This window comes from Thunnus maccoyii, chromosome 22, assembly GCF_910596095.1.
Source record: "Thunnus maccoyii chromosome 22, fThuMac1.1, whole genome shotgun sequence".
Taxonomy (NCBI): domain Eukaryota; kingdom Metazoa; phylum Chordata; class Actinopteri; order Scombriformes; family Scombridae; genus Thunnus; species Thunnus maccoyii.
In genome coordinates this window covers 24,182,995-24,315,192 of record NC_056554.1, presented here as the reverse complement: position 1 = coordinate 24,315,192, position 132,198 = coordinate 24,182,995, and the positions used below count along the sequence as shown (strand labels likewise).

General features: G+C 39.3%; 5 protein-coding genes and 4 non-coding genes across 15 annotated transcripts; 3 read left to right on the top strand and 6 right to left on the bottom strand.

Annotated features, from left to right (window-relative positions):
* The first annotated feature begins 7,041 nt into the window (after positions 1 to 7,041).
* LOC121889708 (low affinity immunoglobulin gamma Fc region receptor III-like) lies at positions 7,042 to 11,130 on the top strand. The gene is made up of 7 exons (XM_042401879.1): positions 7,042 to 7,125; positions 8,948 to 8,983; positions 9,191 to 9,454; positions 9,533 to 9,772; positions 10,106 to 10,159; positions 10,241 to 10,390; positions 10,572 to 11,130. Exons 1-7 carry the CDS (start codon positions 7,092 to 7,094, stop codon positions 10,673 to 10,675), a joined length of 882 nt encoding a protein of 293 aa, XP_042257813.1. The 5' UTR covers positions 7,042 to 7,091; the 3' UTR covers positions 10,676 to 11,130.
* A 17,894-nt stretch (positions 11,131 to 29,024) lies between these two features.
* On the top strand, positions 29,025 to 42,582 carry LOC121889701 (low affinity immunoglobulin gamma Fc region receptor III-like). Of its 7 annotated transcripts, XR_006093604.1 has the most exons (8): positions 34,340 to 34,553; positions 36,388 to 36,423; positions 36,637 to 36,900; positions 36,979 to 37,221; positions 37,304 to 37,444; positions 37,669 to 37,819; positions 38,018 to 38,183; positions 42,109 to 42,582. XR_006093604.1 is itself a non-coding variant. In XM_042401868.1 (7 exons), exons 1-7 carry the CDS (start codon positions 29,182 to 29,184, stop codon positions 32,959 to 32,961), a joined length of 894 nt encoding a protein of 297 aa, XP_042257802.1. In that variant the 5' UTR covers positions 29,042 to 29,181; the 3' UTR covers positions 32,962 to 33,171. The 7 variants fall into 7 exon arrangements, 6 of the variants coding, with proteins under 6 accessions (XP_042257804.1, XP_042257802.1, XP_042257805.1 ...); XM_042401868.1 differs by lacking the exons at positions 34,340 to 34,553; positions 36,388 to 36,423; positions 36,637 to 36,900; ... (3 more) ...; positions 38,018 to 38,183; positions 42,109 to 42,582 and adding exons at positions 29,042 to 29,215; positions 31,252 to 31,287; positions 31,475 to 31,738; ... (2 more) ...; positions 32,517 to 32,666; positions 32,855 to 33,171; XM_042401870.1 differs by lacking the exons at positions 34,340 to 34,553; positions 38,018 to 38,183; positions 42,109 to 42,582 and adding an exon at positions 29,025 to 29,215 and having other exon boundaries at positions 37,669 to 37,980.
* Positions 42,402 to 62,223, bottom strand: LOC121889795 (coiled-coil domain-containing protein 171-like). Its single transcript, XM_042402039.1, has 25 exons — positions 62,136 to 62,223; positions 59,954 to 60,129; positions 58,804 to 59,089; positions 58,568 to 58,718; positions 57,348 to 57,517; positions 56,723 to 56,869; positions 56,522 to 56,614; positions 54,737 to 54,897; positions 53,331 to 53,469; positions 53,121 to 53,208; positions 52,920 to 53,035; positions 52,745 to 52,834; positions 51,470 to 51,645; positions 50,805 to 50,979; positions 50,065 to 50,232; positions 48,261 to 48,783; positions 46,858 to 46,980; positions 46,580 to 46,767; positions 45,954 to 46,082; positions 44,919 to 45,098; positions 44,179 to 44,324; positions 43,659 to 43,713; positions 43,435 to 43,566; positions 43,162 to 43,314; positions 42,402 to 43,068 (listed from the first exon to the last, which is right to left on the bottom strand). The coding sequence occupies exons 2-25, from the start codon at positions 60,097 to 60,099 to the stop codon at positions 42,859 to 42,861; spliced, it is 3,945 nt and encodes a 1,314-aa protein (XP_042257973.1). The 5' UTR covers positions 60,100 to 60,129; positions 62,136 to 62,223; the 3' UTR covers positions 42,402 to 42,858.
* An 11,325-nt stretch (positions 62,224 to 73,548) lies between these two features.
* Positions 73,549 to 82,520, bottom strand: rnf175 (ring finger protein 175). Its single transcript, XM_042401852.1, has 9 exons — positions 82,355 to 82,520; positions 81,985 to 82,022; positions 81,678 to 81,819; positions 79,242 to 79,396; positions 78,017 to 78,124; positions 76,302 to 76,422; positions 75,768 to 75,901; positions 74,924 to 75,025; positions 73,549 to 74,768 (listed from the first exon to the last, which is right to left on the bottom strand). Exons 1-9 carry the CDS (start codon positions 82,373 to 82,375, stop codon positions 74,648 to 74,650), a joined length of 942 nt encoding a protein of 313 aa, XP_042257786.1. The 5' UTR covers positions 82,376 to 82,520; the 3' UTR covers positions 73,549 to 74,647.
* A 670-nt stretch (positions 82,521 to 83,190) lies between these two features.
* Positions 83,191 to 83,282, bottom strand: LOC121890162. The gene has a single exon (XR_006093712.1). It is a non-coding gene; the product is annotated as a small nucleolar RNA SNORD14 (small nucleolar RNA).
* Positions 83,283 to 83,491: 209 nt separating this feature from the next.
* Positions 83,492 to 83,583, bottom strand: LOC121890184. Its single transcript, XR_006093733.1, has one exon. It is a non-coding gene; the product is annotated as a small nucleolar RNA SNORD14 (small nucleolar RNA).
* A 379-nt stretch (positions 83,584 to 83,962) lies between these two features.
* Positions 83,963 to 84,055, bottom strand: LOC121890159. The gene has a single exon (XR_006093710.1). It is a non-coding gene; the product is annotated as a small nucleolar RNA SNORD14 (small nucleolar RNA).
* A 230-nt stretch (positions 84,056 to 84,285) lies between these two features.
* On the bottom strand, positions 84,286 to 84,377 carry LOC121890160. Its single transcript, XR_006093711.1, has one exon. It is a non-coding gene; the product is annotated as a small nucleolar RNA SNORD14 (small nucleolar RNA).
* A 10,663-nt stretch (positions 84,378 to 95,040) lies between these two features.
* Positions 95,041 to 109,876, top strand: LOC121889605 (tripartite motif-containing protein 2-like). Its single transcript, XM_042401692.1, has 14 exons — positions 95,041 to 95,420; positions 96,829 to 96,977; positions 97,409 to 97,589; positions 97,923 to 98,182; positions 98,302 to 98,440; positions 98,518 to 98,703; positions 98,796 to 98,991; positions 99,992 to 100,095; positions 102,803 to 102,970; positions 103,118 to 103,286; positions 103,948 to 104,018; positions 104,095 to 104,235; positions 104,857 to 108,546; positions 109,583 to 109,876. The coding sequence occupies exons 1-13, from the start codon at positions 95,322 to 95,324 to the stop codon at positions 105,007 to 105,009; spliced, it is 2,016 nt and encodes a 671-aa protein (XP_042257626.1). The 5' UTR covers positions 95,041 to 95,321; the 3' UTR covers positions 105,010 to 108,546; positions 109,583 to 109,876.
* The last annotated feature ends 22,322 nt before the right edge of the window (positions 109,877 to 132,198 follow it).

Here is a 132,198-nt window from a genome sequence, read left to right as displayed (position 1 = left end):
AGTTTTTGGTGTTAAGTGAGTTTGTTGAATCTGACTTGTAGCATTCATACGAACAAACCTCACAGAGAAAAGTCAGAGCTGTTGACCAGTGAAGGGAGGGACAAGTGGGGGGGGGGGGGGGGGGGGGGGGGGGGATGCACCTGTCCTTGATGTGTCCCTCAGCTTCTGTGTCCCCTGGGAAACAGCTTCCCTCTGGGCGGACGGTTCCCCCCTGAGGGTCAGATTGAATCAGGGTGACAGTAGGGCACCTGGCCTGCCGCCACACACACAGATAAAAACACAAGGTTAAATGAATGATAATGTCCATTATGTCTTTGTGCCTTCATCAAGTTCCCATGTCACACATTTACAATTTTAAAGTTAAAACAGTGTTCATGTTGATCTGTAGGACAATGCAGAAAAAGTAGTGTTCTCTTGTGAATATAAAAACTAAACATACTACAAAAAAAAGTATAAATCCTGCACACAGCAGCATCATTCTGCTGGGTGATGAACAAACGTCAGCAGCACAATATGAAATGACCCAAAATGAATGTTGTACCCTCGTTCAGCATCTGCAAGACTTTCACTGTTGTGGCTTTCACAAGGGGTCACAAGAAAAATCTAACGTTTTAGTAAGAAGCTAACTTCATTATGCTAAAACTTTGGTTCTAAATATTATTCTTGGCCTGGGATACTGGAGCCAAGCCAGAATATTTCCTTTAAAGTTGGCATTTTATTATCCAGAATCTCAGTGGTAAATCATCCAGCAAAGCTACAGAGCTCCTAGGTTTTAGGGGGAAAAATGTTTGATAATTTTTTGTTTGACAAATTCTTTCATATTAACAGTATTATCAGCTAAAGGAATAAAGATCTTGTCAGAAAGAAAGAGGCAAATGACGACTTCACAGGTTTTTCTCCCCGGAGCTGAAATGACCTGAAAAGTTTCTTATACTGTTGATCTGAGGTGTACACACACACACACACACACACACACACACACACACAAGAAGTGAAGGTAGGGCTGTTGGACAGGCTGTGTGTCTGCTGGGAGCTTGTGGACCTCTTTCTTGTTTTGATGTCGTACTAATTAGAATATCAGACGATAACACTCTGTGTGTGTGTGATCACCGCTGTTCATTGACACACTTCCCTACCAGAACCTCTCAGAGGGGTCGTGTTTGAAATGCAGCAGCAGTACCACCTCCTTGCCGTCCTGTGTGTGTGTGTGTGTGTCTGCATATGTGTGTGTGTCCTGGTCCTGTATTCTTGGCTTGGTCTTCTCTAAACTCGCTGAACCAGGTCGCACTGTCTGTTCGACACCAAAAAACAACAATCAGCAGCAGGACGAAACTTCAACACCTTCGCTGTTTGAAGCTTTGAACATCATCGCTGTAGCTTCCATCTGTGACCAGGGAGATCAAACCAGTTGTCAACAGATAGTTGAGAGAACGACCAGCAGTGACTGAGGTCAGGGGGCAAATAAATTATTAGAATCATTAAACATCACACCAATTGGCCCAGATTGGAATGGACTTGGTCCACCTTTCTCTTGTGATGATGTTAAAATCAAAAATGCAAAGCATATCCCGATTCAGGTCACTGTGGTAGCAGGCTCAGTAATGTAGACCAGAATTCCTTCTTCGTGGACATTCCCACGATGGGATATGCCCCAGGTCACCTCCCAGTTCATGTTCAGAATACCTCCACAGGTGTGCGCACATGAAGCATCCTGATCAAATGTCTGAACTTCACCAGGCTCCTTACAGTGTGAAGGAGCAGTGGTTCTACTCGAGAGTTCATGAACCTTAATGCTGCCCAGACGTACTGTGAATTTTGTTTCCAAAATCTCATTCTTTCAGTCGGACTACCCAGAACCATGGTCGCAGGTTGGATCATATGTTAAATTAACTGCTTATTCAAAAACTTGGCAAAACTACACCACTGGCAAAAAGTAGTTCAATAAAACAGACAATCTCCAGTCCTCAGCTGTACCATCAGAGCCTCTCTATGAAAATCACACACAAAAATGGTGAAAGACCCTGAGAGAGAAAACACCCACCAACAACTAGCTTGACTTGAATTGACTTATTTCCAAGAACATAGAAACTCACTCTGTTTATACAACGACCGGATGGCTCATAGCAACAGCCTTGGTATTTCATATTCTGGCAGCCGCGCCCACAAGTACCCCCAGGGACACAGTCATAAGTGTCCAAAACCACAAAACACATACAGACTGGATGGGTTAACTCCTATAACCCCAGCAGCTGGCCACCACCCTGTAAAAGTACCAAACTTGTCCCACACCCAAGTTTTAGCTTCTGACCACCAAAGCCACAGTTCTTCTGGCCTTGTGATAGTTGTTTGCCGATTCGGCAGTTCCTTTAGTATACCCCGCCTAAGAGGCCTCCTTTCTGTGCTTGACAACTTCCTGTACCCCCAGGCGTCTGCCAGCAGGTTCCTGGTTTGAGGCTTCAAGAGGCACAGATGACCTTCAGGCCACAACTCCAACCAGCCATATCAGTAATGGTGTTTTTTAATGGTGTTTAGCCCCCATGTCCCTGGGCTGATGAGATGCAAGAATTTGCTCTGTAGGTGGGAACTGACGACCTTGCAGACAAGACCTCAGCAAGATGTTCCCAGTTCACCTTCACTACATGTTTGGGTTTACTTCATCTGTCAAGTATTCATGGTTTTCATGTAATAATGTAGCACGGGATACAGGCCCCTGAGAAGGGGCAGGCCTAGCAGAGGGAGCAGCTGATAATTAGGTCAGAGAGCACAGGGGTGACGGTGCTGCAATTTGACTGCCTGTGTGACTGTCCCTTCTCATGCTGCTGCCCATGTTTGCTGAAGAAAGAGCAGAAAGGTAGTCCTTTTATATACCTGGCTCAGAGCAGCACTGGCTACTGTTTATTTTAGGTGTAAGTTTAATTTTTAATCATTGTTCCTAGTATTTATTTACTGTTTTTAGAGCAGGTTTTCTAACTCTTTTCTTTCTCTTTCTAGTACTGCAGTTGGTGAAGGCCTCCAGTCACAGTAGCAGTTGAGAGTTTACTCACCTTTGATAGTTTGTGGTATGTGTTGACACATTATTTAGTTGTCTGATTGATGGGCACCAGGCCGCAGTGCAACTGTCTATCAGGTCTCTTCTCTAGCCTTGTTTTTATGGATTTTTATACTTTTAATTGATTTTAATGGCATGGCATGACCCACACTGACTGTCTTGGTTTCATCATCGAAGCCCCTGCATTTTAAACTGTCACAATAAGCTAAAACATGAAAAACCACGAGCATGCTCCTTTAAAAACAAGCTTTCCCATCCTGCTCAGCTGCAGGATAGCTTTCTCCCCGTCTGTCACTTTTCTGTCATTTGTCGCCACATTAACGTCGGCTTCAGGGGCTCTGAGGGTGAATTTTACATGACACAAAAGATTCTCTGTGTGTGGTGAATATTATGTATTTAAAGGGACATTTTAAGGCTCTTTAGAGTGTCCCCTCACATATGTTTTGACTGTCGGAGTGTGTGTGTGTCCTCTCTTTCTACTCCCCCACTCCCATTTTCCATCCTTCCCTCTTCCCAGTCCCTTATCCCACCCCTCTGAATGTTGGTGTGGTCCCGCCCCCCTTTATATCTGTGTCATTACTCCACCCGAGTGTGTGTGTGTGTGTGTGTGAGGATTTCTCTTTGTAGCGAGTCCAACTTGGCACTGATGCAGTCTCTGTTGGGAAAAGTGTGTGTTTAAATGTGTGTGTTGTCACAGGTACAACTAGGACAGCAGGCAGGGAGGAACAAGGACTTGGTGAGATGAAAAATAAAGTTTTGGAAATAAAACCGCAGTGAATATTCATAAGGGAGATCCAGAACAAAAACAGGACACTGACATTTTTTAATGAAGTCTTTTTGTACTTTTGTTTTCTTTTGACATTCTAGCTTTTATAATGAATAGGAGTCTTCAATTCAGAAAACAAGTTTTTCTACCATCGTCCCTGTAATGATGATAGAAAAACACAAGTTTCAGCCTGTGTGTCCACCGCTTTGCACGGTGCTTACATTCAATGCAAGGACAACCATTTAAATGTTTTAATCCTGTTACAATTTTAGGAGCGAGCGGAGGATTAAAGTCCCTCACTTTCACAGTTCAGCTTCAACAAAGTGACGACGGATTCTGCTCAATGAGACAAGCTGATGGTGTGTTTGAAAGGATAACATGGGATTAAGTTGTTTTCTGACATTTTTTTGGTGCCAAAGTCAAACATTTTGCTCCAGAATAAGATGAGATGTGACTTTCTACTTTTCCCGCAATTTCAGAGGAAATTAATGTACATTTTACAGAAGGCTGAAACATTCTAGATGCAGATAAACGTGGCTGTTGCTCAATAAAAATCTGAGAATCAGTCTTGTTTCAGCTCAACACAATGACTTGTAGACATCATCTATTATAAAGACCTTTCCCCTTTCCCTTCTTCTTCCCTCCTTTACTTCTTTCTTCGACTGATCACAGTAGCAACTACAGCAGTCAGATGCAAAAATGGGTGACAAAATAAAGAATAAACCTGAATAAATTAATGGTTTAATGAAAATTATGCAAATTATGTATTGTGGCCTTCACAGTCACCAGATCTCAACCCAACTGAACACCTATGTGAGATTTTTACAGCGCTCTCCCCCACCATCATCAAAACACCAAATCTTTTAAAAAAATATTTTCAACCCTTTCGGCAGTTATTATTATTATTATTATTATTATTATTATTATTATTATTATAAATGATTCTGTACCTCTTGATTTATGTTTGGAGCCAATGCAGGATGTATTGTGTCTGAGTCTATGTCTTCCCACTGACTTGCAATTAACACTATGTGATGTCATTGCTTTTTAGACACTAACAAATTCTGAAAATTCAATGTCTTCTCAGCCTTTTAAAGTTTAAACAGGATCTGTAGCTGAGCGCATGTCTGAGCAATCTATATAAAATCGCTGGAATATGCTACAAAAAACCCCAAAACAAGGACACCAAAAAACATACAGAAGAAAACTAAAGAACAATAGGGTGAGAGTTCATCACACTGGTCTTTATTGACTGTTGTCGTGCAGCTACACACAGCGTTTGTGTCTCTTTCTCAACCACACATTTTGTGGTTAAAGCAGAGAGAAGCTGTCACACATGTAAGTACAACATCACCTCCTGTTCACTTCCTTTCAGCTAAACGGTGTTTTTCTACCAACACGTTATTTCATTCATAAAATCAATGTTTTAACATAATCAATTAATCATTTCATTATAAATACTTCATAGTATTGTACTACTATTGTATACAGTGTGTCTATTACATACACTGCACATTTATATAACATTATATACTTTACTATGGTAGGAGTTTTTCTGTGGCCATTGATCCTTACGTCTCCCAAGTCTCCCCTTTTCTCCCTGTACATGCTCCCCCTTGGTTTCCTAATTAGTCGATTTAGTGTATCTCTTATCACAGCTATGTGGATGATACACAGCTATACTTTTCTTTCAATTCAAATGAGCATAGCAAAGTCTCCACCTTGCAAGACTGCCTAACAGCTATCAAGGACTGTCAAATAACTTCCTCAGACTTAACCCCAACAAAACAGAAGTTCCTATTATAGGCCCTGAGAGCATTTCTGAGAAAACACAGCAGTGTATTGGTCCTTTAGCAGCAAATGTTATGCGAGCCTCAAGAATCCTAGGAGTCTTCTTTGACCAACACATGAACATTGAGTGTTACATTAAGAAAGTGGTCCAATCCTTTTTCTTCCAACTAAGAAACATTGCAAAAATCAAAGCTATACTATCCTCTCAAGATCTGGACAAACTCATTCATGTTTTTGTCTCCTCCCGTTTTGATTGTTGTAACTCACTGTTCGCAACCCTGAGTCGCTCTTCTGTGTCTCAGCTCCAGATGGTCCAAAATGCGGCCGCCAGACTGTTAATTAATACACGATGTCAGTCACACATCACACCAGTGTTGGCCAGTCTACAATGTTTACCCATAGACTGTAGAATTGATTTTACGCGTGTTATTGTTTCAATATTGATATTTCCTGTTTTTAACTTTCTATTTTATTTTATTTTTCCCTCAGTTGTTTGCAATGTACAGCACCTTGTAACTCTGGTTTTGAAAGGCGCTTTATAAGTAACGTTTAGTTACTTACTTACTACAATTACTATCATGTATTGTACTTAACATATAATTATATTACATATTGTGGTAGCGCGGGTCGGGTCGTCCACTAATCGGAAGATCAGTGGTTTGATCCCTGGCTCCTCCAAATGTTGAAGTGTCTTTGGGCATGATACCGAACCCCATATTAGCATTAGAGACATTATACAACGCTTAGGATAAAAAAAGCACTGGATCACTTCCTGATGAGCGGGTGGGCAACTTGCATGACAGCCTCTGCCATCAGTGTATGAATGTGTGTGTGAAAGAATGAAGGCTGGTATGAATTGTAAAGGCGCTTTGTGTGGTCAGTAGACTAGAAAAGTGCTATATAGATGCAGTCCATTTACCATTCCACACTGTGGCTGTCAGAGTTGCACGAATATAGCCAAAAGTATTGTAACATATATATATTGTATATAGTTGTTATCACATCTCTCTTAACTTCTTTAATTTCTTATTTTTTATTATTTAATTCATTATTTGTTTTCTTTCATCTCAGGTGAATTTCCCTCAGTGATCAGTGAAGTCTGATCTTATCATAAATCTCTGAGTCATTTCAATTGAGAGTTGAGGATGTTTCTTATCAAAAGAGCAGCTTCAAGTTTGGCCTTGGTTTATAAATGCATAGAAACACAGTCTTCTAGGTTAGTTTAACTGTCAGTGAACGCACCACGCAGGTATTGATGTGCCACTTGTTGCTTTTCATCTTGACTTTTAGGTTTTGTTTTTGTAGATCTTTTCTTCATTGTTACGGTTTTGTCTGCTTTATTGCAACTAAACAAAGAAAGTTTCCTCTTAGTAGTCTGTGAAGAGGAAACCACGACACTGAACCACAGACAGGAAGGAGGAGGGTTTATCTAGATGTTACTAAACTGATCAAAGAGTTTTTTTAGGTTTAATATCAGCAAGTGTTATGATGGAGGAAACATCTCTACTGCTGCTGCTCTGTAAGTACGATTTGTGTGTTTCTGATTTAATGATAACAGCTAGACTCCTGTTGTTCATTTAAACGTGTTTCCAGTTTGGTTTTTATATCAGTCTCATGTCTGTGGTTTTTGGGTCTCAAAATGATCTTCACATTTGTTTACTTTGAGACAATCAGATCGTGTTTTTACAGAAGGTTCCCATAATGTTTTTATTTATTTTCTTAACGATTTTCTTGCTCCACCAGTTTCACTCATCAAATTCACTTCACTGGTTACGGTTAGTCCTCTTCAGCCTACGTAGTTTCTACAAGGGTCAGTGTGTAGCAAGCAACAGTCCTCAGTCATACTTCCTTAAGATAACAACTAGTGTGAAAACAAACTTCAGTTTCAACTTCAAGGGCCGACTGCTACTCAGTCCAGTTCAACAAACAGGGAAAAAGTCTGTGGGCATCTGGCGGACTGGTGGAGGGACAGAGTCAGACTGGGACAGAAACATGACAATAATACTTATGTACTTTTACTGTAGTAGGACTTTTCAAGCAGGACTTTTACTCATAACAGAGGATTTTTACTTTGCTTTTTTGGTACATTTACTTAAGTAAAGGATGAGTACTTCTTCAACCACTGAAGTCAGGATATCTTCAGCTCTGCTGCACAGATATGGACCATTTTTTAATTTCCTGTGAGGCCCCAAACTTTAACGAAGTAACAAAATATATCACTCGAGTTTCCCAACGATTTTTAAAAGGAGTAACATGACGTTCTAATGTTTTAATACAACTACATTAGGAATGTTATATTATGTATCTGTGCTTTACATGCTGTTTTTCAAAACTTTAACATAACACTGCTGTCAGAATGTTCAACATTAACATACTGCAGGAATTTTCCCACTGACCTCTGTGCTGTAAATCATTGGCACCAACACACATTTAAGGGGCCATGAGACAAGTAACAGGAAAGGAAAGCAGCCACACAAAATTAGATTGATCTTTTCAGATATTCATCAAAATTTTTGTTTTTTTTTCTTGTAAATTACTGATCATGTAACATCAATGTCTACTTGTCTGTCAATCAGACGTTGCTGTATTTTAAGGGGTCAAAACCATAAAGGTGGTGAACCACTCGTCTGGACGACGTCTTAAAAACTTTCTCAAACTGTTAAAGTGAAATTGTTTTACAGAGTTTTACATCACTGTAAAAACTAAAAAAAAAAAGATTGTTGTAAGAGTGTTCTTTGACATGATTAATGCCACACCCACCATCAGGGTCACAATTAGGTTCAACCATGGGACAGATTTTTTCAGCACTGTTTATTTGTGGGCCGACGTTATACAGGTGCAGTGAAAACATATGTGTTTTTGATGTTTTTATTTGTATAAAACAGTTTTAGGGTTGTATCTGAGGACAGATGCCATCATTTCCATTAATAGTCTAATCTACACACAATAAACATCGGCCTGCTTCATTTATGGTTGAAGCAAAATACTGTTATTGACAAAAATCTGTTCTGATCGAATAGGACAAATTATGTCATGTACCTGTATAAGTGCATAAGATGTTACAAGCCCATATTTATTGGAATTTCCATGAGCCTTGTGTTTACATTGTTATCAGTCATTCAGTCAGACAGTGCTGTGGCTCTCTGATCTCACGTAGTGTTGAAGAGTAAAGTTAAACATCCGGTTTAGTGTAGAACATGAAAGAGATCTCTTCTCCTTTCTGTGCTCATTCTGTATCAGTAAAACTGGACCAAGATCAGTCTGTCTGGTGTTTGTCACTTTCCTCTGATGTCTTGTTGATTGTAAAACCTCAAACCAACCTGAGTGTCATTTCACTTTAGTTGTGAGTTCACTGCTGTGCTGCACAACAAACCAAGGTTAGTAAACTTCTTCTATCACAATCACAAACCTCACTGACTCGGAAACTCTGTTATTTTCTGTCAACAGGCTTCATAATTCAAAGCAGTGTGGATGTTAAAAAGCAATAATGATAATAATGTAAAGCATGTCAAACTATCAGGAATTCAATTAGTTCAGTTTCAGAGATCTTTAAAAGATTATTTATCATCCTCTCCTCCCTCCAGCTCACCTGACTGTGAGTCCCAGCAGCTCTCAGATGTTTACAGGAAAGTTTGTCTCTCTGAGCTGTGAGGAGGACGACAGCTCTGCGGGATGGACGCTGAGGAGGAACACAACCAGAGAAACAAGAGCTGAGTGTGGCGTTAAATGGGGAAGGTCAGCTGGTTCCTCCTGTAACATCAGTCTAACAGCCCCCTGGGACAGTGGAGTTTACTGGTGTGAGTCCAGAGAGGGAGCAACCAGTAACAGCATCAACATCACTGTCACTGGTAAGATCAGACTGTGGAGTTAGTATTGATGAAGCTGAGTGTAAATGATGAAATGCTGTAGTTTGTCTCTGTCTTGAGGTGGATCAGTGATCCTGCAGAGTCCTGTCCTCCCTGTGATGGAGGGAGATGATGTCACTCTGCACTGTAAGACAAAGACCTCCAACCTCCCAGCTGATTTCTATAAAGATGGCTCCCTCATCAGGACTGAGCCTGCAGGTCACATGACCATCCACCATGTTTCCAAGTCTGATGAAGGCCTCTACAAGTGTAACATCAGCAGTCATGGAGAGTCTCCACCCAGCTGGATCACTGTCACAGGTGAGGAAGTTAAAGACAAATCTTTCAACTTTTAATATGTTATATTATGTTGTCACAAACGGAGCTGGACAGAATTCACCTCTGTTGCATTTGAATCATTTTATGTGTTTATGTACTTAATATTAAAATATTAGTCTTTATTTTCACATATTATTTGAAATGAGCTTCCAAATCTGGCAAACAAACAATAAACAATATAGATGATGTTTAAATGTCTAATAAACTGCACCATTCTCAGTAATCTGATCACTTTCTGAACAGTAAAATTAGTGAATATGGAATCCATTTTATAAATTCATGTGCTTTTAATCATATATTTTTTGGCCATTTTAGATAAACTCACCACTACATCTCAACCTATACCACCCAGCTGGATCACTGTCACAGGTGAGGAAGTTCACTTTGATTTTACCACTTATTTCATCCACATGTTCACCTGACCAGACGTTTATCCTTGTGAACCTACAGCCACAGCCCCAGCCCCTGTATGTGTAACCCTGCCCATTGGATATGTAGCCCCGCCCCTTGTGTTCAGACTGGCCTATCACCTAGTGGTGTTCTCTCCGTACTTCATCTCCACTCTCCTCATGATGTCTTTATATCGACACAGGACCACAGGTAACTCCCCTTAGAGACACTTAGTAATGATCAATCAATCAATCAATTAATCATGTGTTGCACAATATCTCTATTAGTGAACATTATTACAGTTATTTAGTGTTGATTATATTATTTACATATAGATCCTTGTCTCTGTCAGTCAGTTCAAACTCTTAATCTCTAACTCTTCACACAACAGGATATGACATCTCCATGGCAACACCCCTACCCAACCAGGCTGCAGAGGGATTGGCTGAGGAATATGATGACATCATGGAGGTCACCACCGAGCATCACTTCTGAGCTGAACACGTCAGAGACAGTTTACAGTGACAGTAGTGAACATGAGAACATGAGAATAAGAACAGAAGCTGAACATTTACAATATGAAGTCACTGCTTTACGTTTGTTCTGTTACTTTACTGCCAGCAACATCCATCTTTGTAACTCTGTAACTGAATATTTTGAATAAAGTTTTTTTTCATTCCTCTGCCTGATGTCTGAGCTGTGCTGCAGTGACTGCAGAGTAAATGAAGATCTGATCACATGTGCTGAGTGTGTGTGTTTTCTACAGATTAGTCAGATGGAAAATACTTGTATTTGTTGTGGTTTAGTAAACATGGTGAGACTGTCTGTCTGTGATTTGTTTGATCAGTGTTTCTACAGAAAATCATTAATAGTTGTGTATTATTAGCATGAAGGAAAAAGGGAATTTAGGGGGAAATGTCAGACATGCTCCTTTTTATCTCACCCAGCTGGACAAGCATGTCTGTGTTTGATTGACAGCTGCTGGCAGCCTACCGGTGTTACACTGTACCAGACAGAGACAAAGTAAACAAACTGCTGGCAGCCAATACAGTGAGGCTAAAATAGGAGTGATGTTAGATCTACGGCCAGTCCTAGTTAATAGCCTAGCTGCTGCATTTTGTACGAGCTGAAGACGTGCCAGGGCAGCTTGACCAAGGCAGGTGAGTGTATACAATCCAAATATGACAGCTCTGCAATAAATGCTACATTAACTAAGCTGATACATTTTCAGTTTTTGTAGACATTGTCAGACATGTGATAATTTCCTTTAAATTTATTATTAGGTCATAGTGGGTGGTGGTGGTGTACTGGAGTGTATTATATTTAAAAGTGTTCCTAATATTTTGCCTCCTTCATGTATGTTAATGGTGTGAGCTTTGCTGAAACATGGTGCAAAACACAGTGTTAGAGATCTTTTATGTAATTATGAGAAGTATAAGCAAGGAAAAAGACATCACCTACAATAGTGTCACACTGTGAGCACCAGGATGTTGACTGCACCCCATTTAACAGCCACAGATGTCACGCTTGATCTCATTCCTTTCTACATTTTTTACATTGGTAGAATATCACAAAATCAATAACCAGCACACCAACAAATAACAGACTTCTGACTGATGCAAAATGTCTGTTTGTGTCTCCAGCCATGGCGTTTCGCAGTGGAAAATTGAAGAGCAGAAAACAGATTTGTCAGCTAATGACGGTCTGATGGAAATTTGAAGGAAATCCATTTGTGCTGTGCCATTTTCTTAGTACATTTAGCTTTTTCCAGTTGTGCTCTCACTGGATACCGCAGTTAGATATTAGATTTGATCCCCGACATGCACACCAGAAACCATACCCAGAGAATAAGTAGGTACATTAGCCAGAATGTGTCATCATCAGATCATCAGCAGATCTATCAGGGCTGACACCTCTGAGGCACCTGTTTCTACCCCTCATTGTATTGTATGCAGCCAACACAAAAGGCTGTGTGATGTCACTGCACTGTTTTTTTAACACTGATAAATTCTGAAAATTCAGTCTTTTCAACATTTGAGTCTTTTCAACAAAGTTTAAACAGGATCTGTAGCAGAACGTATGTCCAAGTATTTGAGTTTCAAAGTTGCAAGCTACAAAAAAAAAACCCAAAATGATTACACACATTTGCTCAATAAGCTGCAGTTTCATATGATGGAACAAAGTGTTTGGGACTAGGAAGACACCAAAAAATATACATAAGAAAACTAAAGTACAATAGGGTGAGAGCTCACCACACTGGTCTTTACCGACTGCTGTTGTGCAGCTACACACAGTGTTCGAATCTTTCTCACCACATTTTAGTGGTTAAAGCAGAGAGAAGCTGTCACACATGTAGGTACGACATCACCTACTGTTCGCTTCCTTTCAGCTAAATCGCTGCTTCCCACAGGAACATACTTTGTTTTTCTACCTACGAGTTATTTTACAACTACTTTAATTTATTTTAATATATCTGTAGTAGTATTACTTTATTTAATTACTTCGTTACTGTGGGCACCACCTTCTCTTTGGTTAGGAGTTAGATTAGGTTTGTTAGTGCCAGGAGGGAGCACTAACCCTTTTTTCAATTTAATCAATGAATCGGTCTCATAATCCTAAATTATTCTCCCAAACAGTGACCTCTGTTTACTGCAGCTCAAAGAAACAACCAAACACTTTTAGGACAAATAAAAACATTTATTAACATATTGCAACAGGAATGCTAAGGGAACGCTTGTTCGACTTCTCTAAACAAATGATCACATCAACTCTTGATCACAAAGCCATGTTGTCCTTGCTACTGAGGTATTTCATTGTGGTTAAGGCATCACCTTGGCAGGTCCAGCACTGTGTGGTGTAGCGTCACAGTGTTTGGCAGTGAAAGAGACTGCATCAGCTGCATCAGGATTTGGTTGGCTCTTAGTAACTTGAGTTGAGTGCTGAACAGTTACTAACATTGACTACATTCAAATCTTCACATATACTTAAAAAAACAACAACAAACAAACAAACAAACAAAAAAAACACACAACATACTGTAGATGGAAATACGAGACTTAATGTTACAAATAAAACAAAAACAAATTAAACTTTTTTCAATAAAAAGATTGAATGTGCATATACTTGGTTGACAAACAAAAGTCTAGAGTTCTGGAGGACAGGTCAACCAAGTTCAGTTAAGCTTTCCTTTTTATAATTTGAATTAAAAAGGCATAGTTTGGGTGTGTTTGTTTTCTTTGTTTTCAGGAGACTTGAGGCGCGGCTGGTGGTCTTCTGAAATAAAAGGAATTTTTGGGGAGGTCTCAGGTTTTTTTTTGGTCCCTCATACATCAGGTCACTGTGGCCTAGAATATCACATTGAAGTTGTAAACACATTCTTTTCATAATATTCAAGTATTTCATGATATTTTCCCAGTCATAACCATACTGCTGGAATAGAGTGCATAGTAAAGTTAAAGCAGCAATTCTGTTGTTAAACAACATTCACTTCAAGTATTCAAAGTACCTTCCTATCTAATGTGCTTATCCATATTTGATTTAAGTTAACAGATATGTGATTAGATTAAACCTACGGAAACCTATCTCTTGCTTTTCTCACTTTTAGCTGCATTTCTTGTATGAAAGGTGATATAAAAATAAAGTTATTATTTTTATTATTGTTAACTTTGGCTCAGATTTGCAGGGGTTTATAGCTTTGGTCTGGTGAGATAAGAGTGTCCCATTTAAGGTGGGGGGTTTGTTTGGTCATTCTCCAGTCCAAGTAGCTAGCTTATGCTTTTAGTTCAGGCCATAATTCAAGTTATTGATCAGAAATGGTTTCTCGGGAGGTCTGTTCAATCTCCATTTTGCTCCATTTTGTCAGTGTTTAAGTTTTGGGTAATGCCCTGCTAACAGACCCCACCCCCACCCCCTCTTAGCTTATTTCCTTGTCTGTGTTTTGGAACTTCTGATTGTTGTCAATGCTACTTTTTCATATTGCCTTTAATAGTGTATTTTTCATTAATGTAAGGCGTTAAGGTGTTTCTATTGTCTTTTCAGTGGTGGACATCATTTTCAATCAGGACAGCTTCTGGCCTGTAGATTAATAAGGAACTGCTTGACCTCAATTCTTCTTAAAACCTAACCCAGCACAACAACAGCAACAACAAGAACTGCAGCAATTGATCCAAATCGTCCCTTGTCCTTCAAGATGTTTCCAGCCGAGGCAACTGAAGAGCAGAAAACAGATTTGTCAGTTAATGACAGTGTGAAGGAAATCCATTTGTGCTGTGACATTTTCTTAGTACATTTAGCTTTTTCTAGAACGTGCCCTCACTGATACCTCAGCTCTGATCCCCGACGTGCACACCAGATACCATACCCAGAGAAGAAGTGGGTAGGTAGATGTGTCAGTCAGGGAGCAAATTTGATAATTATTAACATCTTCATTAACGCTAGAGAACAGCACATGATGTGATGACATGCACCTTGATGTATCTTGACTAAACATCTGTCAGAACTACAATCTGATATTTACCCATACCTCTTTTCCTCTATGGGAACTTAACGCTCCGTAACCTGAGGCTTCACCTAACCTGAATGTGTAAGAACATGTTTGAATCTAGGTTTTTGAGCATGTTGCTTACTGACAGATGCCTCAGTAATGATCTAATCATGTGATATATAATAATAATATATCAGTCAGAGGGACCAAACCTACATCAAGCTCATAATACTTATGTACTTTAACTGTAGTAGAGTTTTTGTATTCAGGACTTTTGCTTTTAATAGAGTATTTTTACATTTCTCTTTTGGTACTTTTACTGCTGTAAAGGATGTGAATATTTCTTCCACCTCTGCACCTGTATTGAACATCAGCATATATATATCAGGGCTGGATCATTCTGAGGCACCTGTACCCTGGACCAAAACAACAGGTCGTTTGATGTCACTGTACTGTTTTCAAAAAATATACACATTATGTTAATGTGTTCATACATTTTTACAGGCCACTATTACCATCTGATACAAAAGAACCGATCAAACTAACCTGAGGCAGCCTGAGCAGTCATCAAGTTGAAGGTGTAAATGTGTTTTGTTTGAATTGTCCCCTCCCTGTATTTTATTTCAATCTTGTAGGTTCCCTCGTCGGTGGAGCTCACATTTAGCATGCTAAAAAATAGGTTGCCTTGCTTTATGAGCAGTTCCACTCGGTTCTCAAAAGATGGTTGCTGGTTGTCTGGATCCATGTGCCCATCTCGGAGATAGGCGACGTATTTGTCTCCCAGGTCATCTCTGGTCACGTTTACAGCTTTGATGTCGAGGTTTCCAGGAAGCGAACAGTTCACAGTGACATTCTGTCCAACAGGAGGTCTGATGTTTACTTTCTGGACTGAAACACAGAAATATAAGTGTTAGGGTTTGCATGTAATGTCATCATATGTGCCGTCACCATAGTGGTGCCAAGTGACGACTACATCGACTATGAACATCTTAACTTTAACACTTTCTTTCAGCAGTGGGACAAAATATATTAATGAACGATATAAAAAGATCATAATCAGTCTACTGTGATAATCAACAAGCACAAAAGAGCCTCATGCTTTCTTATTTTGTTTAATTTCCATGTGATTGGATATAAACACACTCCTTTCTTCCGAGTCCAGCAGAAGAACGCTCTTCTTTGTCATTATTAAAATGGAGACAGGAAAATATTGGCCAAAATACTTGCACGCCATTTAGAGGATGTGTTACCAAACATTGACCCCAAAACCAAGGTGCATACCAAACCATGAATTTTGTGTACCATTACACTCCTAGTTTGGATATTAATAATAATAATAATAATAATGACAACAACAACAATAATAATAATATTCACACAAAATCCAACATGTTATAAACTTCAACTTCTTCTTGTCTGTAGATTACTGTTGGTCCTAATTGTGAATTGTGTGATACAGTTGGCACCGATTATCGCTCCAAACAGTATTAGGAGAAGTGTGCATCCAGCGTGGCTTAAATGTAGTGTGTATTGGTATATTTCAGACGTGGGGCACAATAGTCTACTATCTGACAGTGCATGAATGTGCACTTAAAAAGGATGGGTTCACAACTTTTCTTAAATCTGTCTTAAACCAGCAGTCAGGTGTCCATATGAGCAGTGAAAGAGGTTTTCCTCGCTGTAATCATTCCTCCTGTTCATACTGGATACTAAAAGATCCTTCAAATGTGTTTTCAATGGAAGTGATGGAGGCCAACATCCACAGAGTGTCCACACAGTCATTTAAAAGTTGATGTGAAGCTTCTATGAGGCTTCATCAGTCTGAGTTAGTCATATCAAGTGGATATCTGACACATTTACAGTCTTTTTAGCATCAAATTCCCTCTTTGTGTTTCCTCGGACAGTGTTTCCCTGTTGAGCTGCAGGTGGAAGTATAGTAACAAAAAGAAGGACTTTGGCACTAAAAAGACTGTAACGTTGAAAGATATCTACTTGATTTGACTCATTTGGACGCTGAAGCTTCATATTAGCTTCAGATAAACTTTTAAATACATTTTTGCACAGAAGGACTGTGGATTTTGTCCTCCATCACTTCCATTGTAAGGTCATTATGAAGGGATCTTCTATTGGTCAGTATGAACAGGAGGAATGATTACAGCAAGAAAAACATGTTTCACAGTTCATTTGGGCTCCTGACTGTTGTTTTCTGACACTTATGACACTGGTTACCTGTGCTTTTCCTGCTTTGACATGTCAAAATGTGTGTTGGACTTCCTAAATTTAGAGTCTGCATTAATGTAATCAGGCTGAGACCACTTGCTCTCACCTTCATGTTGCACTGTGGTCGGCATCTGTTGCATCCTGTCTTTTGGCATGTGTCCCTCTGACAAAGGAACAGCTGAAAGAGTGAACAGAGACACACGAAATTTAAAAAAAAAAAAAAAAAATGACAGCAACACCGTACGGCTGCCCCCTCAGTCAAGCATTTTTATACCTTTTATCTAAACATCTTATCTTTTTTTTAAATGAACACCACCGCTGCAATAGTACAACAAAATAAGAGAATTAAAATGTGGACTTTTAAACTTTAGATCTCTGTCATCTAAAGCTGCATTGGTAAACGATCTAATCTCAGATCATCATATTGATTTATTTCATCTTACTGAAACCTGGCTGTGTCATGAAGAGTATGAGATAGAGTAATTATAGTTGGTGATTTTAATATTCATGTGGACATCGATAATGATAGTCTTAGCACTGCGTTTATCTCATTATTAGTGTAAATAATCCCACTCACTGTCTTAATCACACCCTCGACCTTGTTCTGATTTATGGCCTCAAAATTGAACATTTAATAGTTTTTCCACAAAATCCTATTTTATCAGATCATTACTTAATAACTTTTGAATTCCTATTACTGGATTACACACCATTAGATGAAAATTCCATGTTTCGATACTACAGAGGACTCGTATGTTAACTTTAGTCCCTCTCAAATTTATAACCTTGTTGACAGTGCCACAGGCTCATTATGAATAATACTCGACTCCCTTTCAGATTGACCTGTGGTATCACACTGTCTGTGTACCCCATCCCCCCAGAGGGAAACTATTTTTGCAGGGCATGCAAATAAAATCCTAATGACAAATCATTAGGGCCTGAGCCCCAAAGGGGCGAAGACCCTCTTGTATCTGTTCCATTTCTTTCTTTCTTTGTTTCTTTATTAATCCGCTACTTCAGACCTAAATTTGACCCCCTAAACATGTTCAAAAACTCACCAAATTTGGAACGCTCATCAGGCCTGGTGAAAATTTTGATAAAATGTAAAAATTATCCCCCAAAGTGCTAAAATGTGCTATATAGTGCCACCTATGTGTCTAAAATGGCAGCCACGGCCCGTAGGAATGTCGTAGAAAGATCGAACCAAAACTCAATTATTCGTCTCATCAAGACCTACAAATCATATGCTGACCTAAATCCAACAGGAAGTCCACAATACACCCATGAAAGTACGACTTTGTGCCAATTTTGGACCTTGAATAAACGCTATCTCCTCCGAGGGCGTTAATGATATCGGCTTCAAATTTTAATACATGACTTATCACACTGTGTTGAGCAAAAGTTATTAAAAACTTTGTAATAACTCGAACGGTTTAGATTTTGTAAGCCCCGAAAGTTGGAGTGCCACATCGCACCTTACAATGTAAACCAATGGGGAGGCAATCTCTAGGCATGGACTTTGTGCCAAACTGAGGCGTCTGACGTCTTAACTATAAGTTAGACCGCTTTCAAACCTGTATCAATGGATTCGCGACAAAAATTCCTATTAAAATATGATTTTTAATGTTATATTTGGCCATAGTCATGGGATTTATGAAGATATTTCACAAGAAGAGTACTCTGAAATCCTTCTCTCCAGCTGAGAGGGAGAAGGAGGGAAGAAAGTGGGGGGATGGGTGTCACGGTTAAATGCAGCTCATTTTTGAAAGATACAGCAGAAAGGTCTATCTACATACAGTACATTATATACAAACTTTGTATGAAGTTTGGTGTTATCATTTATTTTACAATAATTATGAGTCTTATATGTATAATTCAGTAGTGGGGATGACCTATGAGGGGAAGGGAAAAATATGGAGTGAGGGTGACAGTTTAGTGATAAAGTGCTTCAGTAAAATAAAATCAAAATTAAAATTTGTAGCTCTGTACTGCAGTTTTTCCTTTATTAGGGCCCGAGCACCTAGCGGTTCACTCACACTCTCCATTCAAATATGAGTATTTTTCTGTGTCCAGCTGCAGTTACTTATTGTCTCTACACACCTGACAGTACACATGTCAATCAAACTTTGACCAGGTCATGTGGGTTTAAAGTCTTTCCTTTTCTAAAAATAGACTTGATGAAAATCAGGAAATTAATTTGTTTTACACACAAACTCATCAAAAGTTTTCAAATTATTAATTGAAATTACAGTGAATGGGCCCAAAACTTGCATGAAAATTCTCATCCTCACACTGTTGAGATTTGATGTTTCGCCATGACAGAGGAAATTGCTATAACTTTATTGTACATGCTCCAGTCTGCACCAAACTTCACATGTTTGTAAAGTCAGACCTGTCAGCCCAGGCCTGGAGACATCTACATGCCCGTGACAGAAGCCCTTGGACTGCACCGCACCCAACCACACCCGGGTGCGAAGGCCCGTTCATCGCTGCTTGCAGGATTAATTATTGTTGTCCTTCCTTCAGTCACAGTAATGGGTCACTCTAGCTACTATGTGAGAAGACACGAAACTTGCATTGCATATTGACCTTTACTTTGTCCACAGTGTTAACATACACATAAATAACATGATAACAGCAGGGCTGGCGTGTTGCCTTTGCTGTTTGGTGGGTCTGACTGATGCCAGTATTGCTAGAATACATTGTGAAGCTATACCTTATACTGTATAGCATTTCATTGTAGCTAAAATAATACCACCATTCGCTCACATTTTGGTTGCATTCAGGTTTTACTATTGTGATGCGTTTACCTGACTGTCTCCATGGAAGCTGTTCGACTCCAACAGGAGTTGTTTTATGTGACCACACAGTGTAGTGGAGAGATCTACTATTTTCATGTTTGTTTGTTTTTTTTGTTGTTGTTGTTTTTTGAGGTAGAGGAATAGCTAAACACAGGACACATCGAGTAAGAGAGAGGAGAATGAAGGGTTATCTTTAACTGCTAAGCTAAGTTAGCTACTAAGTTGACTGCTAAGATAAAATAACGAGGCCTACCGAGAAAAGTCGCTGAAAGAAGGCGAGCTGAGAGAACTAGCGGAAGTTTGTAACTGTCCACGATAATTAAGAATACAGCTAAATTAACCGAGTTGAGAGCAGCAAAAACGGTAAAGGGGCTGACAGAAAAACACGACAAGCAGAAATCTGCAACCTCAGTTTTGTGCGACTAGCTGCTAGTAGCTAGCAGCTGAGTGAAAATACGACTGATTAATATACATCACATAAGCAACTCACCGTCAGTCGATTCCGTCGACAAAATCGCCAGCCACACGAGAGTGACGATCTCCATACCGCCGCAGGTGTTGGTACGAACCATTTTCCTGTTCGTATGAAAGCCATGGCTTGAGTTGGAAGCATGTCCGGCATAGTGACTCACCCTTGACCCTACGTCATAGAAAAGGCGAGCCCTGCCGAACGTGAGTAAAGGCACGTTCGGCCACTGCGCAGTCGAAGGGCTTCTGTGACAGGCATGTAGACGGCTTCAAATCCCTTTCATAAAATACACAATTATTCATATCTAAGTTAAACCTCATTCTTAGGAAATCATTCGTTGGGTAAATCTCATTTAAAATCTTGAAATTAACCTCTTTTACCTTTGGAGGGAGTGGAAATGAGATGTATCTATTTCTTATTTTCTTAACCTATTCAGCTCCAAATTCCTTGAAAATATATTTCCTTCTAACTGGGTTGGGATAACATTCTTTCAATAGTAAATATCTAATAGTGCTATTAGTGCATTTATTGTCACAAAAGTCTATTCCTTCATTGCAAAGCTGCCTCAGCCCTGGAGAGATCTTTGTGTACAGAATGTCTTCTTTAACCATTGACCTCAGAGAGACTGGTACAGCTTTCATCATTCTATTATAGATCTTCACAGTACAATAGAGTTGGAATTTCTCACAGAAGTCATAATGTTGTAACAGATTTCCATTATCATCCATAAAATGAGCCAGCCCAAATCCCTTCAGACTTCCATTCATCTAAGTATACAAGTTTTCTACTGAGCATTATGTATCTATTATTCCACACTGGTGTTTTGTGTGGTGTAAAGTTATGCTCATAAAGTAATTTCCAATAGAGGAGGGTTTGCTGATGGAAATCAGAAAGTTTAACCGGTAATGAGCTACAAACAAAGTCACAACGTAGTAAAAAGTCTGTTTCACCCATTTAATAAACATCAAAAGAAGTGTTTATTCTTAGTAAAAGATTTTAGCCAATTCAATTTCAAGACACCATTCATGATATCAAAGTTGATCATATTCAAACCCCCATCTTCATAGTTTTTAACCATATCATTTTTTCTTATGTACTGACACTTATTTCTCCATCTGAATTGGGAATTGACACTATTTATCGTTTTGTCATTCTTGCTGATATGGGTAGGGAAAAGGCCTGGTAGATGAGTCTGGATAAACTGTCCATTTCAGATAATAAAACTCTCCCAAAGATTGTAATATCTCTCTGCAACCATCTGTTTAGGATTGTGTTACATGTGTCCATAATATTCCAAATATTCATCTTGTCAGAGGTAGTTTTATCCTTAGAAATGACAATCCCCTAATTTAACCTCCCTCTTAACCTGTATGTTGTATAATGGTTGCAGAGGATGTTCATGTAAGGTTAACATTTCACATTTGTCTACATTTAATTTTAGGCTGAAGCTTTTGAAAATTGTTTAATAGACTGTAAAGCTAATGGGATTTGGTTTTCATTTTTTAGAAATAAAGTTGGGTCATCAGCCAATTGACTTATTATTGTTTGTCTTCCCATCACTCTTAATCCTTCAGTACTATCATTCTTAATCAGAATAGATAGCATTTCTGCAACCATTATAAACAGTAATGGTGAGCTGCCACATCCTTGACGAATTCCCCACTAAATATCAAATCTTGAGCAGGTGTCGTGTCTTAGAGCTACTGAGCTATTGATACCATTGTATAGCATCTTAATCAAATGTATAAATTTCTCTCCAAATCCAAAATTATACAGAATATCCAGTATGAAAGGATGTTCAACAGAATCAAATGCTTTATAGAAATCTAAGAATAAAACAAACCCTTTTATCTGAAGTGTATTATTATAATCAAGTAAATCTAATACAAGTCTTATGAATTGACCTTCCTTTCAAAAATCCTGATTCTGTCTCACTAATTATGGTGGAAATTACATTTTTCAGCCTAGCAGCAATATCCCCAGAGAGTATTTTATAATCAGTATTAAGCAACATGATGAGTCTCAAATTATCTAATATTGTCATTGTGATGTTTTGTTTTGGTGTTTGGGGTTGTTCTGTGTTTTCTTTTTCTTCCCTCCTCTTTCTCTTTTTTCTCCCTGGCAGTGTGTGGGAGGCTGAGGGTGTGGCTGGCTGAGCAGGGCCTTCTCTACGAGGCACGACGGGTGCTCATCAGTAATCACCCCTGCCATAAAGCCGGGTCAAGACACCACTCCTGTGCCAGATAATCCTGTTGCAGTCGGTAACTATGAGTCCCTGATGATTTCTGTATTCTCCAGAGCTTCTTGTGACCTACCTGAGTTTTTTAGTGCATGGACTGACCTGAGTTTTTTTCCCTTGTGCATAGTTCTCCAGTGCCTCGTCTGCAGTCTCCAGTGCCACTGTTTTTCTGTTGCTCAGCCTCGGTGGATCTCCTGATCTTTTTCCACCTCATCTGCAATGCCAGCTAGCCCTCAGCCACCACCTCCAGCCACTTGCCTTTTTTCCCTTTGAGACATTATTCTTTCAATAAACACCCCAAGAACTGTCCTCACCTATGTCTCTGCATTTTTGGGATCCAAACACCAAAAACCTAAAACATAACAAATATTCTTTTATCTTTGCCAGATTTAGAGGTGATTAAACCTTGTTTCATGCTTGACGTCAGTTCTTTCTTCTCCATACATTCCTTTAAAGCTTTAAATAACACATTTCTTACTTCTTTCCAAAAAAACCGTCAGAAGTTGGCCGTGATTTGTTTGAAATCATTTTCAAGATAATTGAATCTAATTCCTCAATTTTAAGATCTGACTCACATAATTCCCTGAAAGAGTCCTCAATACAAGGGATAACATTCTTAATTTTATCAAAGAAAGTATTAGCCTCTACTGAAGAACAATCTGAGGAATACAAACTTCTTTTTCTATACACCTAGAATCTTTGCACTCTTCCTCATTTATCATTAGACTCATAATTAAATTCCTTTGTTGTCTACTTTTACTAGTTACAGAAATAGGAGGAGTTCTTTTCCCCTGTCTCAATCCATTTCACTCATGATCCTATAAAGGCACCCTAACCCCTTTCAAGATAAAGATCATCTAACTTGACTTGCAGCTCCGTCAATCTGTTTTTTCCCTGACTGTTAAATTCAGATTGACTATAGCACTGATTTATTTCTCAGAGCTAATTACTTTCTCTTTTTTTCCTGTTTAATTCTTTGCAAATATTCACAGTATATTCTATAATTTTAAATTGAGTAAGTTCCCATTTACCAATATTACCTTCAAGTGATTCATTATCTTCCATGTCCTTATTATTTCCCTAATTTTATTGCAATATTCTTCGTTTTGTAATAATCTAGCGTTAAATTTCAATACCCTTTGTTTCTGGTTTCTCTCACTATGGGTTCCAAAACTAGTTCTATAAAACAAATGATCAGATAGAGGTGCATTGGAGATTTTAGTTTGTGAAGCATGTCTCAGGATGTTATCACTCACTAACCAATAGTCAATTCTAGATTTGCTCCCACTGCTTAAACCATGAATAGCTTTTTACCCCCAGATTTGAACCTCTCCATATATCAGTTGAGTTGTTATCTGTCTTAAACCCTTCAACAATATTGTTACGTTGTAGTTTAGCTAATCTAGGAGGCCATCTGTCTTCCCATTCGTCTAGTGTCATATTCCAGTCTCCTCCTACTAAAATAAGATCAGTAGGGTGTAGCATTTTAAGATCTGAAATCATTATAGTTTTATTTTCCATTAGTATTTTGTTTAACCCATCATTGTTATAACCATATACTTTGGTTATTATAAGAAAATTACTTTCAATTTTCAATACCACCAACAGCCAGTGACCATCTCCATCAGCTCTGTGAGTCATTATTTCTCCAGGGCATTTGTTAAAGCAGATCGTCACACCTCCTGACCAGTACGAGCCGTGACTGTCTCCTCATTGATTAGTCCAAAAAGTTGCATCCACATCAGAAGAATGAGTCTCTTGTAAAAGCAAACAATGAAAGTTTTACCCTTTACAAAATAAAAACAGTGCTTTTCTCCTTACAATATATTTCAAGCCCCTAACATTTAATGAACCAAACGAAATTTTAACATTGACCATTAAAACTAGAACAAAAGTGAGCAAAAATGAACTTCAAGAGTAGCAATTGTTTACTCAGCCCACTCGGTAATTGGACCGTAACTTTTACAAGGGTTGATCGTCCCATTAATAATTTTTCCACTCTATCACAGTCATCAGTGAATGAGTTCACCCGCCAACTCCAATTTGTCGTCCTTCAGTGTATCCATGAGGGCCATGAAAAAAGGCCAGTTTTCCAGCCCTCCTGGCTTCTTCAATTTGGGGCCATAGCTTTCTCCTCTCCACCCAATCCTCCCATGGTAGCACTTCAGCAAAACCTTCACCCGTCTTTGTGCAAACAATGACATGTCTGTTGTTATTGTCCATCTTTCTCCCGACTCTGTGTGCGATATCAACTGCTTCTTCTATCTTTGGCTGCATTTCTGGGACAATCTTACCAAGGATTTGGATGACTTGCGCTCTGATATCTTCCTCTTTTTTCTCTTCCAATCCATTGATCCGGAGGCACTACCTCATCCTGTATCTTTCTTGTTCTCTGACTCTCTCCTTGAGTTCATTGTTCTCTTTACACATTACATCACATTAGGCAGCTTTTCCTGTTGTTTGAGGTCCATTTTCAGTTTGACAGTTTCAATCAGCTTTTGTGTGTTCATCTTGACTTTGAGTGGAGGGTCACCAACTTTAGACTAAACTTTGGCACAAGATTTGACGAGCTCCAAAAAGTGTGACTGCTCAACCCACCATCTTGCAACCAACCGCAACCCTCTAGACGTTGCCACTTGAAAAACCCCCAACTCCCATCCAAACTTCTTCTTCTTCTTCTCTGCATTTATTGGCGGATTGCAAGGCAAGGCAAGTTTATTTGTATAGCACATTTCAACAAGGCAATTCAAAGTGCTTTACATGGAGCATAAAAGGCATCAAGACAGAATATAAAAGCAACACAAGGCAATGTAAAAAGACATTTAAATACAATTAAAAAGTGTTGAATTTGGAAATAAAAAGAAGCTAAAAAGGAATAAGAGATAAAACAACAGAATAAAATTACAGTGCAGTGTAAGATATTAATCCTCAAATTTGGTTTAATAAAGGGCGGCAAACAGAAAAGTCTTCAGCTGTGATTTAAAAGACCTGAGAGTTGCACCAGACCTGCAGTTTTCTAGGAGTTTTTTCAGATATGTGTAGCATAAAAACTGAACACTGCTTCTCCATGTTTTGTTTTTACTCTGGGGACAGAAAGCAGACTTGTCCCAGATGACCTGAGAGATGGTTCATAACGTAGCAGCAGACCAGAAATGTATTTTGGCCCTAAACCATTCAGTGCTTTATAAACCAACAGTAGTATTTTAAAATCAATTCTTTGACAGACAGGAAGCCAGTGTAAAGATCTGAGAACCAGAGAGATATGATCCACTTCCTTGGTCTTAGTGAGGACTTGAGCAGCAGCGTTCTGAATCAGCTGCAACTGTCTGATTGGTTGTTTAGGGAGACTTGTAAAGTCAGCATTTAAGTAGACGAGTCTACTGAAGATAAATGCATGGACCAGTTTTTTCAAAATCCTGCTGAGACATAAGTCCTTTAATTCTTGATATATTCTTCAGGTGATAGTAGGCTGACTTTGTAATTGTCTTAATGTGGCTGTTGAAATTCAGGTCTGAGTCCATGACTACACCAAGATTTCTGGCTTGGTTTGTGGTTTTTAACATTATTGATTGAAGCTGAGTGCTGACTTTTAATCGTTCTTCCTTGGCTCCAAAAACAATTACTTCAGTTTTGTCTTTGTTTAATTGAAGAAAATTCTGGCACATCCAATCATTGATTTGTTCAATGCACTTAGACAGTGCTTGTATTGGACCATAGTCCCCTGGTGATATGATCATGTAAATTTGTGTGTCACCTGCATAACTGTGGTAAAATATTTTGTTGTTTTCCATAATCTGAGCCAGTCGAAGCATGTAGATGTTGAACAGAAGAGGCCCCAGGATAGAGCCTTGGAGAACTCTGCATGTCATTTTTGTCTGCTCAGATGTGTAATTACCTATAGACACAAAGTAGTCCCTGTCCTTTAAGTTACCTTAGTGGGTGCAATGATATCAATAACATTTGTAATTTTAGAACTGAAATTATCTACAAACTCATTGACTGAGACCAAAGAGAAGGCGGGTTTGGAAGAGAAAGCCTGAAAAAATATTTCACTGGTGTTTTCAATGATATACCGTTTTGTGATTACTCCTGTTTTAACATTTGTGTGCACAGAGATAGCACTTTCAAAGAAAACACAGGAATGATCAGAAAGAGCAACATCTGTCACCACAACCTTAGAAATGTTCAGACCCTTAGAGATGATTAAGCCCAGAGTGTGGCCCTTGTTGTGTGTGGGCTCAGTCACATGCTGGGTCAATCAGAGAAATAAACATGTTTACAACCTGGTACAAAAAATGGTTTTGGTCTCTATAGCAACTTTCCCCATTCATGCAACTGTACAGGGGGTGAATTTTTATATAATTCACCTGTGTAAATTTTTATCATAATTACGGGGGCAGCCTCTTTGAGTGACAGATGGGTGCCATCACAGGCAAGTTGCTACCATGGCAATAACATTGGTTAGGTAACGTAACCATGGTGTAATCCCAGATACTGAAAGTATAGGTGTAGCTGTCAGGCTCGGGGAAGCAGGAGTGGACCCAAACGCAGAGGCCGGAATGCAGATATGATGAAAAACTCTTAATTGTAGATGGTCACGGACAGGTAAACAGGGCTGAACAGAACTAGCAGAAGGAACAACACAAAACGATCCAACACGGACTGAACAGAAAACCAGAACTTAAAGAAACTGAACTAACAAGGAGATGAGGTGCAGGTGGGGAGATGGGTGGAGAACTCGAGAGGGGAATAAACATACAGGGAGCTGATTGGCTGAGGACACACAGGGAGCGGGGCAGGGCTGACGAGGCTAACACAGGGCAGGTGTGGGGAAGACAGCAGGGCAGGGCTAACGAGTCCAAATGCAGGGCAGGTGTGGAGGAGCACATGAACACACAAGGGAAACAGAACAAAAACCCAGAAAATAAACTTAATGCCATCTACACTAACCCATCCAAAACCAACCACAAACACAAACCCAAGCACACAACCCAACAAACTAATGATTCAATCCTCTAAAACCCACCACCCAAATCATACAAGAAAACCCTATGAACTGAGGGACTAAACAGACGTGCAAAACCAGGAGACCCCACAGAACACAACATAAGACCAAAAAAACACCCAAAGTCCAGGCAAGATGTGACAGTAGCCATAGGCATTGTTATTTCAGAGTGTTTTCAGTTCATGAAAAGTAACTTGTATCGACTAAAAAAGTCTTGTTCAGCATTTGGTTGTACTAAAAAACCCTCTAAGGAGTATAATGTCCAGTTTTTCAGGTTAGTACATTTTGTTTTAATGGTTTTAAGCCTGTTTTTTTACTACCAAAAATTAGCATTAGCATTATCATAGTTAACCATAGACTATAAATGCACCATGCAAACAACGCAGCCAGCATTACGGTCAGCTCCACCCTCTTGTCCAAATATGGTCACTTCTCATCACTTCTGACTCCAAAAATCCAAGATGGCAACAGTCAAAATGGAAACTCAAGGCTTCAAAACAGAAGTCCACAAACCAATGGGTAACGTAATGGCTACGGTTGCGTCCATTATTTTTTACAGTCTATAATCACAACATAGATGAATTCTGAAAACTCAATGTCTCATCAAGATTTTAAAGTTTAAACAGGATCTGTAGCTGAATATACTGTGTGTCTGAGCAGTTGAGTTTCAAAGTTATAAAGATCCAAATGAGTTGGATCATTCCTCCCATAGACAGACATTATAAATCTATATAAAATCGTTGGAATATGCCACAAGAAACACCAAAATGGTTGTACACATCTGCTCAATAATGCGCACAGTTTGATGTTCATATAATGTTTGTGGAGCAAAGTGTGTGGGACAAGTAACACACCAAAAAAGTGAAGAGGAAAAGTGTGAGAGCTCATCACACTGGTCTTTACTGAGTGTGTGCAGCTACACAAAGTTGAAAGCTGTCACACGTGTAGGTGCAACACCTCCAGTTCACTTCCTTTCTGCTAAACCGCTGCTACCTTACAGGAACATACGGTGTTTTTCTGCGAACGACTTATTTAATTTATAAAATCAGTGATTTAACATAATCAATCAATCATTTCATTATATATACATCATAGTATTGTATTAATAGTGTGTTTATATTACATATTCTGCACATTTATATAACATTATATACTTTACTATGGTATTAGTATCATGCATTGTACATAATATATATTTATACTACATATAGTTGACACATTGTGGCTGTCAGAGTTCCACAAATAAATAAGGTATTGTAATGTATCTATCATATATATTTTTATGCGTCTCTCTTAATTTCTTTAATTTCTTATTTTATTTTTATTATTTAATTCATTATTTGTTTTCTTTGATCTCAGGTGAATTTCCCCTCAGTGATCAATGAAGTCTGATCTTATCATAAAACTCATTTAATTTCAATTTAAAGTTGAGAATGTTTCTGATCAAAAGTGCAGCTTCAAGTTTGGCCTCAGTTTATAAATGCATAGAAACACAATCACCTTCTTCTAGGTTAGTTTAACTCAGTCAGTGAACGCACCACACAGGTATTGATGTGCCACTTGTTGCTTTTCATCTCAACTTTTAAGTTTTGTTTTTGTAGATCTTTACTTCAGATTATGTTTTTTTCTACTTTACTGCATCTAAACATAGAACATTTCCTCTCAATACTCTGTGAAGACGAAACCAAGACACTGAGCCTCAGACCCAGAGGAAGGAGGAGGGTCTTTCTTGATGTGACTTAACTGTTCAAGGAGTTTTTCTAAGTTTAATATCAGCAAGTGTTATGATGGAGGAAACATCTCTACTGCTGCTGCTCTGTAAGTACAGTCTGTGTTTCTGATGTAATGATAATATCTAACTTCTGTTGTTTATTTAAACATGTCTCCAGTTTGGTTTTTACATCAGTCTCATGTCTTTGGTTTTTGGTGCTTAGAAAAAACTTCACATTAGTTTACTTTGAGACAATCAGATCCTGTTTTTACAGAAGGTTCCCACAATGTTTTTTTTATTTTCTCAGCTATTTTCTTCTTGTTGTTCCACCAATTTTACTCATCAAATTCACTTTACTGGTCATGTTTAGTCCTCCTCGGCCTGTGAAAATGCCATGACGTCATAGTGATGTCATCAGACTACACGTTTCTAACATAAAGTCTTGCATTACTAACTGGAGGTGTCTAGTTTGAAAGATATGTCTGTTTACCACACAGGGAGGCCTGGGGTCCGTTTCACAAAGCAGGTTCAACAAACTCTGAGTCTAATCCTGAACTCTGAGTTGATCTACTCTGAGATAAGAAACTCTGAGTTTCCGGTTCCAGAACATCTGATTTGAGTCAGTTTAATCAACTCGGAGTAGTTTCACCTGGAGTTAAGCGCGTGCACCACAATTATAAAAAGCCAGCATCAATTGAGCCCCGATTCAATGAGTCACCATGGCAACGGGGAAGAGGAGGGCTGCGTTTTTCGCCCCACTAGGGCTAGAAATCTTAATGCGATAATACGGCGAGTTTGAGCATGTTTTCAGAAAGAAGTGCAACACAAAAAGTAAAACCTCGACATAATCTCATGGGGGAACCTCATTTTGATCATGTTTTACATTGTAAAGTAAATATTAAGTGGCTGTTTGACTGAGCAGCTGTTTTATCCCCAACATAATGCTGGTTTCACACACATAAATGTCTTATCATCTACATCATGTTCTGTTAAATAATTAATCCTATTTAAACTAACACAGACTTCCACTCAGCCAACAGAAAGAAGGCAGATGCCTGTAAAACGGGTGGTGGTCCAGCACCGCCACCTCTAACGGAGGCAGAGGAGCTGGCCCTAAGCCAGAATTTAGGAAGGCCAGTGGCTGGCTCCGACACTGTACAAAAAACTTCCGTTTGCAAAGAAACGCAGCGCAACACACAATATCTGCTGGGATGTGAGAGCATGACTACGATTGGTAATGTTGCAAATGTAAGGACGGATTAGGTTGTGTATGTAGATGATGGACTGTGACGTGAAACGGTATCTCTCAAAAAGATAATTGTCTGGAAATGCTAGAACATCTATGCGCGGTCTGATAACCATCTCTCGACGAATATTTAATTCTCTGCGCAGTAATGCTGCACCTTCATCCACGGGATCGTTATCAAATGGACATGCCATGTTAGTGAAGAAAGTCGCCACTTACTGTGCCTAATGGACTTCTAATATACTGACTCTGATTGTTTTAATGATTTTTTTAAATGACAGACGGCAGAACTAGGCTACGCCAAAACTCGCCTGCTGACTGAATGAATGAGGAAATCAAATGGAGTGTGTGGCTCTGAAAGAGGGTGGAGACTGAGAGAAACTCGAGGTTCATTGAGAAAAACCTGGTCCCGACCAGGTTAGGCTCATAGAGTCTGTTACTACGGTAACTGACCGAGAGCTTAAGTTACCCCTCTCTCTGAAACAGGCTAGAGTCATCCCTCTTTCTCTGGTTTGAGTTACCTCCCTTTTTGAAACGGAAAACTCAGAGTTTCCCTCATTTCAGGGTTAACAGACCCTGAGTTTTCACTAAACCTGCTTTGTGAAACGGACCCCTGAACAAAAGACACTCTCCAGTTGCATCATGGAAAATGTAGTTCATATATCCATACTAGTGACTAAAAGTCAGGATTTCTGTTGAAGAGTAAAGATGTTTATTGTTTCTCCATAATAAACATCCAATTTAGTGTAGAACATGAAAGAGATCTCTCCTCCTTTCTGTGCTCATTCTGTATCAGTAAAACCAAACCAAGATCAGTCTGTCTGGTGTTTGTCACTTTCCTCTGATGTCTTGTTGATTGTAAAACCTCAAACCAACCTGAGTGTCATTTCTCTTCAGTGGTGAGTTCACTGCTGTGCTGCACAACAAACCAAGGTTAGTAAACTTCTTCTATCACAATCACCAACCTCACTGACTTGGAAACTCTGTTATTTTCCGTCACCAGGCTTCATAATTCAAAGCAGTGTGGATGTTACAATGCAATAATGGATCAGGATCAGCCTGGGTAATTAGTTCAGTTTCAGAGATCTTTAAAGGATTATTTATCATCTCCTCCCTCCAGCTCGCCTGACTGTGAGTCCCAGCAGCTCTCAGTTTTTTGAAGATGAATCATTCTCTCTGAGCTGTGAGGAAGATGACAGCTCTGGAGGATGGCTGCTGAGGAGGAACACAACAAAACGACAGATGTCTCAGTGTGGAGTTAAATGGGGAAGATCAGCTGGTTCCTCCTGTGACATCAGTGTAACAGCCCCTTGGGACAGTGGAGTTTACTGGTGTGAGTCCAGAGAGGGAGCAACCAGTAACAGCATCAACATCACAGTCACTGGTAAGATCAGACTGTGGAGTTAGTATTGATGAAGCTGAGTGTAAATGATGAAATACTGTAGTTTGTCTCTGTGTTGAGGTGGACCAGTGATCCTGCAGAGTCCTGTCCTCCCTGTGATGGAGGGAGATGATGTAACTCTGCACTGTAAAAACAAGACCTCCAACCTCCCAGCTGATTTCTATAAAGATGGCTCCCTCATCAGGACTGAGCCTGCAGGTCACATGACCATCCACCATGTTTCCAAGTCTGATGAAGGCCTCTACAAGTGTCACAGCAGCAGTCATGGAGAGTCTCCACCCAGCTGGATCACTGTCACAGGTGAGGAAGTTAAAGACAAATCTTTCAACTTTTAATATGTTATATTATGTTGTCACTTTACACAAACAAACAATTCACCTCTGCTGCATTTAAACCATATTATATGTTTATGTACTCAATATTAAAATACTATTTATTATTTCACATATTATTTGAAATCAGCTTCCAAATCTGGAAAATAAACAATGAACAATATGGATGATATTTAATACCCAATAATTTGCACCATTCTCAGTAATCTGATCACTTTCTGAACAGTAAAATTAGTGAACATGGAATCTTTTCTTTAAATGAATATGCTTTTATTTATTTAGTCATTTTAGAGAAACCCAGCATTACACTTCAATCTACACCACTCAGCTGGATCACTATAACAGGTGAGGAAGTTCACTTTGATTTTACCACTTATTTCATCCACATGTTCACCTGACCAGGTGTGTTTCTCCTTGTGAACCTACAGCCACAGCCCTGTCCCCTCTCTCAGTAGCCCCGCCCCCTACCTCGGGAGCCCCACCCCTTGTGTTCAGACTGGCCTATCGCCTAGTGGTGTTCTCTCCGTACTTCATCTCCACTCTCCTCATGATGTCTTTATATCGACACAGGACCACAGGTAACACTCTGAATCTTTCACTCACCTTGCAGACACTCAATAGCTATCAATCAATCAATCAATCAATCAATCAATCATGTGTTGCACAATATCTCTATCAGTGAACATTATTACAGTTATTTAGTGATTATACTATTTACATTATTATTTACAACAGATAAATTCTTTATCTCCAACTTCTCACACAGCAGGAAATGACATCTCCATGGCAACACCCCTGCCCAACCAGGCAGCAGAGGGATTGGCTGAGGAATATGATGACATCATGGAGGTCACCACCGAGCATCACTTCTGAGCTGAACACGTCAGAGACAGTTTACAGTGACAGTAGTGAACATGAGAATTAGAACAGAAGCTGAACATTTACAATATGAAGTCACTGCTTTACGTTTGTTCTGTTACTTTACTGCCAGCAACATCCATCTTTGTAACTCTGTAACTGAATATTTTGAATAAAGTTTTCTTTCATTCCTCTGCCTGATGTCTGAGCTGTGCTGCAGTGACTGCAGAGTAAATGAAGATCTGATCACATGTGCTGTCTGTGTGTTTTCTACAGATTAGTCAGACGTAAAATACTTGTTGTGGTTTGGTAAACATGGTGAGACTGTCTGTGGCTTTGGTTTCCACCCCTCATTGTACTGTATGCAGCCAACACAACAGGCTGTGTTAAAGTCGATGTCTTTTCAACATTTTAAAGTTTAAACAGGATCTGTGGCTGAGCGTATGTCTGAGCAGTTGAGTTTCAAAGTTACAAAGGATCCAACTGACTTGGATCATTCCTCCCGTAGACTGACGTTATAAATCTATAGAAAATCGCTGGAATAAGCTACAAAAAAACCCCAAAATGATTGCACACATCTGTTCAATAAGCCACACAGTTTGATGTTCATATGATGTTTGTGGAGCAAAGTGCGTGGGACTTGTAAGACACCAAAAAACATACAGAAGAAAACTAAAGAAGGGTATAGGGTGAGAGCTCACCACACTGGTCTTTACTGACTGCTGTTGTGCAGCTACACACAGTGTTCATATCTCTTTCTCACCATATTTTTGTGGTTAAAGCAGAGAGAAGCTGTCACACATGTAGGTACAACATCACTTCCTGTTCGCTTCCTTTCAGCTAAATTGTTGCCACCCACAGGAACATAGTGTTTTTCTACAAACAAGTTATTTCATTTATAAAATCAATGTTTTAACATATCAATAATCAATTAATCATTTCATTATAAATACTTCATAGTATTGTATTACTATTGTATAGGGTGTGTCTATTACATACACTGCACATTTATATAACATTATATACTTTACTATGGTAGGAGTTTTTCTGTGGCCATTGATCGTTACATCTCCCAAGTCTCCCCTTTTCCCCCTAGTACATGCTCCCCCTTGGTTTCCTAATTAGTCGATTTAGTGTATCTCTTATCACAGCTATGTGGATGATACACAGATATACTTTTCTTTCAATTCAAATGAGCATAGCAAACTCTCCACCCTGCAAGGCTGCCTAACAGCTATCAAGGACTGTCAAATAACTTCCTCAGACTTAACCCCAACAAAACAGAAGTTCCTATTATATGGTTAGTTTAACTGTCAGTGAACACACCACGCAAGTATTGATGTCCCACTTGTTGCTTTTCATCTTGACTTTTAGGTCTTGTTTTTGTAGATCTTTTCTTCATTGTTATGGTTTTGTCTGCTTTATTGCAACTAAACAAAGAAAGTTTCCTCTCAGTAGTAAGTGAAGAGGAAACCACAACACTGAGCCACGGACACAGAGGAAGGAGGAGGGTTTTTCTAGATGTGACTAAACTGATCAAAGAGTTTTTTTAGGTTTAATATCAGCAAGTCTTATGATGGAGGAAACATCTCTACTGCTGCTGCTCTGTAAGTACAATTTGTGTGTTTCTGAATTAATGATAACAACTAGACTCCTGTTGTTCATTTAAATGTGTTTCCAGTTTGGTTCTTACATCAGTCTCATGTCTGTGGTTTTTGGGTCTCAAAATGATCTTAACATTAGTTTAATTTGAGACGATCAGATCATGTTTTTTCAGAAAGTTCCCACAATGTTTTTATTTATTTTCTCAATTATTTTCTTCTTCTTGTTCCACCAGCTTTACTCATCAAATTCACTTTACTGGTCATGGTTAGTCCTCCTCAGCCTACATAGTTTCTACGAGGATCAGTGTGTAGCAATCAACAGTCCTCAGTCATACTTCCCTAAGATAACAACTAGTGTGAAAACAAACTTCAATCTCAACTTCAAGGGCCTGGGTTGAGTGGCCTGCATGTAACAACAAAAATAGGACTGAAAGACAAGTGTTGCTCTGAGTTTCAGTTCACTTTTGCACATAGTTGCTACGAGGGTCAGTGTGTAGCAAGCAACAGTCCTTCAGTTTCAACTTCAAGGGCCTACTGCCACTCAGTCCAGTTCAGCAAACAAGGAAAAAGTCTGAGGGCATCTGGTGGACTGGTGGAGGGACATAGAGCCAGACTGAGACAGAAGCATGACAATAATACTTAGATCTTTTACTTAAGTAAATGTACCAATACAGCAATGTAAAAATACTACATTATAAGTACATTTCCTGCATGAAAAATCCAACTACAGTAAAAGTAGATGAGTACTTCTTCAACCACTGAAGTCAGGATATCTTCAGTTCTGCTGCACAGATATGGACCATTTTTTAATTTCCTGTGAGGCCCAAACTTTAACAAAGTGACAGAATAGTCATCACTGTGAGTGCTTCAACGATTAACATGAGTAACATGATGTTCTAATGTTTTAATACAACTACATTAGTGATGTTCTATAGAGAATATTATTTTTTACTACAGGGATTTTCCCACTGACCTCTGTGTTGTAAATCAGGGGTTCCAGGATACATCTAAGGGGCCATGAGACAAGTAACAGGAAAGGAAAGCAGCCACACAAATTAAATTGATCTTTTCAGATATTCATCAAAATTTTTGTTTTTTTTTCTTGTGAATTACTGATAATGTAACATCAATGTCTACTTGTCTTTCAAGCAGATGTTGCTGCATTTTAAGGGGTCAAAACCATAAAGGTGGTGAACTACTCTTCTGGATGATGTCTTAAAAACTTTCTCAAACTAAGTGAAATTGTTTTACAGAGTTTTACATCACTGTAAAAAAAAAAAAAAAAAAGATTGTTGTAAGAGTGTTCTTTGACATGATTAATGCCACACCCACCATCAGGGTCACAATTAGGTTCAACCATGGGACAGATTTTTTCAGCACTGTTTATTTGTGGGCCGACGTTATACAGGTGCAGTGAAAACATATGTGTTTTTGATGTTTTTATTTGTATAAAACAGTTTTAGGGTTGTATCTGAGGGCAGATGTCATCATTTCCATTAATAGGCAGATTTATTGACAACCTAATTGACAAAAATCTGTTCTTGACAAGAAGATGTTACAAACCCATATTTATTGGAATTTCCATGAGCCTTGTGTTTACATTGTTATCAGTCATTCAGTCAGACAGTGCTGTGGCTCTCTGATCTCACGTAGTGTTGGAGAGTAAAGTTAAACATCCGGTTTAGTGTAGAACATGAAAGAGATCTCTCCTCCTTTCTGTGCTCATTCTGTATCAGTAAAACCAAACCAAGATCAGTCTGTCTGGTGTTTGTCACTTTCCTCTGATGTCTTGTTGATTGTAAAACCTCAAACCAACCTGAGTGTCATTTCTCTTTAGTTGTGAGTTCACTGCTGTGCTGCACAACAAATCAAGGTTAGTAAACTTCTTCTATCACAATCATGGAAGCTCTCTTATTTTCCGTCACCAGGCTCCATAATTCATCCATTGGATGTTACAAAGCAATAATGATAATAATGTAAAGCATGTCAAACTATCAGGAGGTCAATGAGTTCAAGATCAGCCTGGGTAATTAATTCAGTTTCAGAGAGCTTTAAAAGATTATTTATCATCATTTCCTCCTTCCAGCTAACCTGACTGTGAGTTCCAGCAGCTCTCAGATGTTTAAAGGAGGGTTTGTCTATCTGAGCTGTGAGGAGGACGACAGCTCTGCGGGATGGACGCTGAGGAGGAACACAACCACAGAAACCAGAGCTGAGTGTGGCGTTAAATGGGGAAAATCAACTGGTTCTTCTTGTATCATCAGCTACATCCAAAGAGCGGACAGTGGAGTTTACTGGTGTGAGTCCAGAGAGGGAGCAACCAGTAACAGCATCAACATCACTGTCGCTGGTAAGATCAGACTGTGGAGTTAGTATTGATGAAGCTGAGTGTAAATGATGAAATGCTGTAGTTTGTCTCTGTGTTGAGGTGGATCAGTGATCCTGCAGAGTCCTGTCCTCCCTGTGATGGAAGGAGATGATGTCACTCTGCACTGTAAAACAGAGACCTCCAACCTCCTCCTAGCTGACTTCTATAAAGATGGCTCCCTCATCAGGACTGAGCCTGCAGGTCACATGACCATCCATCATGTTTCTAAGTCTGATGAAGGCCTCTACACGTGTCATGTCAGCAGTCATGGAGAGTCTCCACCCAGCTGGATGACTGTCGCAAGTAAGCACGTTCCCTTTGATTTCACCACTTATTTCATCCACATATTCACCAGACCAGGTGGGATTCTTCTTCTCTTCTGTAGGTAAACCTACAACCACAGCCCCACCCCCTGCCTCAGCTCCCCTCCAGCTTGTCTTCATACTGGCCTACCACCTAATGGTGTTCTGTCCGTACTTCATCTCCACTCTCATCATGGTGTCATCATATCGACATAGGCCCACAGGTAACTCTGAATCATTCACTCACCTTACAGACACTCAGCAACTATCAATCAATCAATCAATCAATCAATCATTTAATCAATCAAACAATCAATCATGTGTTGCACAGTATTTCTATCAGTGAACAGTATTACAGTTATTACGTGTTGATTATATGTTATTTTCAACAGATCTTTGCCTCTGTCAGTCAGTTCAAACTTTTTATCTCTAACCCCTCACACAACAGGGAATGACCTACCTGTCCCCATGGCAATACCCCTGCCCAACCAGACTGCAGAGGGATTGGCTGAGGAATATGATGGCATCATGGCAGTCACCACTGAACATCACTTCTGAGCTGAACACATCAGAGACAGTTTACAGTGACAGTAGTGAACGTGAGAGAAGCTGAACATTTACAATATGAAGTCACTGCTTTAAGTTTGTTGTGTTACTTTACTGCCAGCAACATCCATCTTGGTAACTCTGTAACTGAATATTTTGAGTAAAGTTTTTTTTCATACATTTGCTGTGCTTGAGTGACTGTAGAGTAAATGAAGACCTGATCACATGCGCTGTCTGTGTGTTTTCAACAGTTTTCTGTGTGTTTGATTGACAACAGCTGGCAGCCTACCAGTGGTACACCACACAGAACAAAGACAAAGTAAACTAATTGCTGTAGCTAGATCATCGACAGACTGTGTTGTTAGCAGTGGTGTTGAAGAGAACCAGCATCTAACGAGTCTGAAGTGACATTTGCAGGTATGTTTACATGCTGTTTAATGTGCTGTAGCTGAGCAGCTAATTAGCTACCTAGCCTGCTAACTGATGTAGCCTGATGTTAGCTGTGCGCTTTTCCCTGTGAATGTTTGTTTGGTGGCTTGTTCAACAAGCTAAGGTGCAGGACAAGACGTGTTCATGTTTGTAAGTTAGATAAGGGGGAAAGCAGGAGAGCTAATGTGGTTGTTGTTCAGAGTCTGTGGCTCTGTGTAGCAGGATGCTATCAGGCTCAGTGTGACTGTCTGCTCTACCGATGATAGAATGACACATTATCGCTTTATGAAGATAAGACATCAAAACAAATCTTGCATTTGCTGTATGTAAAGAAGGATTCCAGCTACATAAGGAGGTGATGGAATGGTATTTAATGGCAATAATGTAAAACTAGGGGGCGTCATCCTGAAATCAAAGAATTTAACATTTAATTTTCTTCCTTTTGTTTTCTGATTTTTTTCCCAAAGGGGAACACATGACAAGTGATTTACAGAGCAGATTATGTTGTTGTAGGAGACAAAAAAGCAGTTTAATTCCAGTTGAACTTTAAAATGTTGGCTTTGGACGTAAAAAACATTGTCATTGAATATAGTCTGGGATTTTGGAGAATTGTCCAATATCAATGTTTTTTTTTTGTGCAGCCACAGGTTCACATTGTATTTGTAGTATATATTATTAGACTGTATAGCCTTGGATGAGTATAATGTACTTGTCAGGTGCCATAAATACTATATGTATGTAGTTTTGGGGAATAAGTGGCCATAGTTTGGTGACCATCTGCCTCTACATTTGATTTGTTTCTCACTTCATGAAGACTTGATGTTGTTACTGGTCACTTTGAAACGCAGAGCCAGAGGCAGTAACAGTCTGTGATGCTGTTATGTCGCTGAGTGCTCAAGCTCTTCTTTGTTCTGGGATTAAGTGTTTTATCCTCAGAGGGAATTCATCACTTCTCGGCCTGCTTCAGATTTGTCACTTCCACCAGGATGTGGGATCTGGTTTTCTATAAGAGAAGCTGCCGGTTCATCAGGAATTAAACTTAATCTGTCGTGTGAGAGCGGGACAAACCCTGACTGCAACACTGGACGTCTCCTGTTGAATAAACTCTGTGAGTGTCAGGGGACTAAAAGGAAACACCAGAGTCAGCGCTCTTGTCTGCGATGCTAAGCTAAGCTAGCCACTCCATTGAAAGCGAATGACAGGAGAGTCAATAGATGAAGAAAGGAACTTTAATTGCTCCCACAAGTCACACCAGTTACTGTCAGGATGCCGTGAAACGAAGACGACACCACAAAGTTCTCCATCCACATGCATGGTTTTCATCACTCTGTCGTCCACAAAACAAACAAAATTTGGGGAGTCTCGATTGTGCAAGTGGCTGCAGAAAAAAAAAAGAGCCTGAGGAAACGCAAATGTGGCTTTCATCGCCTGAAAATAATGTCAGCGATTTTGAAAAGCTCCGTATCTCCATCCAGTGTACAACACAACACCAGCGTTCTGTATTTAAAGTGAAGCAGAAAACTGAGAGAAAAAGATGCATTATCAAAGTTACAGGTCAAAATGTGAGGTAAAAAACCCCAAAAAAGTAGGAAGGGAAGTGTGGAACCGGTGTTTATGGAAGCCAAGAACGGCCATACTTGCAATTGTTTTTTAATGCCTTTATCTCGAGTCATCACCAGTTAATTTATCTTGTGATCTCTAGAAAACAAAAGGCCGATTTCTCAAGATAATGAGATAATTTATCACGAGATTCAACACGAGTGGAGCTCATTCTCATTTGTTCATTCCTATCTTCTCTCCATGTCTCCCTCACATGTATAGCTCAGCCATTAAGATCAAGCACAAGAAGCCTTCAGGTGGGTTCAAATCATAGTCATATGTTGGTTTTTATTCCCTCTCTGCACCCCACCTTCCTTTCTTAAATTAAGTCTAACAAAATGAAAATGCTTGAAAGGTATTGTTTGGTACCTTTTCTAAATGAAACATCCCATTATATTATGACCAGGAATTAATTAACCTGCCATTTGACCATGACATTAATAAAGGTGATGCTAATAATAATGTATACTCTTTCATCTGACATTTTCAGCTTAGATCAGTTGCTACAGTTGTCAAGACGCCGTCTATGTATGCTGGCACGGCACACCTGATCTCTGATAAGCATTATGAGTAATAAGAGGAAACAACCTTTTGTTTTCTCGTGATAACAGGTTGATTATCTCGTTATCTTGAGATAACGAGCTTTGTTATCTCGAGATAATAAAAGATAATTAACTCATGATCTCGAGATAATGGCATTAAAAAATGCTTCCGTAGGTGTGTCTCAGAGGGAGACAGAAAATAAAAAAATGACAAACATCTCCAGAGGAAAAAGGAGATTCCTGTTCGGCTGAATCAGCACAACTGTGTGTGAATGTGACAGCAGCTGGAGTCGCTTCATAAAAAGACGTTTATGAAGCCTGAGGGCGTGTTAGTGTTCACACATTAATAGAAATCCACAGAGACACAGACGGACACACACATGCTGCCGGAGGGTTTCACACAGCTGATTCAGCAGTAGAAACATTTCTGTTTTTCTTCAACTGACTGAAAACTTTTCTCACTTTTGTCGTACCACATTTCTACATTTCTTGCACCATCGTCCCTGATAACACTCCTCAATTCAGGCGCCTCAGTTCAACACACTTTCATTTACACTCAGTTGTCATTTTATTGGGTACACCTTGCTAAAACTATTATTTATCTCACTAGCTAAACTATTTTATCTAAAGCCTTTAAAAGTTATTCAAATAACGCAAAATAAGTTCTCTTTAGTTTAACTGGCAGACAATGAAACATATGAAGAGGGTCCCAGGTAGACTCACAGCCTGAAAAGGCTGGAAATCACTGTTTTAATATACAGGAAATATTCAAATTCAGAATATCTGATGTGTGTTTTGCTTCCTTGTCATTTATTTCTTTGTAAACTTGGAGAGTTTGTTACTAGTTAAACTACATTTCCCAGTAACTTTCAGCTAGCGTTGGTATTTTCAGAATCATGTAACCGCACTGAGAGCTGCAGTCATTTATTCATTTAAGTCATTGTGTGTATAGAAAATCAATATTAGTGCTTCAAACCTTTCAGCTGTACTACATTCATCTGCCAAATACAGGGTTTCTACAGGTTTAACACCACATGAAATGCAGTTTGATGTAAAGTATGAATGTATGATGGAAAAGCAGCAGAGACAATATGATCTACAATTATTTATTTATTATGCATGTATTAACCAATTAAAATGATTAATTCATCCAATATTAATATTAATTAAAAAACAATAAATTAACTCAAACGTATAAATAAATTTAAAAAAAAAAAAGTTTTCTGACAGTAGTGATCGTGTTGCTGCTGACTGAAACGCCACAAAAAAGGATGAAACAGCTTCTTGCAGTAAAATCCACTGTCACACTGTTTCACAGTAGTTTATAGATGAACGTCTCCTGACGGCCGCAAACACATAAAAAAAATAAAAAAAAAACTTATTGGGGCGGCTGTGGCTCAGGAGGTAGAGCAGGTCGTCAACTAATCAGAAGGTCGGTGGTTCGATCCCCGGCTCCTCCAGTCTGCATGTAGTCCGAGTGTCCTTGGACAAGATACTGAACCCCAAATTTGTTGGTTTGGTTTATAAGTTGAAAACACATACAAAGCAGGATATTTATGTGATTTAAACAGCTGCCTGCTCAGATTACGCTTCATTAAACAGGAAAAAAACAGAACAGACTCAGACTCACAGTGTTAAAAAACACAGGAGGTCTCCGTGAGACTGTCTGGGATTCAGTGTGGATTGATACATTTAATAAAATGGAAGCGTATCCGTTCCCTGAGAAAACACTTTCTATATGATTTAGCCACGGCCTCTCTCTCTCTCTCCAGTCCACCAGCACTCCCACCATTCAACGGCTGCTGGAGACGGGAGACTGTCATGTCCTCACACAGACAGCTGCTCCGATGACTTCCTCCTGTCCTGTACATGAGCACCACCGACGCCCCCTGCTGACTGCTGACTGTCATCTACAGAGCCAGCGCTGTGTATGAACCCTGGATTTTTTTTATAACTAGCTGACCGTGAGGAGATATTTTGCTGAATTTGACAAAAAGTGTGCTGGATTAAATTCTCTGACTTTACCTTTAAATATTTTGAAACAAACTCAGGCAAAGTTTAAAGGTAAAAGAGCAGAAATGTTTTACTGAAGGTAAACTCAACTCATACAGTAACCAGCTGCTGATCTGTCACACACACACACACAGTCCCTGTCATAACAGACGACCATATGGCCTTCAGACGTCTGTCACCAACCAGCTGTGTGTGTGTGTGTGTGTGTGTGTGTGTGTGTGTGTGTGTGTGTGTGTGTGTGTGTGAAACATAAAAAGGAAAAGAAAAAAACATGTTGAAAAAACCTACATTATATAAAACTCTGATTCTTCTCTACAGCTGATAACTCGTATAAATAAAAGTTTTGATTGTCTGGATGTTTGCTGATGGAGGACTTCTCTTGTGTTTCATGTCAAGTTGAAGAGTTTTCACAACTTTCCAAAACAAAAACATCTTGAAACTGATCCTTCTCTGCAGTTTGTAGTTTTTACAATCATCAGTAAAAAGTCCCGACAGCACAAACTGTCCGTCTACTTCCTCCCTCCGCTCTTCACGTGTCCTCTGTTCGTCTTCACGGCTTTCTTCTCCTTCATTTTGGTCCTGGTGGGTTTGTGGAGTGGAGAGGAAGGGGCGGGGTTTATCTTTAAACTGACAGGCGGCTCCTTCAACAAATCAGAGAGGGGAACGGGTCGAGGAGCGTCTACATCAGCGGGCGGGGGCGTTTCAGGAAACTCATCCACCTGAAACACAGACAAAAGATTTTTTTTATTTTAAATAGAAAAATAAATAAATACATTTAAATGATATTGAGGAAAAAACACGGCGCATCTCACAGGGACGTAGGCGAGGTTGTCACGGAGACAGGCGTCCTGCAGCTCGCTGCGCAGCGCGGTCACATGACTGCGGTGGGCGGAGACTTCCTGCTCCAACCGGACGATCCGGGAGCTGCAGGTCTGATAGAGCTGAGCGAAGGTGGAGAGAAGAGTCTGCAGAGAGGAAGAGAGAGATGAACGAATGAACTGAGTGAACGGATGAAAGAAAGAAAAAAGAAAGATAGAGATTTGAGGAGGTTGATTTAAAAAAAAGAGCAACAGAATCACGGTCACCTGACACGCCGCCACCTCAGGAGCTCCCATGATGCTCTCTGCTCCATTTGTCTCCAGGTGTTCCTGGGGCAACGGCAGGGGGCGGGGCTGAGCTGACAGCGAGTGACGTGATTGGATGAGACTTTCTCTGACCTGAAGATCACATAAAGTGGTGTTACAGATGTCTTTACATGTGTGTGTGTGTGTGTAAATATATAAACATATATATGTGTGTGTGTGTTCACCTCCTTGTAGCTCCTCTCTGCAGCGTTCATGTAGCCGATCAGACAATCTTTACGTCTAGGAAGGAAATAAAGAAATAAATATTAATATGTATTTAGTGGCAGGACTCTGTAAATCATGTTTTTATTGCTTTGTTTCCAAGATTAAAGTAATTAATGCAACAAAACAAGAAAAAACAGTGAAATTACAGCAGACGTCTGCGTTGATTTCATGCTGGAATCATCGTCATTACGAGATAAAAAGTTGTAAACAGTCAACCAATCAGAGCGTACTTTACAAAGACAGAGATATGCTGACAGTTAGTCTCTAGTGTGGGTCAACCTCCAGAAACACTGCATCCTACATTTCCCATAATGCAACTTGCAAAGCGTCTCTTTCATCACACTCACATCTTCAGATTGTAACGCAGTCTTTCTGTTATAAACCTGAGCTGATGACATCACTGTGACGTCATCAGGGTTTTTGCCCCTTTAGTGTCTGCGGCGTCGGGTGTGTAGATGTGTGTGTGTGTGTGTGTGTTACCTGGCGGCGTCCCTCAGCTCGTCCTCGGCTTGCTGCAGTCTCTCCTCCAGCTGCTTCCTCTCCCTCTGAACCCCCGACAGGTGCTTACCCAGAGTCCTCAGCGAGCGCTCTTTCCGACTCACCTCCTGTCGAGCCTCCGACAGACACTGAAGAGAGAGAGAGAGTTGTTACTTTGTACGTTTGGAACTACAGCTCCCATGATGCTTTGGGTGCCATGGATTCAGTGAGTCATTTATAGGCTGCAGCTTGAAGCCTTTATTTGTTTATATTTAGTCAAATAGTCTCTATGATGATTCTCAGGAAAGTTCTGCTGTAATAAGGAGCATTTTTTTTCTTCTTCTGTGATTTCTGTGCAGATTTTCTGGACGTTTATTGGAGATATTGAAATCTTCAGGAAGTGTAAAGCACACCGAACCTATGCCTTTGAGAACGAGAGTGATTCTTTTGACGTCACTTGGTGGCAAAAGGTTCAAGGTAGCAAAAAGGAGTCAAATCAGACGTACCGGCTAAACTGAAGCTCTGATGTATTTGATATTTACAAGATGGATTGGGTTAATATACTAAGTTTCATATGTGTGAACGCAGAAATACTCTCAACCTGCCTCCTCTATAACAACTGGGGATTTTCTACATTTCAAATAAAGCCTTTGAACAAGAAGAAACAACCAAGACTGTATTTAACCTCTAAATACTTGTGGCTGGCTGAGTGTGTGTGTGTGTGTGTGTGTGTGTGTGTGTACCTGTGCGGTCTGGCTGAGTGTGTGTTGTGTGTCCGTCTGCTCGGTGGAGTGTGTGTTGACTCGGAGCTGCAGTGTTTGCAGCTGAGCCGACTGTTCCTGAATGAGCGTCTGTGCTTCCTGCTCTCTGCTCAGAGCCTGACGGAGCTCCGAACAAACGCTGTGGAAACGCTCGGCTGGAACCTGCACACACACACACACACACACACACACACACACACACACACACACACACACACACACACACACACACAGAGTCAGGTTTGTATTTATTAGACAGCATAAAGCCCCATTCAGACTGTGTGTGTTTGTAGGGGAGGTGGGTGAATCAGTAATAATTACAGCTGCAATCAGCGACTGTTTCTCATTTAAATCCCATCCAGAGTGACGTCCTTGTATTTTAAAGTGGATCTCTGAGTTTCTTCCTTCTACTACAAACATTTTTTTGCTAATCTGACAGATGGAAACATGCTAACACCAACATATCGGCCTGTTTTTGAACCAATATGACGACAGAAAAGCTCATTAAACGAGCTGTTGTGATGTCAGCTACAGGCAGGTGCCGCTGTTCTCTTTCAGACCCATTTTTTTCAACATATTTATTTAGATTTTGTCAAATAGTCTCCATTAAAAGTCACATGAATCATCTGTTAGCAGCTCCTGTTTGCAGTGTAACATGATGTGCAGACAACTATCACAGCATCACTGTGATACTGAAGAAAACTTAGAAATGTGATGATTCTCCAGAAAGTTCTGAACGTCTCTTTTCTCTGGTTTCTGAGTGGATTTATGGAGGTTTATTGGTGATGAACATCAGAGATAATGATCCTCAGGATGTGTAAGTCACATTGAATGACATCAATATGAGTTTCATGTCTGTGTGTTCAGATTTTACTGAGTTATGACTCAGAGAACAATGAGTTAGATTACCATCTGAATGAAGCTTTACTGTATGATCCTGTGTGTGTGTGTGAGTGTGTGTGTGTGTGTGTGTGTGTGTGTGTGCGTGTGTGTGTGTGTGCGTGTGTGTGTTCGCACCTCTCTCTCCCGCCGTCCTGCTCTCTTCAGATTGGACACCTCCAGCCTCAGGCTCCGCCTCTCCACCTCGGCCGAGTGCAGCCGTTGGCTGAAGAGCAGGAAGTGCTGCTGCAGGCTGGACACCAGAGCCTGACGGGAGCAGTCACATTAATATACACTGATACTAATATAACAATATAATAACATATAACATAATAACAACATCTGAAGTCAGAGCCCCTCGATTGTAGAACGACCTTTATACTCGTTAAGATCGATTACATTAAAATGTTTTTATCTTTAACTTTAATCTTATTTATATTTTATTGTAACTTGTTCTTGAAAATATGAGTTAAGTGACTGTTACAGTTATTACTGTTAATGTTTCTACTGCTGGTATTAAAACTCCTGCTGCCTCCATCAGACACATTATCACTAAAATATTCACACAGACTCAAACACCAGAGCAACATTATGATTCAGCTGCCCAGCGGTATATTAAGTAGTTACAACAAGCCTTATATTTATCTGCATCATTAAAGTGATGCTTACACATTAATGCATCAGTTATAATCTAATAATATAATATAGATGATTCTGGGCCACTTTGAGTATGTTTGGAGCGTAATGAACGTGTGTTTAGTGACCTTCATGTTGGTCTGCGGAGGCGTCAGTCTGTTCAGGCCGAGTCTCAGCCGACCCGTCAGCGTGTCCTCGTCCGCTCCGCTGCAAGACAGACGGGACGCAGCGTCCCGTCTGTCTTGGTTGAGAAGGTGATCCAGGAGGCGGGACAAACCAGAACGAGCTGCTGACATCACGTCTGAAGGGGAGGAGCCTAGAAAGAGAAAGAAAAAGACACTTAGATGATGACTTGAAGTCGGATTTGACCTTTTTTATGTGTGTGTGTGTGTGTGTGTGTGGTTACCAGTGTGTGCTAGCGCCCCCTGCAGCTCAGACATGGAGGACAGAACGGCGGAGGAGAGACGTTTGGAGCGAAGCCAGCGAGCACACACACCCTCACGACCTTCATCACCATCATCATCTTTATCTGGAAAACAAATTCAAACTGTTTTAATTGAGTCAATTAATCTAATTAACAAATAAAACACTAAAAGACTCGTTTTTAATTTAAATAAAAGTCGTTTTAAACCAACAAATCAGGACTTTTTAGCACCGTGAGGATCTTCAGTTATTGAGGTAGAAAGAACAGTTTCACACATACTGAACTCTGACGAGAATCAACTTTATATTTGTCAGATTATCTGGAAGAAAAATCTAAAAAGAAAACTTGTGTTTTGTTCCGTAATAAGAACGTCTCATAATTTGTGGACATTTTTTGGGGCCTAAATTTTTATTTTAGGCAAAATGAAAAGTCACATTAGAGCTGCAACTACTGATGATTTTCATTATCCATTAATCTGTTGATTCTTGATTAATCGATTAGTTGTTGGTCCATAAAATGGTGAAACCCCTAACCCTAATCCTAACCCTAATACTAACCCCTAACCCTAATACTAACCCCTAACCCTAATCCTAACCCTAATACTAACCCCTAACCCTAATTCTAACCCCTAACCCTAATTCTAACCCCTAACCCTAATCCTAACCCTAATACTAACCCCTAACCCTAATACTAACCCTAATACTAACCCCTAACCCTAATTCTAACCCCTAACCCTAATCCTAACCCTAATACTAACCCCTAACCCTAATTCTAACCCCTAACCCTAATCCTAACCCTAATACTAACCCCTAACCCTAATTCTAACCCCTAACCCTAATCCTAACCCTAATACTAACCCCTAACCCTAATACTAACCCCTAACCCTAATTCTAACCCCTAACCCTAATCCTAACCCTAATTCTAACCCCCAACCCTAACCCCAATCCTAATTCTAACCCGCAGCTCTTAGGGGATCTTCAGTGATCACTCTACAGAACAGTATCATCACTTTCTGAATATCATTTGTCAGATTATCAGGAATAAATTTGTAAAACCAAAGAGAAAATTTGCGTTTTATATTATAATTTGTGGAATTATGAGACTTCCAGCCTCTCATGTGACTTCTGTAACTAGATTTTTCTTCTTGTAAACAAATCTCATGTTTGGATCCAAACCAACAATAAACTGATCTACTAACAAGTGTTGTGTTTGTATCAAAGTCTGATGTATCTTATTCCTCCGTCGTTGTTCTTGTCACCGCTGCACTGGGTCACATGTTCCTTCATCATGAAGAGTTTGGTCACGTTAGTTTGATTAGAAACTAATAACAGCATCACGTTTATCATCTATTTCATACTGACTCGGTATGCAAACTGTCCACCTACCTCTGCTCCGTACATCTTGTCCCTTCTGTGTTGCCGTAGCTTTATTTCCACAGACGCAGACACACACAGCCGGACCGCCGTCACCTCTCTCCAGCCGAAACAACACCGCCGTCTTGTTGGCGAACGCACGCCACCTCCTCACCGCCAACACCACACACACACTCCTCCTCCACCGCCTCACCGCCCTTCTCCTCCTCCGTCCTCTTTCCTCCTTCTCCTCCTCCTCGCCTCCCTCCTCACCTCCCAGAGCGCCGGCCAGCCTCCTCACCTCCTCCTCCAGCTCCTCCCTCTCCGCCAGGCGCCTGGACAAGAGTCTCTTCTGCTCGCAGAGCTCTTGCAGACGCTGGTGAGTGTGAGCCAACGCTCCGGCCAGCAGGGCGCACGCCGACAGGAAGGAGGCAGACTCCCTGCGGCCTCGGGAGAGGAGGCTCTGGAGGCGGGAGAGGTCAGAGGTCAGAGAGGAACGGTGACGCTCCAGGGAGGAGACGTGGTCACGGAGAGATTCGCACTGAGAGCGACACAGCTGAGAGAGAGAAGAAGAAGATGAATGTTAGTAAGGAGCCTGATAGTCTACAGTCTGTATGTTGTTCTTTGAGGAGTTTGAAGCCAAAACTGAATCTAGAATCATAAACCACCAAAATGAACCCGTTCCAGTCCTGATTTAACGCTTCACAACGCTGTCGGACTCACGACGGACAGTTTTAAAGACAGAGAGGATCAGAAGATCGATGCAGAACGAGAACCAGAGATCTCAGCGTGTTTCCACGTGTCTCTGTGTGAAAAGTAGTTTAAATTCTTCTGTGTCTCCAGTGATGTCACTTGAGTCAGCGTCTGTTGGGGCTGAAGACCGAGAGTTTGAAGTGATTGAGTTGCATTGTGGGTAATGTAGGCGTCAGGTTTTGACGAGAACAATATGTGGAATAAAAAAAGATGATATCTCTGGTTCTGCTGCATCAGTTTTCATCCTTTTTTTCTCCAAATTTCCTTTTAAAAAAAACAAAACAAAACAAAATAAAACCGACAATCTTACAGGAGAGAAATGATAAATCTGTGGAGGATTATTTTAATTAAATAAATATAAATATTACACAAATATGAAAACACAAATAACAAATAAGCATCATATAAAGTGAAAACTATACACTAAATTATAAACACACTTTTGTTATAAATTGTGGACCAAGGACGATAATAAACATGTGATGACTATTAATAACAGTCGACCAAAACCTACAACATTTAGCACATATGTTCACATATTCATAGAAAAAAAGGCAAAGATGCGAAGATGGATGTTGGAACATGAAGATCACTGTTCATCATTTAACTGATCTCTTCCAGAGACACGTAGAAAATATTCAGATTTGACCGACTGGTTTACAAAACCGACGCTGCAGAGATTAGTTCATGTTCCAACAGTAAAGATATTATTATATTATCATTATTATTGGAATGCAGTTCTAGTTTAGTCCGTGTGACTCGTTAAACTCGTTAACTCGATAAATCTGGGAGTTTTGCTGTAAAGTGAACCGTCTGCTCCTCTTGGGGACAGTGAAGTTGGAAGTGAAGTGATGATTTTGTTATCTGTCATCTCATCACTTATCGGGGACAGTCGACCGAAAAAAACTTCCTTCTTCATCTTCACATCTATTCAAACCTCCTCAGCTCCTCCTGCTGATTCAGCTGTCCGTCGCTGGAGGGAGACGACTGACGGCAGCTCAGAAACACCCGAGGGACCTGTGTGTGTGTGTGTGTGTGTGTGTGTGTGTAAGTGTGTGTGTGTAAGTGTGTGTGTGTGTGTTACCTGCAGCTCGTTCTGCAGCTGTGTCACAGCGTGTGTGTGTTGGCTGCTCCAGGCCTCCTCCCTCCTCCTCACGCTCTCCTCCAGACGAGACAACACACACTGCTGACTGCGCTGCAGCTCGCGCACGCACACGCTCTTCTGCTCGCACACACTCTGCAGGTGAGTGATCTACACACACAGAGAGAGAGAGAGAGAGAGAGAGAGAGAGAGAGAGAGAGAGAGAGAGAGAGAGAGAGAGAGAGAGAGAGAGAGAGAGAGAGAGAGAGAGAGAGAGAGAGAGACGCCAGAAAACTCCTGTTAGATGAAACACGCAGAGACAACTTTCTTCTCTTCGATCGTTCCCACTAGTGACATAAAAAATCTCAAATAAAGCTCATATTATATGTAGATAAATAACAACAATAAATTAAAAAACACATTTACATAAATTTTAAACAGCACTGGGTGTGACGTCACTGTTGTTCCCCAATAACAGCAACACACACACACACACGTCCAGATTACACACTTGTTCTTCTGAGCAGGTTTTCTATATGTGGTGTAAAAGTAACAAACTGGATGTAAACAAACCAATCCACAAAATAAGTGGAAACAAGTAATCGTGAATGGTGGTAAAAAAAACAACAAATTACTATTAAATCTTTATGTTGCTGCCTCAGCTTGATGAAAGTTTTATATCATTTCCTGTTTGTATTCTCTATACGAACTGCTAAAACATTTAGTGTGTAGAAACTGTTCACCTTGTTGTTGGCCTTCCGGAGGTCAGAGGTCAGCTGGTCGACCTGCTCGTTGATGACGTCACACAGCTCCTTCCAGGTAAAATTACCCAGGAGGCTCTGGGGCTGATCGAGGAGGACGCAGCCGGCGAGGAGACGCTGGTACAGACGGTAGAGGAAGGACAGGCGTACCTGAGACACACACACACGCACACACACACACACACACACACACAGAGACACACACACACACACACACACGCACACACACACACACACGCACACGCACACACACACAGGCTCAGTGTGATGTAGTTTTATAGGATCTACTCAGCATCATAAACAGTTTAATTAAATGTTTCCAACATAATGACATCATGCTGCTCTGAAGAACATCAGGACAGCGAGGACGGACTGAAATAATGAAAGAATGAAAACCTTCATTTGACTGAGAGAAAGGAATCAAGAGAAAGGGAAGAAAAAGAGGGAATGAGTATGGAGAGAAGGTAGAGAGACAAAGAGAAAGAGATGAATAATTGTCTACGAGCACCTTTGACTCCTCCTGACAGAGGTCGGTCATCTTCTGGACTTCTGCCATCCTCTCCTCCTTCTCTCTCTCCTTCTCTCTCTCCCTCTCCTCCTTCTCTCTCTCCTTCTCTCTCTCCTTCTCTCTCTCCCTCTCCTCCCTCTCTCTCTCCCTCTCTCTCTCCCTCTCTTCCCTCTCTCTCTCCCTCTCTCTCTCCCTCTCCTCCCTCTCCTTCTCCAGCTCGGCCTGCAGACCTCGGCTTTGCGTCGACCAATCGGAGCTCTCCTGGCGCAGCCGAGCCGTTTCCTCCTGCAGTTTGACCGACGCCTGCTGAGACTCCTGGAGAGAAACGAGACACAGCGAACGACAGTAGATGAGACTGGTTCATGAAGCGTCAGTAAGGAGGACGGAGTGAGACGTCGCTGTTTTACGACACTCGGACCCACGAAGAAGAAACTATGATGTGTTGTAGTTCTCTTACACAGATATATAAACACCATCCAGCCTTCAGACTGTAAACGAAGCTACTCACATGGATAAAAACAATAAATGTATGTGTCTATTAAGTCAAATAAAGTAGCAGGTGGGAGAGATGTCTGTGTGTTGCAGTTTAAGAAATAACATCTGGAAACAAAAGCAGGTCGTTCAAAGTTTAAGACAGTTGAGTGGGAATCACTTTAAATGCAGCTCAGTGTCTCTTAGATTCTACACACACAGTTTCTCCTGGATGAAATTGATCGATTGATTTCTGGAGTGCAAGAAGAGTTTGATCTGCTGCACGTTAATTCATTTTTAAAAACACTTATACTGAACTCTAACAGGCTGCAGCTGAAGCTCACCAGAGAAGAAGAACGTGCGATCTTACAGCGAGTTTGGACTCTCTCTTACTGAACGTTACGACTAAACACGCGTTTACAAATAACGTTAATATAGAAAGTCACGTCCAGAGCAGCTAGAGGTTGACGGACAGGAGCCTGCTGCTCTGTGTGACCAGTAGAAAGCTTCGTCCTCGTGGCTGAACCACAATCACAGTAATGACGGTAACAGAAATAGTTGGCGGTATATATTAAAAAAATGTGACTCAGCTGTGTGAAATCAGCCTCATTCAACCACATCGTTTCCATAATATTGCAGCATCTTGCATATATTACACGTTGCTATGGTCACCGCTGTGTGACATCTTCTCTTCAACTGTCCTGTAATTACACCTCCTGTTAACTTAAGTTCCCTCCGTGAGACTAAACGTTATTATTTCTGTGATGATGTGGGAAATGTGAACAGCCTCTCCAGACTGAATAAGTAATAATATTTAAGACCTTATAAAAATATTTGACCTGTTGTAATGAAGCTGAGATTCACCAAAAGTCTGAGAATTTTTAGCCAGTTAGGAGTGATTTCCTGCTCTGAGGATGAACTCTGGTCCGGGACAAAGATATACCTCAATCTGTCTGCTCTGATCTGAGGTCAGCCGTTTCAGACTCTGGTTCTCCTCCTCCAGTCTCTCTGACGCAAGCAGCAGATCCTGAACCTGCCGTGGAAACGCAGCAAGAGATTTATAAAACAATAATGAACTAAAACGCACCCGCGTGATGAGCGGAGAGCGTGTGTTTCACCTGTTTGTCGGTCTCTTCCAGTCTGTGTCGGTAAACGCAGAGTGTCGTCTTCAACAGCTGCAGGACTTCAGCGGAAAGACTCTCGTTCCCATGATGCTTTGCAGCAGGACTACAGCCTACAAACAAACAAACACACACACATGATATAGCTTCTGAAAGTGCTGCAGCTGTTTGTTGTTGTGTTGTGTGTTGAGTGTTTACCGCTGCTGCCGTGTTGTTGGAGAGTTTCTCTGATCTGCGTCACGCAGCTCACAAACGTCTCCTCGGTGTCAGACTGTCTCTTAGCAACCTAAACACAGAAGAAGAAATGAAGATTAAAGGGTTAGTTCGCTCAAATTAACAAAAAAATCATTCATAATATTCCCACTGATTTGAGTTTTTATATATCATATGTGTGTGTGTGTGTGAGACCTGCTCCAGCTGTGAGTGTGTGTCGGCGTGTCGTCTCTTCTCCTCCTCCAGCTGTTCCGTGAGGTCAGAGGTCGTCTTCCTCTCGGTTTCCAAGGCAACGCTCAGGTCAGACTTGCACTGCTCGAACTCTTTATGCAACCTGAACACACAAATATGTTCATATATGAAGTCACACAAACTGTTATGAACAATATTAATAAAGAAATAGTGATGAGTATAAACGTGTTCTATGTACAGGATGATGTCGATCTGCTACATCACGTTTATTTATTTGATTTGATTTTAAATACGCGATTTTAATTATAATTATAATTATATTATTTTTTATGTCCTTGATTGTTTATTGTTGCTGCACATTGATATCTGTGTGTGTGTGTGTGTGTGTGTGTATGTGTGTGTGTGTGTGAGGTTTCCTTCAGGATAATAATAAAGTGGAAATAATCACATGAATAAATCGTGTAAAAAAATATAAAATGAAACAATCATGTGTGACATAATTTAGAAAATTATTAAAAATCAACTCATTATTATGAAATTGATATTTTATCATTATTATCTTAACATTTATCTTTATTAAATTAGAGACTTTTTATATTTTATTTTAATTTGACTTCCTTTTTTCAAAAGTCTGCTTTTATTTCAAAATGACATTTTTTGTAATTTATTCATTTGATCTATTTCACATATTTTTATTTATGTAATTTTGAAAACTTAAACCAGAGCATAGAAACAATATATATAAATACAAATCAAATACACACAATCAGGTGATAAAGAATCTAACTGAATAATAAAAATTTAGATATAACTTTTAAATAATTATTTCAATTGTTGCTGTTGCTATAATATGTAATATTTAATATTAATATATATATATTGTAAAAAAAAAGGTGATAATAGTTCAAGTTATATTAAATATTACATATCAAACTAATCGTGTAAATATTTTTATTAAAATGTTAATTAAATTAAATAAATAATTTGATTAAGTGATTAAATTAATTCTAGTTAAGTTCACTCTGGGCCGACAAACAATCCAACTTCCTGAAAGGTCCACTTACAGTACTAGTGTTTTCTGGAGCTTTCAACCATATAACACAGTCTTCATCAGCTCTGGAAAAAGCAAGTAAGTGGACTTTGAGTTGGGATTGTTTTGTTTATGTAATATTAATAATACAAACAAAGTGGTGCCTTCAAAATCGCTAATTTTAATTTGTAAAAATAAATAATTTATATCAAACTATAAATAAAGTGTTTAGTCTTTGAAGTGATTTAATAATTATTAGAATATTATTGTGTTACTATAATATTAATATGAACTATTGTTAATATTGTGTGTGTGAAGAGGAACAAACTAAACAAACTTTAATAACACTTGTTTGATTGTTTTCTCGCTGTGACCTCACCGCTCCTGAGCGCGCTCAGTGCTGCCACTCCTCTCTCTCTCCAGGCCGTATGCTCGCTCCACCTCTCTGAACTGAGCTCTCAGCAGCTCCAGGCTGCACTGCGCCTCCTGCTGGCCGGACCGCTCCACCGCCACCGCCGCCTCCAGGTCCCGAACCCGCAGCTGACATGTCACATGATCAGAGACAGATTAACATTTAAAAGGTTTATTAACACATATTTCATTTCGACACACACACACACACACACCCTCAAATGGCATGGACCCCTGTCCTTTGCAGTCAGGTCAAGAAGAACAGAGGACTGTAAAACCCTTGGACTTACAAATGTAGTTTTAGATTTTGTCTAAGGACAGTTATTGTTGTATGTTGATATGTGTGTATATCACAATATGTGTTGTTATTTACTTTAGTTAGACTTTTATTCCACTGCCTTTAAGCCAAGAAATGTAAAACTAAAATAATCCCATCATCCGTGATAACACTATCATCATGTTTAGTACCGTTCTGCTTGTTCACTCTCAGAATGCTAAAGCTACTATCAAAAATGCAAAAATTAAGAATCATGCAATTGCTAAATTGTAAATACTTTGATTAATGGAGTAACCGTATTCAAGAACTGTACCTGTCTGTCCATGGACAGGAGGGGACTGACTCTGCTCCCCCAGAACTCTGCAACCCCTGGGATTGACTAGGATGCACCTTCTGGGTGGGCAGACTAAAACTTTAAAACAGTGTCTTTTCTGAGACTCTGTGCTGTTTTTAGGCCGCTCTTCTGGGCTGCTTGTTGCTGGTTCATCTTGCTTTTTTACCGTCTTCTTACTTTCTGCCATGCCGGTGGAAAGCTTGCATTTGGCTAGTCTGAAGATGTGACTCAGAACAACAGGAGGTGAAACCTCAAAAGTCTAGAGTCATGAGTTGAGGATCAAGTCTAGGAGAGCATGAACCAGGAGCTCTCTTCCAATGGGAACTTTTCAACTCCGGACCAGCAGACTTACTCATCATTACAAGATCCAGACTCCAGCTTCTCACCCCAGCACATCGGACTCCATTCTCCACAAGAAACCACCCCAGGGTGCAAGCAAGTAGTCCTACAACACTTTCATCAACTTCTTTAAACCCTGGTGCTTTCATAATTTGTAACTTCAATTAGTAATTCAAAATTAAGCTGTTGTACCATTGATTTGACTCACTGCTTCTCAGGTAACAGTCATCACATCCATTTGTCAGGTCTCACATACCAACTGCACAATAGATAACTCTGCATCATGCATTCGAATCATTCGCTAGCCATAGCCTTGTGTACCAGTTTCCCTTTCCCTCCTGTGTCTTGTTTGTAAAATGTTGTAGTGTTTAGTACTTGTAGCTGTAGTATTAGTAGAACATGTGTATGTAATTAAAGTGAACTTGTTTGTGTTTTCTTGTGCTTGCATCTCAGTCACTTAACCTTAAAAGACCTATACCCTTGCAAAATCATAATTACGATTAATAACATCCCTTGCATGGCCAACAAGGAGGACTATTTCCCTTTTATTATACCTTCTCTAATATGAGTTATGTCGCTGGACAAATAATTTCATGTTGGAGTTCTGTACAATAATAACTCATAAAATCATGAAGCTATTTGAGTGCACACCATCTATAGGTTTGAAACACTCTTTGTCATTGTTAGGACTCCAGCAGCAGTGTTCTGGATCAGCTGTGATGCTTTTCTGTTTGTTCTTTGTGTGAAAAGAAAAGTGTGTGTGTGTGTGTGTGTGTGTGTGTGTGTGTGTGTGTGTGTGTTACCTGGATGATCTCAGAGTTGAACTTGGACTCCAGGTGAGCTGCTCGTTCCGCCTCGATGCTCGACTGCAGAGACTTCACCCTCTGATCTGACACCTGGAGAGAAAATACAATCTTCCGTTACCTTCCTCCATCACCTTCACCCGCCTCGTCCCGTCCTCTTCTTCCGTTTTTCCCCTCCTCCTTGTATTCACTTCTCATCACCTCCTTCTCTCTCCTGCTCTGCTCCTCTCTCTCCGTCAGGTACTTTAGCTCGTTAGCTTGTCGTCTGTTCACTTCGGCCTCCTTCTCGCTCTCCTTCTGCACCTCGGTCATCCTCCTCTCCGCCTCCTCCAGAGCCTCCTCCTGATCCTGGAAGACGAGAGAAAACACGGAGAGCAGGTGTCGTGATGATTTTATGAATTTTGAGAGGCTTCTGCTCCTGGTTTAAGTGAGGACCTCATCCTGTACTGGACCTTCAAAAGACTGTTTAAAGCTCCAATGAGCCTACAGAGAATGATCAGTGACTCTGCAGCTCCCCTTGGCTTTTTTTGGGCTGCAGCAGGCAGCTGTTTTCAGGGGAAAGCTCTAAAAACCACTGTACACTACCTGCTCAGCACCAAACAGACACAGTTAGCTGTAGACTAGCTGGTGAACATAGTGGAGCATTTAGCAGCTAAAGAGCCAGATATTCCCCTCAGGAGTTGGTGGAGAACAAAAACAGAAGCTAAAAGAGAGTGAATATTGGACTCACATTCACCAGGTGGACAGAAACACGACTCCACATGAATGATAACGTTGCTCCGTAACTGCCGGACGTGGAAACAAGCGACTGTTTTGAAGTACGAACCTGCAGCAGTCGGTGCAGTCGTTGGTTCTCAGAGCTGAAGCTCTGAATCAGCTTGTCTCGCTCCTCCACGTCCTGCTGCAAAGCATGCTGGTCCTCCTCTCTGGCCTTCCGGGTGATGTCCAGAGCTTTCTGCAGCTCCTGAACTGTCTGCTGGAGCTCCGCTGCTCGCTCTGACACACAAACACATGACAACAAAATCTTACCTCTATAACTACTGATGATATTTTATTGTTATAAAGGCTGTAATGGAGGCTAAACACGCACACAGTGTTTATACATACAAAGGTTTTTTTTATATTTCAGTGAAGGAAGGGATGAAATTAAAGGATTCACGGTTTTTCAAATCTGTCTTAATCTGTCCTCCTGTCCGCACCGACCATCAGAAGATCCCTTCATAGTGCACTTCACAAGTGCAAGTCCCTCTTTTTGTTACTATACTTCCACCTGCAGCTCAACAGGGAAACACTGTCCGAGGAAACACAAAGAGGGAATTTGATGCTAAAAAGACTGTAAATGTGTCAGATATCCACTTGATATGACTAACTCAGACTGATGAAGCTGAATAGAAGCTTCACACAGACTTTTAAATGACTGTGTGGACACACTGTGGATTTTGGCCTCCATCACTTCCATTGAAAACACATTTTTAAGGGAATCTTTTAATATCCAGTATAAACAGGAGGAATGATTACAGGTCATCCAACTGTTGTTTTAAGACACACTGGAAACATTGTGAACCCGTCCTTTAAGCCAAGAAGGTGCGTTTGATTCAAGCTTGATGTTTTTTTTTTAAAGTACCACATTCAGCCACTAGATGTCACAGCACCAACATCTCAGACCAAAACAAACCACATTTACTCAGTAATGTTGCGCAACAGTCCGGCTGGTGCAGCAACTAAAAACAAAGAGCAGTGAAGCTCGAGATAACAACACACACAGATCACCATTATTCCGCTATATCTGTACATAGCAAACAGCTGTTTGGTGACATCCAGTGAGGCTCGGTGTTATTTATTAGACCTTTAAAAGATGAAGGAGGAAAAGAGACAGAAACTGATTCACAATCAGCCAAAGAGTCATGACCGTTCAGGTCTATACATCATTTCATCAGCAGTAAAACTGTTTTCTAGAATAAAGAGACGTAGACTCTGTTTGATTCGAGGTTGATTTCTGAGACTTTTGAGCTGTCGGTTCATCCGGGGTGTGTTTGATTTGAGTACCTGTGAGCGCCTGTTTGTCTCTGCCGAGCTTGGCGACTTGGTCGACGTCTCTCTGACTCACAGTCAGCTGATACTGAAGCTCCACCCTCTGAGCTTTCCCTCGCTCCACTGATGACCTCAGCCGGGTCAGCTCCGCCTGCAGCCTACATAGCTGAACACACACACACACACTTTAAAACACACACACTCATCTATAAAGACATGATTAAATAGACTAACAGTTAGAAGTCAGTCACCTCCTTGTTGTGGCCGGACGTCAGCTCCACCTTTTCTTTCTCCAGCTGACTGACTCTCCACCTCAGCCTCCCCGACTCCTCACTGCCTGTACCCCCTTCTGACGTCGCCCTCCTCCCTCCTCCTCCTCCTCTCCTCCTCCCCCCATCTCCTCGGCTCATGTGCCTCCCTCTCTCTCTCTCTCGCTCCCCCTCCTCCTCATCACCCTCTCTTTTCCTCTCTGCTCTTCCTCCCATGTCTCCTGTCAGCTTCTCTTCCTGCTGCATAGCGGCGATGAACTCTTTCAACCTGAAGAAGAAATAAGAAATCCGGTCATGGATTAAGTCATTTGTGTGAAGGCTACGCTACATGGCCAATAGTATGTGGACAAACCCTGCAGCTGTTTAGATAGTGTAAAAAGTAATTCTAACACAAGGTGCATTAATCTGCAGCTTTAATAGCCGTTCAGCCACAAGATTAACTGATAACGCAGGTTCACATCATACGTGACGGATGTTAGAGATGATAAAGAAGTGTTGATAGCTCAAAGACGGATTTTGTGATTACAGATTTGGTTGTTTGAGAATTTTTAAAAAACGAACACTTTATTCACCACTTTTGTATTATTAAGCATCGAGTCAGATTCCCGGTTGTAATTACGACATGTACGCGAAGAAACTCGTTATTACGGAAACTCTGACGTGACATGAACGCTGCACAAGTCCCGGCTCGCGGTTGGCGTTCCAGCTCATGTCAAAGGTGTCGGATGGTGTTGCATCATGATGTGCAGGCCAGTCAAAATCTTCCACACCAATCTCCAGGCTTGAAACAGGAAAAAGGGAAAAAACTACTGTCTAAGATATCATTATATGCTGTGGCATTAAAATGTCCACATATTTTTGACCACATAGTGAAGGTATGAACTCAGCACACAGTACAGCTGCTGAAAACACATGTACTTGCTGTATTTCTTACTTGTATTCATACATAATGTCTCAGGATAGATGCATCTGTATAATCCCTCAGATTACATGTGTTCAGCAGCTTCGTTGTTTATACAGAGCCACGATACGACACACAAAAAGTACACGTTGCAGTAGTAGCGGTGCAGTAATTGCAAAGGGACCGTTACTACCTGTTTTATTGTTTCAAATCTATATTCTCAGTCCTCACCTCGCTATCTCCTCCTCGGAGCTCCTGGCAGAGCTGACGGCGGCTCCCGGTTGCGTCCCCCCCCGCATCTCCGCTCGGCCCGGCCCGCTCCCCCCTCGCCTGCTCCGGCCAGGCTGTCTCCTCCGCTCTGCTGGTTCGGTCTGCATAGCTCCACCTCTGAGCCGAATTCAATCACCCTGAAGATGTGTTTAAAATAGACGTTATTACAGATGTGGGACTTTCTGTTCACTGATTGATCAAAGTGATCAGAGACACTGGAGGCAGTGATGGAGGAAGTACTCAGATCCTTTACTTCAGTAAAAGTACATAAGTATTATGAGCTTGATGTAGTTAAAGTATTGCAGTAAAAGTACATAAGTATTATGAGCTTGATGTAGTTAAAGTATTGCAGTAAAAGTACATAAGTATTATGAGCTTGATGTAGTTAAAGTATTGCAGTAAAAGTACATAAGTATTCTGAGCTTGATGTAGTTAAAGTATTGCAGTAAAAGTACATAAGTATTATGAGCTTGATGTAGTTAAAGTATTGCAGTAAAAGTACATAAGTATTATGAGCTTGATGTAGTTAAAGTATTGCAGTAAAAGTACATAAGTATTATGAGCTTGATGTAGTTAAAGTATTGCAGTAAAAGTACATAAGTATTATGAGCTTGATGTAGTTAAAGTATTGCAGTAAAAGTACATAAGTATTATGAGCTTGATGTAGTTAAAGTATTGCAGTAAAAGTACATAAGTATTCTGAGCTTGATGTAGTTAAAGTATTGCAGTAAAAGTACATAAGTATTATGAGCTTGATGTAGTTAAAGTATTGCAGTAAAAGTACATAAGTATTATGAGCTTGATGTAGTTAAAGTATTGCAGTAAAAGTAGTGGTTTGGTCCCTCTGACTGATATATTATTATATATGACATCATTAGATTATTAATAGTGAAGCATCAGTGTTAGAGCAGCATGTTACTGTTGTAGCTGCTGGAGGTGGAGCTAGTTTACACTACTTTATATACAGTTAGCTAGTTTAGTCCAGTGGTTCCCAACCTAGGGGTCGGGCCCCTCCAAAGGGTCAGCAGATAAATCTGAGGGGTGGTGAGATGATTAATGGGAGAGGAAAGAAGAAAAAACAAAGTTCTGATACACAAATCTGTTTTCAGTTTTTGGACTTTTTCTCTAATCTTTGATTTTTGCTGAAATATTGGATCATTTGAACATTTATTGAAATGAAAGCATGTGAGAAGTTTAGAGGGAAAAATCACTATTTGGTGGAGCTGTTAACAACTCATAGACATGTGAAATGTGACCCCGACTACACACTGCTTTTTGTAAGACGTCAAAAGCCAAAAAGGTTGGAAACCACTGGTTTCATCTTTAACAATGTGTTGTATTTTAAAAGCTTGTTATATTATCCATTGTGTCAAATCTTCATCTGAAAAGTAACTAAAGCTTCCAAATAAATGTAGTGGAGTAGAAAGTACAATATTTCCCTCTGAAATGTAGAAAGTAGCATCACATGGAAATACTCAAGTAAAGTACAAGTACCTCAAAACTGTAGTGAAATACAGTACTTGAGTACTTGCAGGTTGTTTTGTACCGGAGGAGGCCGGTTGCTTAGCTGCTGATGTTTCCCTGCCAGCAGACGCACTCAACCCGTTAGATGAAGCGCTTTAGTATCATCAGAGATATTTACGTCTTACAACAAGACTTCAGACTAATTACGAATCAAATCGATTAACTCTTCGATTCGGCATCCGTCACACACACAGATTAACGCTTGTTTCGACATTATTTCAACGTTTGTTACTCACAATCTTCTCTGTAAGAAGCGCAGACGGATGGATGACATTTAAACATCACCGGTTTACAGCTGATATTTTACTCATATTAAGACCTAACATATGCCGAATTTACCAGGAGGGCGTAAACATTATCTGAACGTTTTACATCTTGTTCTGCCGTATCTGCATTATTATCAGTCAACAAGAGAGTTTTAAATTCCTACATTTCATGGATGGAGTTCAGCTACGGGACGCTGTTCTCATAACGAAATACGACCAAAACAAAGTCCTTTTCATTAACAACTTAGTTTGCTCCAAACAGCGACTTAAACCAGTTATAGCCAGTTTTAAATTGTTTACACTACACATTTATATTAAAGATTACAAGCAAAACTTGGAAAAAACACACTTACGGCAACAGTCAACCGGGAACCGTTTGAATCCGACGCCATCTTTAGCGTCCTTACGTCATTTCAGCGCTAACTCATGATTGGCTGGATAACCGGCCAACGGTGACAGAGAATTATCTAAGCAGTATTTGTACACAAAAGATATACTGATATACCAAAGAACCTATAGTATAACTTCACCCACTGCATATATTTGAAAAATACTAAAAAAGTGGGCAGGGAGCTGACGGGAGAGTGGATGTGAGGTCGGAGGGAAGGGGGTGCTCAGTGACATCCTCTGGCCAGAGAATAATAATAATAATAATAATAATAATAATAATAATAATAATAATAATAATAATAATAATAATGAGAAGAAGACAAACAGTGCGATGACACTTAAACCAGCCAGAAGTCATTTTACCTTTCTGTGTTTAACTTTGTTTTCACATGAGGACAGTTTTAGCTTCAGCAGCTAACAGCAGCACTGACCTGCTGGAGGAAATCTCAGGTCAGTGCTGCTGTTAGCTGCTGAAGCTAAAACTGCCTCGATCAGCATGTCGAAGAAATTGCTCCTGATGGCTGTGCCATCAGTGTATGAATGTGTGTGAATGGTTAGCTCCCTCTGATGGGCAGGTTGGGACCCTGCATGTTAGCCCCTGTACCCATTCAGTGTATGAATGTGTGTGAATGGGTAAATGTGACACATAGTGTAAAAGTGCTTTGAGTAGTCAGAAGACTAGAAAGGCGCTATACAAGTACAGTCCATTTACCCTATTGTTGTGTTTGATCACAGTACAGTCATATAATTTTGTTTACAGCCAAAAAAAAAAAAACACCCCTGGAAACTTCCCCAAACACAACATGAGCTGAAAGAACAGTCACAAAATCTTTGCTTCAAACAAAGTGCCTGTTGGATCATTGAACAGTGCCCCCACACCTTTCTGACGATGGAAATGGTTTCCAACAATTACTGTAACTTTCTGAAACCTACAAGCTGACAGTCACACCCACTTCAGGTAGTAATTTGTCAGGTGTGTGGAGGTGTGACGGTGAGCAAGATCTGAACTTCTCTCACAAGCCCTCTTTTCATTCTTCCATCACTTTTCATTTGGACAAGTGAGTGCAACACCATTATTCCTGCTGTTATTCCCATTTTTTGCAATCACATCTTGCCTCCCTCTAAAGCCACGTTTCCATCCAAATGTTGCACAAATTTTAACTGAATTTCCAAGACACAAAAGAAAATGCATGTTTTCATCCACTGCTGTTATGTGAATATTAGAAGATAAACAGCAGGTGTTGCTAATTCTCCAGTTGGTGCCACTGAACAATTTCAAAAGAAGAGGACACAATGAGATGATGTCATTAAAAGAGCAGCAGTCAAAGCTTAAATGATGGAAAACATGATGGAAATATGACATTTCTGTTAGTTTCATGTGTTCATTTGAGGAAGGTTACAGTCTCCTCATCGCTCCACACAGATCTGATGTTTTCAGCTCTTCAGTGACGTTTATGCTTCATGTATGTCATTTATTCACTAAGTCTGTTCAAGATGCAATTTGGCACATTTTGCTTTTCTATACACCAACTTTTACACCGCAGACAAATGTAAAAACATATTTCTAAAAAAAAAAAATATTTTTTTTTTATGTGCAAATTGGAAATGCACATAAAAACGGGTGGATGGAAACACACTGTAGGACAGCAGGATTTTTGCCTTCCAGTGTGTCCATTTAGAACAGGTGTAAACACCTTTTTCCTCAGATGTGTTAGTTTGTTTTTAGTGTATCTCAGCTTTTACAGTTTTATACTCCTAACCTAAAGGTGTGAGAAACTACTTCTGCTAGATTTTAACTACACTTTTACTATCAGAGGAATGTTTTTTAACCATAATGAAGCTTTAAGACTATTTTGATCTCAGCTATGAATTTTCCTCTTCACATACAGGATGGATAGCCTACAGTTTAATTTATTATGACAGTGTTGCATCCCCATGTTTAGACCAAAGTCAGGAAATGGTGAAACAGTAACATCAGCCTAAGAAAAGAAAAGTCAATGACAGATTTTGAAGAGAACCAAACAAGTGAATTTTAATATAATGCAAACAGAATACAACAAGCAATACAACAAAGCCTGAAATATGGATGAAAAAAAACTCTAACCTAACAGAAAAAACTTACCAACACCAAGAAAAGTTAGAATATTAACTATGACTATGATATTGAAGCTTTCACAAACAAGTTGACAGCAGATAATTACAGTACAATGAAAAGCTTCTACAGTAAGATTATGTTAGAATATTAGAAGAGTATTAATGCTGAAAAAGTGACAAAAATCATATACAGTGAAAAAAGTACAAGTTAACAGTAGATGGTTACAATTATAGTTGATGAACAAGCATGTTGGCATCCAATTCACTGCTGCAAAATATACACTGAAAAGATCCACAAATAGGGAAGTCTTTACAAAGCAGAACCAAAGTCTGATGTATTTCTGTGAGCAGATTCAGTTTTTTTAAATTGATTTGATCATTCAAGTCATTGGGAAAAAATACATTTATGAACAAGAAAATAACAACCTGTGCAGCCAGGTGGGTTTAGGTTGGGAGCCTCTGAATACCTACTTCTGTTTGTTTTGTCTACCGATTAATTTGTTAATAGTTTGCCAAATTTATTTTCCATTCCCTTTTGCACCTTCAAAAGTCTCCATAAAGAAATTTGCTTTGGCTTTTCGTATAGTCTGAATTACTTTGTTTCCCATTGATGTGAATCTTAGTTGGTCTGTAATCAGGCCAGACTTTTAAAGATTTTTAAATCTTTTGCCAAGGTCTTCTACATCTGTGAGCTTCCTTGAGAAAAGAATTGCATTATGGTCTGAAAAGCCAATCGGCAAGTTTTTGATTTTAGTAATTCTTTCACGTTGATTTGTGAACAATAAATCTATTGTTGTTTCTGAAGGAGGAGCTACTCTAGTAGGCGTATTTATTAGTTGTGTAAGATTGAAGTCATCTGTGATCTCTTTAAGTCTTTCTCTTCCCTTCTTGTCATTCCAATCAATATTAAAATCACCCACAACTATTATTTCTTTACTAAAATCACAGTGATTGAAGAGGACTCTTAATTGGTCATAAAACTCTCTCTTTGCTGAAGGTTTGCGGTACAAACAAATTAAAGTGAAAGGCATTTCATCAGAAGGTGAGATGTTCACACCAACAAATTCAATCTGAACTTCCTCTGGCCATTGAATTTGATCACACTGTAAAGTGTCTCTGACATACAGTAAAACCCCCCCATGCTTCTCTTGATCTCTGTCTTTTCTAAAAACATTGTATCCAGGCATGTTTATTTTCGACTCTGGAGTGGTACTGGTTAACCAAGTTTCAGTCAAACCTAAAAAGTCAGTGTTGTGTTTATGGAGTAAATCCTTCAGTTCTTTGCGCTTAGAAATCATACTCCGGATGTTTAGATGTCCGCCTTTACATTTTGGATGCTGGACTGTTTTAATCGCATCCAACATCTTGTGTGGTCTGATATTTGTGGTCTGTGCATGTGTTACAGCCTGCAAAATGATAAAAGGATTAAGATTAAATGTTATAAAAACATTGTTCTCAAAAAATATATACTAGATGCATTTCATGTTTTCAGCAACCTTTCATATGCATGAATGGCCTCTATATATGTCTATTTCATCTTCTGTTTTAGAGTACTTGATATACACTATGTATGATATGGTTACAGTTTTTATCTCTTGTTGAATGTTTGTTGCTAATAAGTAGTGTATTTTTTAAGATTTTTTAAAAAAGTTGAACAATGACTGTGTGAAGTGGGTGTGAATGTCATCTTGTGGATGTATCCTCCTTCACATGTTTGTCAGACAGTGGAAATGACCATTAAACCTGCACCTTTCTGACTGCAGGTAAGAGGGGAGCTGTGCACGGCCACTTCTGTAACTTTCTGAAACAGACAAGCTGACACTCACACCCACGTCATGCAGTGACTGGCCAGCTGTGTGAGGGAGCCAGGGTTTGAACTTCTAGCAACACAGTGAAGAACTCACTAATGTGTCATTAGCATCACACCTTCTTTTGCCCAATAATGAAGGTGTCACCTCTCATATTAATAGAAATGCTGTTCATGTACAGATGTCTGGAGTTTTTATACTGAAACATCATGTAATGCAGCCTTACTGGACTTTTGATGCAGTGGAAATTTGTTGAGAGGTACTGAAAGACATGTATCTGAGGATGTCTGGTCTAACTTACCTTAGCTTTGCTGAATCCTTCTGCCATGTTGTTGACAATCACAGGTCACACTCCTTTCTCTCCTGTAAAGGATTTAGTCTGTTTTAAGTTTGGATCTTTTCAAGTCTTAATATAACACAAGGTTACACTTTTTTTGTTTCTATTTACCATGTAGTTGCTCAATGAAGGCATCACTTCACTGCCAGTATGGACAGGAGGAATGATTAAATCTACCTGAGACTCCGACCCACCATAGATTCAAATATAAACAGGTTTAATCACATGTACCAAGATACCCTGTTTGGGGAGAGATAATGTACCTTGGCAAGCAGCGGACAAACAGGTTCTTCTGGCTGACAGCAGTGCTGGACACTGGAAGAGCTCAGATGTTGGCAGTCTACAGATGAGAACAATAAAGATCAGAGTTATTGACATATTTCTTACGGTATCCTTGGGAAGTTCTCTCATAAGTTATGTGTAATAAACCAACAAAGAACAAACTGTCAACATGTGTTTCCACCAAGCAAAAGAATGCTATTAACAATAAAAATGTACAAGTGTCCTCAAATCTTTTTTGGAGACTTGAGCAACTGAAAGAAAATGTCTCTCCCTTTTGCACCTGTTTGTTGACAGTATTGTTGTTGACATCATTCAACTTCACTGTTTGTATGAGCCAAGAATAAAGACTTATGATAGTATTAAACATACTTGATTTTATCGGAACGACAAGATGACTTAGGACAGCTTGGACTGATTTTTATGTCCACCAAACACCAAACGATAGAGATGATGGGAGTGCGCCACAACTCCAGCAAAACTCATGATTTTATTCTGACATTGGAACTTTGTCTGTGAGAAATCGCTTGAAAAGTTGTTTGGTGTAAAGCCGGTATTAGTTGCACAGATCTTTATGTCTCACAGGTCACAGCAGTACAAGTCAAAGTTCTTTTGTCTTTTATTCATTCAGGTCCCTAATCATAAAAAACATAATAATAAGACCGTACTGTATACTTACAAAATGAACCTGGGTGTCTCACCTTGGCTTTAATCGACCGGTTCTGCAGCGTCTTGTGGTGCGTTCAGATACAATGAGGTGAGCTTCTGGGTTCAGCATTTATAAATCTGACTGGTCGGTTGGACCTCCCACATGTCAGGTAATTTACATAAATTTACACCTTTCTATTTATTTGTATTGGCATTGCCTACTAATACAACAATGGGAACATGGCGTGATAATGACGCTAGTTCATGTGAACACCTTGTTCCACTCTGGTATTTCAATCCGCATACCAACAATTTATACTAAACATATCTTACAGCCATGAACTTACAATGAGAATCACCCAAAGGAAGAACATTTTATCTTATGCAAAAGGTCCAATTTTATACATTTCTGATGTGTGTACATCTTATGCACTACACATCCTGACTGTGGATATGAAATTGAATTTGGGTTAGAGTGAACTTCTAGTTGTTGATGCTACTGTCTGAGTTTACCATCTTCTGTCATCTTTCATCATGTTTAGTGTTGACCTGACCTCAAGTGAACTCAGTTCCTGATCAAGGCTACACAACTATTTCCATCACAAAAACATAACTAATCCACACCTCCACAACACAAACCTGGACATCACTGTAGCTCTACCAGTGAGGAGGCTGGCGTTCAATGCAAAAATAGCATTGTGTCAAAAAAAAAAAAAAAGATAGAAAATGAATCAGCTACTAATTCAACAGCAGCAATTCTGATAATCTATTAATAGTTATTGTTTTCTGATTTCAGGCTCTCAAATGTAAGGTTGTGCTGTGTTTCTTTGTTTCATATCACTGTAATTAAATATCTTTTTCACTAATCATTTAAGCAAATAAAAAAATAATAGATAGATTAATCTTTAATGGAATTAACTGTTAGTTGCAACCCAAACAATCATAAACGCACTATTATTATTTACATAATCATAAACCTTTCTATATATTTCTATTGGTATTGCCAACTGGTGCAACAATGAGAATAATGTAGTGCCTCTTTGCAAGTGTAGAAGATGTACAGCAGCTTCTGTCAGTTATTTTGTAGTGTGGTGTGATGGCCGCTTGGACAAGCTGTTGGTTTGTTATCTCTGCTGCATGTTGAGGAAGTTGTAAGTGGCTGTGAAACTGATTCAACATTTATAGATGAAACAGTATAATAATCATGTTCATGTTACAAAGTAATCTACCAGGAAGATGTGATGTGGCAAAAGTTACAGAAAAGGGTACAAAAGGTACATTTAGCTGTTTATAATCCTGACTAACTGGTTGTTTCATCTTAGTGGTTCTTCCAACATTACAGGTAATTTACATAATCTTAAACCTTTCTGTCTATTTCTGTTGGCATCACCAACTAGTACAACAATGGGAACATGATGTGACAATGATGCTAATGACCCTGTTCAGCTGGTTTCTCTTGTGTGTGAACGTCGTGTTACACCCAGGCCTGGTATTTAAATCATCAGTTTCATCAGTTTTGTACTGAACAGCTGTGAAGCTTAAAGGAAGAACATTTTATCGTATGCAAAAGGCACCTCTGACCTCCCTAAACATACACCTTATGTACTACACACCCTGACTGTGGATATGAAATTGAATTTGGCTTTGAGTGAACTTCTAGTTGTTGATGCTAGTGTCTGAGTTTACCATCTTCCTTCATCTTTCACCATGTTTCTTTTCATACAAAGCCAGACATTAGTTTTTCCTGTGAAAGGATTAGAGGCAAATACAGAGAGGCAGGAAAACAATCTGTGTTTTCAGATTGTCCTGGTTTAGTGTGGACTTGACCTCAAGTGAACTCAGTTCCATATACAGGCTACACAACTCCAGGTGTTGCTCCGGGTGAGATGATGAAATACAGAGTTGTAGCCTATTTGCACTGCACAGCTGTTTATAACATACAGTAATACTTAAAGCTTAAACATTTACTTTCTTACAGTCAAGAAGAAAAAAATATTTCATGTTATTGATCTATAAATCTCAACTGTTGAAGCCTCCAAACTACCTCACATCTCTTCTCTCATTTAAATCTAGTAACTACAGTAACACTTAACCTCAGATATCCCTCATGTTCACACCAGTGTTGGCAGAACTGGTTTCAGGCACGATGCACCTTTTAAATGGAATTGTAAAATGGAAACTGTAAACTGCACTCAAACTTGAGTCTTAAATTCTCCTTGGAGATTTTAAAGCTTTATTATCTGATGTGTTTTTAGGATTCTTGTAACTATTTTTTATGAATTCTTTGTTTATTGTGTACTTGTGTTGTTTCTGTTCACTGATTGTGTTCTTGTCTTATAAATGTGTCTTGTTCTCAGATCTCTCTGGGAAAAGAGACCTTTAATCTCAATAGGACCACCTCATTAAATAAATAAGTAACAAATAAAACTGCGTCATGGCAAAAGTTGAGTCAGGTTCAACTTGTTGTCATCACTTCTGAAATTGAAATGAATGAGGGAGCAACACTTTGATGTCGGCCTCAATGCGACTTCAGACCAAGGAATCCAAACCACAAGTGTGACCTTAAGAGTTTGCACATGAACATCTTCTGACACACTGATGAGGTTTTATAAATATTTAATAAATACAAAGTTGATATCAGCAGCAGTGTTGACAAAAAAAAAACCAATGTCCATTTGATTTGGCGAAATAAAAGTTACTCTTCAATGGTTTCAACAAACCCATTTAATCTCATGTTACTGAACAGTTAGAGTGTGCTTACCATTGTTACTTGTCACCATGTTGAAAGAATGGCACCAAAAGACAAGTGTAAACTCCTAAAACCTCTTTATCTCTGATCTTCATCACCATGTTAGATAACATTAAACTTCGATCAACCGACAGTTTACATCATGGATGATCAGCTGCAGTGACCTAAAAAACTTTTCAGAAACATAACAGTGACACATTGACTCCACCTGCACACTGACCACTTTCAGCGTCATACAAATTATTACATAATTCTCAGAACTTCTCATCCCTTACAACATCACCAGACCCCTCAGATCCTCCCACTGTGGCATGTTGTTAGCTGTGCCCTGTTTATGGGAAAAAAGGCAGGGACAGGGCTATTTCTGTAGTGGCTCCTCAACTCTGGAATAGCCAACCGGAGACCTTTACACTGTTGGTGTCTGTTGGTGCTTTTAAGATGCACCTGAAGACCCACTTTTATTGTCTGGCTTTTAATTGTGTTTAATCTGCTTTTTATTTCTATCTGATTTCTTGAGTTTTAAATTGTGTCTAAACTTCTTTCTATCTTGCTTTATTTTCACAACATCCGTTTTGCACATGTATGTTTTTATGCTTGTATGTATATACATATGTCTGTCTTCATGGAGCACTTTGGTGCAAAAGCTGTTTGCTTTTTAAATTGCTATACAAATAAAATAAACTTGAACTTGAAAATTCTTTGTTTTATATGGCTGTAATTCAATATCTTTGGGTTTTGGATTGTTAATTGGACAACAATGACAACAATGACAACAATTTGAAAATGTCACCATGGGTTCAGGGAACTTTTTTTTCAGCATTTTTCACCGATCAATGAAGCAAATAAAAAAGCATTTATAGATGAAACAGTATAATAATCATGTTCATGTTACAAAGTAATCTACCAGGAAGATGTGATGTGGCAAAAGTTACAGAAAAGGGTACAAAAGGTACATTTAGCTGTTTATAATCCTGACTAACTGGTTGTTTCATCTGAGTGGTTCTTCCAACATTACAGGTAATTTACATAATCTTAAACCTTTCTGTCTATTTCTGTTGGCATCACCAACTAGTACAACAATGGGAACATGATGTGACAATGATGCTAATGACCCTGTTCAGCTGGTTTCTGTTGTATGTGAACATCTTGTTACACCCAGGCCTGGTATTTAAATCATCAGTTTCATCAGTTTATACTGAACACCTGTGAAGCTTAAAGGAAGAACATTTTATCTTATGCAAAAGGCACCTCTAACCTCCCTAAACATACACGTTATGTACTACACACCCTGACTGTGGATATGAAATTGAATTTGGCTTAGAGTGAACTTCTAGTTGTTGATGCTACTGTCTTAGTTTACCATCTTCCTTCATCTTTCACCATGTTTCTTTTCATACAAAGCCAGACATTAGCTTCTCCAGTGAAAGGATTAGAGGCAAAAACAGAGAGGCAGGAAAACAATCTGTGTTTTCAGATTGTCCTGGTTTAGTGTGGACCTGACCTCAAGTGAACTCAGTTTCAGATACAGGCTATGCAACTATTTAAAAACATAACTAATCCACACCTCCACAACACAAACCTGGACATCACTGTAGTTCTACCAGTGAGGAGGCCGGCGTTCAATGCAAAAATAGCATTGTGTCAAAAAAAAAAAAAATCGACAGAAAATGAATCAGCTACTAATCCAACAGCAGCAATTCTGATAATCTATTAATTGTTATTGTTTTCTGATTTCAGACTCTCGAATATAAGGTTGTGCTGTGTTTCTTTGTTTCATATCACTGTAATTAAATATCTTTTTCACTAATCATTTAAGCAAATAAAAAAATAATAGATTCATCTTTAATGGAATTAACTGTTAGTTGCAACCCAAACAATCATAAACATATTATTATTATTTACATAATCTTAAACCTTTCTATATATTTCTATTGGTATTGCCAACTGGTGCAACAATGAGAATAACATAGTGCCTTTGCAAGTGTAGAAGATGTACAGCAGCTTCTGTCAGTTATTTTGTAGTGTGGTGTGTTGGCTGCTTGGACAAGCTGTTGGTTTGTTATCTCTGCTGCACGTTGAGGAAGTTGTAAGTGGCTGTGAAACTGATTCAAGCAACAATGAACTGCTCCAGCACTTATATGAAGTCAGGTAAAGCTACATTAGTGAGGAGCAACATGTCTTCTCACAACATGTGAACCTCTCACTTCTTCAGGGGATTAATCAATGCTGAGACAGTGTGAACCCATTTTCTGAATTAGTTCGCTTTATTTAAATGATTTTATAAAGGGTATAAAGGGACCTACATACATACAAAGAGACCTGGAAACTTACCCAAATACAAAGTGAGCTGCAGCTGAAGAGCGGCAGTCAAAGGTCAAATGATGGAAAACCATGTGGAAAACAGAAATGTCATATTTCCATCATGTTTGTTTCATGTCTGCTAGAATTTAACTTCACTTTTACAAACAGCTGAGAACTTTCTCACCATGCAATGAAGCTTTAAGACTTTTTTTTTTTTTGATATATCAGCCATGACTGTTTTCGAGGCCCATAGCAACTCTCAACAAAATAAATCCTTGCTGTTGTAAATACAGCACACACACATGCAGATGACATGTTGGATGTTCATATTAAACGTGGCCAAAGTGTCAAATAATGAGGTACAGTATGTAGCAGTAATCCCTATGAACAAAAAGCAGCGGCTTCAGACTGCTCTGAACACTTTCCAACTGTTTTTTTCTACTTTCAGCCCGAGCCGACGTCGACTGGTGACAGATTTCTTTATATGGTCATCTGCTCTACACACAGTGCACCAGTTCACCATTGTTTCCTGTAAATTCTTATAATTTAGACAATAAAAATCTCACGTTATTTAGTCATTTAAAAGCTTTTAATATGCAGTAAAGCAGGAAACGTAAGGTTTGCAGTAACTTAACATGACTCTGATACTTGCTACCCCTAAGCAAGCTTCCTGAAAGCAGACTTTCACAAAATGGCACAAGCGCTCTCCTTTCTTTTGGTTTCACACTCACAAAAAGATGAGGTAAAACTCTGGGTGCTTTTCATTTGGCGAATTTATGCTTCCACACATCCTCCCTCCTGTAAATGTACCCCAGAGGAGATGAGGAGCGAGGAGCCACTCGAATGTGTTTATTGATCAGCTGATCTGATGGGACAGTAAACAGTTGGACTGTTATTGTTATACAGCTGATCAGGAAAACTACCTGTGGACCAGGAATGACTCATAAAAAACACTATTATAACTTTATTAGTTTTCCTCATAAGCCAAAAGACTTCTTTTCTTCTTTTCTTCTTCACTTACGTCTCAGCTCCTTGTCTTGTGTCTCCTTTAATAGCCTAACAAATTATTAATTAATATCATACTGTAGTTTGACCAAGCTTTTAATGTGAAACTAAAAGTGTGTACTATTTGGGTATGAACTCGTTATCTGACACTGATGTGGTTTTACAAATATTTATTCAATACAAAGTTAATATCAGCAGCACTTCTGATAAGGAAGCAACATATTTGAGTTGGCAAAAGAAACGGATGGAAAACTTGTCATGAACTTCAACAAACTCATTCAAACTCCTGTTATTGAATGTTTGGAGGCTGGTTACCAGAGGGAGGACACAAGCCGCCAAGTTGGGAGAATAGCAACAAATCATTACCACCTCGTTCTCTCTGAACTTTACCCCCCTTTCTGTAACATGATACTTAAACTGATCCTTGAAAGGATGTTTTCCTCTCTTCTTCACCAGTTTAAATCATGTAGGATCAGCTGCACTGACAGCAACTCATTCAGAAACATAAAAGTGACATATTGACTCCAACTGCTACGATAAGTTGACCACAAATCATCAACTTTAGCTTCATACAAATTATTACGTAACAGAACAAACAATCAAATCAAACTTTTGTAATAAAATAAGTTACATGAAATGTAAACAGGTTAGCTGTACCACTATTTGGCCTATTTGGACATAAATGTCTTGTTCGTAATCAATGTGCAAAGAGCTGCAGCCCTCTAATGAAGATCAATGCTTATTTGAATCTAGTTTGAACAGAAACACGTTAGTGGCGTCAACAGAGCCAGCAGCAGTGAGGAGTGTGCAAATTAACCATAAAACTGTTTAAAAAGGCGTTTCTGTGTGATACAGTACAAAGTAAAGCAATGATTTATCACAATAAAAACAACATGCAAGACAGCAACATTTGAACAGACTGAAAGTTTCAAACTTCACATACATTTCTGGTGTCAAAACTTTTTGAAATGAAATACTGGATCTGTGCTCAAACACTTCTGTTCAAGTTGGCAGCAGATTTTGGGATCACAGTGTCCCCCGCAAACAGAGGTCCAGACCACCTGGGATCCGTCTGCAGGAAAACCGTGCAAGCGTTCAGTCAAAGAACAAGTACTGAAGAAACGAAGACTTCAAAAGCAGCCTGAGTCAGTTCCTTGTAGCGTCGGCTGAGCTTGACATTTTGCCACGAAAAGTTTCTTGCGCTTTACACGACTCCGGGTACATACAGTACTGACAGTGGTGTTCCTCAGGGCTCTATTCGAGGCCCAGGGAGAAATTAATCCCATGGACGATACCGATGATAATTGGTTGCCAGGCAACCAGGTATCTGAGCCAGTCAAGCAGCTGTCCGTACAGGACATGTGTCTTCTCCCAGCTGGTAAGATATTAATTAAGGAGAGCATTCAGGATGATGTTGTGTTGCATTCAATGTATAGAAATACCTTCATACATTTATATACATCATCTAACATCGACTACATCACAGTTCTCCATCACTCAGCATCCCACACAGGGACAATAAAAGGATACGGGTTGTTCATCATCCTCTTCAAGTCGACCTTCTCATTGCAGTACGGACACGTCTGCTTCTTACCCACAATGCACCAGCCGCGGATGCAGAACTCGTGGAATCTGAAGGGTCGAGGCAAGTTAAGGAACAAAAAGCTGCAGATACTCTGACTGTCTATTTTATAACAAACAGATAATCGTCTCCCACTGTTGACATTTCTATACTGGACTATGTTGTATTCACATGTTGACACAATGCTGAAATAGCATAAACTACTTTTCTATCTGTCCATTTGCTCCTGTTTAGCTTCCGAAACAATAAGTCGATCAACAGAAAGTTAATCAAATCAAATTAAACTGTTTTCATAACTATTTAATCATAAGTTTTCCAGGCAAAAATGCTAAACATTCATTAGTTCCAGCTTCTCAAATGTGACAATTTACTGCTTTAATTTGTCTCATACTGTATAAATCGTTGGGTTTTCAAAGATGTTCAGTTTGAACAAAACAGCAACAAACTTTGGAGTTGAGGGAGCTGTGTCTGATAATTTCTATAACTTTCTGAAACCAACAATCAAACCAACATCATGTTTGGAGGTGAGAGCAGGTTTCAACGTCTCTCTCCAGCTCTTTTTGTTTCATGCTTTACACAACTATTTCTGTCACTTTTTGTGTGCAACACTGAATGTCTTCAAAGAGTAACAGTCTGAAAATGTCTCCTCCCTCGTTGTTACGGCCAGATTTCCACCCTACCGTTGGGGGTGTCCATTCAAAAAAGCTATGAAGACTTTTGTCTTCCAGTGTGGTTGAACAACACAGTGGTACAAACTAGTTCTTTTCAAGCATTGACTGACTCAGAGGATACATGTGTCCACAGGAGAGCTGGTAGGTGTCTTCTATAAATCCTTCATCCTCCACGTCCACCAGGATCCTCTGACCGCACACCGCACAGATGTCGTTGGTCAGACTCCTGCTGGGCATGCCTCCCTTGTTGTAGTACTGAAAACACACACAAGTAGAGCTGCAACTATAACTCAACTAGTTGATGGAAGGAGAAAACAACTCTTTCTTTAATACAAAAATACCAAACATCTACATGTTCCAGCTTGTAAAGAGAATTTGATTATTTTCTTTGTTATACTTGATAGTAAACTGAATGTCTTTGTGTTTTGGACTGTTGGTCGGACATAAAAAAGACATTTTAAGACGTCAACTTAGGCTGTAAGAAATTTTAACAACTATTTTTCAAAATTTACTGATGTTCTAATGACAAAACAAAGACATCAGATTGACAGCTTAGTCTATAATGATTTATGAGTGTATTTAGTAAGATTAGAGTCAAGGTCAAAAGGTCAAGTTGTTCTTTATTAGGAATCATTTTTTAAAAAAAGTGTTTCACCCCGATTGTAGAAGCCATGTAGTCAGAGCAGATTTCAGCAAAGTCTCTGCCCATGACGCCGTAGTAAAGTCCGTAAAACAGCATGATGACGCCAACGTCCATAGAGTCCTCAGCCTTGATCCTGCACAGAGGAAGAAAAAAAGACCAGCTGTCAATAAAGCTCATTTAAATTGTACATAACTAAACTGAGAGACATTTAACTCGATGGTAGTGACTCCCCTTGAGTATCCTAATTGGCTCTTTGGGGCCATTATGTTTATAGCCTCTTTAATTGGCTTTAAATATGAAGAAAGATCTAACGTTCAAACTCGGATCTGTTAAAGGAGACCAGCTCTATTTTTATTTTTATTTTGGGCCCCTTTAAGGTACTGAGATCAAAATGTAATAACTACATATTTAAATTTAATGCCTGTTTAACTGCAGGTTTGAGGAATGAATTTGCACTCAACCAGCACAGTGTTTCTCTGATTTGTTCTGCAGACTGTTTGTCACTTTTCTGAGTGTTTCTGAGTCGCCGTCTGTTTGGATTTGACCCCCCTGACACGGAGCTACGAGGAGCAGCGGTGAAACTGCTGAGCAACGGATAACTTTCAGTATCAGAAGCCAACAGTACAACAGAAACCATTAACAGATACACCACCGCCCTCTACTGGTCACTATTACACTATTCACAAAGTATGATATTTAGTCACAGATGCAGGGTGCTGGGGATAAGTTTGTCTCTGTAAGAAAATAGCAGTAATAAGTAGTTGTAAAAATCATGTTGGATATCTGTTAATATTTTATCCAAACATACAATTTCAAATCCTGGATTTTATTAGCTTTTACGAGACAGAACAGCTGGAATTAACATGATCAAACACAAATAGATTTAGTATGATTAACAGCCAGGAAACTCATTCTAAATCACTGGAAATCTAAAAGAAATTATCACAACATTTACAATTCTGTGTTGCCTTATCCTCCAATATTTCACTTTTTCTTTCTTTCTTTTCTATTATCTGTTTATTTCCAGCTGATTGGTGCATTGCTCTGTTTATTTTGTGTGTCTCTTAATTTCCTTGTAAGTTTAAATTGATAGGAATGTTATTTTTCCACTTGATGTTTTTTTTTTTTTTTTTTACTGGACGACAAACATCTGACCTCTCATGTCTGTCTGTTTGTTTGCTGTTTGTAGAAGTGAAAAATAAAATTTCTGATGGGTTACAATACAACAATTCCCCACTTGACAAGGTTTATTATAATATCAAAATGTAACCCAAAGAAGTCTGCAGAAATTTTCATATTCTTCTTTGTATTCTTGACATTTACACCTTCTAATATTCATTATGTCATTACGGTTGCATCTGCGTGTAGTATTGTCGTCTGTGTGATTTTATTTAGATGGCTAAATGTAGATGTAGTAGTATAATATGTTCAATGATATTGAAAAACGTTTGTATTAATACACCAATAAACTTCATCCATGTCTTCAGTCTCAGGGTAGAGGAGTGACATCATTCAAACTTGCAATAAAAATGTAAATTATACTAAAATTATACTACAACTACTGTCATCCATAACTACAACCAATCAATTCATCGGTATTTCAGCCATCCATCCACCTCCAGCACTTCACCGGCTTTATGTTAACTTTTCTGTGCTCTCTGATAAACACGATGTTTAAAACTCATTAAACACCCCCACCCCAACACCATGGAGGTGTGACGAGTCACCTGAAGAAGACGTTGAAGCCGAACATGGTGAACATGATGGCCAGGTAGCCCAGAACACCCACTGCATAGCTCAGCTTGTAGATCAACAGGAACCACTTGTACACCATCCTGACCAACACAGAGATACAGTCGTAATATTGTCAACATGTGTAATACAAACATATCAATGGTATCAAAGTGATTTGTGAGGTAATTAAGAACAAGATCAAGGATTTTTCATGCAGGACTTCTACTTATAATGGAGTATTTTTACATTGATGTGCTGTTAGTTTTACTTAAGTGGAGCGTCTGAGTGCTTCCTCCACCTCTGCTATTAATCAAACAATCCTTTCAGCTCTGATGAGAAGTATTAATAGTTTCCAGTGTGGAAGAACAAACATATTTCCTGCAGTAGCTGTAAGAGAAGAGTGCAGCCTTTCTGTTGTCCACAGTTGTGATCATCATGTTCCAGACTCAGGTGATGCAGGATGTCCGACAAGTAAAACCAGGTGTGTTTCTTAGAGGTTCAAAATATAAAAACTGCCAATTTGGATTGGCTTCCGTCTCTGGAACGTGATGATAAATCAAAATTACAAGACTTAACCCGGCAGTTCTCAACCTTGGAGGGTCTGGTGGAAAGATCAACATAATAATAATAAAACATATTTCTAGTAAACAAATTGTCTATTTTTTCTAACTTTTTTCATTTCTTTGTATCTTTCTTGGAACAAACTGGATAATTTTACATCTACAGCCTCTAAAAACTTTTCAACTCAAAGACTTTTTGCAACACGCGACAAAAGATTGCGAGTAGACCAACCTTATCTTAATCATGTTTTATTTTCCAGATGTCCTTGAGTATATTTTTATACTTTTTTTTTTTTTACATTGTTCTCAGATTTTTGTTTTTTAAAATGTTGTTTTATCTACTTTTATGTAAATTCTTTGTGTCATTATGTCCTTCAGCGTGTCCCAGAAATGTAGATAAAAAGAATATTAAATAAGTATAAAACAGTGAACTTGTGCATTAATAGATATACAGTACACTACTTCTATTTGCTCTACTTTACTAATAAATACATTTAAATACCTCATAATGAAAGAAAGATGACTCTTTACAGCAGCTGCTGAATATAAAAGTGTTTTTCGCTTTCAACACTCAGAACTGTGGCTTCTTTTCTTACTCAGATAATAATACGCCAACAATCATAACACAGACTCAGTCAAATTAAATGTCCCGTCTCACCTCGGCGTCCTGCAGGACAGCGGCTTGCGGGTTGCTCTGAAGATGACGTAGCTGGTGATGACGGAGAACATGCCCCACATGGACAGAAATCTCCACCAGTACAGTTTGATGGTGAAGTAAAGAGGAACCACCCACATCTGGACCAGAGTCACCAGCTGAGGAGGAGACAGTTAAAACATTAACACACTCATGTTTGTTCTTGTCAATGAATTAATACATGGAGATAAAGATTAATGTTTTCATTTCCTTTTCAATATCAGAATCTTTACATACTTTAGTTTCACACTCTTGAGGGCAGGAACTAATGATTATGCTCTTTATTAATTCATCTACTGGTTATTTTTTGATTCGTTCATTTATCCTTATAAGAAAATTATTTTAAAAAAACAAGTTGTCAGAGCCTAAGTTGACGCTGACACAGTCCAAAACCCAAAGATATTCAATTTATGATGATATAAAACAGAGAAAAGCTAGAAGCAGAGACTAAACATGTGTATTAACCACCATACACCAGCTGGTGTCAGTTTATATACCGACTGATAAGAAAAACCAAAGATACGTTGTTTTAAACACTGTTCTTTATGTGTACGTTATTCGTTTGCATCTATTTAATATTGAGATCTGTAGTAGCCTCAAAAATCCTGCATCAGACCAGGATGTTAGTCCAGTTCACAAGAGTGCAGCACAGAAGCAAATTTAGATTGTGATTATTGTTGGTTATTTTTTAGAATAACAATATTAACACCTAAAATAAATTATATCTTTATGTACTTTCAGAGGGATTTATACTAAAGCTGCAACGATTAGTTGCCGACTATTAAATTAATCACCAACTATTTTAATAATCGATTAATCATTTTTTAAGTCATTTTTTAAGAAAAAATGTCCAAATTCTCTTATTCCAGCTTCAACAATGTGAATATTTTCTGGTTTCTTTAGTCTTCTTTGACAGCAGACTGAACATCTTTGGATTATGGACTGTTGTGGACAATACAAGACATCTGAAGACGTCACGTTGGGTTCTGGGAAACAATAATCGACATTTTTCAGCATTTTCTGACATTCATGGACCGAAACAGCTAACTGACGAATCAAAAAAATAATCCACAGATTACTCGATAGTGAAAATGATCGCAGTTGCAGCCGTACTGAAGACAGAGGGACTTTTAAAACATAGCTCTCTCTCTCTCTGGTCACTGAGGAGGAAGAAGCAGGACCACAGCAGCAGATTTAGCACAGCTGTCCACTGCTGTGAGGCTGAAGTAGACGCCATCATGGCTCGACGACCGAGACCCGTAGAAAGCCTGTGTAGATTTTAGTTTATGCTGTTTTTTACTTTTTTCAACTGCAAAATGGCCCACTCACTACATGTCTCCGTCACAATGACCAAACAGTTTGTTTGTTACACGTTTATGTCAAAAAACTAATATTGACGAATCATATAACTTTCATATATTGAGGTCTGAATCAGCCTCAAAGATCCTGTATCAATGGAGTTATTTGTCCACCAGGGTGCAGCAAAGAGGGAACTTTAGATTTTGTTATTGATCATTGATTGATCCAGTAGGATTGAAACATTGTCCTGATTAAATGTTGTGGCTTGAAGTGAAGCATGAAGGTGAGTTTTTTCCTTATTTCAACAATAACATATATAATATTGACACCAATGATAAACCATATCTTTATGTATTTTCAGAGGCATTTATACTTACAGTAGTTAATATCCCATGTATAATAAATACTGTAAATGCACAGTCATAAGACCAATAAAATTATTCAGGATTTGATATGTAGTGAAGCCAGAAAGTGAAGTCAGAGGACAAGAAAATACTCACCTGCACCTAAAATTAATATCTAATAAATGATGCCGAAGAAATTGTGCATATTGGTTGACATCAGGGAAGAAAACCCCACTAATACTTTCTTTTATCATTACTATAGCAATATCGACCCCAGTTGTACTAATGTACAGTGTACTATAATACAGCATTTTATCATCAGTGAAGAGTATTTATACTCAGCAGATACTATATTATAGTTATGGTTATATCACTAGTCTCTATTCTATTTTAATGTATTGTTATTAGGTTTAGTTAGTTTAGTTACTGTATTCTTTTATCCACCTCACTGTTTCTGTATTTTGATTTATATCAAATGGCTGATGTAACACTTTCATTAGCCTTTGGGTTTAATAAAGCATCTATATATCCATCCATCCCAGGGGCACATTTATCAAAGGTTTTCAGCCATTGTTGTGGGTTAAGCACAATGACAGAAAACCTCTGGAAACTGCAAGTTAAAACAAAATGTAGTTCAAGGGGTTCCTACTTAGGGGTGTAACCTGCATGGAAATGTACATAAATCCCCGCAAATATCTCCAGATGTGTCTCGGCCGTCCAGTTGTCTTTCTCTGTTTTGTTACACGTCACCACTCACATTGTAGGAGCGGTGGTGCCGCTGCTTCCACTGAACCAGGACTATCTGAGCCACCACCAGCGTGGCGATGAGGATCAGCACCATCTCCGCGTGCATGGCTTCGTGACCCCGGTGCTTCACGTGCAGACGCTCATGCTGCACCCTGCCGAGAGCAAAACAGGTGGAGGTGGAGGTGGGAAGAGGGAGGAAGAGGAGAGCAGATGCAGAAAACACAAGAGGAGTCAGGGTAGAGGAGCAGAGGAAGGTCTTTAATGATGAATGCCGATATATTTTAAAGTTTAGGGTAAAAGAAAGAGGGGCTACTCACTTCCAGTTTTCTCTGTGTGTCATTTTCAGCAGGTCGTCCTGTATTGAGGAGACAGAAATAGCAGCTGGGTCTCACTGGACTGTTTTATGTAGGTTAGACAACTTACTACGCGTAATGGCGTCCCAGTAATAAGTAAAGACGGACTTTACGTTAAAAACAAAAGAGGAAGACACCTCTGTGTTGCCACGTCGGAACAGCAGCAGCCTGAGTAGTGACAGCTTGTTCATAGATAAAAGGAACTGGGCTGCTAGTTAGCAAACCGCAGGTATGCTAGCGACCGTTAGCCACCGCTTTATCTACTTTAAACGTACCAGCCGTTAGTTTACACTGCGTGACCGGCTCGATAATTAACAGTAGTTTTATTATTTACCTGGGGGTGCACACCTGCCATCTTCTTCCTTTTTACTGTCTCCCGGTGCCAGCTAGCCGGCTAGCTACAGCTACCGTAGGTTAGCACTGCTTTGACAGCAGCTTCCCCGCTGACAGCTGCTTTGAGACGTAGCAGGTATGGGAAGCCAAGAGGGTCAAAATTCTCACCGTGCGAAAACCTACGACCCCCTTATAAATACACCTCTAATATCTATACATGCAAACAAAACTGCAAGAACAAATCATTTCAATGTTCTGGTAACATTTCATGTCATTGTACACATGCCACATATTTAATAAGGTGTATCTATCCAATTGTTTAAACACCTTTTAATACTCTATAATGTCCACACAAAACTAAATGAAAGCTGTGTATTTAATCATAAGATTGGGGTCTTCACTAATTTATACTGCTGGGTGACTCATCCAATCACATTACATCACTATGTATCACATTAAGCAGATAATGGGCTCATTAATTGCTATCAATAATCACTCAAGACAACAGAAAATTCATACTAGTGCTTTTATTTCATTCAGGTTTGCTTAAACAAAATTTGTATTAAATGTTGGAGAATCCTGGTCCATTTATACAATTAAACAGTTTGTTTCATGTTGTCTGCTCTTGACAAAAACATTGAATGCCATTTAAGTTAGCAACAGTTGGTTTTATTTCCTCATGAATATAAATGCATACAAAAACTTTCACGATGAAAGATTGTGGAAAAGTCCTCCTGAGTTGCAGCGCAGATCCTCGTTTACGGTTGACCTATTGGAGCAAAGAAACATTAGCCAACAGAAAACTTTTTGATCTGATGGTCACAACTACAACTGAATTCGCTCAGACATCCAAGGAAGGATTGGGCCATCTTTGGTCCGTAGACCTCTGGTGGAAACTACGAATGGCAGGAAAGACATCATCACAGCAAACTGATGGTTGTGCATCTTTACCTTAACTTCAATATATCATTTAAAAACAGCAGATACATACCGGGCTATAGTCATCTTCACTGTTGGCACTTCCTTTGACTAGACAGGCACCGTCAGCGGAGACTCGCACCCTGAAAGTGACATGTAGTGACAAGTTAGCACTGAAACCGGAGAAAGACAAAAACAGATGACATTCACTACTTTTAATTCGCTCAGACATCCAAGGAAGGATTGGGCCATCTTTGGTCCGTAGACCTCTGGTGGAAACTACGAATGGCAGGAAAGACATCATCACAGCGAATCGTGGCACAGAGGTAAATAGATCAAGGCTGGGTTGAATTCACTGATTCAGGGAGAAAAGGTTTTCATAAAGCACACACTTTTTTGGAAAACTCAAACACCTGTATGTGCATCTTGACTATATGCGTTTATAGTCGTCAATGCGTTTGTCGTATGTATTGTACTTTTTTCTTGTAAGACACTATTCCATTTATCTCTGATCTACTGCAGGAGAAACACACCTTCAGAAGAAGTCAAAGCTTCTGTGAACTGTCACGATGAGAACGAACGTCTCCTCCATGATCCAGACATTTATTTTACATCCAGCCTGAAAGAAAGATTGAAAGCTTGTTTAGTTATGGACGATAACAAGACACAAAATCACAGTTATTCACTTTAGTCGCTCAGACATCCAAGGAAGGATTGGGCCATCTTTGGTCTTTCGACCTCTGGTGGAAACTACGAATGGCAGGAAAAATCATCATCACAGCAACTAGAGGGAACCAGGACTTCCCAGAACCAATATTTAATGAAGTAAATATTATAATCCGAAACATACATACCAGCTTAACAGGTCAGTCATTATGTTGACGATTCTGTTGATTTAACTTTAATGGACACGACATGGCCGCCAAAGAGACAGTCAACCTGAAAGTGAGATGGAGATGAAGTTAGCTCTGAAAGCAGCGAGATGTTACGAGACAAGTTAAAGACTTCTGTTGTTCGCTCAGACATCCAAGGAAGGTTTGGACCGTCTTTGGTCTTTCGACCTCTGGTGGAAACTACGAATGGCAGGAAAGACATCATCACAGCGAGAAGAGCTGAGCAGTCCTGGAGCTGCGTAAACTGAGTAAGAAACAACGTCAACTGATCAGCTCACCTGTCCACAGGGTCAGTGGAGCTGAGGTGTTGTTGCGTCTTGCCCTCGTGGAAGAAGTCGTATCATCCATCTTCACACAGCTGAGCAGCTTCTCTACGGTGTCCATGAAGGTCATTCACCGTGGTGATGGATGTAAGTCTGTTGGGACATTTCTTGTGTTAGAAAACCAAATAAACTCAGTCTACAACAAACAGGTCAGTAATCATGAAGGCACCTGTGATTATTTCCAGCTTTTACATTAAAAATATTCTTGTTGCCTAAAAAATTAATTTTGTTTGGAAACTGTTTGCCAACAATAGTAATAATGATCAGTGGTGGAAAGTAACTATGTACATTTATTCAAGTACATTTGAGGTATTTGAGTATTTTCATTTGATGCTACTTTATACTTTTTATACTGATTTCTTCTGAAATGTGAGGATTTACTGTTTTATATCACTAAATTGAGCATCTTTGGACAGTTGGTTGGACAAAATAAGATATTAGAATTATTCACTTCCATTTTCCACCATTTCCAACTATTCTAAGTACTTGTAAAAAATAACCTACAACCAAAGAAAAAGCATTAGAAAAACATTATAGGTCACATAAATTACATTATTCTCAGACCTGGAATATTAGACTGTATTAGATGCAAGTTTAGAAGTTATAAGTGTTTAATTCCAGTAGGTTTATTTCTATTCTGACTTGTACAGAGGTTGAATGTCTCGTCATCTTCACCACGTGTTCTCCTGCTGGAAACAACCAGAACAGAAACGCTGTCGGCAGGATGCAAAATGGACTTTTTTTGTCCACCAGCCAAACCGTTAGTGAATGTTCAACTTCTACCAGCCACTCAATAGATTCACATTGTTTTGTGGCTGGTGAGTGAAGCAAATCTACCAGCTACTTGCATATTTTACCAACATTTAGCTGGTGCGTATTTTGTGTCCTGCCCGTTTGTTTTAATATCTTGTCTCTAAAAATGCTGAAATTTAAATTCAGCATCTAAAAACAGTAGTTTTCGATCCCGGTCCTGCGGCATCAGTGCCCTGCATGTTTTAGATGTGATTGAAATGATTAAAAACTCATCATCAAGCTCTGCAGAAGCCTGATAATAACCTATTGATTTCAATCAGGATTAAATAAATCCCGCGCATGCTCAGTACAACACTACAACTTCAAAGTTTACTTTTAGACCAACTTTAAAACTGTTATAATCTTTGGGCGTAAAACAACAGTGTACAGGCAGATTTAAGTTTAAATAAAACATAAAAACACATTAAATAAAGCGGCCAACAGTCGTGTTTCAGTTCAGGACGACATGTGGAAACTCTCAACGACATTTCAGCGCTGAAACAATCTGCGACCATCCGTAAAATAAACTCCAGTTTTAAGGAAGATACCGTCAACTATTATCTCTACAGACTGTGTTTAATAAGTTAAACCCGCCATTTGAAGAGTAAAGTGAAGTTTGAAGTCATATTTACCGTTAAATCAGTGTAACAGCAGCTCTCTGCACCGCGGATCCAAATGACTCTGAGCGCGTTTCTGCTCGCTTTTATTCCGTCAGCGGGTTTACGGCGCCTCACCGCCGCCTGCTGGACCGGAGGTCAACACCGGAACATCCGCCACCACACTGCGGTTTTTGTTGTTGTCAGATTTCATAATCATTTATGGAAATTTATTCGTGTCTTTAAAAAAAAAATTCTCTCAAATTCTATGTATTATTGATAATAAACATTCATAATAAATAATCGTATAAATACTTGAAGACAGAGGTTTTCAAAGATGGAGGTGGGCCTCCCCCCCATGTGGGGCTCTGAACGGGTTCAGGCGAGGCTCAGTGATTGAAAGTGAAAAAATGTGACATTAGTCATCAAAAGGAGATCAGACAGAATACTGTTAATGTGTGATTTGGTTCAACAGATTCAGTTCAGAGATGCAGTAGTTTGGAGGATTTTTTCTCACTTTCCCAGAGTCAGAAACTAATAAATGCTTTCAGACATTCCTTTATGTATTTATGTAGTCTGACGTTATGTCAAACAGAAATATCTTTTATATCAGATTATATTATTGATTATAAACATTCATAAAAGATAAATAACGTAAACATGCTATGACCAAGAAAACTGGGGAATGAGGAAATAAACTATGACAAAGAAATGACAAATTAAATATTTTAATAATTGTATTAAATCAACTTAGTGAACAATTTAAAAAAAATGTTCTTTTGTATTTGGTTAAAAAATATTCCAGTTTAATGCGTTTAAAGGTTGATACAAGTGAGATCACAGGGGAGAGAGACACTATGATGAAATGAGAGAGAGAGAGAGAGACTCAAACGCCCACACCATCAGATAACTGACAACCTGATGAACCAATCAGCTCTCTCCTTTTTCCCCCTCCTCTTTGCTTGTCATTGGTGGATGCTGCAGTGAGGCCTGTATGATGCACCCCCCCCCCCCCCCCCCCCCCCCCTCCTCTCCATCCTTCCCCCCCTCAGTCTGGTGCTGCTGCTGCTGCAAGCTGCTGGTGTTGCTGTGACGATGATATCCTCCCCCTCCTCCTCCTCCTCCTCCTCCTCCTCCTCCTCCTCCTACACTCCCACACACTCACTCTCACTCTCTCACACACACACACACACATATAGAGGAGAGAGAGCAAACAAGACGCTATCATGACGCGATGGCTTCAGGCTGGAAAATAGACACACACACACACACACACACAGTCATCGGCCTGCGTCTTAGTTAAACATGGTGAGTGCTGTCTTTCTTTCTTTTTTTTTTTTTTGGATGACAGGACAGAGTGAAGGAGGAAGGATGGATGGATGGATGGATGGATGGAGGAACGTTTGGAGATGACAGCAGCATCTGCAGCATGGTGAGAGAGAGGGATGATGACGATGAGGAGGATGGGTGGAGGAAAATGAGGATGGACGGACTGCAGGATGAACAAGGGTGGAGGATGGATGAATGAATGAATGCAGGCGCAGACTGATCCACCTCAGCTTTAGAGCAAATACAAATCTGTGTGTGTGTGTGTGTGCGTACGTGTGCTACCAGGCCTGCGTGCCCTGCAAGTTAGCATCCTGAGTGCTAACAGTAACAGGAGGTACGTCACTTCTGTGAACAGAAACTGGGCTGATCCACTCTGATTTTTTACAGGTACTGTATAAAAACACAGAGAAACAGAAAAAGAGGAAATAACACACAGCAGATTCTCAACCAAACCAGTAGTCTATAAAAAATCTGTGTTTCTGTGAACTTGTCATAATCTTAATTGCATCAACTTGTACATATTTCTCTCTCTCCGCTATCAACAGGCTAAGATTTTGTAAGAAATGCAAACTTTTTCATGCTAACATGATGGGAGAGGCTAGTTTCATGCTAGTTACATGCTACGGACATGTTTCCGTTGTAAACATGTCTGTGACATCATTAAAGAATAAGTGGTCATAATAGTGAAAGTGGTGAACAGCTGTACATAGTTCAAGTTAAAACAAATATTCCTTACCACAAAAATAAATATAAAAACACTTGTTTAAAAAGTCATTGGTTTAGAACATTCTTATACAGTAGTTTCAAACAGTAAATTTATCTAAAAGTGAAGATTTTACCTGAAATTTTACCCACAATTTTTTGCAGTGGGTTTTTACAGCTTTTTCTCTGAAAACAGCTGCCTACTGTGGCCAAAAACGATGCTGTGAGAGCGCTGAGAGTGAACAAAACAGTAAAATTGCAGCCGGACTGCTAAACAATGAGCTGAAATATGCAAAAAAAGAGCACACCCCCCCCCCCTTTCACATAAAAGTGGCCAGGTTTGTTGTTAATATAAAAATATTGATTATAGCTCAGATTGAACGCAAAGTCAATTTTAGATGCATCAGGGTTACAGTCAGTGGAGAGATAATGCAAACAGATACAGAATTTCCGTAGGAGGCACAAAATGTCTCAATTTGCGCTTGTTTTGAGGAGAAACTGACGGAAAAAAGAGTTTGTCCAAGGCTGGACTCGCTACAGGTAATGTCAGCACGTTGTTTGTGGCGAATAAACATAGACTGCAAAAATATTACAGTCAAATTTGCAGCAATAAAATGAGTTTGCTGAATTTGCTTCACTTTCAATGTGAACACACCTTTAGTTGTCCAAAATCCAGGAATTTAACTATTTTTAAATCGTTTTAACAACCATTTTCATCAGCTGATAAAGGGCTGATAACAAGTTTGATGTTCAAAGCTCACCTGGTGTTTCCCAGTTGGTCTGAACTCATTTGAAAGAGGACCCAAACTAGATCTTTGCGGGACACCACATGTTATCGATTGCTGTTTGGACAAATTACCTCTGTTCCTCTCTCTTTGAAGTTACTTTACGTACTTACATTTAATCATCCATCAAGTGTATCTCCATCAGATTCCTCACTTTATGTTTTAATAGTCTAGAATAGTGGTTCTCAAAGTGAGGATCGGGGACCCCCAGGGGTCCTTGAGGGGGTTCCAAGGGGTCCCCAGAAAAAAAGGGAATAATATATTTTCACTATAGTTCCATCTATAAATAACACAATGACAGAATGTCTGACTATTTTGGTCATTGGTTTCGTACATTTTCTGTAATAAAACATCTAAAAGCAAAAAATCTTATCAGACCGGGGACCCTGAGGCTAAAGCTTATCAAATGGGGGTCCGTGGTCTAATTTGTGTCAGTTTAGGGGTCCTTGTCGTGAAAAAGTTTGAGAACCACTAGTCTAGAACAATTTCCACTCAACGTGAGGTTAAATCCCCATTTTTTAATTTGTTACATCACAGAAAAAAAATCCTGTAAACGCAGCTGCAGAAAGACAGAGTGACGAAAAACAGAAACAGAGAGACAGAATGACCATGAACTTTCCCACGGGAATGTATGAAGAGAAAGATCAGATTACCAGTGTGTGTGTGTGTGTGTGTGTGTGTGTGTGTGTGTGTGTGTGTGTGTGTGTGTGTGTGTGTGTGTGTTCAGTGTGACGTCACATAGTAGATTCACTGACAAGCTTTTAAGAAACTGGTTTCACTGTTATACTTAAGTCTCAACCTGCAGCTGCTGAATAATTGAATTTGTATTGAGTTTCTGTCTGTTTGAAAAAATCTCCAGATGATGTAATGGAGTCTGGGTCTGGTCTCTTTAATCAAGATGACGTAAGGAGGTTTCCAATCAACCAAATGTGTTTCAGTTTGTAAGATACAGTACCTCTGTCTTCTAAAGATTAAACATATTTACATCTGAATCTAAAGTTGTACAGATTTTTAAAAATAATTATTTTTTTTACAGACTTTCTACGCAGTAAAGTTTAGCTCCTGTAAACTGTCTTTACCCCACATGCATGGTATGTAAAGGGCTTTTTTCAGCACAAACTCAGCTGTAAGTCTAATTTATCATTTTGTCAATTTAAAAAAGTATAAATCTACGTGGAAGCCAAATGATAAGAAAAAGGCGCCTACTAAAATCAGAAAATCTTTAGTGAAATATTATTATAGAACAGTTCAGTATTGCAAAACATATTGTTAAATTATTCATTCACACAAATAAAGGATAAAAATGTAAGTCCCAAAAAAATACAGTCCAAACTCAATTTTGTGCCTTTTTCATTGAAAGTAAATGTATGATTCACAGTTTTCCAAAAAAGTATTTTATGATTTACGCACATAAATGAGACACTGTGTTAAAGTTATGATACTATAAATAAAACATGCTCAGTGTATTCCCCGATTAAAAGACAAACTCCAGATCATTTAAACTGAAGTAAACTGAAGTAATTGAAGAATGACGGCACAACAAGATTAAATAAACAAACATGAACTCCTCTGTTACTCTGACACATCACAGGATTTTGTGGCAGTTTTCCCAATAATATGACATTCATGTTATTTTCAAGAATTTCCTCTGTTGACACAGTGTTTTCGTCCATCACTGTTTGTATCTTTGTTGTTCCTTGGTCCATTACTCCCTGACAAAAATACAGAAAAAAAGTGTTTTGTAGACAAATTTTTTGATGAACGATCAAATACACTGTTTCCTGCATCTCCTTCACAAGGCAACCCCATGTTTTGCCAGTTAAAAGGCGATATATCATGCACATTTCCAGCTCTATATTTATATTCTGGGGCTCTACTGGAATATCTTTGCATGGTTCCCAGTTAAAAACTCCTCATTTATCTTCTACTGGTCCTTTATGCAGCCCCTCAGTTCAGCCTCTGTCTGAAACAGGCCGTTTTAGCTCCTGTCTCTTTAAGACCCCGCCTCCTGATGAGCCCACTCTGTTCTGATTGGTCAGCTTTCAGGAAGCTTCCTCCGGCTCCGGAGGCTACGTAAACAAACTATAGTAGCAGGATTTCACTTCTTTTTCTCCTTCTTTACTCCAAATGTCAACTTCTCAAATCCATCCGTACATGTTGGAGCTGAATCACATCTGAAATATGAGAGTGGACAACATGAACGGTCCGGGTATCATTGGATAATTCGTAATTCATTTGTAATTCAAAAACCAAAAAATGGTAAATCTGTTATTTGTTTCAAAACAAAAAACAAAAAAACGTTTTTGGTGTCAGAATCAAATAACGAAAAACCAATCAAACCCGGCCTGTTTCTGGTTTTTGCTGATTCGTTTTATCGTTATTCCTTTTTGGATTTTTTGGTTTTTGAATTACAAATGAATTACGAATTATCCGATGATACCTGGACCATGAACAACATGTGGAAACACCTTCGCAACCACCTTAGCAACAGCCTTAGTAACCAAGGCCATGGAACAGACGGCCATTTGTAGGCATGAGCGATGAGCCGACGTCGGCAAGATAGAAAAAATCATTGTAAATTAAGTGTTCAGGCGGGTTGAAGCCCTCGCTTTTGACTGGCAGGTAGCATTTCTATATACGTTCACCTCAAGTTTTGGAATATTGACCATGTTTATAACATCCAACATTATAACAGCAGCAGTAGGAAATATACATTAGCAGTAGCTTGAAAGGTCCAGTGTGTAAGATTTGGTTTGACAGAAGTGGAATGTAGTGTACAATCACCTGAAAATATAAAATTTGTAGGAAAAACTTTGATAAATAGTGTCAAAAAACAGGGTTTGATTTCAAGAATGCACACAGTCAACAAACATATACATACATTCAGATTATAGATGAGTAGATGATTTTATGTTCTGTGAATGTGCAGTGAAACAAAGAGTAAGAGAGAGAAAGAAGAAGAGAAAGGATTCAATTGTGTCTGTAAGTGACAGATACAGAGAGTCACCACAGTGTCACTGTGTCACACACACACACACACACAAATACACTCTGTAAAAAGAGCTTCACTGTTGCCCCATAATCCTTTGCAGCTTTGTACTGCAGAGAATCCTTGAATGAAAGTGTGGGGGTGTAGCTGTTACGTGTGTGTGCAGTCTGCAGACAGAATTGAACATTAAAAAATAAGATTATACGTGTTTGCACCAGAGAATAAAATAAAAACAGACAGAATATATCAGGGAAAAGAAGAAAAACATGCTGTGTGTGTGTCAGACAGACATAAACTGTGCGACTGTCTGTGTGAGGCTATGCTTTCATGTCAGGAAGGTTATGGACTTTCAGCAGAATATTTGGGGGAGGAGGTGTTAAAAATGGGATTATGAACAAGATCACAGGCAACTCATGTCCATAATCCCTCCCCTTTATAAATTATTCATAAGAATGTTCAGTTCATATTTTACATACAGAAATGTGATGATAAAAACACACAAAGGCAGTCCGGCCGAGTAAAAACAGGGAGACAGACACAAAGAGACGTGGAAGGATGGAAAGCAGTCGGACTGAAAGTCTGATAGTATAAAAAGTAAAATAAAATTCATAATAAATGCAGGAAAAATATAAAAAGTCTAGAAAACATTCACACAGCAGAGCTTTATGTGTAAATTTGTGATTGCTGCTCATATCTGTCTTTGCTGTTGTTATGGATTGTCCAGGATGTAACTGACACACATAAACTTACAGCAAAGACGCTATTCCATGATTTAAAATGTCAAACACAATCTTTACATTTAATTTTCTTAACTTATTTTTATTAAATTTAAATACGGCAGCGTGATGCTTCCACAATGACAAAAAAAAATAGTTCAGAGAAAACTTTCTCTTTAATAAGAGAAAATATCATGTTATAATGAAAATATTTACTTGTTATAATGAGAAAAACAACTCATTATAATGAGACGCCTGTCAGGTTAACATGAATGTATTTATTGTCTGCTGTGTGTTTCTTTTTTCTGAGAAAACTTTATCGTTATAACAGGAAAACCTGCAATAAATTATATTTTTGTCCGCTTGTTTTCAGCAGGAATAAGTAGTGAACTTAACACGAGGCGTCACTTGTTTGTTTGTTTGTCTTGTTTTTATTAGCTCAGATATATTATTTATTAGAATAAAGTGTGCTGACAATGCTGTCACCTCTCATTTGCTTCAATATATTTTCTTGCAAGTCAGTCATGAATCCCATGTGTATTTTTTATAACCTTACTTAGGAAATTTAAAAATGATAAACTTCATCTACGAAGTAGCCATTTTTAAAAAAGTGGTTTCATTTAAAATAGTCTCTGAGTTCTTTTTCCCTCCACACTCTTCATATATCCCCATGTTTGTAATGGAAACCCATTTTAATTTTTTATGTTGTATCTTTGGCTTTTGATCAGTTATGTGACCTCTTTCTCTTTCTTACTGTTGACACGTCTTGTCACATCTTTGTTAGCTCTAACACGTTTCCTCTTGGACTTCCAACAGTTGTCAGACAGACACACAACTCAGGATCAGATTTTTTTGTATCCATGTGATGCACATAGGAGTTTAAAATCTTCACTTCCAGGCAGGTTTTTGGTGTTCATACTCATCCTACATCTTCATCATATCTGTGTCACTCATGACAGAGAAACGTTATGATGTGACAGCGTGAGCACACAGGCTGCTAAATTTAGGATTTTAGGATTAAAGAGCCCATGATTGCTTCACTTTTTGTTGTATCTCTTCCTAGTGGGTCCCCGATGCACTCTGTTACCATAGAAACCACAGCCTCACTCCCGTCTCTCTCTCTCTCTGTCTCTCTCCATCACTTTGAAGACATTTTGGTGACCTACATTTCTGCCCCCTGAAGCTCTTTATTAGTATCTTACTGTTCATGCACTTCTCCTGTTGGTCCTGCATGCTGCACCCCCCCCCCCCCCCCCCCCCCCCCCCCCCGTCTGTGGATCGTACCATCTGTTTCTAGACCTGCTGCTCGGGTTCATCACGGTGGAGTGTACCATCTGGGAGTTAATTAGGGGTGTGCAGTGATCTGGTACGCCACCTGGATGAAACATATGGGCATTCCTGTAGTGGGCAACATATACGTGTGTGTGTGTGTGTGTTTGTATGTGTGTGTGTGTGTGTGTGTGTGTGTGTGTGTGTGTGTGTGTTGAAGTGTATTTATTCTGTTATTCTATGACAAGTGCATTTTTAATAGCTCACCTTATCTGCCCAATATTACTGTCTCATTGTTTACACATCTGATTAGCACACTAGCTAATACTGAGTATATGTTTGCATTAGTGCAATAAACATTATTCTTTTTTAAAAATCTATTATTGCTCATACAAACAGGTATGTGAGGCATTCAAGGTACGTGGTTTTCAGACATTTCACATGTTATGCATTCAGTTATTTTTATAAAACAAAGATAATAATAATATATATTGTAACCATTGGCATAATAAACATTAAAGAGTAATTCCACTGTATTCCAACTCGGGCAATCATTTTGATCAAATATTGCTCATAAAAATAGGTAAATAATCTGTAATTGAGTCCACAATATCACAGTGACACAGTAAACAAACTGGCCTAGGTCATGCAGCACTACATGAATGCACACATCCATGTCAGAAATTATTACCTTAAAATAAAAAAATACATATAGACCAAGTACTAGATGCAAAACATAATATCATAATAGATAAAAACAATAAACTAAATTGCTCCGTAAAAGGTTTTTTCATGTAAAAATGAATCAATAAAGTAAAAATAAATAAAAACCAATCCTTCTTTCCAAGTCTTCATCCCCAATAACCGCTCAGTGCTCCCTTATCTCTCCCACAAATACAGTATAAGTAGTAGTTTAAGTTAAAAGGGTTTGGGTTGGTAATTGATTTTATCTTTACATGTTTATCAGCTTCTCCACTTAATCCTCATCTCTCTCTCTTCTATGCAGGAGGTGGTCCTCTCTTTGAACCCTCGTTGAATTAAATTAACACCACGGTCCATTGCTTTTCTCCAAGTCAGACCTAAAGAGGTTTGGATCAAACACTATAATTCTTCCTCTTTTTGGTGCCATTGTTTCAAGACACAAGGAGACGTCACATGGAAGCAGAAGGTCATTTTAAATGGAAGTTTTCTGGAGTTCTGGATGCTCGGAAGTTTTTTTTTTGTCCAGCAGGAATGTATTGGAATAATATACAATAATAATTTTCGCTGACTAAAGGCTCAAATAAATGTTGGAAATCAAGAAATTAAAGTGCTGACAAAAGTGATTGTACACTAAAATTACTCAAAAACAAGACCTTCATCTGAATTCCTAGCACTCTTTTCCAGGTGCTGTGTGGAGTAAAGTATACAGAGTCTTAATCCCTCAGATTTCACACAAAGATCCAACATGTGCCCAGAGTTTTCATTGGTTTGAATGTTTTGCTCCTCCCTCGCGAATGCACAATGGAATAAAAGCTGAGACGAGAAGTTTACAAAAGCAAACGATACAAATAGCCAGTAGAAAACTTGAACTGAACATCCAGCCCCTCCCCCTGGCTGCAGTGTGGAATAAGGAGTGTGTTTGGAGGTTCGCCCCCCTCAGGCTGCCGGTCGCAGATGGAGGCCCACCAACACTCTCCAGATAGCAGCAGTGAGGAGTGCACCGTCCTGGAGGCCCCACCTGGCAAAAATGCCTGCCCGCAGCATGCAGGGAAGGTGAGAGTGCAACATCTGGGGGCTTGTTATCTTCTGTTTTTGTCCCTCAAAATTGGTTTGTGTATGGTGATGACTATGCAGATATATCTCTTTATTGTCACTCGAGTGTTGCAAGGCTGCAAACAGCTCTCTTGCAAACCACTGCAGCCAATCATAAACTGGTATTTCCCCCATATTTATATCTAGCAGCCAAATCAGTGCAGCTGAAATCTGTATGATCATTTTAACATACATGTCTGTCACATTTGTTTCTTTACTGACAAAAATGCAACTTTCAAACTTGGGTCAGCTTAAAAAACTTTGCTGTCTAAAGTTTGTCCACAAGCCACAACTGAGACCCAAACCTAGTCTACTCCTGACCCAACTGCAAGCATTGAGACCCAAACCCAACAAGTGGAGGTAAAGACATTTCCACTGATAGTGGTGCTTGTGCTAATCACAGTGGACAGATGAAGGTGATAACTGGTCAATGGTTGTAACGCAGACTTTGTGAAAAACTAACATGAACATAGCTTCTGTCCGACCTGCATGGTCTGGATGTGAAAGTGCTGTTTTTGTGTAGTTAAATAGTTAATTAAACCAGCAGGAATTACTTTAAATCATCCAATGCCATTATTTCTATCATTTAAATCAGAAGAAATGCATCATTTCATAAAAATCTGTAACAAATGATACTGTAAAAGTAAAAACCACCAAACTAGCATGAGATATGCGAGGTGGCAGCTCACCTGTGTCTTCAGTGATCCCTGGATGACACGCAACTTAGCATGCAATTTAAACACAAGGAATTAATAGAGGTTTGCGAAAGGTAAAATATATTTCATGATGGAGAAGCTTGTGGATTTTATTTTCTGTTTTCTGTTTTACTGTTTTTTTAATGGGATCTGTTGGTCAGAAGCAAAAATACCTCAGAAATGAGTGAAATTCTTGAAATTACATTGAGGTACCACCACAGTGATGGCAGGTTGTCTACTTCCACAAACAAACCAGAATTGTCTTTATAAGCTATTTTTTTGCTCTATTTTGTCCATCACTGACTATTAGCTACACTCACATGATCTAGATCTGTCTCTTTCTCATGCGAGGATGCAGACTGACACAGTCAGAGAGAAAAAGAGAGAAATTTCTTGAAAAATTACATTTGAAAATAACCAAATTTGAACCCACAAGCCAGACCCCGAAGCTTTATGCAACAAAACAACCTGGAACCCAATGCTATGTCTGGAGCTGTTGAGTTTGGGTTGGGTGGCAGAGCTCTACCACAACTTCTAATAACAGTACAAAAGCACCATGAGAATAAAGCCAAGATAAAGATTCTTTATATCAATGTCACCTGAACACTCAAGTTCTCTCTGTAACTATATTCTTCATCTTTTTGTTTCTCAAACCATAAACATCTCATCTCCAGGTGTCAGACCTCTACTGTTCGGCCTGTGAGTGTCCACTTTGTGAGGATTGTGTGTCGGACCATGACGAGCACCCCAAGGTGCCCCTCAGTCAGGCTCTGGAACAACACCGCAGCACCCTGCAGGAGAGGCTGGGAGCCATTCAGAACAGGTATGGGTTGTGGTGGCAAGATTCTGGGGCCTGTTTCATAACAGTGATTTACACGCAAATGGTGGAAATGTCACATTTGATGAATGATTGTTGCTCAGAAATTACAGGTATATTTTTGAGTCCAACAGGGCTGCTTGTGTAGAGTATAGAGTTGGTTTTGATAGGTGAAACATCTCAAAATGAAGAAATTATCTCATGTTGCACCTGCTTTTGAGTTTCTTTCTTCTAGTGCTGATTGCTCACTTCTAAGGGCAACAAGTCCTCCAAATTAAATAAGAAAACATGTCATTGGTTCATGCTCTCCAGAACAACAACTAGAATAGTTGTCTGATCTGACGCCTCTATCAGCATGTTATTTATGCTGGGCTGAATGCATCAATATTTAATGTAGTAAAGAGATTATTAACAGAGCATTTTCCTGATCTCCACAGACTCCCTCAGGTTTCAGATGCCCTGTCCTTCGTTAAAGAGATCCTCCAGCAGCTGACCAATCAGAGAGCTTCCATCGAAGAGGACATCCAGTCGAGTTTTGAGGATTTGCACAAACAGCTGGATGTGAGGAAGAGTGTTCTGCTGATGGAGCTGGAGGTCACATATGGACTCAAACAGAAGGTGCACACATTTAATATTATTAACAGGGCAACATTTAGGGCTAAGATTTCTTTTGTACTCTAGTACTACAAACCTGTTTTTTTTAAACTTTTGTATACTCTACATAGAAGGTACTGTGTGTAATTGGTTGAGCCTGACAAGAATATGTCTCTACATTCCCTACGGTGGCCTCAAAGCCCCAAAAGGCAAGATGAGTGCCGTAAGAGGAAGGAAATGTAATTGGTACAGTAGTAAAAGTGCTGCCTTTTTCCGCCACAAGGATACTTTACCAAATGAAAAAAAACAAACATCAGACCACACATCGAAAACATCATATCTGTCGTCCAACTCCAGGTTCTCCAGGCCCAGGTGGACTGCCTCCTCCGGGGAGAGGAGGACCTCATGTCCACCTGTACCCAGACGGAGGAGGCTCTGGCTGGGGAGGCATGTGTGGCGAGCCTGCAGTTGGAGCGGGACCTCGGCGAGAAGCTGGAGGAGCTGGCTGGCCTCGGCTTGCCATGTCAGCCAGAGGAGAATGACCAGCTGGATCTGGTGATGGAGACAGATGGACTGAGGAAGTCCATACACAACCTGGGGACCATTGTCACAACAAGGTGAGAGGTCAAAGTTCATAGTTACAGATAGATGCAGGCTTGAACTGTTGCCATTATCGCACTGTACCAGCAAAGATGACCACGTTTCAACCCCTCCTCTTCTTCTTCCTCTTTCTGAGTGCGGTGGCGAGCCAGAGCGAGGCCATGGGTGCAGGCCTGGAGCAGTGCATTGTGGGACATCCTTCGTCTGTTACCATAGTGACAAGAGACAAGTCAGGAGGAGCCTGTAAGAGTGGCAACGCGATTCTGTCAGCTGAGGTTTGTTTCACGTCCGCACTCACATAAAATGTGAAGCGATTCTCCCATTAAAACATTACCTGTGTGTGTTATTTCAGGTTTTCACCCCAGATGGCAGCATAGTGGATGGTGAAATAGTGGACCACAAGAACGGGACTTATGAGTTTGTGTACATGGTGCCAAAGGAGGGTGACTTCTCATTGGCTCTGCGTTTGTATGACCAGCACATCAAAGGAAGTCCCTTCAAACTGATGGTCACCAGGGCCTTGGAGGCAGACGTGGAGGTGAAAGGACAGAATAATTTGAAAAAGTTGAAAGTCACTCTGTTTAAGAACATAAATCTAAAATTCATAATTAGACGTCATATTCCCTCCAGGTGTCTCCCTCCACCACCACAGCCACCAACTCGCTAGCCAACGCCACCCCATCCACGGGCTCCTCTGAGGGGGCAAAGAGACGAGGGAAGTCCCCTGGCCAGAAGAAGAAGGGCTCCAAGAGGGCCAGCAGCGCCCTGGGCACCCCGCGACGCAAAACCCAGAACCCCATTGAGGACGACCTCATCTTCAGGATCGGTGAGAGACTGGCGTGAACACAGCAGTGCAGATACACCCAGAAATCTAAAGCTAAAGCTCTTATTAAAGTCATGACATACATCATTTTGAAGCTTGGATTTTGGGTTTCCTGTTGACTGCCCTGTTGTCAGTTTTCCTTGAAAAATCTAAATTTGGAAAACAAGGTGGAGCCAGAATACAGCTATGTGATATGATGAGACACCTGTCAATCAAGCACCCATACCCAAATTTAAGCCTTAACGTCCTTGTTTTGGAACAATAATTTTAGTCTACCTGGCAGTGAGCCTTGTACTCCAAACATTAATTAAAAGCTGTTGAGAAAAGAGGTCCACCATGAGGTCCATTTAGAGCTTTCGATCACATGATCATCATCTCCAGGTGGAGTTTGCCCACTTGTCATCAAATTGTCCAACTCATGATGGACAGTTAAAAATATATATATAATCAAAATCGATGCAGCAGAACCACAAATATTGTCTTTTTTACTCTACACATTCTTCTTACTTAAAACCTTGCACATACATCACCCACAATGCAACTATGACACTTTGGTCAGAGGTTCTGGTGTGTTATGCTAGCAACGGCTAATGTAGCCTGGAGCTGCTAGCCTCTAGTGGAGATGAGACGCTACATAGGTCTGGTAACCTCATGTCTTTCAAACTCAACACCCCCAGATTTTTCTCAAACTTTTAGTCTTCAGCACCAACCAATGCTGACTCAGATGACATCACCTGAGGCGATTTATAAGATTTCAGACGGCACTCTCTGGAGACACAAAAGGCTTTATACTACTTTTTACACAGAGAACACCTGGAAACGCGCTGAGGTAGAAAATTGGTGGAGTTCCCCTTTAATATTATAATCTATGTATATCTATATTAGATACAAGATATTTCTGTATCCCCCAAATTAACTTGTACTCTTGTGTTAATATAATGATAATATGTTTCACTGAAAATTCACAGATTTGATTGTTTTCACTCTGTTTTGCTGTCTTCAGGAACGAAGGGGAGGAACAAAGGAGAGTTCACCAACCTTCAAGGAGTGGCTGCCTCCGCCAACGACAGGATACTGATTGCGGACAGCAACAATCAGTGTGTTCAGGTAAAACACACACACAGGGACGTTTTTTAAAGTGAAGGCATTTTGTCTGGTCTATTTGAAGGGCTGTTTGAGGGTTCAGAGTTGGTTTTAGGGTTAAGGTCAGAATTAGCAATGGAAGAAGTATTCAGATCCTTTATTTAAGTAAAAGTACCAATACATTAATGAATTATGAATCCTACATTCATAATCCTACTGAAAGTACATACGTATTAGCACCAAAATTGAAATTTATTTCAGTCTGCAATCAATAACAGAGACAGTTAGGTCATATACTGTATATACAAAGGAATTTGTGCACTCAAATAGCTTTATTATTATTATTATTATTAGCGTTATTATTGTGCACAACTCCAATATGAAATTATTTGTCCAGCGACATAACTCATATTAGAGTAGGTATAATAATAGGGGAATAGTCCTCCTTGCTGGCCACACAAGAGAGGTCAATTAGAATTATGATTGTTATTAATCGTAATTATGATTTTGCAAGGGTATAGGTCTTTCAAGGTTAAGTGACTGAGATGCAAGCACAAGAAAACACAAACAAGTCCACTTTAATTACATACACATGTTCTACTAATACTACAGCTACAAGTACTAAACACTACAACATTTTACAAACAAGACACAGGAGGGAAAGGGAAACTGGTACACAAGGCTATGGCTAGCGAATGATTCGAATGCATGATGCAGAGTTATCTATTGTGCAGTTGGTATGAGAGACCTGACAAATGGATGTGATGACTGTTACCTGAGAAGCAGTGAGTCAAATCAATGGTACAACAACTTAATTTTGAATTGCTAATTGAAGTTACAAATTATGAAAGCACCAGGGTTTAAGCAAGTTGATGAAAGTGTTGTAGGACTATTTGCTTGCACCCTGGGGTGGTTTCTTGTGGAGAATGGAGTCCGATGTGCTGGGGTGAGAAGCTGGAGTCTGGATCTTGTAATGATGAGTAAGTCTGCTGGTCCGGAGTTGAAATGTTCCCATTGGAAGAGAGCTCCTGGTTCATGCTCTCCTAGACTTGATCCTCAACTCATGACTCTAGACTTTTGAGGTTTTACCTCCTGTTGTTCTTAGTCACATCTTCAGACTAGCCAAATGCAAGCTTTCCACCGGCATGGCAGAAAGTAAGAAGACGGTAAAAAGCAAGATGAACCAGCAACAAGCAGCCCAAAAGAGCGGCCTAAAAACAGCACAGACACTGTTTTAAAGTTTTAGTCTGCCCACCCAGAAGGTGCATCCTAGTCAATCCCAGGGGTAGCAGAGTTCTGGGGGAGCAGAGTCAGTCCCCTCCTGTCCATGGACAGACAGGTACAATTTCTGAATGTGGCTATTCATTTAATCAAAGTATTAACAATTTAGGAATTGCACGATTCTTAATTTTGCATCTTTGATAGTAGCTTTAGTGTTTACATAGCAGCTTTAGTGAAACAAGCAGAACGGTACTAAACATGATGTTAGTGTTATCAAGGATGATGGAATTATGTTAATGGTACATTTCTTGGCTTAAGGCAGTGGAATAAAAGTCTAACTAAAGTAAATAACAACACATATTGTGATATACACACATATCAACATACAACAATAACTGTCCTTAGACAAAATCTAAAACTACATTTGTAAGTCCAAGGGTTTTACAGTCCTCTCTTCTTCTTGACCTGACTGCAAAGGACAGGGGTCCATGCCATTTGAGGGTGTGTGTGTGTGTGTGTGTCACTGGGGCATGGCATATTCTGCAGCATGTCTTGCCTTATGCTGGTTTGCCTGTTGATAAGTTCTTGGGTTGGTCATTCAAGTCCTGAAAATCAAGATCAGTGGGATTAACGTTGGTGCCAGCTTGTCTCTGTGTGTGACTGGCTCTTAGAGGTGAGCTATGATAACCAATGGTGGGTTTTTTTTATCCAAATGGTACTATCAGTTCACACTGGGGTGTGAACTGGTCCTCCCATCTCGCTGGCTCTTGTAGCTTGAATGATCAAAGATAATTTGGGTCAGTGGTCTGGTTTGGTGACCATCCAGGAGATGGGGAGTTCCTTATCGGATCCTTTCTGTTTGCAGGAGGTTGTTTAGATGGTCTGGTCAGTGAGGAATTTGGGACTCTCACTTATATGTTATTGGCCAGCATTCCTGGGGTGTTGAAGGAAGAGCTGGTTGCTTGTGCTGTCTGCCTTCAAAACATGCAGGGACTTCATCCTTCATATACTACATTAGTCCTCAGTTTGTTTTTATAAACATGCAAATTCCTCTTAAATCATACTGACTTTCTTTCATTTTAAACAACTGTTGGACATTTCAGGTAATAACTGATTTTTTAGCTCTATGCATTTATAAAAAATAAATGAAGAAAAATGCAGACAAATGGCCCCTCTGACTAATACATTATTCTACATAAATGTTTAAAGGCATCCCAACCATATACTGTTTTTTTAAGGGATGGTTCAAACCACTGGTTTATGCTTTAATAATGTGTTGTATTTTATTGATTATTATATATTTTTTGATGTTTATTCTTAAAGTATGATAACTACAGATGCCAAATCAATGTAATGGAGTAGAAAGTACAATATTTCCCTCTGAAACGTGGTTGAATAAAAGAGTAAAATGGCATAAAATGTAAAGTACAAGTACTTCAAAATTACTTAAGTACATTACATAATTACTTTCCACAATTACTGAATTCAAATGTGTGTGTCTCTGCTGCAGATTTTCTCCAACCAGGGGGAATTCAAGAGTCGTTTCGGGGTGCGGGGACGGTCGCCGGGGCAACTGCAGCGACCCACGGGTGTGGCTGTGCACCCCAGTGGTGACATCATCATCGCTGACTATGACAACAAGTGGGTCAGCATCTTCTCCTGTGATGGCAAGTTCAAGGTAGGTGGGATTATTTTATATTGACTTCTTCAGGAACTTTTTAACTACTAGTAAGCATAAAAACAAGTTGTCAATTGACATAAATCTAAATTGTATTTATTTGAATGAATCTTCCTCCTCATTGGTTGTATTCATTGCATTCATCAGGCGAAGCTTGGCTCCGGTAGACTGATGGGACCAAAGGGCGTGTCCGTGGACCAGAATGGTCATGTGATTGTAGTTGACAACAAGGCGTGCACTGTCTTCATTTTCCAGCTGACTGGCAAGCTCATTGCCAAGTTCGGTAGCCGAGGCAATGGGGACAAGCAGTTTGCAGGTAGTGTGCATGTGTGTGTGTGTTTTCAGTTGTTGATGATAATAATGATGTACATTTTTACTTTTCATATCCATGAGATGAGAGAAAAAAGAGTGAAATTTATGAAAAACTACAAAGGTTATTTTCTGGAGAAAATATGTATTAAGAGGAAAGGTGGTGTAAATTGTCATAAATTATACCAAATAAAACACTGCTGCCAGACAGAAACCTTCTTTATTCACACAAATAAACTGTTCAGAACTTCAAAAAATGAGAGTAAGACCCGTCCCATTCTCAAATGTTACACAATATTACACTCAAGTGTCAAATGAGGTGTAATCATCATAATGTATGACTAACAAGTACAAAATCATCTTTAGGTACTATTTATTCAGAGTTTTAACTTTTAAAACTCAGCTAATCTGCTGCATCAAGCTGACTGGCATGTGATAACACCCTTCTCCCACTGAGCACCACCTACGTCAATGTTGTGAGAAGAGTGCAGATAAAATAAAGAAATTCAGAACTCTCTAATTAACCAAAAACTAATGATGCTGAATACATTTTCAGGGCCTTTTAAAGTGTCAGTTGAAAGCTGTTGAGGCATCATCAGTGTAATTTGAAGTCTCAGTTGAAACATTGAAAGCACAACCTATTTTTTCTGTCTGCTCCTGTCCTCAAGGTCCACACTTTGCAGCAGTCAACAAGAACAATGAGATCATTGTGACTGACTTCCATAACCACTCTGTCAAGGTACTGAGTGAATATTACCTTAATCTAAACTTACATAGGTGTACAGGTAGATATTAAAATTCTCTGTTCTGTTCAGGTTTTCACCCCAGAGGGAGATCTGGTGTTGAAGTTTGGCTCTAACGGTGAAGGAAATGGCCAGTTCAACGCTCCCACTGGTGTTGCGGTAGATGTCAATGGGAACATCATTGTAGCTGACTGGGGCAACAGCAGAATACAGGTACAGAGGGAAGAAAGGCAGATGGATGTATTTGATGTGTTTTTTAATTAAAGCAGCTTTAATCAATATTTTTATATTACCAATTTAAGAAATGACACTGTGTAATGCGTTGGGCGTGGCTTGTAGTGATGAATCTAAAAGGTGATGATATGTTAGTGTTGTGTTGACTACTTGTTTCTGCTGAAAACTAGTGGACAAAAATCTGTTATTGTTGTTTTGTTGGCAAGAAGTTTAAATTAATTTGCAACATCACAAAATGTGGAGAAAAAAAATTGAGTGAGTTGAATTCTTTGAAAGGCATTTTATTTATAACTTTACAAAGCCAGACTGAATTTGTGAGCTTCGTTGGATCAGTCCATGAACTGTGGGTTAACATCGTGCACGAAATTGAGCACGACTCATGTTTAATCAGAAACTACCAGGTTAAAGGCTGATCCAAAAACCTGCAAAGTTATTCTGATGTACACCCATTGATGACATTCCTGACCCAAGCAAATCCCTTGAACCTGAAACCTTAAACTGTACCTGTAAGCATATGTAGACCAAAATCTGTTCTTGGGAGACTTGTGAATTACTGCAGCTGTCGAAACACCTTCTCCCTCTCTGTCCAAACATTTCCAGGTGTTTGACGGCAGTGGCTCTTTCCTCTCCTACATCAACACATCAGCAGACCCTCTGTACGGACCCCAGGGTTTGGCCCTGACCTCTGATGGACATGTGGTGGTGGCAGACTCTGGCAACCACTGCTTCAAAGTCTACCGCTACCTACAATGATGGAGGCTCGGGTGGAGAAGTGAAGCCGAAGGAGGCCGGAGAGACAGACGGAGGGAGCAGTTGTCTGAGTGAAAAGATACGGTGCACGATGTCAAATTCTAGAAATTATTGCATGAACCTCTACCGCTGCCTGTAATGATGGGAGGAGGGATGAACAGAAGAGAGGAGGAAGCAAAGAAGAAGGATCTTTACATCATTAGAACCACAATGGAAATTTATTTTTTTGCTGATTTTGATGAGGTAAGGTCATCAAAAAATGAAACAGCAGAGAGCAGAGAATTTGAGGGAATGGTGGGACAAAGATTGGTCTCTGAACTTAAGTCTAAATAGGGATGAGGATAGTAGCAGATAAGGGGGAATAGAAAGATAAGATGGTGGATTCAAAAGTTTGCTGCCCTTATGCCCTTCATTTGAAAATTTAATGCAAGATTGGAGTAAAAAGTTATGGATTAATGATCTCCGGAAACTCTGGAAATCCCTCTTTCTCTCAGTCTCAGTGGAAGGGAAATCAAGAGAAGAAAGCAAGAACAGATAAATGCTGCAAGAGAGGAGAACAAAACCATTTTTGGAAAACCGCTGCTTCCTTAACCCACAATGGAGTGAATGATGGATACACAGATCAAAGAATAATCAAGGGCATGAATTAATAAATCAAGAATGGTGTTTTTGAGAGAATGGAAATGTTCTAATGTTCTGCCTTCTTGTATTGTAATAGACAGAAAAAAATGGCCAGTGAGCTAAAAGTGGTCTATGTCTTGGTTTGACATCATTTGGTCCTTCAGGTCATCACCACAGATTTCCTCTATGGTTTTTCCTACCGTAGTTTACAATTGGATACCAAACAGCCAAAAGCTAACATTAGCTAGCTACTCTTAGGGCGTTTTCTGACCTGGACCTTTATTCCGGTTGAATCAGACTCTGGTTTGTTTTCACCTACGGTGTGATTCGTTTGTTCAGGTCTGAACAAAGCAATCACATTCGGGTATGGCCCAGAACAACTGTACCAAGACCCTTTGAGGATGTGGTCGTGGTCCAGATGCAAGTAAACTTTTGAGTGGTTTATTGTGGTGGGAACGGGATCCAACCTTGATCCGACTTAACTACAAGGCTAAACTGCTCCCGTAGCCAGGCGCAAAATCATCAGTTGCTGGCAGCTAGCCCAGAGAATGAATTGAGGTTCAACCTGGACTAACAATAAAGTTAGTCTCATTTTTGATATTTGGCAGATAGGCGCTTCCCAAGGACCCTCTTCCATTGTTTACGTTCTTGCTCTTGCTCCAGACACAACTATCCAAAGAGTGGAGACAACTTTCTCAAATGAAGAAATTCGGAAATCTCTAACGTGAAATAACCAAAACTTCTCTAACTTTTCAGAAGATGGAAGAAGGCCATGTACGATCCCGTCACTCAATCAAGATGCTGATTGAGAAAATGAGTTTTCAGGGCCTTTAAGGTGTCAGTTAAAGTGCTCCTGAGTTTAGGTTTTTGAGAGAAGAGAACATTTTCCCCTGGCCTGTAGTGATACGTTTTGGTTTGCTTGGATTTTTTCTGTGTGAAAAGAAACTGAACCAAGTGTACCAACTCATCCACTGATTCGGACCAGAGCAAACAAACAGGTTTGAAAATGCCCTAAGAGTTAGTTGTCAGGTGGCCATTGAGCAACGCACTCAACTTTAAACTGGTACAGCAGTAGAAGACTGTGGTTGTACTGGGAAACTCCCAGCAGGGAATGCTGTAGATATAAATCAACCAAATCTCCATGACTATTGTTTTCGCTGTCAGGGTGTCATAAATACATTCTACCCTGGGATGTTCATGAAAGAATTATTATTACTAAGTGATGGGCCAGTTTTAGCCCATTGTCCATTGTTTGTACATTAGGATTGTCTGAATATGGAATGTTTATTTTGTTTCTTGGCATATGCTAGCATTCTATACAAGTCTTAGGCAATAGATTCATCATTAGAAAAGACTGCTTGACTCTGACTGTCTGAATGATTGATTTATTTGATTGGGTGATATAGTAGCTTTGATGAGCAGAATCATCCATCTATGCTTGGTCTGAGTGTTGATCTATTTTTTTTCCACTGAGAAACTTGTTGCAAGGAGAAAAAAAGTCTATAAATCTATCCTATATATTTGTGAAAATACCTTCAATAATATCATGTAAAACATTCAAGGTAATCAACATTTTTACCCACTAATTTCTGCTTGCCATGTCAACGACAAAACAAGAAGCTGAGGAAGGAGATTCTAGAATGTTTCAGTTCATTGCCAAGGATTCTAGAATGCTTTAACAATCCAGAGAAATGCTGTCGCTTGCCTCTATAAAAGTGTTAGTGTTGCAAAGTGTGAGGGGCTGCTGGTACCGGAACTGTTTGTCCCCGTTCTGTATTCCATTTAAAACAAAAAAAACTTTACATGATATCCTCAAATATCCTTGAATTCATAACACTTCATCGTTGAAGTTGAGAACAAAACAAAAGCCCAGAAATTAAAAGTGAACCGATTCACGCTGTAAATTGTAAAATCTGTTTTCTCAACACAGTGATCTTTAGCTTCCGCTCACTGTTAGCGGCGTATGTGGTGTCTCTTGGATGTTTCTTGCCGAAATGCACCTCCGGAGTCTTGGTTAACATCTACCAAAGAACAAAATGTTAAGAAAATGCAGTTGTTCATCTTTTGTACTGATGATTTAACCGGAAGATTTTAAAGGGATGGTTAAGATTTTTTGAAGTGGGTATGTATGAGGTATTTATTCATAGCCAGTGTATTACCTGCAGTAGATTTGGGTCGGCACACTCCCACCTAAAAAAAAGGCACACCCAAAAAACTCAATATCAGTGTAAGTGTATCCTATATTTTGAATATTTTCACCACTTTACCTTGCCGTCAGACAGCCCTTTTCTTTGGCACGACATTTTCTCAACTGTAGAACTTCTGTGTGTGTGGCATACAGAATATCGTACAGAATAGGGAAAAACTTCCAGAGCCAGCTGCCCTTCAGACTTAGCAACTGTATCCACAGGTTCTGTCATCACCCATAAAAGAGTACCTCAGTGTTCTGGAAGCATGCTTCTGTATTACGTGATTGTTGACTTCTAACATAACACTTCCAATTTCAACTGCAAGCTCCCATTTTCCAAACAATGCATCCTACACCTAGAGTTACAGCAATGTCAAGTACAGTAAAGGACATGTGACAAATGTGAAATTAAGCATTTACAAATAACTTTTGGAAAAGTGCTATGTAATAATAGTAATAGTAACACGATGCAAGGCATTTACATCATGAGTCCTTAAACCGTTATTAAATAGGCAAGAAAAGCTTTTAAGTTACTCACAACAGCATTCATTTGGACAGCTTAAACCTGCATCATGAACACACCGAAAACATCAGTGGCTAACAAAAGCTTGTGTTAGAGGAAATGGTGTCCTTAGTGTCAGTTATTTACACAATGACTTTATCAGACAATATTCAATAGCATAAATATACTGCATTCAAAACTGATCAAGGATTTTTAGGAAACTGTATGAGTAAGTTATTATTTATTTATTTATTTATTTATTTATTGAATTAGTCATTTAAATCTTTCTATCTCGCCATTTGATTGTGTTCCACCTTGTGCATTGAAATTCTTAAGTGCCCATTACATTTCTTCTTTTTATACATTTCATCCATTATGTTGCATCAAAATATGATTGTTGGTATTTGATACATTTTATATTGACTGTTATGAGTGGACAAATCAGCGTTTGTTGACATTATATGGGGGGAAAAATCAAGCTATCTAGTTAGCAAATTTGCATTTCTTAGCTAATAAGTTAGTTTTGGCTGATACAGCCAAGTATAATGACCAAGCTTATACAAGTGGTAACTGTTCAGGCAAGGGGGGTATTTTCAAAGGTTAATACTGTCTGTTGGGTGCAGCCAGTTATAAGCTAACTCAGTTGCTTTTGGATGGTTACAGCCATTGGTTTCAACGCTGAATGCTAACAACACCAACAATACCACTTTTTTATAGATAGCTTAACAGAAAATTGTTATGATAACTGCATGTTCAAGAATTAAAAATACAGTTGTCATATCCCCAAAACATAGTTAATTTAGTTTCTTTAATCATGCTGATTGTCAGTCTCTTCATGAGTTTGTTAAAAGTATGTTCTCTGACTTTGTTTGGGCGCCTAATAATGCTGCTAAATCTGCTAAGTTGCTCATCAACAGTGATCTGAGAGAAAATATGGGGATTTGCAGGCATTACTGATTGTTTCAACAAAGTCAGGGAATGTATCTTGAAGTAATCTGGGCCTTGTTTGTTGGATTCAGCCTTAATGTCATTGATACATTTGAATGTTGTTTTAAAGTTGATATGATGGAACTGCCTTCTCAGTAATCTTTGATTTGTATCACAAACAGACATAGCAATTAGCTGATAACATCTCAAACATGAGGAGTTAATTTATAGACTACACATCCATTTGAGGGAACTGTGGTTCTGGAATGAGATTTTCCAAATTGCTCTCAAATAATATTCAATTATGGCTTACAAAAGATTGTCTGCTACATTTTCAGGCTGGTGTCAAAAAGAAATCCCTTAATGAAGAAAACCTTGTCATCATGTGGCTTCGGTGTGTATCACTGTCGGTTTGCATCAACATTGTACATAAGTTTTATTTTCTTCCTCAAATGGATATGTAGTGTTTTGGAACACAGCTCTTAAAATACTGATCAGTTTCTTACGGTGTTACTTGCCTGCTCTTTCTCTCTCTCTGTATTTACTATCTGTCATGTCTGTTCACTGTTATGGACTGTCGCTTAATATTCACACACACTCAACACCGAAATAAAGCATTGGTTTAAATGGAAGCCACTTTGTTTGTTTTTGTGAAAAGTCCATGTATTTCATGATCTAAAGGTGTTTTACTGATATTTGTATCCATATATCAGTGACACTGGGACTTGTCAGATTTTTTTGGGTGCTTGAGAGTTTGGACTACCTATACTGCATCTTAATTATCTTAAATTGTCTCCATTCATGTATGATTTCTGATACTTTTATGACACAACATACATAGTAGATTTATGTTTGTTTATTGTAAAAAAAAAAAAAAAAAAAAAGAAGAAATATGTAGATTCAACACAAATGTCACACTAAGTGAAGTAAAACACTCAACATGATTTCAAAAGTTATAAACTAAATGTGGTGAACAACTGAATAGTTTGGAAGGCTTAATCCCAGCACAGTCTCTTAGTTTATCCTGCCCTCTTCTGGCTAAAAGGTGTACAACACCTACAGTAAAAAAAAACAAAAACAGATGAACTGAAATGAGCCATTAAAAGTCAGAAAATACATTGAATTACGTACATAGCAAGTCCTGTAAACTGGTCTTATATATATCTGTTCATTTATAGTAACAAAAAGTCCCTCTTTTTGAACAAAAGGAATGATTACAGCATTCTTTAAGTATTAGAGGCAGATGAACAAAAGATGGACCAAATTGTCTTATGATACTATCTCCCTCTTTCACTGTGTCATATAAAACAGTGCATCAGGTTAAATTTCAGATGCTATTTCCTCTGTCTGTCAGTTGGTTGTGATAAATCAGGTGCAGCAGCTATTTGTATACATTTCCAAACACTGCTCCCAGATTTTGCACCTCTAATTAGAGCTCAAACACACAATTTTTAATAGTGCTGCTTTTCACATTTACCAGCACTTCAGCACTTCACCACATCAGTACAAATGAATAAATTCAATCAATTTAATTCAGTTCAACTCGCTTAAATAACCACACATCTAAACTGGTGGAATTTGGTTTTGGTACAGTTTCAACAACAACATTGCACAGACAAGAAGCATGTAGCCACAATCAGAAATGACAAATATACACAGAACAACAGTTACATACAGACTGACTGAGGGCAGTAAATGCAGGGTTAAGGTCCTGTTGCAGTGGGGAAAAGCTGTTTTCGAAAGTTTGTTCTGGTCAGCAGTGATTTATAGTGCCCCCCAGAGAGTAACAGCTGGAACAGACGGTGAGCTGGATGAGTAGGGTCTTTTTACTGAGTCCTTTGTGAGTTTGGCTGTCTGAATGACAGGCAGACTGTTATGGATGATGAGGAAATGTAATATGGGTGTTTAGTGCCTAAAATGGGTGCCATAACCGTAGCAAATTTATGTTAAATATCAATAAAACAATTCAAACCACTTTGTACAGTTATATAATTATTATTTATTCTATCTGAAACTTAACAGAACAGATTATGATGTGATGGACAGAGTATAGTTTATGAATTGTCATTTGGTCAACATTTAATTAAGCCTATGCAATCCACTTCATGCTGATTCGTTTCATACTGTAATTCAGCCATAGTGTACTGTAAAACTTTAAGGTCAAAATGCACAATATCTAACTACCCCATATACCTACCACTGTGGAAAACTACCACCTAGCAACACACTACCAACAGACATGAAAACGTTAGCAACCACCCTTTACAATGTAGTAATCAAGTAGAACACCATATAGCAACTGCCTATAGCTCCTAGGAAACACCTACAAACCCATGGGAAGCTAGGAACCTTGTACCTAGTAACATCGCAACCGCATGGAGTGCCCTTGCAGTCTCTTAGCAACTCCACAGTAACTGCCTACAAAGCCCTAGCAACCACACAGCAACCACCAAACAATGCTCCATGAACCACAAAGTCACGTTAGCTACTGTCTACAAAGCCCTAACAACCATAAAGCAACAATCTAAATAACCATCAAGCAACACTCCATGAACTGCATAGTAACATGTCAGCAACTGCCTACAAAGCATTAGCAACCACATAGCAACCACTAAGAAATGCTCCATGAACCGCGTAGTAAATTGTTAGCGATTGTCTACAATGTACCAGCAACTACATAGCAACGCTCCATGAACCGCATGGCAACATGTTAGCAAGTGCCAATAATGCCCTTGCACCCACCCAGCCATATCATTTTAACTACTGACGCCTGTGTTGGAACCAGCCAGTAACATCCTAGAATCATCCTACACACCCTTGCAACCAATTAACACCCTAGAAATCATCTGTAACACTCTACCAGACTGCAGAACACAGATGGAAGCAACAAGTAGTTTTCTAACAACCGGCAATAAGACTTTAGCAACACATTTACAATCTTAGCTTAGCAAAATGTTATGTTAATCAGTTTTTAATTGCATAGAAATGCTACACAGCGTGTAGTAGTCACACACATTTTCTACTGGATGAGCTTCTCTAGTTTATGATTTGCTCACCGTCATCCTGATTTAGTGTTGTTTTTACAGCCTGGTAGTTTTCCTGCCTGGTGTAGAAACAGCAGAGGTAACACCAAACTGCTAGGCAGAGAGAACCAGACCACTGACATTATCACCACACACCTGACACTGTAGCTCAGCCATAATAAGCCATCCATGATATTACCAACCAGCATCCCTCCTGAGCCCAACAGCAGCGCTACCATTATGGTCATAATGGTGTGGAAAGCCCTCCGCTTTGATTGGTCAACTCGCTCCCTGTCCCCAGCCACTTCCCCTGGCCCTGGGCGCCTAAGAGCGCAGAGAACAGAAAGGCTGCAAAAACAGATGATAACAAAAGCCAAGCCTGAGGAACAGAAATACATGATGTCGATGAACCACCCACTGGTTACAGCCAGTACACAGGCCCATAAAGAAAACTGCAGCCAAACACACACAATGCTGATATTTCTGATCCTGATCCCACTCTTGTTCTTCAGACCCAGGTAGGTGATGGGATGAACAACAGCCAGGTAGCGCTCCACACAGGTCAGTGTATGAAACTGTATTTTCATGGCCAAGATGATCACAAACAAGTTACTCCCATAGACTATCACCTCTGGGAGATACATGTATACACCAGCACAGTACAAAAGAGACCCCAAAACTCCAATCAGCTCAAGGGCAACCATGTTGTAGGTGAAGATGTCAGAGTGACTCGTTGTTGCTGCCGTGGAAACAGATTGTTGCCACTTCCATCGTCGAAATCCCAGATAGAGAATGAGGATGGAGAGAGGGAGGAGCAGGAGGATGTTGGTGATGGAGAAGGCTGTGAAGATCAAGACGCCTTTTCTGGACCTGGAGCATCTGTCCCAGAGAAGATGGAGGGAGGAGTTGGAGGAGAGGTGAGGAGAGAGAAGGGAGAGATCAGCAGAGGAAGAGGAGTTGACTGACATATTTATATACACAGAGGCCTGAAGAGGAGGAGGAGGAGAGGAATAGAGAGGACAGGAGGGGGAGGTGCAGAGAAGGGAAGGACAAAGTGTTAAAATCAAATGGAGACATGGAGAAAATAAATAATCGGCATAATAATAACAAGAAGTTGCTCATACCAGCAAAAACAGCAAAATTTCACTGTGAAATCATTTTACTGGAAGTGCTGTAATTAACAGATCTGCTCAAAGTGAATCCATGCAAATCTTTTTCACTACGTCACAACATCACCAAACTTTTTAGGAAGAAAAACATTAAAAGACCAAAAAAAGTATTTTCTTTCTTCTTTATATATATTGAAACATCGATTAGTCCCCTGACTTCAAACCGAATTTCCTTCTTGGGGAAAATGAAGAATGATTGATTGTTAGATGTCAGGTGTCCACAGATAAGTGGATTTAAAGAGAAAAAAAGAAGAAAATTACATAAAAAACACTGATAACTAAACATATAATGACCCACCTTGTCAGCAGTGTTTTTATTGATCGCCCTTCTCCTGTGTCTCCAAACTCGCTGACTGCTGTTTGTGGGGATTTGGTCCAAATATACATGAATATATATGTATGAGTGTGTGAAGAACAGGTGAGAGCAGGACTGTGGGGTCTTTTGCATGTTGCAAAACTGATGCAGATTTTCTGATACTTTCACGGTAAATGGCAGCAGGCAAATTTTCCTTTGTGCTGCCCAGATGAACTTCTGCACAGAGATTACACAACCAAAACACACATTTATTACTGGGAGTAGTTCTTGTGGTATTTATTTTATTTTACAATAATAGTATAATACAGATACAATAATGATGTTTAGTATTCCGAATTCTGAGCATATGAGGAGACATTGGTGGGTCAACAACACATTGATGTTTAATGTTGGTTTGATTCAAATGACTGGTGTGTATTCAAATCTAATGGAGTCACTCGGCTCATAGGAAATGTCAGTTCTGTGAGTCTGTGTGTTATTTTAGGCACATCTAGGGCTACAGTTTTGTTGTGGGAAGCATATTTCATCTTCATCTTCATGTGTCTGTAAGTGTAAGTCCTTAAGAAACTAAGGATTCAGGTTTTCAGTCAAATCATTCCATTCCTTCTGGGCGAATCTTGTTCTTGTCCTGTTCAGGACACCTCCTGGTCACCTCCTCCTGGCAATGCATGCTGGTAGGTGTAGTCCTCCCTGTGTGTCTGCACAGGGATCCCTCACCAATTTGCAGTGACCTTTCATACAGAAGCAATAGTTTATGTCCAAATAGACCCGAGGATAATTAGATCTAATCTAATCCATTCCGTTTGATGTGCTATCAATTAACAAGCAGGCCGGGATTAAAAGAGCAGCAGTATAATAATAATGTTTGAAGAATTCATGTAAAGTCATAGAGACTTTAAATACCAGAATTAATAATTTCTAGTCATTGGTTGGGTCTTTAGCCTTTGCTGTCACTTTTTTTTCACTAAAACTAACAAGGTTGCTTGGGCTGAGGTGTGTTTCTGACATGACTAACATGTTTCAGGAGATGAGAGTTGCCTGTTTTTAAACTTAAAAGACTGCCACACGAGTTGCACTTTGACTCTGACTCTTTTCTTCTTTGTCATCTTTGTATTTGCATAACCAAACAGATGATGTGAATTTTGTTTTTATCTGCTTATTGGCCTTTTCCTTTGAACTTGTTCCTCACATCAGCAAAAATGCTTCCTCTTGCTTTTGGGCATGAGACATACATATTGATACTTAGACTTGACACCTGGCAGTGGCAATGAGACTCTACCCAACCTGATTAGAGTATCATTGGGACCCTGGCCTGACTTCGGTTGGAAACGTGAAGACCCTGAGCAGGCACTCTTGTAACCACCTAGTAACACCTCAACAACCACCTGGCCAGCCTGATCAGGTCCATAAAAACAAAAGAGAACACCATAGAAACTTCCTTCTAACACCCTAGCAATAGCCCAACAACCTTCCTAACATCATAGTAACCACCATGCAACACGGTAGCAACCGCACTGGTAACCATAGTTACTAAACTGAACTCTTTAATCTACTAGTTTTTCCCCTTGCTTATTAGCATTTTTTATTTAAAAATTTAAAAAGACTTCATTTTGTCTGCACTTTTGAGAAAAGCTACTGCAGATCCAGTCAGTTTGAGCCACAATAGCCTCAACAAAACTCTATGATATATGTGCAGATAGATGATGTAATCTGTTCTGAATTTCTCAAATTTAACTTGATACAACAGACTATTTGCAGGTCTGATATGGAAATATACTAATTTAAATATTCATTCAATAAAATTGACTTTACTTATTGTTGTAACAGCAACATGACAGTTTTCCTGTCCTGTGCAGGTACAGCAGAGGTAACACCAAACTGCAGGGCAGATTGAACCAGCCTGCAGATGCCAAAACCAAACAGCCAACACTGTGGCTCAGCAGAGGTGACTTGTGCAGAACAACGGAAACCAGGTACCCTGCAAACCACAACCACAGGGCTCCTGTTATGGCTGTGATAGTGAAGAACGCCCTCCGTTTTAATTGCTCCTTGTCTGCACCCACTTCCCCTGGTCCTGGGCGAATCAGGACACAGAGGACAGACAGGCTGCAGAGTGAAACGACTACTAAGGAGAAGACAAGGAAGCACAAAAGTGGGATGAAGGGGAAACTAGGAAAGCGGCAAACTGTTACACTGATCCATCCAATGCATATCAGCCAAACACACCCGATGCTGATGTTTCTGACCCTGGCCCCGCGAGCATTTCTCAGCCCCATGTAGGTGATAGGGTGAACAACAGCCAGGTAGCGCTCCACACAGGTGAGGAGATGAAAGAGCACCTCTCCATAGAAAGCAATGGAAGAAGCACCATACCCCACTATCACCATCTCTCGGAGATTAACAGAGGAGCCACATAAGAAGCCGAGGAACCCCAAAAACCAGATCAGCTCCATGGTGAGCAAGTGGTAGGTGAAGATGTCGGAATGGCTTATCTTTGCAAAGGAGCATTGCTGCTGCCGCCATCGCTGGTGACCCAGGTAGAGGACGAGGATGGAGAGCGGGAAGAGGAGGACGGCTCTGGTGATGTTGAAGACAGTGCTGATTAAAAAACTAACAGAGGAGTTGGAGCAATGGTAGAGCAGATATTCGAGGGAGGAGTTGGACGGGGATGAGGAGTTGCATAACATCTCTACGTTATGTAGACGGAGGCCTGAGGAGAGAGAGGAGGAAAAGAGAGAGACAAATGAGGAGAAAGGAGGTGTAACCACATTTATTTAAGCCTGTGATGGTCAACAGCCAGGAGGTGGAGCAAGTGAGCAATTCTAAATACATTGGGACTGTTTTGGATCAAGCATTTATCTTTTCTGAGCATGTTGGATTACGTTTACAAAAATCATAACAAAGACTCTTTCTGTTGTGCAAACTGAGGAGTTTTGAGGTTAGTCAACACTCAATTCCTCTTAGAAAGTGTTCTTACATTCAATATTGTGTCCCGGTTCGAATACCTGAATGTCATAAACAAGGCCAAACACTCCAGAATATTTAAACTTGGCAGCGTAATATCAGGCTATAATCAACATAATCTGTTATCACTATGACAAAGCAGTAGAGGGAATAGAGGATTAATGCCATCCACTGAATCATCACTTTCACCTCCTGCCTTCATGGAGATTAGGTCTTGAATTTAAATTAAATTTTTAAAATTATTTTGAATCATTTTTTTGCAATTTATTTCTTGCTTTTACACAGAATTACATCTAATAGAGTGCAAAATGTTTTTTACTTACTATTTTTTTGACATATGATGTGTGTGATGTGATATCTGATGTTGATTGTCATGCAAGCTGAAGACAAATGTCTACTTTTATGCAACAATCGAGACTCATATATTGAGTAATTATAACATTGATAATGATTGACTGACATTGATTTTAAGCCCGTATCTTCCATATTAAAAAGATTAACATTTTTAATATGGAGGATACGGGCTTAAAATCCCAAAAGGCTAGAGATGTATTTGATACATGACATTCAAAAGCTACTAAAAAGACTGTAACATTGAAAGATATGTACTTGATTTGAGTCATTTGGACACTGAAGCTTCATATTAGCTTCAGATAAACGTTACATTTTTGCACAGAAGGAGGACTGTGGATTTTGTCCCCCATCACTTCCATTGTAAGTTCATTATGAAGAGATCTTCTAATGGTCAGTATGAACAGGAGGAACGATTACAGCAAAGAAAAACATGTTTCAATGTTCATTTGAGCTCCTGACTATTGTTTTGAGACACACGTGGAAAATTATGAAAAAATCAGGAATCATTCTTTTGAATTATCCAGAATAACAACATGTTAATTTTTCTGTCTCTTTTTGTCTCTAATTTAAGTCACTGGGGAAAAAAGAGACCAAATTAAAATCAGGGTCATTTTTCTTTAAAAACAGTGTATTTTTTGTAGAAAAAGAGGCATTTTTAGATATTGACTGAAAATCACTAGATTATTAAAGAGCACTCACCTTGTCAGTGGTGTTTGTTCCCCTGTGTTTCCAAACTCACTGAATGCTGTTCACTCCAGATATAGAGTTATGCTTACAGGGTTGGTATGAGTGTTAATGATGCTCATCTGTCAGAGTGACAGACAGCAGCAGGACTGTGGTCTTTTTTCTTTGCATGTTGCAACAGGAATGCAGAATTTTGAGCAGCAGGAAAATTTTTTCACATTGTTTTTTCACAGTGAGGTCAGCGATTCTGTGTTTCTTTCCAACACACAGCAGAATAATCAGGGAGCCAGCTGTTAGGAGGTTTTGTTTTTTTTTCTGCTTAAACATACCTTTTCAGTACTATTTCATGACATATGAGACTCAACAAGCTGCAGTTTAGGACTATTAAAGACATGTATGTGTTCTATTTGAAGTGCTTTTTCAGACTGAGCATTGGTTTTTACTGAAACAACAGTATTATTGAGATATTTCCATGGATTCAAATGACCTGCAAACAAAGGCTGGTGTTTATTCAAATGAAGTAGAATCATGTAGACTGTGTGTTATCTTTAACACATTACGGTAGACAACAGGTTATTTATGTGCTTCATAATGACCCAGAATGCAAATAGTTTTTAGTATGCAGGTTTGACTGAACCATCATTATTACTAGTTAGTGTCATAATTAAATGAGTCACAAGTAATACTAATAACTTTATTTGTCTCATACTTTTCTGAACACATTTACAAACTAATGATGAAAGAGACAGTACTAAAAAGCAGATAAACCAGATAAATTACGTAAAATTAATACATAAAATACTATAATATTATCCAGGAGATATACAACCATGTAAGTTAGTTAAAAAGGTGTGTTTTTAGCTAATGTTTCGGAGGAAATATAGAAGTAACTGTGTGGATTTTAATTAATTTCACAGTTTACATATTTAAGTGTGGGCATGTATGTGTATATGTGTGCATGAATATACATACTGTATGTAATGCATTTTTGCTCAACCATTTGCACCTTTTGAACTAACTCAGGACACTTTACTGCACTCATGTTTTATGTTTCTGTATCATTTTATATTTTATAGTTATTTCTATTATTATTATCTCTTGGTCCTGTAAGGAACAATATTTGGATAATATTCAAACATGAATGCAACAGATTAAGTTTTCCACCACTTCCAAACTTTTTATTTTAAGTTGAGGAGAAAGTGTAAAAGAAAAAAAAAAACAACTCAATGCAACATATTACTAAAATGCAATTAAAGTACAACATAAAAGCCAAATAAAATTTAATCAAATTACATTAAACTTGGAGAAAGATGAGTAAATACTTCAGCATTGTACATAACCTAAAGTTTCTTATAACTTATACAAGAAATAGCTAAACCCACCTGCAATTTATATAGTATAAACCATATATTTATTTTCAAAATCACGAAGAGTGTCTGGTCTCTTACCTAGATACTTCTCAAAGCAAAACCGAACTGCTGTACTTTCTCCATAAAACCCTTCATTTAGTTCTCATAATTGTGGGAAATTGGACAGCGTGTATCTTGATGAGTTCAGTCAAGATGCCACCGGTGTGTCTTATAGATATTGACTGAAGGTTACTGAAGGCTGTGCTAAACTGACACGCTAGATGGTCTGAACCATCTGAGAAGTCGTCCATGGAAACTGTTTGGCAGGTGATTAGATGAACCATCTGTCTATCACCGTCTTACCTTGTGAGGCAGCTAGATTTGGAATGAAAAACCGTTGATTCAGACACAAGCGCATAACTTGAAGCCTGACAAGATGTATTCTTGTGTGATCTCTTGAATCCAGCTGCCTCGCAAGATAATAGCTGTGCTGCCCAAGAATAGTTTTTTAGGCCTAGGAATAGATTAGGAATAGACCACCTTTATGTTTTGGTAACTGGAGAATCTTAAACCTGCCAAACTAACCTAGAGATCATATTATCCAACTCAAGTTTGTTTTTTTTCATCCAAATACAGTAAAATATGGGACATTTTCTGTTCACCTTGTGCCACAATAGCTTCAATTTTATGATTTTGCATTATCTGCTTACTCAATGGCTCCATGAAAATGACAAAAGGGATTGGGAAGAAGGGACAACCCTGGCAACAGCCACACTCTAATTTAAAAGACTACAAGTAATCCTTATCGTAGCTGATTATTTATTATACAAAGCTTGCATTCTTTTATTAATATTTTATGGAACTGGAATCATCGTAGGATTTTTCTTATTTTACTTATTCGTTACTTATTTATTTGCACTTAACAGGCTGTACTCAGTCCCCAACTTTCTGCAGTGAAACCTTACAACTTGACTGTATCAGGTACAACTCAGAGATCATGATAACAGCTGAAGTTTGGAATATAATCATATTTAACATATTTTAATTTATTCTTGTTAGTCTAATTTCAAATGTTTCAACTGCTGTTTTTCAGATTGGACCTATTTTACTAAAAAATGTTGTAATCTGGTAGTAATTTAATTTGATTGACTTTAATCTCATTAAATTGTTGATATTCTAATTCATTCTTCATCCTGATTCAGTGTTGTGTTTGCAGCTGGGTAGTTTTCCCGCTCTGTGCAGGAACAACAGAGGTAACACCAGACTGCAGGGCAGAGTCAACCAGACTGCAGACATTTCCACCACACACTCAGTGGGGGTCAGTGTTGTTGAACCACCGATCACAATGTGAATCAGGATTCCCACAAACCTTAACACCAGTGCTCCTTGTATGGCCACAATGATGTGAAAAGCCCTCTGCTTTGATTGGTCAACTTGCTTGCTGGCCCCGCCCATCTCCCTTGGCCCTGAGTGAATCAGAACGCAGAGAACGGAAAGGCTGAAGAAGGAGACGACAATTAAGGAGAAAACCACGAAGCAGGAAATTGTGATGCTGCTGTAAGTGCTGCCGAGCAGTTTGTTTAGACCCAGCGATGCAAAGCACAGCAGCCAAATGCACCCACTGCTTATATTTCTGATCCTGACCCCGCCCCCCTGTCTCAGACGCATATAGGTGATGGGGTGAACAACAGCCAGGTAGCGCTCCGCACAGGTGAGGATGTGAAACATAGTCTGTCCAGGTGAGGTGAGGACATAGAGAGACTTCCCCACTCGCTTTACACTGTGGACATCAGTGTAGGCACCATACCAGTAAAAGCAAGCCCCAACAAATTTGATCAGCTCCATGGCAACCATGTTGTAGGTGAAGAAGTCAGAGTGACTTGTTGCTGCTGTGGAAATGGAGCGCTGTTTCTTCCATCGTTGAAGGCCCACGAAGAGGACGAGGATGATGAGAGGGAGGGTGAGGAGCATGCCGGTGATGTAAAAAGCTTTGAAGATGAAAATGCTCGGTTTGGATTTAATGCAGTCCTCTGGTGAAAGATGGAGGAAGGAGTTGGAAGAGTTGGAGGAGGAGTTGACTGACATATCTATTTGTCTGGGAGGCTGAATAGAAGAGAATGAGAGAAAGTTAGGGAAAGAGATAAAGAAGGTGTAGAGAGAGAATAAGAATGGCAGCATCAATGTGAGAGTCTAGTAAATACACGTAAGAATTTAACAAGTTATCGCTTTTAGCTTGCCTTTACTGGCTTCTTAAATATCTAAGATCTGACAAAGTGGGCATTATCCCTCACACCTGTCACATCTACTACAGCCTTATGAATCATCCAACTCTCTCACTACCTCAAACAACACGCCCCCAACACCGCAGCCCCCTGCATCATAGTACCAGATTGCCAGAGATAGTCTGGATGCAGCCTGAGTCGGTGCAGAATTTTCTACCTGCTACACAGACTCTGTCTCTGTCACTGCATCCATATGGAGTTTTGCCAAGTGATGATGCCATTTGTTTTGGGTTTGGAAGCATAGGCTATATTAACTGGCAGTGAATTAATTAACTAGATCTTTTTAACTACAGGTTCATGGAAACACATTGATTTGACTGATTTATTTTAATGTGCAATGTAAAAAAAAACCCACAAGGTTGCACAGCAGCATCAAATTGCCCGGTACAATGATTTTAGTCATTTTTAAACAGTTTGTACTCATTTTTTCACACAGTTGTATGTAGTTTTTAGTCATCAGTTTTGCAGGTATTTGGTCATAAACCAAAGTAGAGGACAAACTAAATTTTGACCTGATGATGGTGCTAGTGGAAGTTAAGGGATCACAATAGTTAGCACAATTCATCCTGAAGGGAACTTGAAAATCAAATTACATGACAGTCCATCCAATAGTTGTTGAGCCATTTCACTTAAAACCACAAATATCAAGTCAGATGATCATCAAAGTTGGTAGGATTCATCGTCTAGGCACCATGGATGTCTGTACCAAATTTCACAGCAATCCATTCAATAATTGTTCAGATATGCACACTGCACACTGGTAGCTCCATTGTGGAGGGATTGGCTAGCGAGAGAGCCTCCCCCATCCAGGCTATGAGATTCCTCAACACCCTGCTACCTCCCCCAGCACCTGACAGATACTTTTAGAGAGACTCTCTGCCCCACACACATCTCCTCATGCCCCTAACCCCCCTATTTCAATCTTGCACAGTACATTCTGTTGCATTTATGCTACCTTTTCACCAAGCCAAAGAAATGCAATTTCATGTCTTCACTGGTAGCATTTGAAACTGAAAAGTATAAATGTAACTGTGGTGAGATGACAATAAAGTTCCTTACTAAATGAAGTCTTGTGTCTTATAGGTACATGATGTAGTGGTTATGCCTTTTTTTTCCAGCTTTGAAACATGACTGTCACTGTTCAGGAGAAAATGTTTGGTAATAACTAATGAACAACAAGAATAATTAGTATATTATTAGTTCAAAAATCTAAACTGATAAACATTACAGACATTAAATCACACTTACGTCTTCACCTGTATTATCTGATTGTCCTGCTGCGTCTTCAACCTCAGCAGCTGCTGTTCCACTGATACCTGCTATAAAATACATTGTGGCAGCAGGACTGTGGAGTTTTTTGCATATTGCAAAACAAATAATTTTGTGTGACACAGCTGTGACACAGCAGGCTTCTTTTTTTAAAAAAAGAAAAACAATCTCCCAAGATGTTCTCCAGAAGGAAATGTCAATATTGGATGAATGGGAAAACCCCCAGTTACTGTGGTCTCCACCGAAAAATGGTCTTGCTTTAAGCTTCTTATTCTACTTTTGTTTGGATTCATATTTGATGTAAAGTCCAACATTCTCATGAGTTAAAACTGGTGTAGATACAAGTTTACAAACAGGAAAACATAGTAGAATATGTGTCTCCACTACTAACCGAATGTGTTGCTACGGACTTCGTGGTGAAAAGTTTTGTTTGGCACACATCTTTTTTCTGCTACAAACTACATACTTCTTTCTTCACAAGAAAGTAGAGCTGCAACAATTAGACGATTAGTTGCAGACTATTAAATTAATCACCAACTATTTTTATAATCAATTCATCATTTTGAGTCATTTTTTAAGAAGCTCAAATGTCAATATTCTCTGGTTTCTTTAGTCTTCTATGATAGTAAATTGAATATCTTTGGGTTGTGAACCGTTGGCTGAGATAAAAGAAGACATTTGAGGTTGCATCTTGGGCTTTGGGAAACAGTGATTGATATCTTTCACTATTTTCTGACATTTTATAGACAAAACAACCAACCAATTAATCAAGAAAATCATCAACAGATTAAATAATAATGAAAACAATCATTAATTGCAGCCCTACAAGAATCGGTTAAACAATACTGTATACTCTCCTGTTGTATTAGCCTCTATAATGTTAACAGAACATGTATAGTGCAACTTATACCAAACACAAACTTTGCTGAACTCAGTCTTCACACCGTCACACTTGTGTATCGGACTCCACTTATTTACTTATTATACAATATTTATTGAAGTGATCAAAATCTATTTCCTCATTTTGTTCTTATTAATTTAGTGAGGAACTTCATAACATTCTTTTAAGTGTAGTTTTAATAATAATAACTATTATTAGTGCTAAAATTCTACATTCACCTTATTCTACATTTTAGAATTATACAAAATAAAACAGCATTACTCAAACAGATTGATTAAACACGCAGGTGTGCATATTTGAATAAGCAGCAGATTTAGTTTACTGGTCATTTGAATCTAGTCAAACATCCACTTCAATGGACAGCTGGCATGAAGCATGAGCTGCAAAGCTTTTCATTACTGTATGCAGTGGTAACCCTTTTAGTCCTCCATACTGTCTCTATCAGTATTAGTCCCACAGTGCAGCCAGTTTTCTACCAGATGTTTTCAGGAAAACTGAAAAAGTAAATATGAAAAAAGACTTTAGTCTGGCTTTGCTGGACCACAAATACAGCCATTTATATCACAACTGTGGTGAAACAGTAAATAGATCTTCTCTAGTTAGGCAGGAATCACAAGCTAGGTTAGCTACACCCATCCGATAATTAAAAATAATTTAGTCACAGTCTGCACCGCATAGACTGTACTTAAAATCCAACTGAAATCACAAACAGCAGACAGTGGTACTGAGGAGTAAAAACCAAACCATCTAACTGGATTGAAGTGACATTATGCTAATTGGCTATCTAGCCTGTTAACTGACGTTAGTGGTGCACTTTTACCCAGTGAATGTTTGTTTGGTGGCTCATTCAACAAGCTAAGCTGCAGAACAAGATGTGTGTTCATGTTCGTCAGTTAGATAAGAAGGAGACTTAACAGGAAAGCTAATGTGCTTTGTTGTTCTGTGGCTCTTGTGTTGTGTAGCAGGATGCTATCAGGCTCAGTGTGACCGTCTCACACGCTCTGCCTATGATAGAACAACACATTATTGCTTTAATCAAGATTTCATTTGCTGTATTGAAATAAGGACTATAAATATGGACAAGGAAATAAGGATTCCTGTTATGTAAGCAGATGATGGAACGGTATTTAACCAAAATGATGCAAAACCAGGGAGTGCCATTATGATATCAAAGAATCGAAAATATACAATATACATCTCCCTTTTGGTTTCTGATTTTTTCTCGGAGGAGAACACAGGACAAGTGATTCACAGATCAGATATGTTGCTGTAGCAACCAAAAATATGCACTTCCTTTTCAGTTGGACAAAACAAACAAAGTAATATGGTTACACATTTTTCATAAAAAACAAAAATAGAAATGGTGTTATACAAAAACTGTCTTTTCAAGCTTGTGTCAGCATAAACCTGCCCTGCTGAGGTGCCTTTGAGTAAGGCACTGGTCTACCGTCAGTGATGCTGTTATGCAGCTGACCCTGCACTCTGACTCTCGCCATGGAAGATTAATGTGACAGTAACAATTTCCATACGGTAAGTCTCAGAAAGTGAATGACTGATGATTGTTGGTTTTTCCACATGGAAAAAATGCAGCCCACACACAACAGTCAGTGCCTTTGGAGACACAGGAGAAGGAAGATCAGGACTAAACAATACCAGGTAGGTATTGGTATATAGATGGGTGTTTTTAATCACTTTAACATGGATGTAGTAATGAATGTTTTATCAGCTTGTATGTTAAACCTAACAACAGTCTATTGGACAATGATATGCAATAATGTACATGCAGGAAATAGATGTGAAGTTATGCAGCGTTTTCATCATACATCAACTAAAAACATAAAGATGTGGCACACATGTCAATATTTAATTTTATTACATTTTTTTTTATAACATTTGATTTAATTTTAAAATATTTCCTGATAAAATGCTCTGAACTACTACCATCGACTTTGGTGCCTGCATTGTAAATGTAACCGTTGTCTGTAGAACATAAAGTATATAATAGTCACAATAACAACCTGAGTATTAAGCTAAAATCTTGTCAGCCACACCAAACACATTTATTAAATATAGGGTTGGAAGTAACAAATTTCAATTACTCTCATTACTCTAACAAAAGCCTTTTTGTGTATTGTGCTTTTCTTTCAGTATTTTAAAAAATCAGTAATCTGACTCTTACTTACGTATTTTTTATTTCAAGCATTTGTCTTCGCCCATTTCAAGTCACATCCATTACAATGTAAGCGTAAGAGCCAAAGTCAAATGAAAAGGTCATGATACACTGTGTGAGAATGGAACAAAAGAAAGGACATTAATTATTATGAAGATATTAGCAATTAATTACTGATTTAATGCACCATTTAAATTCTCATGGCGGATCCTCCAGCAGTGACTTCTACCTTCAGTTATGTATGCACTACCTTTTTGCTGTTTTGGACAAAAAAAAAAATTCTTTAAAGTAACACTACTTTTATTGAGTAAAATATTCTAGTGCTCATTCCACCACTGATTAAACACCAATTCTATTTGAGTTTACATTGATGGATTTGCATGTAACTTAGTGGAAATGTTCAGAGCACAATGTCAGAAGTTTCACAGCATTATGCAAATCACAAACCAAGCTAAAATGTCATAGAAGTTAATGTCATGACAACATTTGAATTTGAAAAAAGACACAATTGCAACAGATTTAAGAGACTCTATCAGTATTTTGTGCACACATCCTATGTGTCTTAAAACAAGTCATGTGTCCGTATGAACAGTGACAGAGGTTTTCCTTGCTGTAATCATTCCTCCTGTTCATACTTGCTATTACAAGATCCTCTTCGAATGTGCTTTCAGTCTAAGTGATGGGGGCAAAAATTCAGTGTGTCCGCACAGCCATTTTTTTATACAAAAATGCATTTAAAAGTTGATGTGAAGCTTATATGAGGCTTCAGCAGGCTGAGTTAGTCATATCAAGTGGATATCTGCCCCATTTAGTCTTTTTACCATCAAATTCCCTCTTTGTGTTTCCTTGGAAGCTTCATATTAGCTTCAGATAAACTTTTAAATACATTTTTGAACAGGAGGACTATGGATTTTATCCTCCATCACTTCCATTGTAAGTGCATTATGAAGGGATCTTCTAATGGTCATGATGAACAGGAGAAATGATTACAGCAGGAAAAATATGTTTCAATGTTCATTTGGGCTCCTGACTGTTTTTTTAAGACACAATTGAAATATTGTGAGCCTGTCCTTTACCAGTAAAGGTGATGTAATTTTTTCAGTGACTTGATTTCAGTGACTTTCTGTGTCTAATTTCTTTCTTTCTTTCTCTGTTTCTAGATCTCATTTCTCCTCCATCTCTGTCTCTGTGACCTTATGAACATGTCGTCCTCCACTAATGACTCCCTCACTCCTCAGATCATCTCCTTTAACACCTCCTTGTTTGTTGACTCCATTAGTGTGTACATGTACTTTATCTTCACCTTGACCGACATCCTCCTCATCCTCCCGCCCTCTATCTTTGTCCTATACCTGGGGCATCAGCGATGGAGACAACAGCGCTCTGTTTCCACAGCAGCCATCATAAGTAACTCTGACTTCTTCACTTACAACATGGCCGCCATAGAGCTGATTGGGCTCTTAGGAAATGTCATCAGCTGCTTCAAGTTTACTGAACTACCAGTGATAATAGGGTTGATGACTGGGGCTGTTGTCTGGAGTGGACAGATGCTGTTCCCCCTTGTGACCTGTGTGGATCGATACCTGGCTGTTGTTCACCCTGTCACCTACCTGACTCTGAGACAGGCGCGTGGGGTCAGGGTCAGAAACATCATTGCTGGGTCCATTTGGGTGCAGGGCTTTGGAGCAATAGGTTTTGCGTTCTTCATGAAAAAATACCCCCAGTACAGCCTTATACCAGCTTCCTGCTATATGGTTGTGTGTTTAATCATCATGATTTTCTGCAGCCTCTCTGTTCTCTCTGTTCTGATTCGCCCGAGGCCAGGGGAGGTGGGCATTGACAGGTTGCGGGTTGACAAATCAAAGCAAAGGGCTTTCTACACCATCTTAATCATAATGGGAGTGCTGTTGTTGAGGTTTGGAGGGAGTCTTGTTTGCTATGTGATAAGCTCTTCACCAACAGTGAGCGACAGTGTTAAGAATGTGATGATAGCATCTGCACTCTGGTTCAGTCTGCCCAGCAGCCTGGTGTTACCTCTGCTTTTTCTACACAGGGCAGGAAAACTACCAGGCTGTAAACACAACACTGAATCTGGATGATGAGTGGATCACATTAGGGTGTGAAGTTAGACAAGAACAACAGAATAAAATGAGCGGGCCATTGCATTTAGATGAAGGTTCCTATCAAGCCAGTTGGGCCAGAAACTGTAGTTTAGCCTCAGCAGATACAATGTAGATATAAGGCTCTTTGCTTGTGTGAGTTTAGGATTAAAGGATGCTGATATAAGTGTTTGTAAGACTAGTGGAGCTAGATAAGCAGGATGACGGCTGGACTACTGAGTGAGCCATGGCATTCAGATCTTGCTCCGAATCAAGCCAGTTGGCCCAGCCACAGTAGTTTGGCCTGAGCAGATATAATGTAGATATGAGGCTGAAACTGCAGTTTAAAAATGTGTATGTGTTTTTACTGACAAAACACTTCTCCATAATCACAAGCATATTCAGTTATATTGCCTTCAAGGTACCATCTGAAGGCAATTTAGCCATAAAAGGTTGTGCGTGCTTTCTAAGAAGTAAGAGGAACAGAATTAAAGAGGTCAGAGTTCAAAAGTTCCTGTCACTTGCAGTAGATTTTAAGTTTTTGAGTGAGAGGAGGTACAATATTATACCATATTATGTATGAAGAGTATAGAAAAGTCTATAACTCGTATATGAAGAGTGACCAATATAGGACTGCATTTTTGTGCTGAAGCGCATTATGAAGCCCGAAAAAGTCTCAGAAATGGAATTTTAATGGTTTAAATCAGCTATTTTGATATCTTTTACAAAGGATGACACTTAAGTACAGTTTTAAAATGGGTGGGTTTGGGCCGACTAATGCCAACTAATCCGTGTTTGTGGAGAAGTAATGCTTTGAAAAGTGTCAGGAAGAATAAAGAAGAATGTGTTGCCTGTCAAGGAAACCTAGTACTTACTCAAAAATATTCAATACATTTAAGGTTGTCAAGATTGCATTTTTCTTTTGTACATATTATGAGAATGTAGAAAACATCAGATGTTAGATTTCATGAAATAAATCAATGAGGTTTAGATCCCAAACCTTACCTGTCATTGTAATCTATAGATTGGTAGATTGAAAGTTTTCTATCCCTGTGCTGTTAAATGGAACAGCTGCAGGTTGCACCACTGATTCTGATATTCTAAGAAAGCTGGAAAATTGCTGGATGTCATTTGTGCTATTAACTGATGGCCCAGTGTCTCTTTCTTAACCTGTAGATAACCACTCATTGAGCTTTGCTATCTGCCTGTGATTGAGCCCTGTGTGCCTCAAGGCTCAATTATTGGCTTTGTTCTTTTTATTTCGATAACTCTGTGATGAAGTCTGCAAGTCTCAGTTGATAGACATCACTCTCTGTTTCACAGACTATTTTTCACTTAAATTGTGGTTATTTTGAGGCATTTATTATAGTCTCCAAAAGATTGTCTTTCAGTTTCATCTCTTAATACTAAGTCCATAACCAGAATGTATGCATATATAAGTTGTGGTTTAAACTCATTCTCTTGTCTGCATTTATTTTTTTTAAAGAGGTAAATGGTTTGTTTGCACCTTTCATTTTCTGTGAAGTATATACACTGTAGATCCATAGATATGAATACAAATATAGAATGAAATGTTGAATAAACAACTTATGTGTGCAAGTTTATTTCATGTTATTTATTTGATTTAGTGGCTTTCATTGAAGCCAGGCTTGCATCCTACTGATGAAGTGTTGTCTAGTCTGCTTCACCGTCATTTATACATGTAGTTTTATAATGTGTACATATGCATGTAATGGGAGGAAACCCAGATGAAAATAAAGTTTGGAAAAGGTATTGGCAAAAATCTCAAAAGGTCTCGATGAATGTCTGAACATTTGAACAATGTCTGAACTTAAAACTATCAACATCTCTGTGTTTTTAATATTAATATCAATACCAACATGTTTTCACATATTACTTTTGCATGTCCTCAGAATGTATTCATATGCGTGTACATGTGTGTGCAGGTACAGTTATTAGTGCAGTGACTCATTTAACAAATAAAGCATGGCTCCATCATTAACAATGCTACTCATGTCATTCACAGTTGGCTGGGGTCACACACACTAAAATAATTTGTATTTACAGTAATTATCAAGCAGCTGACAGAAAATTTCCACCAAACTGCTGTCTGAGATGTGATAAAAATAAAGTAACACACCTGTGTACACACAGTCTGCAGGGCACTCTTTCATTTGCATAAACACCAGCCTTTCTTTGCAGGTCATTTGAATCCTGTCAACCTTTATTTATCAGAGAAAATGAATGATAACTACATGTATGGAAATAGTAATATATTAACATCACTGTTGACATCATTCAGACATTAAATATTTGAGGTTTTATTAACAGAACACCCACAAATCTCCCCTAATATGTAACTTTGAATACATTTTATTGTTTACAGGAAAAGCCTCTTGAGATGCATGATCTCATTTTCAAAATGGACCAGCGATTGGGTGTTGCATACAAAAAACACACAGAAACACAAAAAACCTGATGAAACAACCCCATATAAACAAAAAAATGTGACAAAGAGTAAACAAAACAATAACTAAATCATTATTATGACATTAATTCATAATTAAGAGTAAACATGAGAAGCTAAAGCCTCTGTGTCTAATGTGGAAAGGAAATTTGCCTGCTGTGACTTGCAGTATAATTGAGTAATTGAAAATCAGTTTTTATTTGTTTTGTAACATGCAAACAACCCCACAGTCCTGTTGCCACCTTTCACTCCGACAAACAAGCATCACTGACATAGAGAATTGTTAATGTATATTTGGAGCATTATGAGTGAACAGCAGTCAGTAAGTCAGGAGATGCAGGAGAGCAAACACTGCTAACAAGGTTGGTGCTCTTAAAAAACTTCATCATTTTCAGTTGATACTTTTTAAAAGACATTATCCTACAACTTTGTTTCATACTTTTTTTTACACAAGTGGATATCTGTCACATTTACAGTCTTTTTAGTATCAAATTCCCTCTTTGTGTTTCCTTGGACAGTGTTTCCATTTTGAGCTGCAGTGGAAGTATAGTAAGAAAAAGAGGGACTTTGGCACTAAAAAGACTGTAACTTTGAAAGATATCTACTTGATTTGACTCATTTGGATGCTGAAGCTTCATATTAGCTTCAGATAAACTTTTAAATACATTTTTGTACAGAAGGAGGACTATGGATTTTGTCCCCTATCATTTACATTGTAAGTGCTTTATGAAGGGATCTCAGTTGATTCCAGTGATTTTCTGTGTCTAATTTCTTTCTTTCTCTGTTTCTAGATCTCATTTCTCCTCCATCTCTGTCTCTGTGACCTTATGAACATGTCGTCCCCCACTAATGACTCCCTCCCTCCTCACGTTGCCTCCTTCAACACCTCCTTGTTTGTTGACTCCATTAGTGTGTACATGTACTTTATCTTCACCTTGACTGACATCCTCCTCATCCTCCCTCCCTCTATCTTTGTCCTATATGTGGGGCATCAGCAATGGAGACAACAGTGCTCTGTTTCCACAGCAGCCATCATAAGTAACTCTGACTTCTTCACCTACAACATGGCTGCCATAGAGCTGATTGGGCTCTTAGGAAATGTCATTGGCTGCTTTAGCAACTTTTCTGAACTACCAGTGATAATAGGGTTGATGACTGGGGTTTTTGCCTGGAGTGGACAGATGCTGTTCCCCCTTGTGACCTGTGTGGATCGATACCTGGCTGTTGTTCACCCCGTCACCTACCTGACTCTGAGACAGGCGCGTGGGGTCAGGATCAGAAACATCATCGCTGGGTCCATTTGGGTGCAGGGCTTTGGAGGGATAGGTTTTGTGTTAGTAATGATAAACTACCCCCAGTACATCCTTATACCAAGTTTCTGCTATATGGTTGTGTGTTTAATCATCATGATTTTCTGCAGCCTCTCTGTTCTCTCTGTTCTGATTCGCCCGAGACCAGGGGAGATGGGCATTAACAGGTTGCGAGTTGAAAAATCAAAGCAAAGGGCTTTCTGCACCATCTTAATCATAATGGGAGTGCTGTTGTTGAGGTTTGGAGGGAGTCTTGTTTGCTATGTGATAAGGTTTTCACCAACAGTGAGAGACAGTGTTCGAAGTGTGATGATAGTATCTGCACTCTGGTTCAGTCTGCCCAGCAGCCTGGTGTTACCTCTGCTTTTTCTACACAGGGCAGGAAAACTACCAGGCTGTAAACACAACACTGAATCTGGATGATGAGTGGATCACATTAGAGTGTAAAATTAGACAAGAACAACACAATAAACTGAGTGGGCCATTGCATTTAGATGAAGTTTCCTATCAAGCCAGTTGGGCCAGAAACTGTAGTTTAGCCTCAGCAGATACAATGTAGATATAAGGCTCTTTGGTTGTGTGAGTTTAGGATTAAAG

What these genes read in the sequence shown, in the direction of transcription:
- LOC121889708 (XM_042401879.1), top strand. Translation starts at nt 7,092, where the DNA reads ATGATGGAGGAAACATCTCTACTGCTGCTGCTCT. An exon ending in CATCAACATCACTGTCACTG is followed by an intron (nt 9,455 to 9,532) that starts GTAAGATCAGAC and finishes CTCTGTCTTGAG; the next exon opens with GTGGATCAGTGATCCTGCAG. An exon ending in CAGCTGGATCACTGTCACAG is followed by an intron (nt 10,160 to 10,240) that starts GTGAGGAAGTTC and finishes GTGAACCTACAG; the next exon opens with CCACAGCCCCAGCCCCTGTA.
- LOC121889701 (XM_042401868.1), top strand. Translation starts at nt 29,182, where the DNA reads ATGATGGAGGAAACATCTCTACTGCTGCTGCTCT. An exon ending in CATCAACATCACAGTCACTG is followed by an intron (nt 31,739 to 31,816) that starts GTAAGATCAGAC and finishes CTCTGTGTTGAG; the next exon opens with GTGGACCAGTGATCCTGCAG. An exon ending in CAGCTGGATCACTATAACAG is followed by an intron (nt 32,434 to 32,516) that starts GTGAGGAAGTTC and finishes GTGAACCTACAG; the next exon opens with CCACAGCCCTGTCCCCTCTC.
- LOC121889795 (XM_042402039.1), bottom strand. Translation starts at nt 60,099, where the DNA reads ATGCAGACCGAACCAGCAGAGCGGAGGAGACAGCCTGGCCGGAGCAGG. An exon ending in TCCGAGGAGGAGATAGCGAG is followed by an intron (nt 59,090 to 59,953) that starts GTGAGGACTGAG and finishes TTTCTTCTTCAG; the next exon opens with GTTGAAAGAGTTCATCGCCG. An exon ending in CTGAGGTGGCGGCGTGTCAG is followed by an intron (nt 43,315 to 43,434) that starts GTGACCGTGATT and finishes TCCTCTCTGCAG; the next exon opens with ACTCTTCTCTCCACCTTCGC.
- rnf175 (XM_042401852.1), bottom strand. Translation starts at nt 82,375, where the DNA reads ATGGCAGGTGTGCACCCCCAG. An exon ending in CTGTCCTGCAGGACGCCGAG is followed by an intron (nt 78,125 to 79,241) that starts GTGAGACGGGAC and finishes TGTGTTGGTCAG; the next exon opens with GATGGTGTACAAGTGGTTCC. An exon ending in ACATGGCTTCTACAATCGGG is followed by an intron (nt 75,902 to 76,301) that starts GTGAAACACTTT and finishes GTGTGTTTTCAG; the next exon opens with TACTACAACAAGGGAGGCAT.
- LOC121889605 (XM_042401692.1), top strand. Translation starts at nt 95,322, where the DNA reads ATGGAGGCCCACCAACACTCTCCAGATAGCAGCAGTGAGGAGTGCACC. An exon ending in CGACCTCATCTTCAGGATCG is followed by an intron (nt 98,992 to 99,991) that starts GTGAGAGACTGG and finishes TGCTGTCTTCAG; the next exon opens with GAACGAAGGGGAGGAACAAA. An exon ending in TCCATAACCACTCTGTCAAG is followed by an intron (nt 104,019 to 104,094) that starts GTACTGAGTGAA and finishes TGTTCTGTTCAG; the next exon opens with GTTTTCACCCCAGAGGGAGA.